Source organism: Podarcis liolepis (assembly GCF_965112155.1).
Source record: "Podarcis liolepis genome assembly, chromosome: 10".
In the NCBI taxonomy this organism is placed as follows: domain Eukaryota; kingdom Metazoa; phylum Chordata; class Lepidosauria; order Squamata; family Lacertidae; genus Podarcis; species Podarcis liolepis.
The window spans coordinates 21,047,717-21,191,895 of record NC_139562.1 but is presented as its reverse complement, the minus strand read 5'-3'; the positions used below and the strand labels follow the sequence as shown (position 1 = coordinate 21,191,895).

At 44.0% G+C, this 144,179-nt stretch overlaps 3 protein-coding genes and 2 long non-coding RNA genes across 7 annotated transcripts; 2 read left to right on the top strand and 3 right to left on the bottom strand.

The window, feature by feature from the left end:
- The first annotated feature begins 37,302 nt into the window (after nt 1-37,302).
- On the top strand, nt 37,303-52,683 carry FAM180A (family with sequence similarity 180 member A). Its single transcript, XM_083462107.1, has 3 exons — nt 37,303-37,580; nt 50,843-50,943; nt 52,250-52,683. The coding sequence occupies exons 1-3, from the start codon at nt 37,505-37,507 to the stop codon at nt 52,604-52,606; spliced, it is 534 nt and encodes a 177-aa protein (XP_083318233.1). The 5' UTR covers nt 37,303-37,504; the 3' UTR covers nt 52,607-52,683.
- Nucleotides 52,684-54,965: 2,282 nt separating this feature from the next.
- On the bottom strand, nt 54,966-63,233 carry LOC310687252. Its single transcript, XR_014516335.1, has 3 exons — nt 63,153-63,233; nt 60,338-60,396; nt 54,966-55,178 (listed from the first exon to the last, which is right to left on the bottom strand). It is a non-coding gene; the product is annotated as an uncharacterized lncRNA (long non-coding RNA).
- SLC13A4 (solute carrier family 13 member 4) lies at nt 62,650-104,184 on the top strand. Of its 3 annotated transcripts, none has more exons than XR_014516297.1 (17): nt 62,650-62,848; nt 75,148-75,276; nt 77,278-77,414; nt 78,749-78,930; nt 79,774-79,828; nt 81,591-81,630; nt 83,731-83,808; nt 85,762-85,952; nt 87,880-87,999; nt 94,620-94,721; nt 95,741-95,842; nt 96,804-96,901; nt 98,463-98,593; nt 100,286-100,447; nt 101,511-101,648; nt 102,564-103,595; nt 103,712-104,184. XR_014516297.1 is itself a non-coding variant. In XM_083462014.1 (16 exons), the coding sequence occupies exons 1-16, from the start codon at nt 63,484-63,486 to the stop codon at nt 102,699-102,701; spliced, it is 1,902 nt and encodes a 633-aa protein (XP_083318140.1). In that variant the 5' UTR covers nt 62,833-63,483; the 3' UTR covers nt 102,702-104,184. The 3 variants fall into 3 exon arrangements, 1 of the variants encoding a protein (XP_083318140.1); XR_014516298.1 differs by having other exon boundaries at nt 62,814-63,582; XM_083462014.1 differs by having other exon boundaries at nt 62,833-63,582; nt 102,564-104,184.
- A 5,670-nt stretch (nt 104,185-109,854) lies between these two features.
- Nucleotides 109,855-111,865, bottom strand: STMP1 (short transmembrane mitochondrial protein 1). The gene is given in 4 exon segments (XM_083462126.1): nt 109,855-110,460; nt 111,587-111,640; nt 111,782-111,811; nt 111,815-111,865. Coding segments are annotated over 4 exon segments (198 nt in total). The 5' UTR covers nt 111,851-111,865; the 3' UTR covers nt 109,855-110,382.
- Nucleotides 111,866-116,059: 4,194 nt separating this feature from the next.
- LOC310687239 lies at nt 116,060-123,501 on the bottom strand. The gene is made up of 3 exons (XR_014516318.1): nt 123,046-123,501; nt 118,464-118,604; nt 116,060-117,070 (listed from the first exon to the last, which is right to left on the bottom strand). It is a non-coding gene; the product is annotated as an uncharacterized lncRNA (long non-coding RNA).
- Nucleotides 123,502-144,179: the final 20,678 nt, after the last annotated feature.

Below are 144,179 nucleotides of genomic sequence, written 5' to 3'. Positions count from 1 at the left end.
GGAACCAAGGTTTCACTGTATGAGTAAATAAACCATATATCCTAAGGGCACCACAGTCTTTGCTGTGCCTAATTTCCAGGGCTGGGACCCATGGAATTGTGGAAGTTGGGGTGGCATGTAACAATATGTTCTTCTGTGGTTGAAATTTTATCTACATTTCCCTGGAAGTAAGCTCCATTGACCATAATGGAGCTTCCTTTCGAGTAAACATTAAGTCCAAAAAGAGGAAATACATCACCCAAAAAAGAACCTAATTAAAATCTCTTTGCTCTAGTGGGAGGAGGATTTAATTTGACTAAGCCTGCCTTTGTTAAGCTTAACCTCATAAGAATACTCCATGTCTCTAAGGCTCAGAGTGCTTTTATCATGTGCGGAGTGGCTTTCCCTCTCTACTGCCTAACATAGCTGTGCTCTCTTATCTAGACTGAGGAGAAATGGCTTCCATATTTCTGTTATTGGAAGCAATAGTATGAATAAAAGCTGTCCAGTCAAAAAATATGATTCAAAAGCTTTACCAACAGAACTTGTTTCAAAACAGACACTTTAAACAACAGTGTTACATCCAAATAGTTGCATAATATTATGTGCTTATCCAAGCACAGGTATTGCATCTTAGAAATACAAAATAGCTTTATCTGGAACTGAAATCAAAGCTCTGTCTCTCTCACAGCCTCCATCAGAAGCCTGAGGCTGTGTACCTGGAGAGAATCATTTGCACATCCTTTCTTCTCCAGTGCCTCAGAGAGAAAACAAAGACCAACTCACACAAAACGAAGATTCGCAACTGAATATCCCACATGATATAAGCTAAATATGTCACGAGAGAGCAGCAGAGATACATTCTTGGTTAATTATAAACCTCTTAGGTACTCTGCTGCTCCAGCTTAGTGTCAATGGAATTTTCCAATGTTAAATCTTTAGCAATACACATACAGAGGTTTTTTCCCATTCCAATGCACAAATAAACAAGTATACATAAAATAACGTTCCAGACCAGAGTCATGCCTGGCAGGCAGGTTTGATGTTTCTTTGGAAATTAACCACTGCTTTGGAACCTACACAAAGTTGCTCCACCCCCCACCCCCCACTGAATAAATAAATAAATCCTCAGCATTCCTAATTGTAAGGACTGACCCAAGACATTTTGCTGCAGGTGGAACTTCCCTTCCCCCTATACCTCGGTTTAAGAAAAGTGCGTGCAGTGGTACCTCGGTTTAAGAACAGCCCTCTTTATGAACGATTCGGTTTACGAACTCTGCAAAACCAGAAGTCGTGTCCTTGTTTGCTAACTTTACCTCAGTCTAAGAACAGAATCCGAATGGTGGAAGGGCACCGGCAGCAGGAGGCCTCATTAGGGAAAACGCACCTCGGTTTAAGAACAGTTTCGGTTTAAGAACGGACTTCTGGAACAGATTAAGTTCAGAAACCGAGGTACCACTGTAGTGTTCAAGGCCAGCCAAGTGTCTGTCATTCAGCCCAGACATGGAGGTCCAGCTCCAAGGGCCTTCTGGTGGTTCCCTTACGGTGAGAAGTGAGGTTACAGCGAACCAGGCAGAGGGCCTTCTTGGTAGTGGCACCCACCCTGCGAAATGCCCTCCCATCAGATGTCAAGGAGGTAAGGAACTGCGCAGCCTTTAGAACAGTGTTTCCCAACCACTGTTCCGTGGCACACTAGTGTGCCGCGAGATGTTGCCTGGTGTGCCGCGGGAAAAATTAAAAAATTCGAAAGATTTTTTTTTTAAGTCAAATTTTCGATTGGGGCGCCATCACTAGAAGACCCCTGGGGTTCCCTCCCTCCCTCCCGCTCTGCGCCTCCCTCCTCCTCCTCCGCCTCCGGGGAGGCCCTTCCTGGCTCTCGGCCAAGGCTTGGCGGCTGCCAGTCACTCACTCGCTCGCCCACCCGTCCCTCCATCCCTGCACCCGGCCTCTCCCCCTCCATCCCCGGCGCGGGGGCTGCCGGGATCCGTAGTCCCCTCGCCCTTGGGCTCCGCGCCCGCATGGGGTGCGCGAACTACGCTTCCCAGCGTGGCCTGGCGGGCCGGGCGTTTTGTTTGAAGCGCTCTTCTCCCGGCCATGGAATGAGCGCAGCAGTGGCGGCCGGGCGGGCAGGGGCTCTTCCGCGCAGACCCGCGCAGCCTGCCTGCACCCCCGCGGAGATCGGGCGGCAGGATGGAGCCCGGGGATCCCCGCGGAGGCGGAGCGGCGGAGGCGGAGGCTGCCCCCCAGGTAGGGCTGCGTCAGGGGGGTTTATTTTTGCAATGCTGCATCCGCGCCGGAGGGGACGCATCGGACTGCGGGGAGACCCCTTGGCGGGCATGCAAGGCAATGCATGCGTGCAGGCGTTGCATGGAGTGCAGTGCGATGCAATGGCAATGCGGCGCCCTGCATGCATGCATGCAACTTCCACCGGCACTCCGGACTTGGCAGATGAGGGGGGTCCCCAGTGGGCGGCAGAGAGAGCCGGGAGGGCGAAGGGGAGCTGGGGGGAGCAGCGCTGCTCCCCGAGCCGAGCCCGGGGGGAAACTTCGGTGTCGTTGCGCCGGGTGTTGGAAGCGGAGGCTGGCGGGGGCCCCTCACCTGCAAAACCTGGTCGCCTCTCATATATTTCGTGCATTGCATTCATCGTCCGCTTTCTCCTCCAAGGAGCTCCTGGGGGCGCGCGTGGTTCTCCCCGTGTTATCCTCGCAACAACAGCCCTGCGAGGTGGGTCAGGCGAGTGGCCCAAGGGAGCACCCAGGGATTGTCCTGGCCAGGTGGGGTGATTTGAACCCTGCTCTCTGCCCGGTCTTTGTCCTCATTTAGCCCCCACATGTGCATGACTGTGCATGACTGAGGTTTTCCCCCCCGTCTTGGCTATGGTGTGAGTCTGTGCTGTTAATTAATGGGGTTCTGCCTTCGGAGAAGATGAGCCAGCCCTCAAGGAGGTGATTATGTAATTTGCTAGCAATTCATGTCCCTCCCGGCGTGACGCTGCGCGCTGACGTCACGGGGCTGTAATGGTGGTGTGCCTCGAGATTTTTTTCATGAAACAAGTGTGCCTTTGCCCAAAAAAGGTTGGGAAACACTGCTTTAGAAGACATCTGAAGGCAGCTTTTAATGTTTTATGATGTTTTTGTATATGCTGGAGGCCTCCCAGAGTGGCTGGGACAGATGGACAGTGTACACATAATAAAATTATTATTATTATTATTATTATTATTATTATTATTATTATTATTAGTGCTGAATATGAGGCAGAAAATCCCACAAGTGCATCTCCCCAACAGTAAAAATATAATAAACAATCATAATATAATATAACCATTTTCTGCCCTTTCGTAACACCCCAAATCAGTTGCTTGAGGCTGCAACCTCACCATGTCAAACGGCAGGGCCGGCTCTGCTAATTGTCCGGCTGCTCTGCCAATGGAAGAAGGCATGAAAACCCTTTACAAAAAAGAGTGCATCACACAAAAGAGGACAAAAAGAGGCAGCTGATCTGTATAACATGTGCATATGTTCACTTAAATGTCTGTTAAAGTATATCCATGTTGGCAAAGTAGGAGAATCTAGAGAGAAGCCAGACCCTGGGAAGTTTCTTTTTTCCACTCTCAAGCAGGTTCTTGCAATCTTGTCTTTCCACTTGCATTCTAAAGGGATGCTAATCTCCGTCAAGGTAAAAGGGGTGGCAGTGGACATCAGTCACACAGAAGCGCATGAGCTTTATCATTCTGAAATCTGTGGTTATTACACTAACTGCATAAACGCTGCAGCCAAATGGAGACTCATCAGAGATAAGGGAAACAAAACCTGCATAACAACGAAAGGGAGTCAAACATCCTTCTTCTTCTTGGGCAAAGACCAACTTGATTTCTGTGTACAGCTCCCCAGAAAATGGTTTCCATGCAGAGTTTCTTCTTCTTCCCACTTACACCTGAAATAGTATTAGAAATGACAGGGAAACTTTGCTTCCCAGCTTGTATTGGTTTTATATTATTTGCAGGGAGCGTGTTGTCTTAGCACTTTCAGGGATAGGGTTTTATTTCCTTGTTGGGCATATGGGTACATTGGTTTTAAATCCCTGAGGAACTCCTGATCCCGGCCGTGCAGAAAGAGACAGGCCTCCTGCGAATGAAGGATTTAAAAATGTGCTCCGTGATTGTGCATATGCTTAGAAAGATGGAGCTGTGAGTGGATGTGAAGCAGGGAGAAAGGGGAATGTCTAAGCATGTATGGGACAGGCATGTTCCACCATGCTCTCCCCCCTGGTATGGATGAAATATGGTGGATGTAAATGCAACTAAAATTGCTACATTACAAACGATGCTTTGTGCAGTGTGGACATGGCAGCACCCTCTCGCAAAAGTGGAGAGAGAACAACAAGAAAGTAGTAGGAGTCTTCCATGCTGAAGTCATTCTCAAACCTGGTTAGAAACTCAGTGCCAGATTTACGTATAAGCTAAACAAGCTATAGCTTAGGGCTCCACTCTCTTGGGGGCCCCCAAAAAAATTAAAGGAAAAAAGTGTTTGCGTTATTAAGTTTTATGAATAAAAAATCATTTTAAGTTAGAGCTTAATAATTATTTCACTATTAATATACTTCTTCTTAATTGTATTTCACTATTAATATACTTCTTCTTAACAATTACTTTGATAAAATACATATTTTGTTATGTGCAAATGGCTTTAGATACCTATTAGGTCCATAACGGTAAAGGTAAAAAGGTAAAGGATCCCTGGATGGTTAAGTCCAGTAAAAGGCAACAATGGGGTTGCGGCACTCATCTCACTTTCAGGCCAAGGGAGCCAGCGTTTGTCCACAGACAGCTTTCCGGGTCATGTGGCCAGCATGACCAAACCGCTTCTGGCGCAACGGGACACAGTGATGGAAGCCAGAGTGCATGGAAACACTGTTTACCTTCCCACCAACTATTTATCTACTTGCACTGACATGCTTTCGAACTGCTAGGTTGGCAGGAGCTGGGACAGAGCAATGGGAGCTCGCCCCATGACGGAGATTCAAACTGATGACCTTCTGATCGCAAGCCCAAGAGGCTCAGTGGTTTAGACCACAGTGCCACCAGCATCCAGAAATTAGGTTCATAAATTAGCATATAGCATATATTCAACACAAAAAAATAGCTACAATTTGTTGTTGACAAAGGACAGCTGGACATATAAAGGGCCCCATTACCTTCAGTAGCTTAGGGCCTCATCAAGCCTAAATACAGCCCTGTAGAAACCTGATCATCTGATTTGTAAACTCTTCCCTTAAATCCCAGATGGTGGATTAGAGCAAGGCAGTTATATCACTACCAACTCGGGAATAAATATTTTTCAAGAAATTCACTGCAAGGACTTCAGTAGTAAACTGTCATAACAGATTAATAAATGAGCAATTTTACCTTCATCTGCAATTATGAGCAATTAGAGAAATTATCTAAGATGCTTAAGTGAGCCTTCCCATTCTTATTTCTTGAATTCAACTGAATATAATTTTCAAACCTTTATTTAGGGTGAATCAGAATGATTAGAGTACTCAATCACATTTTCAGTCATAGTTTCCAGTAACTTCAAGGATTGATTTCTCCCATAGATCATTGTTCCTTTGTTCATAATGGAATTCAACTTATCTGTGTTTTACTTACTAAACATTTTGAGTGATGCAAATAGTCCTGAAGGCAAGGCGTTCCTGCTGATTGTTATATTTTTGAATGCAGCATTCTTATGGTTCAGTCCTATACATGCCCACAAGGAAGTAAATTCTATTGAGTTCAGTGGGGCTCACTCCCAGGTAAGTGGGCATACATTTCCAAGGGTATAGGACACTCAGTGGGTATAGGATTGGTACTTGCATATGATTGCGCTGTGAAAAACCGATCAAGTAGCAAGCTTGAATAAACAAAGGCAATGGCTCTATCTGTACTTCACATTCTCATACCACTTAAACGGTCATGGCTCCTCCCCAAAGAATCCTGGGAACTGTAGTTTGCTAAGGGTGCCAAGAATTGTTAGGAGACCCCTGTTCCCAGGGAACTCTGGGAATTCTAGCTCTGTGGAGGAAAACTCCAGGGAGGTGAAATGAGGGGTGATGTCTGTCACCCCTGCCTTTGTGACAGTAGCCCATGCAGGACAAAGATGAGGTAAGTTCAAATGGATCCTTATGACCATTCCCACGGACTGCAGGAGTGCTTCCTTTAGTTTTTGGGCTCCTCCAACTACAGCACATTCTGCAAGGATCTGGCTTTCCAATGCAGCTGTGAAATCACTCAACAAAAGACATGTTAAGCATGTAATGTTTCTAACAGAGCAAGTGACCAGCTTCCATCCATACTCTCCTGTTAACCTAAGAAAAGTGTGCCATCTCGTGGAGGACAAAGAACCTCAGCCTTCTGATTTATTCTGTCGCATGCCTCATTTGATCTGCTTGCCCCCAGGTTAACATTTAATTATGTTGCGCAAAATGCATTGAGAATAATTGCAGGTTGCGGGTATCAGTCAACATTAAAATCCTTTCGAGGGAATTTATTTTTATAACCTTGCCTATTAGAAAAATGTACAGAACTCAGCACAGAACTTGACAGCACTGACAGACCTCCTCTAAGCAGCAATAACGTGTCAAAGTCACACTCCCATTCCATGTGGATTTGAAGAATATATATTTGGGGATGTAATGCCTAAAGAACAAGGTTTTCAGTAGGATATTTATTTTTCCAGAGCACAAAAAGCTGCCTTTCCCCCAGGCCAGATAGTTGGACTACCTAGCACAGCGTACAGTGACAGGTGGATGTTGTCTGGGACAAGAAAAGGGCTGAACTATAGCTCCCCCCATCCACGACTACTGACCACACTAAGTGAGATGGGTGGGAGTTGGAGTGCAACAACATCCGAAGGTTCTCCATCCCTGATCTAGGGCTTTAATCTTCTCTAGCCCTTTCTAGTCTCAGGCCACACCTGGAATCCTGTGTCCAGTTCTGGGCGCCACAATTTAAGAAGGATATACAAGCTGGAACGTGCGTGGAGGAGGGCAACCAAGATGATCAATGATCATCTGGAAACCAAGTCCTACTAGGAACAGTTGAGGGAGCTGGGCATCTTCAGCCTGGATAAGAGGAGACTGAGAGGAGATACGATGATAGCCATCTTCAAATATCAGGTGGAAGGTGGTAGCAGATGATGGGAATGACCTGTGCCTTAGACCAGCCTAGGTAGACAAATAATCTGACCTTGTGTATGCTATGTTCCTATGAATTAGGATTAGGTCTTCACCTGGTATGCCCTAAATGTCACTGTCACCTACCCACTGGTAATACTCAGCTATAAAACTCAGAATGTCTCAAGCTCCAGGGTTTGAACTACAGTGAATTTTGACCTGAGGGATTTTAGGCTGGGGACAAAACTATGCACCTTTACCTGACAAAAGGAGAATTGTGTGGAAACCAGGAAATGGGGAAGGGGATTGTTGTTTTGTTTTGTTTTGTTTTGTTTTGTGAATGTATTCTGTGCTTATATCTCGTATTTTTATGTTGTGAACTGCTCTGAGATCTATGATATGAGGGATGGTATACAAAATTAACTAATAATAATGATAATAATAATAATACAGTGGTACCTTGGGTTACAGATGCTTCAGGTTACAGACTCCGCTAACCCAGAAATAGTACCTCAGGTTAAGAACTTTGCTTCAGGATGAGAACAGAAATTGTGCTTTGGCGGCACAGTGGCAGTGGGAGGCCCCATTAGCTAAAGTGGTGCTTCAGGTTAAGAACAGTTTCAGGTTAAGAACGGACCTCCGGAATGAATTAAGTTCTTAACCCGAGGTACTACTGTAATACTGCACAGCAAAGTGAAGGTAAGAAGATGAACTGGGAATGTTTGGTGTGTGAGGATTTTTCTTTTTATTTTACTTGCAAATGTATGATTAGCAGTTGATCTTGGTGTGAGAAAAAAAGGAGGCAGCCTTGTTTTCATTCCCATCAGTTCTCACCAGCCAGCGCCACACTGTAGGAGGCATTCCTCAGAGCACAGCACTGATAATGATGTGCCTTTTCCTGACTATGAGCTATTGTGTACTGTGCGGAAAGGGAGATCGGCGGAGATTGTTTTCTGCAATAGGTTTCCTGAGGACAAAAAGAGACACTGTTCCAATTTCTCTCTCCCAAGTCTTCAGCTTGGGAGGGATAGATTTAGGATTTGGAACTTTTTAACAGCTGGAGAAGTTGGGGTGAGACTTCAGTATTCAACTTGGAAAAACGTAAAACCTTTCAATTTATGCTTTCCAAGTACTTAGGCTGTATACACACTAGTGGTTAACCTGACATTCCCACTGCTGGTTTTTGAGTTGATGTAAACATGATATGTAAACATGACCCTGATGTTGGGAAAGATGGAGGGCACAAGGAGAAGGGGACGACAGAGGAAGTGATGGTTGGACAGTGTTCGCGAAGGTACAGGAGTAGCTACAGGAGTTTGGCCAAACTGCGGGAGGCAGTGGAACTCAGAAGTGCCTGGCGTGCTCTGGTCCAAGGGGTCACGAAGAGTCGGACACGACTAAACGACTAAACGACTAAACAACAACAACAGTCCTCTCCTCCATGAAATTGTCTTCTCCTCTTTTTCAGCCATCTAGGTTGGCGGCCATCAGTGCCTCCTGCGTGAGGAAGTTTCATCATTTAACTATGCGCTGTGTGAAGAAGACAAGGCAAGCATCACAAGAGCACAAGGCAAGGATTTGTGGGGAACCAGGTTTCTTATTCCTAGACTTGATCAAATATATATTAGCGGGTATCACAAACCAAAGGCCTTGCTACCTGTCCACCTGGCAATCAGAAAGACTTCCACTTCCAGGTGATGTACATCCTATGCCCTTGCAAAATGTGGTTCTTTGGGGGGGTTATTGGGTTGGTCTTTTTATTTTGATTATATATTTACTGGTTTTATATTTTGAAATCATTTTTATTTGATTTTACAAATGTAAATTAATTACAATACCAAATACATATTAATAAAATGAGATTTCTCTGAATCTCAAGACCTACCCCCCATCCCCTCCATGGGTCCTATTGTCCACATTTCCAACTGCATGTAATTCCATAGTCTATGTTTTATATCTATCTATATTGTCCAACGGCGTTTCCGTGTGCTGTGCTGGTGCAGGCTCGCCAGAGCAGCTTCGTCACGCTGGCCACGTGACCCGGAAGTGTCTCCGGACAGCGCTGGCCCCCGGCCTCTTAAGCGAGATGGGCACGCAACCCCTGAGTCGGTCACGACTGGCCCGTACGGGCAGGGGTACCTCTACCTTTACCTTTATATTGTCCATAGTATTTGTTATATTACAAGTGAGATTAAAATCCTGCTAATGTTTTCATCTGCTTACAGTGGTCTCTTAAACAAATTATAATGGTTTTATAGCTTGATTTTGTTCTGTGAACTGCCCTGAGACCTCCGGGTATAGGGCAGTATATAAAGTCTAACAATAACAGCAGCAGCAGCAGCAACTATACCTTTAAAACATATTCCAGTCTTATTCTCTCTGCCAAAGAATTCTTGACCCTGTAGTTTACTCCTCAATGTTACAATTCCAGCAACCCTAAACAAACTGCAGTGCCCAGAATTCTTTGAGGGAAAGACTGTGCTCCAAAGGTACAGTTCTCACACAGCCCCATACTACTGGTGCCAGCATACCTTCCTTTACCTATTTGTTGTGGATCAAAACAGAAATCCTGCTTACAGCATGAGTGGGCAAAAGGCGACTGGCAAAATCAGCACCAGATGCCACAACTCTCTGCTTTACAGCTTTGCAAGGGGCAAGCATCATATCTAGAATGGCAGCTGAGAATCCAAAACACTGTCTACACAGACGAGCAGAAAAACAAACCCTTTGAAACTTTCTTCAACATCTCACAATGTCATCTGGATCTTTGTCTTGGCCATCAGCAATAACTGGAATGTTCCAAACATTGCCTTTGTCCTGGTCTTCGCAGCTAGCAAAACACTATCTTGTTTTGAATACCTGCTGAACTTAAGTCTAGAGCGTACGCCAGCAGCCTGAATCTTTTTTTTATCAAGGTGTTAATTCGAAACAGCTCCCAAATCTGTAACAGCCACTCAGAGGAATGGCGGCCAAGGGATCAAGGCGTAACCCCTCAACAAGCCTGAAAAATCATCCCCTAGAATGTTAGGCTAGAAGCTGTTTCTCTGCTTCTGAGCTGATAAGTTCTGCACTGTGAGTCATTTTCACATGGGCGCATGAGGGGCTGGTGCAACATTTGATACCAATAGCCAGGGGCGCCGACTTATAAAAAATATTGGGGGGTCCATACTGGCGGCAGGATGGCAGTGGTGCTTTTGCATGCAAGAACCGGCCTGCCCTCCCCAGGCTTCACGCCGGGAGGTGGCCACCCCCTCCTACCAACGTCACCTTAGCCGAACCCAGAAAAAAAGCCCCGCTCCGGCGGCGGGAACTCCCGTCCCCTCCATTCTCCCCTCACCCCGGTCCCTCGCCGGCGACGAATACGCCGTTCCTCGGCCCCGCGGCTCCATTCCTTTCTAAAGTCCCACCGCTGGGGGTCTTCCTCTGACTGACCGACCTGCCCGCCCCTTCTCAGGAGCTCCCGGTCACTTTGGGAGGCGCGCGCCGGAGTCCCCTGCGCGGTTTTTGGCAAGGTGCCTAATAATTTTTTTAAATTATTGGGGGGGGCAGAGCCCCCCCAAACGAATTTTTGAGGGGGCTCGGGCCCCCTCAGGCCCCATGGAGTCGGCGCCTATGCCAATAGTGCATCCTGCATGACGCCATAGTGCTTCACCAGATGCACTCCATACATTCACAACAAACCCTCCATCTCTTTGCCCTCTCTGACTAGATTCCCCAACTTTCCCAGCATTCCAAACCCCTTAGCAACAGTTGCCGTGCTCGCCCAAAACTGCCTCACCCGTGACAACTTAACATTTGCCAATCTCCTGCTTTCCTCAGGCTAAACTAGCCTCGTGAAATATGTGAAATCCAAAACAGAAACATTAAACAAACATCTCATCACAAATTCGCATGGATAAACATAGATCATCCGCCACACTTGAATTTCCCACAATGCCCCAGAGCAATGCTAAGACAGGAGCAGGACTGTGAATTTTAAAAAGATGGGTAGATCCAGCTGCCTGGTGCGGCTTGGAGTCCCTGAGCAGGAAAATAAAATAAATAAAGGGGGAACAGGGGACAGACACCAGCAGTGGGGGCAGCCTTGTAGCCCTTGGCAGTTGCCTAAGGACTGCAAATGTCGAATCAGTGCCTGATATAATAAAGTCACATGGTTGTCATCTTTTGGAAGCGTGGCAGGGCTCCTATGCCTCTTGATAAATTAGTAACTGCATCACAGGAAGCAGTTTTAACAGGCCCAGATTTTCCCAGCATGACAATTTCTGCATGCCACCCCACTAGTAGAGTCACAGGTTTACTGTCACAGAAACACACATACAATGATCTCCATATAGAAGAGCTGTAACTGTTCCCTGACTATTTGAATCAGCTATAGAGTTGGCAAGGTATCTTTTTACATTTTTGTTTTCTGCTTCCACTCGTAAAACAAGCAAAACATATCGAGAAGACTGAAGACTCTTATCTGAATGGGGAGAAGCCTTTCTTTGTAAAACGTAGTGACATTTCAGGGGGTGGATGGGAACAGGGCAAGCATTCCTCACCAGCCAAGCAATCCTTAAAACGTCACATCTTACTTGCCAATGTGGTGAACTAAATTTAAGCTTGGGTGAATGTTGAGAAACTGAGATTCATACCTCTCTCCTTCTGGATAGCCATGCATAGGCCTGCACTCAAACAGAGCAATTCTAAGTAGGGTCAGGAGGAGCAATGTGGCAGAGCTACTGCCACATCTAGAAGCCTGCCAGATCATTCTGGCTGGGGCAAAAACTGTGGTTAGTCTTGCCAAATTGTCCATCTTGCCAACTTCTCTGTGGGCACAGCAGGGGCGCCTTCGGTTGTAGACAGCCCCACCCCCCAATGACAGATGAGTCCTCCTATCATATCCTTACCCCCCCCTCCATCAGGCAACATCAGAGCATCAAGATTAGTCTCCAGAACACATTTTTGCAATATCATCTTGAATTTACCAATGAGCAAGCCTTATTGCAAGCTGAGATGCTGCTCCAGCTTTCCTTACCCGTTTCATTTATGAAAGGAAGAGCCTATCCCAGGTAACCCTTTGAATATTGCGAAGAAACTAGAAAATCGCTACTCCTTCCATACGACAAAAAGGAATAAGGTATGCTATAAATTAACTAATGAGCCCATCGGTAAATAAGCAGATTTATCTAAACTCATTAAAAAAGCTATAAAGAAAATGTTTGATCAGACAGAACAAAAATGATTAGCTTGCTCTTGGATTTGGTGCCGTTGAATTAATTTTACATGAATAATGATAAAAGAAAATAGAAGTTCAAATTGATTTTTGACATTATGCCAAGAGTGTCAGACTACTGAACTTTTTAAAATATGTGAATTACTTTCAAAACGAGTACCAAAGCTACTCAGATCATACCAAATTATTTAAGGCGTTCAAGAAGTGGGCACACAATTGGCATGTTCTCTCATCTGGGTTTTATTATCACAAGGCAAAAGCTACTGTTTTCTACTCTGGAGAAAATTAGTTACGCCTTGCTTATAGCATTAACACAATCCCGTTATGTTCTAGCGAGCTTCAGCCATCTTCTATCATCACAAATGTTTCATTATATAGAAGAATGAAATGTTCATTCTTTATTTTTTTTATTTTAAAATATATTTTTATTGGGTTTTACGTAACAAATTTGAATTCAAACATTACACATCAACATAATCATTTAGGATTCCCTGAGTCCTTTGATTTCCCTTCCATGGTTATCATTATCAATCTTTTTTTCCCAACTGCCTCCCTTATTTCCTCTATTTTTTTAAACAAATAATCCATTTTTACCATTAGTTCTTTGTATATTACAAGCATTACTCAAATCCTGCCAAAGTTTTTAGTCGTTTACAGTGTTCTCTTAAGTATATTGTAAATTTGTCCCATTCCATCTTAAAGTTCTTCTCTTCCTGGTTTCTGATTTTCCCAGTCAATTTCACCATTTCGGAATGGTCCATCATCTTCATCAGCCATTAGTCTCTGGTTAGAACTTTATCGTCTTTCCATCTCTGGGCCACTAGTATTTGCGCTGCTGTCGTTGTGTACAAAAATACAGTGGTGCCTCGCAAGACGAAATTAATTCGTTCCGCGAGTTTTGTCGTCTTGCGATTTTTTTCGTCTTGCGAAGCATGGTGTCGGGAAAGTTTTGGAAAAGCTTAAAAAATCACCAAAGTCTTTAAAAACCTCAAAAAAGGCTACCACACCGCGTTCTATGAGTTGCTCCTCAAAGTCAAGTCGCAACTGTATTAACGGTGTTAAGAAAAAGGAAACAAACTTGCAAGACGTTTCCGTCTTGCGAAGCAAGCCCGTAGGGAAAATCGTCTTGCGAAGCAGCTCAAAAAACAAAAAACCCTTTCGTCTAGCGAGTTTTTTGTCTTGCGAGGCATTCGTCTTGCGAGGTACCACTGTAGTCATTTCTGTTCCTTCAGAATCTCTGCAGCTAAAATACCTAGTAGAAAAGCCTCTGGTTTTTCCCCAAACCCCTTTGTCCAACTCATTGTAAATCATTTCCCACAATGCATTTGTTTTCTTGCACGCCCACCAAATGTGGTAGAATGTAACGTTCATTCTTTATAAGCCCTATTCAATCATTCCCTCTCATGCAATTCCAACTGTCAGGGGGTGTCAATCTTTGGTCCTGCCCCTCCATTGTGTTCTCAGAGGCCTGTCTCTGCAGGTCTCCATGTTTTCAAGCTGAACTTCTGCAATGGGGATTCTGCTCTACTTGTGTTTGATTTTTGAATAGCTCAGAATCCTACATGGGTTCTTAACTCTGATTCTAGAACCCTGAATTATCAGGCTGGTGTGAGGGTGGCCCACTAAGAAAGAGGACTAAGGACTGCGAAGATTTGAGTTTGGCTCATAGTAGCTCATTATTTTCTGAACTGAAGGGCATTTATTGTTTCTTCCCCAAATCCAGATTTTGACACCTTCACTAATTATTGCCATACAGGCATTCATTAGGCAGCCCTTCTTTGCTTTATTATCTTGGGAATCAGTTGTGGCACTATTCAGAAGTATGAGAAAGTCATAGACCAACTTGCTCCTTCACAAGTTCAAACTTAATTTTTACAGATGTTCCTACTTTTAAATAGATACACGTTAGGAGACTTGGGGACCTATTTATCAGCTGCTCTTATTTTCTTTGGTGTGACTTAACAAGCTTCTAAGTAGTTAAAGGATTGTGACCATATGCCGGTTTGTGACAGAAGTTTGCAAAGCTCATATTTCTTGTTTCTCTTACGATCAAAATACGCGTTAACATCTGGAGATTATGGTATTGTGGCAGACGGGATAAATACTGTAACACAAAAAATGCATGTGAATAGCTGATTTTGCATTTCTCAATTAAGGCTGCATTTTAAACTCTTAGCAACACTTTTCGTATAAATGTTTTAGATCATAATAAAGTTTTGCCGTTCCTGGTGCAGTGATATCTTCTGCTCACTGTAGATTACAATTTTGTCTTGTTTATGTGCTGGCACTAAAATAACTGCAGCTGGTGTGATGCTGATATGCTAACAGCTACCCTACCCAAGACAAGAGCGATTCCCATAACTTCTGGCTTAAATATTTCAGCTGTTAATTTTCCCAATTCCAAGAACTTTAATCGATAATAAACTAATTACAGATCAATCTATTAATAGATTAAGAAGTGACATGATAGAAATGTATAAAATTCTGCATGCTGTGGAGAAAGTGGATACAGAAAAGTTTTTCTCCCTCATAACGCTAGGGACTCAGCTATACATCTGCAAATATAACGTTTTGAGTGTGTTTTAGGTGCATAATGCAAATGTAATACTAGATGGTGATGGTGAGCTAATGGGAAATTCCATATATATTTTAAAACTTTTTTTAAAAAAAGCATTTTCACAGTGATTTTTATATATGTCTAGATTCAGCCTAGAACTTGTGGACATGCAATGAAGCTGAATGTTGGAAGACTTGGGACAGACGAAAGAAAGTCCCTCTTCACACAGCGCATAGCTAAACCACCAACTTAGATGCCTTTAAAGGGGAATTAGACAGATTCATGGAGGGTGAGGATAATAATGGCTACTATGCCATCCACGGTCAGAGGCAGTAAACTTCTGAATTGCTGGAAATCAAAAGTAAGAAGTGTAGTAGCTGGTAAGATGTTGCCAGTGTAGCACCATTGCCCTCCCAGCTTCCCAACATAATAGGTCACTAGTGTTTGTCAAGAGAGAGGGGAAAGGTGAGGCCCAGTGTGGTTCCTGGCAATGGGAGCACATACAGGGCCTTCTCGGTAGTGGCACCCTCCCTGTGGAACGCCCTCCCACCAGATGTCAAAGAGAACAACAACTACCAGAGTTCTTAGAAGACATCTGAAGGCAGCCCTGTTTAGGGAAGCTTTTAATGTTTGATGTATTATGTTTTAATTTTTTATTTATTTTTTTGGAAGATGCCCAGAGTGGCTGGGGAAGTATAAATAATAAATTATTATTATTATTATTATTATTATTATTATTATTATTATTCATACAGACATCATTTTATTTGCATGTCACCTTTCCATAGTTCAAACCATGCTCAAGGCAGCTCACACCCTGAAAACAGTTCATAATTGCAACGAAGCAAAAGAAGTCATAAACAAAAAGTGAAACCACAACCAAATTGAAGAATCTCCACATGCCATATTTTCCCATGTATAAGACAACCTTTCTCCCCCTGAAACTTTCTAGTGATAAATTGGGGGTCGTCTTATACACAGGTTAATATGGTAAGTAAGTGAGGGCTGGAGCCATGGCGGGAACAGGGAATGTTAGCGAGGAGGCTGCTTGCTTGCTCTTCTCGGTTTAGGAAGAGTAATTTTGGGCTCCCCAAAATAGGGGTCGTCTTATACATGGGGTCGTGTTATACACGGAAAAATACAGTAAATTGTAAGATCTAAAATAAAGACACCAAAAAATAGTATCAATAACAGCAAATCTCCCCCAACAACACCCCCAATCCAATCCAAAAGCATTGGATTGACTATGCCATCACATGCCACACCAGATCAAGCCCTCTGTGCCTCACTCCTCTCTCCCAGTAAGCCCCAGTTGGGAAGCTGGGAGAGCAACAGTGCCCTACCTCACTGGTTGCTATCATGCTCAGGTCCTGCTTGTAAGCTTCCCACAGGTATCTGGTTGGCCACTGTGAGAACAAGATGATTGACTAGATGGGTGATTGGCCTGTTGTTCCAACAAGGCTCTTCTTACATTCTTAAGTAAGCCAGAGATCCAATGTGGGCCTCCAGGCCTGTTTATCTGGCCCTTGAGACTCTTTCCAGGCCCAAACCATGTCCACATGCACCCTCCTTGAGTGCTTTTGCATGGCTGGAATGCAAACCCTCCAAGTGCCCCTATTTTCCAGGGACAGATTTACAGAAGCCGTACCAGTTTCTGATTTGATCCCAGAATGTCCCACATTTCCTTAGGACATCCCTATTTTCATCAGAGGGTATGGAGTTATGTGATCCCAGAGCCAAGGAGATGATACAACTTTTAGAAGACATCTGAAGGCAGCCCTGTATAGGAAAGCATTTTTTTTTAATGTTTAATGTTTTATTATGTTTTTATGTATGTTGGAAGCCACCTAGATTGGCTGAGTCAAACCAGTCAGGTGGGTGGGATATAAATACAGTGGTACCTTGGTTGTTGAACTTAATTCATGCTGGGAGTCCATCTGATTCCTGGAACCATTCAAAAACCAAGGCGCGGATTCTGATTGGCTGCAGGAGTTTCCTGCACTCAGTCGGAAGCCACAGAAACAGCATCGGACGTTTGGCTTCCAAAGAACGTTCAGAAACCAGAACACTTACTTTAGGGTTTTTGGCGTTCAGGAGTCAAAACGTATGAGTACCAAGGCATTCAAGAACCAAGGCATGACTGTAACAACATTATTATATTATGTAATAGGACGTTCCTATTTTCACTGGAGAAATGTTGGAGGGTATCAGAATGTGCTTACCTGGATGAGGCAGGTATGTGAGCATGTGTAGAAACTAGCCTCTCTCACAGAAGGTTGCCCAGTAAGGAATGTAGACCTTGAGCTGAAGAAAGCTCCCCAACCTACCCTGAAGGCTGGCAGTACTTCTGAATGTCTCGCGTCCCTAAAAGAGCTACTCTGAAATAAGCATTGTGACAAGAGAAGCCTAAGTGGCATTTGAATCTTTCTTCACTGCGCAGCGATTCCTTTCGCCGCTTTCTATTATCTAGATAAAGCCGCACTTTAAATGAAATATGGGAATGACGAGACTATGGAATGCGGATGGGACTTACCAGAGAGATTTGGAAGAAGAAAAAGGAAAAGGCTCCGTTCAGAATCTCAGTCTTTCTGCCATATCAAAGAGCAAAGCAGCAGGCCAGAGGGGGACTCTGCAGCTTCCATTTAAAACACAAGAAGTAAAAGAGCGCTTGAGGGGACACAGCGCTACCATAATATAAATAGCTTTGGCTGCCAGAAGCAAACAGATTGTGGCATATTTGCCATGCTCTCCCTTGTGTTTCTTTGAAACTTGCCACGATGTTCATTTCAAAGAGTCTGCCGGTTGCTAAAATAAACCCAACAGCCATTTTGTTGGGGGATTTTGTAGAGAGGGTAGGGGAGAAGCAGTATTGATTTGTACAAAATTTGTGCATCTTATCTGCTTCTGCGAGGCTTCATTTTAGAAACCGTAAGCTGGTCTCAGGTTATGGCTTGAAGGAACAGAGGGCCATCACCTTGCTGAAGCTAAATGGGTCTGGTCAGTGGCTGGCTGACCACAAAGGGAACTGCCTGCTTGCCACATGGGGTTCCATGGCAGATGGAAGGTGGGATATAAGTGCAACAAACAAACAAACAAACAAACAAACAAACAAACCAAATAGCTCCCTACCATCATATCCACATCTGGTACCAGCTAGACCAAATGGGAACATCTTCTGGAGCTTCTGAGAAATGCTCAGAATCCAATGATTCATGAGACTCTGTAGGGATATTCACATGTTGTAAAACAGTCATGGCGATTGCTCTCTTAAATGCTCTGGTGGTGCCAATGGCACACAGATGGTACAGCCACAGCAGTATTGTCTCTTGATCATAATGGTTTCAACGGACTGTGAGGGAGTATGTTATATCTAGAGCTGTCAACCCATTTAAGGCCCAGTCCTACATCGGTCAAGATAATAGTTAATTATTCCTAATGCTAGGGTCCCAAGTGCCCAACTGTCCCCCTCACCCCAGTCGTGGTCTGCCTTCTCTCATACTGACTGAGGCTCAGGTATGCTGCACGGCCAATGCAGAAAGATAGCTGAGGGACCATAGCTCTGTGGTCAAACACCTGCTTTCATGTAGAAGGTCCCAGGTTCAAGCCCTGTCATTACCAGTTCAAAAGGACTGGGTAGTGGGAAAGACCTCTGCTGACTTCCCTTCATTGAGAGATATAACTAGAGATGCATGCTATTCAGGTCTCAGCTTGGCAACTTTACAAGGAGGCCTGCATGGACGTAAGAGGATTGTTCTCAGTTAGCTTTGACTTTGATAATGTATTGATCAAAATATGCAAGCAGCCCAGCCCCTGGTCAAAAGAGCATAAAACCCTATTTGGTCTTAGATCAAGATAGATCAAATGTAAAAAATTATAGACCAATCTCTCTACTTAATGTGGATTATAAAATTTTTGCTAATATATTGGCCGACAGGCTGAAGGTTATGTCAGGATATATCCATAAGGACCAGGCAGGTTTTCTGCCTGGAAGACATATGAAAGATAATATTAGGAATATTGTAGATATTTTGGAAAAGTTGGAAGCAAGAAAAAATTGCAAAGCAATGTTAATGTTTATTGATGCGGAGAAGGCCTTTGATAACGTATCCTGGAGTTTTATGACATACAGTTTAGAAAGTATTGGGGTTGGTCAAGAGTTTTTAAATGGTATTAATGCGATCTATCATGAACAAAAAGCTAAAATCATAGTAAATAATGTGGTATCAGAGGAAATTAGAATTGAGAAGGGTACCAGGCAAGGGTGCCCACTTTCCCCCCTGCTTTTTATTTCGGTCCTAGAGGTCTTGTTAAATATGATAAGGAAAGATGAACAAATTAAAGGTATAGTAGTAGAATCCAAACAGTATAAATTAAAAGCCTTTGTAGATGATTTGGTGTTGACATTAAAAGATCCAGACTCCAGTGCAGTAAAAGCACTGGAGACGATACAGGAGTTCGGACAGGTAGCAGGATTTAAGCTAAATAAGAGCAAAACCGAAGTATTAGAGAAAAATCTGGACAATGAGGAAAGGAAATCACTACAAGAAAAGACGGACCTACTCTTTGTGAAAAAAAGTTAAATATCTGGAGGTTAATCTGTTGGTGAAAAAATTGAATTTATATAAAGATAATTATGAGAAATTATGGAATGAAATTAAGAGAGATTTAGAGATATGGTCGAATTTAAAATTGTCATTAATGGGCTGGATTTCTGTGATTAAGAAAAATGGATTGCCAAAGATGTTGTTTTTGTTTCAAGCCCTCCCAATTATTGATAATGTGAAATGTTTTAAAGAATGCAGAAAGCTTTATCTAGATTTATCTGGCAGGGGAAAACACCCCAGAATTAAATATAAATTACTAACGGATTCAAAAGAAAGAGGGGGATTCTCCCTGCCAGATTTGAAGATTTATTTTGAAGCAGCAGCTCTTTGCTAGGTTAAGGAATGGATACAACTAGATGATGCTGATGTTTTAGACTTAGAGGGATTTGACAAACTGTTTGGATGGCATGCTTATTTATGGTATGGCAAGGTAAAGGCCCATAATGGTTTTAAAAATCAGGTAATTAGAAAATCTTTATATAATGTTTGGATAAAATATAAAGATCTCTTAGAGAGGAAAACACCCAATGGCTTTCGTCAATGGAGGCAAAGGCCCAGAAAAAATCAAACATGGAAACCAAGTGGTTGAGATACTCTGATCTGTTACTGGAAGATAAAGAAAGATATAAACCATTAAGGTTTAAGGATTAAAACCATTTGATCAAATTAAAGATAAAATAAATTGGCTACATTACCACCAGATTAATGAACTGTATAAATTAGATAAGAAAAATGGTTTTGCCTCAGAAAAAACTAAGTTGGAAACGGAGCTGTTGGACTCTAAAGTTAAAAATCTGTCTAAAATGTATAATTTATTGTTGGAATGGCATACAAAGGATGAACAAGTTAAATCTGTGATGATAGACTGGGCAAGAGATGTGGGACATAATATAATGTTTGAAGACTGGGAAAGGTTGTGAAGGAAAGGGATCAAGTTCACTGTATGTACGGTGTTAAAGGAAAATATTATGAAAATGATGTATAGATGGTTCTTGACTCCTTTAAAACTAGCAAAGATATATCATAATAGTGACAATCTATGCTGGAAATGTAAAGAAAAAGAGGGTACCTTTTATCATATGTGGTGGACCTGTCCCAAGGTGAAAGACTTCTGGGAGAAGATTTATAATGAATTGGAAAAAATGCTGAAATATACATTTATTAAGAAACCAGAGGCCTTTCTTCTTGGAATAGTAGGTTTGGAATTGCCAGAAAAAGATGTTAGATTGTTTTTGTATGCCACAACTGCAACTAGAATTTTGTTAGCTAAGAATTGGAAATCACAAGAAGTCCCGACAGTGGAGGAATGGCAGATGAAGATGATGGACTTTTCGGAGCTAGCCGACCTGACTGAAAGAGTCCGCGACCAGAAGGAGGAGGAGTACCAGGAGGAATGGATGAAATTCAAATACTATTTAGTTAAATATGCTAAGATAACTTAATTGGAAAAACTTGCAAATACCAGATAGGCTTAGGATTTAATTATGTGATGTTAGAGAATAATATGAAAACAAAGTAAGATGTTAAGTGATTAAATTAATTTTATGAGAAAATTGGTTTTGGAAAACTGTTACAACGATATACATTGAAATTCAGCCAGGGGGATTTGAGGAAGTCACTTAACAATGTTACTAAAATTGGATCAAGTACAGTTAAGATGTATGGAAAAAATAAAGCCCTATTTGGTCTTGTTTTAGGATGATCTTTCCTTGAACCTTGTTCAAGACACGTTTTACAAGGCTTTCCAACCACCCACCCCCTGCTGCAGAGTTTGCTCAGCAAATTGCCTTGACTCGCCGCTAAACTCTTCCCTCTTTTAAACAAACAAACAAATTAAATCACCAGCATTATTTCACCAGTCCTAATATACTAGAAATGTACGCCAAAGTTCAACTTCTCCTTTAATGGGGATGCAGTGTAAATAAAAGATGGCCTTAGGCTCCTTTGCATAGCCCAGCTGTTAACTAATGTGAGAGATTAAAATGTGTTTAGGGGCACTGAGCAAACACCAGATTAAATGCTGCTATGCTGTCCGTTGAAAGTCTTTTCAGCAGTGAGGTGCTTCCGCTGTTGCTTTGACAAGGTTCTCTTTGGGTCAGAGGCCAGACTTCATTTAGCGATCCCCAGGCAGAAGGTTTCCAAGCAACTGGAAATGGATGTCTTCACACTGGGTTCTTAAATAAAAGGGCATGTAAAGATGAAAACTTGGGACTCGCACTGGAGATTTTCACTTCTGTGTTCAATAATATTGTTGTTACCACTTTTAGTGACACTAAATGCTTGCTGCTGGGTTTTAGTACTTGTTAGCATATGATGATGATGATGATGAGATGGGGCTCATCAACCTGGGAAGGTTGCCCATCTAGAAGAAGGAAAACTGATCCTATATGTCCACTGCCTTGTGCTCTTGGGCAACATGCGTTCAATGTCTCTCATCCCATAGTTGGCCCACTTTCTTCTCCATACCCTCCAACATTCCTCAGATGAAAATAGGGGCATTTCTCACTCCCCAACAATTGACCCACCTTGACCGCCCTTTTTTTTGCCCCTGCCTCCAGCAGAGCATTTCCTCTCAGAAGATGGACAAGTCTCACCAGCACTATACCAATGGGGAACAGAACACACGCCCTCCACCGTCCAGAGAAATCCGGACTTCAATCCCAATGTTATTTTATTTTCTTCTTCTAAATCGTTTTGTAAATCTTCTAATTTACAAAAAAGAAAAACACACACACCCATAAAAAGAAATTTAGAAAGGGGCAAGATTACTGTATTTTTTGCTCTATAAGACACACCAGACCACAAGACACGCGTCTAGTTTTTGGAGGAGGAAAACAAGAAAAAAAATATTCTGAATCCCAGAAGCCAGAACAGCAAGAGGGATCGCTGCACAGCGAAAGTAGCGATCCCTCTTGCTGTTCTGGCTTCTGGGATAGCTGCGCAGCTTGCATTCACTCCATAAGACGCGCACACATTTCCCCTTACTTTTTAGGAGGGAAAAAGTGAGTCTTATAGAGCAAAAAATATGGTAGTTGTAGTTGCACAAAGCATGAAAAAGATCAAGAGGGCCCTGCCCTCTGCCTGCATCTCAAAACCGGTGCATCATGTGGAGCTGGGCATGGCAGCAGCTTCTCCTCCCCTGCTAAACAGCATCCACTATGAGCTGCCCAAGGGAGGAGGCCTGCAGTGGAAGCCATGGAGAGGCCATGGAGAGGCCACAGAATGTTCCCTTGCCACCGCTGCTAGGGGAGAAGTGCCGGCTCTTCCTCTTCTCCAAGCTTGGCAGTGGTGGCAGCACTGGTGAGGGAAATAGAGACATTCTGGGATGAAATCAGAAGCCAGGATGGTTTCCGTAGTTGTGTGGCAAGACCCTCAAGCCAACCCCCCATTAGGGCAAATAAATTCACACAGACACAGATATTTTGTTTAAGGTTTTTGGCCACAACTTTATTGATTATAGGAATGAGAGCAGTATTGGCTTAGGCATTGGCAAGACTATAGCTGACTTCTGTCCCCTTTGCAAGAAGTCTGTAAGGGTAAACCACTGAAAGGGAAATTGCTTCGGGGGAACCCGCCTGCATCTCCCCTGGTGTTCCCAGAGGCCTGGCATGGCCCTCACCCTCAAGCGGACTTTGGACAGGAACTTTTAATGGAATACCTTTAAAAATGGAGGGGCAGGCAAAGGGTGACCTTCCTTCCCCCATTCCCCATAAGCCAATGCCTAACTGCCACACAAGCCAATCGCTCACTGCCAATACCCTCACTCCCACAACAAATCTAATAAACTTTTTACAGTTCCAGTGAGCCATACATCACTACCACCATCCGACAGGGGCACACCATCCACCCTAAACAGGGGCACATTTCTGAAAGTAATTGATGGGTGTGGAATCAGCACTGCCACCCAAAGCAAGCACCCTCCGAGAAGCAGTGCGATCAACACGCCTTCTGGCTCTGTCTGTAGCAGCTGGGCACGAACTCTTGCACCATGTGCGCCTTGCCAGGAGCTGTGACCAAAAAATGGTCGTGGCAGGAAGGACCTTCGCTAGCTCCTCCAAGTCTTTGACAATTCGAGTCCGCAAGTCCAAGCTCATAAAACCAGGCAAATCATTTTCACATTGGAGGGGATGCTGCCAAGTCACTTGCAGTCTTTTTTCTGGATTCAAGCAGCAATACTTCTTGGGGAAAGCAGGATAAGAAAAGCAGGGGCAGAGCAAGGTGGGTGCAGGGGCAGAACAAGGTAAAAAAAATTAAAATTTCAATTGGAGAGGGGTGACAAGAAATTTTTCGCACCGGTTACCACCTGACCTTGCTACACCACTGAAGAAAAGTGGAGGTTATTATTATTTCTCTTTTTTACTGTGCCTGCTTTCTTGCTCAGAGATGACAGCTAAGCATGCAGCAACAGCAAGAGGGAAGAGCAGGAGAAGGGCCAGGGCCCCTTACTGGAGTGTGGGCCTCGATCATGCCAGCCTTTGCTACCAGTCCTTTCCTGGTGGGGCTGATAGTGGATACTTGTACCTGTCTAAGCAGCTGCCGCATGAAGTTTTCTCAATATGTGCTATTGCTTTTCTTCACTGCTGTGACATCACATCCTGCTTCGGGAGGGGAAGCAGCTCAGGGGTAGAGCAACTACTTCGCATTCAGATGGTCCCAGGTTCAATCCTCTGAAAGAGACTCCTGTCTGAACCCCTGGTTTCATATGTGGTGGACCTGTAAAAGGGTAAAAAGAGTATTGGGAAATAATTTATAATGAGTTGAAAAAAATGTTTAAAAGCACTTTTCCAAAAAACAACAACATCCAGAGTCCTTTCTGTTAGGGATAATTCCCAGGTGTCAAAAAAGGGTTATTTATGTACAGTGGTACCTCGGGTTAAGAACTTAATTCGTTCTGGAGGCCAGTTCTTAACCTGAAACTGTTCTTAACCTGAGGTATCACTTTAGCTAATGGGCCTCCTGCTACCGCCGCACTGCCACCGCCCAATTTCTGTTCTCATCCTGAAGTAAAATTCTTAACCCGAGGTACTATTTCTGGGTTAGCGGAGTCTGTAAACTGAAGCATCTGTAACTCGAGGTACCACTGTATGCCACTACTGCGGCCCATGTTTTGTTAGCCCAAAAATGGAAAACGAGTGAGGTCTCAACCAAAGAAGAATGGCAACTTAAACTGATGGAATATGCACAGTGTGCGGACCCAACGTATTTAATAAGAGAACAAAAAGAACATACGCTTAAAGAAGATTGGAAAAGGTTTATTGAATATATGGGGGGAAATTGTGTACATTTGAAAACGTTGGCAGCATTAAGATAAATTCAGGTGTCAATGCACTGCAACTCCCAGCAGCCTCAGCCAGGGATGATGAAAGTTCCGCCACATCTGGAGGGCCAGAGATTTTCCTAGCAGTTCTGTGGAGAATCCTGATTGAGATGAACCAAAGCTCTGACTCAGTAAGGCATCTTCCTTCATACTGATGCTTAGCACATGTTGTAGGGAGCCCTGCACAGAGAGAAAATGAGCCCTCCAGAAAATAAAGGAGTGAAACCTCCTTTATATGGGCTTCTTAATTAGTTTTTAAACAAGTACATTCTTCCTACTCATTGTGAGCACTAAAATTTAGGGAGTTTACGAAGTTCCAGACAACAGACAAATAATTCATTCTCTTCCCCATGGTCTTGTCTCACCAGAGTGCACTTTAAGGTGACTTCTTGTCAGAGGGATAAGATAAATTTTGCTGCAGTCATTTGTTCTCCGGCATCCTGAATGACAAAGGGCAACTCATGTTTTCCAGCTAAACAAAACTGCTGAAGTTCAGGAAATGCGACGTATTCATTGTGAATTATAACATGTTTGTGGAATCCAGTTGTTTCAGAGGTTTACAGTAAATTGCAAAATAATGTTCTTATTTTCAGCAGGAATATCCCCTCCCCTAAAATTATAATTATTATAATTATTATATATTTATTTACTTTCTCCCCACCTTTCTACCTTATTTTTTAGGATAATTTACAAATAAAAACAAGAACTGCTAAAAAGAGAAAAACTGATCATTAAAATACAATTAAACATTGATAGAATTAAACCACATACATATATAAACCATTTAAAACATACCAATGTATTATTATTGCTAAAAATGATTCCACACCAGCCATTTTAAAGGAGATGTGCATTATCCAAATCTTAATTTCCACTAGTTTTAGTAACTGAGTTTGGGTCCATTCATTGGGGTCTGAATAGAGACAATGGGTTTCCTGTCCTGCCACATACGTTAAAACATTTAGCTAGGCTAAAATGATTGTGTTAGCACCTATTACTGCTATTATTGAATATTCTCTATGGCTAGACACCAAGGCTGCTGTCCCATATGCACTTTCCTGGGCTGTATACACTCTATACATTTAAAGCACATTTAAAGCGCATGGCTTCCTCCCAAAGAAGTCTGGGAACTGTAGTTCACCCTTCATAGAGCTACAATTCCCAACACCCTTAACAAGGTGCTGTTGGCTTTTCCATGGTAAGGACAAATTCAGATTTATTTCTCTCTTTTTTTTTTTTTTAAAAAAAAGGTATTTCCGCATAGTGCAAATTCATATGCAACCTGCGTGCTTTTACTTTGCTTTATTCCATTTTGCAGCTTGGGAGAGCACAGGCTCTTTATTTCAGCCTTCTCCTTGTGTCCCCAGCACTCTACTCTGAAGTAGCATCATTTTCTCTTGGTTGATCAGCTCCATTTACGCCGTCCTCCCAGTAGGTTGTTCCCATCAGTAAGAGCTCTTGTGCTGTATAAAAGGCTTCAGTGACAGCAGTCCATAGTTTGTCTGGGAGAAAATTGGAACTTCAGAAGTATTATCTTGCCGGAACATATGCTTGTGCCTATTTTATCTCTCAAGTTCTTTCCTGTTTCTAGCTATTAAAGACAGGAGAATAGACACGTTCTTCATGGCAAGGACGGGACAAAAGAACCCATTGTTTTGGATGCATAACCTGTGAATCTTGCAAAGTGCCCTTCTAAATAGTGGGCTCCTCCACCCTCTTGCAATGGAGAAGTAGCTCAGCTGTTGGTGTTTTCCGCTGGGCTTACTGTCAAAATAAAAATAAGAAGGCAAGATAGGAGATGAAATAGAATGGGAGGGAGGAAAGAAGGGATCATCCTTCTTTAATTTATAATTTCAAAAAGGATTATGTTAAATTCCCTTTCCTTTCTCGGTTTGCTAATGTTTATAGTTAATCTCACTTTCAGAATAGCTGGCATCTGCTGTAGCGTAATCCCTCTCTTGCGTTCTCTGCCCCCCCCCCCTTTAAATAAAATATAGACATCCATTCTTGAAAGGTAGAAGACGGAACATTGTAGCTTTAATTCTTCTTCACTTGCTTCCAAGGAAAGGTTTGTACAAACAGTTGTAAGAAAGTGAAAGGCAGAGCAGCCATAATGCCTGCTGTTTGGATGCTGATGAAAACAGAGCAAGATGTAACTCTTCTTAAATTCTGACATCTAGGATGGGGTAGGGAACCTTAGGCACACAAATTAGATGTCTCTACATCTCTCTGCCTGGCCCTTGGGTTCCAGGCAGATAACATTCCCAATCCTTCCTTGAGATTGCCGGGATTGAACCTGTGATCTTCTGCATGCAAAGTATGTGCTTAGCCACTAAAATATGGCCACTTCTCACAATTAGTTGGTGTTTTTTTTAAATGCATTTTATTTTGTTTTATGGTTTTATGGTTTTATTGTTTTATGGTTTTATTGTTTTATGTTTTATGGTTAAATGAGAGCATGAAAGAACACTGCATTCTCTCCTTAAATATCACATCCTGAACTTGCAGAGTACAATTGTGGAGAACAGCAGAACCCACCCAGTCCTGCCTGCCACATCACCCATGAGCCAAAATCTAATATTGAAATGCTGTTGTTTCAGCAGAATGTCTAAATCCGAGATGAGTGCTGAAAGCATGCACAGAAAAGATCAAAAATGAAAAGAAGCAGCAGAGAAGGTGAGGCAGGTCAGATGAGATGTGTCCTTCCATGTTGGACATGTTCAAGGATGCCTTTAGCTACCACAAAGGGTCTGGACATTAGCAGTGCTCCATCCAGCTATTTATGTGCTTAATGCAGGGACAAAAACAAGGCAGGTATTTTGTCTTCTTTCCACTGCTTTGGAAAGGCCAGACTGGAAAAAGCTGGGAGAGGAGAGAGAGAGAGGATGTATATTAAGAAAAATGATCATGCAGACACACCCCAGAAATGTGAAACGTATTTTTAGTGTCCTGCCAAAAAAATGCGTAGCAACACCCAATGAACACTCATTCATTCACTCTTCTAACCAATGCCCAAATGAGTAAATCTTCTCTGAGAGTTTAATGCATAGCTCCTGAAAATGTTATGGTAAGCTTAGAGCAGAGGTGGAGAACTTGGTGTTGTTGAAACCCTACCATCCTTGACCTTGACCATTAGTCATGGTAGCCACAGGCTGCCCAACCCTGTGTTAGAGTGAGCACACTAAGCCACACATATTTCAAGTTCCACAAAGGACGAGCTTTTCCCCAGTAAGACTGTGCAAAGAATTGGCTGCTCGTATTCTAGACTGTATGGTTTGTATTTGTACATATGCATGTACAGTTGAAATACATAGTTCAAGAATTTACATATATCTCTGTAATTGGTTTCGATCTTCTGGAAGACCCAAATCATTACAGTCCATGTAACTGAGAGCAGGTGTTGTGTAGTGGTTAGAGTGTCAGACTAGGACCTGGGAAATCAAGGTTCCAATTTCCACTCAGCCATGAAGCTTGCTGGGTGACCTTGGGCCCATCACCACCTCTCAGCCTAACATCCTTCATGGAGTTGGTATTAAATGAGGAAGGGGTGAACCATTTAGGCCACTGTGGACTCGTGGGAGAAAAAGGTGAGATATAAATGTAATCAACCAGTCAATCAAATTTTCTTGTGGCAAACTAGCATGCCCTGGTAAACTGTCTGAAGAATTACTGCTCTATGCTGAGAGTGTGGCAACTGTTTATTTGGGTGCATAACAGAACAAACTCAATCTAGTGTAGACTGTAAATTCTCTGGAGCAGCCACCATGCTGTTTCTGAGCTCTGTGAAACACCCTTTGGCAGTACTATTCAAGGCATTTGCTTCAACCCTGGCACCATCTTCCCCATCCTCACACTTAGCATCTGTTGTTGTTGTTGCTGCTGCTGTTGTGTTCCCCTTGAGGCTGAAAAAGTCAAACTAGCCAACCTACTTGTTGATAATCTGGCTACAGGCTGCTGCTGCTGCTCAACCTGGTTTCACTGCTACAGAAAAGGCACCACTTAGTATGTCTTTACAGTATCAAATCCCATTCACTTTTAAGGGTCCGACCTCCTTTCTTTGGATTCTTTTAAATAATTTTTTTAAAAAACCCTGCTTGATAGCATTTACTGAAAAGACACGCTGGTGCTGTTCTGAAGAATTAATCATAAATCCTTCATCTGTGAACATTTGGAGTGCTGGTTGTTGACTTTGCAAGCTGCAAGGCAGGAAATTCTTCACATTGTTGACCTTCCTTTATGATTCTAGCAGCATTTTGTGGCATGGAGCTATCGTCTGATTTGTTTTGGAACATGTTCCCTCCATAATATCCCTAGCAGCCTTCTCTTTTATTTAGTGATGGGTTATGGCCTCAAAGTTTGGATTGGCTCTTGGCCACTGGATTCTTGCTAGGGGGCTGTGGAGGATCCCAAGTAGCAGATTTGCACTTCAGAACTTAGAAACCTCCATACACAAAAACAAGGGGGACTGTCACCATCCCAGTGGATACAGAGACGGGAGTGATCTTCACAGGATGTAAGACGCAAGCGGCAGTCCGTGTCTTAGCCAGACTTTCCCAACCGGATGTCCTGCCTGAACCCATGGAGAGCCACAGCTAGTCAGTGTAGTAGACGATAAGAGCTAGATAGACCAATTGTTTGCCATCACATAAGGCAGCATCCTGCATTCCTATGTTTCACTTCCCAGTGATGGCAACCTGGCTGACATATGTGTGACCACTGCACAGAAACTCCCAGCTAACAGGATTTTGTGGGCCATCAAGGTGGCTTGAAGAATCCTCCCTACATATTGAAGAACTGTCCCAACAAGGATACAAAATGAGAAATGTTCAAAGGGCGTTCCGATCCCTTCAGCTTCTTAGGAGTTCTTGTATGAGCTTCTCCCTCAACATATAAACACTTATTGCGAGCAACTTTAGGCCGAGACCAAAAAAATCCCAAGAACCCCTGGTTACTAATGAGATTCAGCTGCCAATCATCTGTTTTTCAAGTAACTGTTCCTTGGAAGTCTGTGAGCCATCCTTTTAAGGGGTGAAAAGTTGCCTTTGAGCTGATTAAAGGCATCTGGAGGGGGTGGGGATGTTGATTCAGCCAAGCTGATGTTGCTGGAAGAGGTACAGCTAATCAAGCCAGTGCAAAAACGCAGGAGTCTTGGGTTTGAGTCCTGGCTTAACCTCAGAGGCTGGGAACATATTTCATCACAAGGTCTGCATTTTCTAGTCTTCCAGAGGCAGTGGGTGGTGTAGGAGGGCTTCCACTCCTCACACACACCTCTCCGGCCTTCATCCAGGTAAGTAAGAGGAGGCATTAATACAGCTCAATAACACATTTCAGTATGTCAAACCACTTGAGAGGTGCAGAGGAGGATCAAGACCAGTGAAAGTTGTGGCCTCTGGAGAGAATGAGTGGCTTAGGAAGGAGACTTCGAGAATGGTCTCCTGTGGGAGGTTGTGGACTCTCCTTCCTTGGATGTTTTTAAGCTCAAGTTGGATGGCCATCTGTCATGGATGCTTTAGCTGAAATTCCAGCATTGCAGGGAGCTGGACTTGATGACCTTTGGGGTCACTTCCAACTCTACAATTCTATGATTCTATGAGAGAGCTCAAAGGGCCAGTGAGACAAGCCCAGAGGGGTGCATTTGGCCCCTGGGCCTTAGTGTTTTCTCTCCCCAGCTTTGCAAAGTCATTATCATAAATCAGGCTTCCTCAAACTCAGCCCTCCAGATGTTTTTGGCCTACAACTCCCATGATCCCTAGCTAGCAGGACCAGTGGTCAGGGACAATGGGAATTGTAGTCTCAAAACATCTGGAAGGCTGAGTTTGAGGAAGCCTGTCATAAATGATTTGATTGTGGGGAGCGCAGAGAGAGGAAATGCAGCAGCAAAATCAGACACCTTCATCTGCCCCAGCTACAACTAAACATGTCTCTCCTGTATCAGTCTCTACTGCCACAGCAGGTGCCGCAACCTTCCAGCAGTTTGACTTCACCCCCAGAGGGACTCCTGAGACAGACAGCTGCCAACCAATCAACTAACCCATAGGCATCTGGTTGGCCACTGTGAGATCAAGAAGCTGGACTAGACTATGGTCCTGATCCACTGGGGATGTTCTTATGTTCTTATGACCATTTAGCTTTTGTAAGAAGCCTTTGGAGTCTACTTGATTGTCCAACCACTTGGGTTGTATGTTTTCCTGAAAGTCATTCAGACAAGCATACCCTCTAATCAGAGTGATGTCACTAACACAGTACCAACCATATCTGACCCAGATAAAGCCATAGTTAAGTTTAATGATGGTTAGGGGCAACTGACCCCTTTTTTCAGCAGCCTGCATTCCTGAGAATTCAGTGATACTTTGCACCGCACCCAGCTTATATTTGACACTAGTAGAGTCAGAAGAAGCACCCTTTTCAAGGTATCAAGGTATCTCCTGGAGATTATGCCCGGTCTTAGGTCTCAGGTTCAGTATCCAGCAACTTCAGATGTCCCCTGCTTGAAACCCTGGGCATTTGCTGCCAGTCAGTACGGTATTGAGTTTGACTAACTCAGCATAAGGCAGCTTCCTATGTTCTGTTGTTGATGCAAAATGTGAGTCCAGAATTGTACAGTGGCACAATCTGACCAAGACACCTTTGCTATAGCTCTTAACCATCTAAATAAGGCACAGTGGGCTTTTGATCTGCAGGCCCAATCTTCCCCACCAGCACTGTCCCTAAGGCACAAACCCTTCCAGTTTCCCATTCGGCAGGGGCCTACATAGCAAGCTTCCTTGTTTCAATATTGTGTGCCAAAACATTCCGGGCAGCAGCAGAAAGCAGCAAAATCTCTTTGAGAAACCCATGTGAGATCTCCCTTCCTCCTCCTCCTCCTCCTCTCATGCTGAGATAGTATGAGATGCTGTCTGAGACATGTCATTGCTCTGTTCTCCCCCAGCAGCATATAAGGAGAGGGTGCAGCTGGGGGAGGCTGAACACTCAGCTGAGAGCAACTGACCTTGATGCCTAGAGACAGAAGCATACCAGACCCATGAACCACCATGGAAAAGGGAAACTGATTTCAAGTGGAGAATGTGCTTAACTGATAAGAGGACTGAAGTCAACTCCATGATTAGAGGAGCGGAATTGTAAGGGCTTCTGTAACTTAAATGCAGCAAACACTGTGCTTGATAAGTGGCAGTGCCCTATAGTAAGAAGAGTCCTCAACTTTTCCCAAGAGGAATAAAGGACTGGCCAGAACCTTCCAGTGAATAATAGGGCTCTGAGGTCATGTCGAGCCTAAACAAAACTGAAGGGAATGCACTGAGCAATCTCACGGATAGCACCCCAGATGTAAGAGTAACCAGGAAGCATCTGGGTCCATAATATAAGACCTTAGTCTAGACCAGCCTTTCTTAATCTTGGGTTCATGGGAGTTGTAGGGACCCAAGGCTGAGAAAGCTGGTCTAGACTGAGATGCCTTAGAGTACTACCTTTCCCAGGTTCTCTGATGACCGAACACCGCTAGGAACATAAAAAGAGCCTTCTGGATCAAGCCAGTAGCCTATCTAGTCTAGTATCTTGTTCTCACAATGGCCAGTCAGATGCCTATGGGAAGCCCATGTGCAGGACTCCTCCTGCAGTTTGCAGCAAATGGTATTCAGAAGGATGCTGCCTCCAGCAGTAAAGGCAGACCATCAGGGTTAGCAGCGCTTTAGTGGCACTGAAACAGCAATCTACTGTAGTTACCAGGGAGGGAGAGTTATCCCACCAGTTTCCAAAGACACCTTTCTGATTCCCTACTGGTGTCTTGGCCTCCAGATGGATTTGAGAGAAGCAGGCTGGCAGCAATGGCAGGTGAACCCCAATATGGGCTAGGCCTAAATTTGAAAGGGTCTGGGTTTGTTCCATATCGGGATGAACCTTCTTGAACTAGGAGAAGGTTGTTTGTACTCCAAACAACCTATCCAGCTTTCCAACAAGTAAGTGACTGTTTTTTGCTTCTGTAACTTGGTCAGCTCACAGGATAGCTCCCAAATTTCCAGACATCTGGGAAAGAGTTCAATGTGCTAAGCAGAGATGAGTTCTGTCTTTGGGAGGTTGGATCAAACCTCTTAAAGAAGTGACTCCTGGGGGGATCTCAAAAATTTATCACCAGCATCCAAGAGATTGTCAGCCTGGATTTAGGGTGTACTTTCTTATGTACAAGTAGCTGGTACTATTAAATGTGTTCCAGTTACACTGACACTCCAAAGTGGTCTATACTTAGCAATTAAAGAGCCACAGAGGAATTGAAGAATTAGAGGCTTCCTTCCAAGGCGCTGCTAACTATTGTTTATGCAGCCTTAAAACCACAAAGCCCATGATGCAACTTGACCAGGAATGCACAGGATTGAGTGCAAGTTCATGCCATTAAGATATTTAAGAAATTTTGCATGTGGATAAGAGCACGAGGCCTTTGATTAAAGAATGCAACTGAGAACACATTGGAGGCATGGAAACACAATGGGAAGCAGCTGAAATTGAAAATGGCAGATGAGCCTGGAGACATGAACTGGGAATGAAATCATTTATGACCAAGTCATGGGACGTGGGTGGCACTGTGGGTTAAACCACAGAGCCTAGGACTTGCTGATCAGAAGGTCGGTGCTTTGAATCACCGCGACGTGGTGAGCTCCCGCTGCTCGGTCCCTGCTCCTGCCAACCTAGCAGTTCGAAAACACATCAAAGTGCAAGTAGATAAATAGGTACCACTCCGGCGGGAAGGTAAACAGCATTTCCGTGCACTGCTCTGGTTTGCCAGAAGCGGCTTAGTCATGCTGGCCACATGACCCGGAAGCTGTACGCCGGCTCCCTCAGCCAATAAAGCGAGATGAGCGCCGCAATCCCAGAGTCGGCCACGACTGGACCTAATGGTCAGGGGTCCCTTTACCTTTACCTTTTACATCAGTGTACCAACCTACCCACTTGTTCTGACAAAAGAACAAAGACACACTCACGTCTGAAAAGCAACAGGTAAAGAATGCTGGAGTTTGGTATATATCATCACAGTGGAGTGTAGAAATAGAGAGTCTAGTAAGAGTGCTGGTTGAAAGAATAAAGAAGGTCTATTCCTCATGGCAAACGAAGTTATTCTGTGTATAAGCTTACAGGTGGCCAATATGGAGTCAAGAGGTTAACACTAACGCTTGCTAACACTAATGGGCTTGGAGAAGAAGTAGGAAGGAAGGAAGCCTGAGAACACAGGCCACATATCAACAAGTAGTTCTTTAAGGAAGAATCTACAAGAAAAGAATAGGCTGCCTTTCTGTCTATTACCCCCGACTGGTTCAGGTAACTTATTGCAAGCATTGTTGCTTTCCTCATAACTAAGGAGGGTGCCTTGCTTGTTTCCCAAGGGCTCCAAGAAGATGAGGAGAGGCCATAGCTCAGTGGTGGAGCAGGTGATTTTTGCAAGTAGAAGGTCCAAGATTCATAGAATCATAGAATCATAGAGTTAATAGACCACAAGGGCCATCGAGTCCAACCCCCTGCCAACCCTCAATGTCTCAAGTTAGAGTGTGTGTGTGTGTGTGTGTGTGTGTGTGTGTGTGTGAGAGAGAGAGAGAGAGAGAGAGAGAGAGAGAGAGAGAGAGAGAGATCAAGTAGCAATTGATGAGAAAGACCTCTGCCTAAGACCCCGGGAAATAGGCAATGCTGGACCAAAACAGGCAAATAGTCTGACTTAATATAACTAAAAGCAATCCTATTTGCAAGGACCTCAAAGTGGCATCCAGGAAGGTAGAAGAGTTAACTTCAGCCATAGAACTACACCAAGTTCCTATGGACCATTTTTTAACCTGATGGTTCTTAAAAGGTATGTCTTATGGGTGTGATCTGGAAGAAACTGCACTAGCATCACGTGGCTTGCTGGGACCATTGATGCATTCACACACGTATATTTACACTGGCTCCATGCAAAGGGAAACGTTCCCCTTCTTGTATTTTTAGCTGCGATGACTTCATGCTTCCAGAGCTGCATTTCCTTCATTAAAATGTACACACCTCGTTGAGGATTCCCCAAATAGAACAGTGCCGCGAGACTATATGCTAAGCGGAGTAGCCAGGCAACGGCTGCATCAAGAGACTGAAGGCTCATTCACCAGAGGGTGTTTCCAAAGTAGCTCTTGGCCCAAGGATGGTTTCGCCTGTTTACATGGGGCTGCCAACACCGATCAAGCTACGTGCGCAGCATGTGCTGCAGGCTTGGTGAAGGCAGGAGCTTTTTTCATGTACAAGGCATTTTCTGTGTGAATGCCAGGTATCCACAGCATAGTGTTAGAGGGCCCAACTAGGACCTGGGAGACTGGGGTTCAGCTCCTCGCTCAGCTGTGAAGCTCATGGGGTGACCTTGGGCCAGTCACTATCACTTCGTCTAGCTCACAGGATTCTTGTGAGGTGAAAATGAAAATGGGGAGAACCATGCGTTGCACCTTGAGCTGCTTGGAGGGAAAGATGGGGTGACCTCAGCTGTATGTTCCACTGATTAAATTTTATATTGATTATTGTGGTATATTCTTATACTGTATGGTGTTTCGGTGTTTTTATCTTAAACGGTACATAAGTGCTAAATCAGGCATAGGCAAACTCCGGCCCTCCAGATAATTTGGGACTACAATTCCCACCATCCCTGACCACTGGTCCTGTTAGCTAGGGATGATGGGGATTGTAGTCCCAAACATCTGGAGGGCCGGAGTTTGCCTATGCCTGTGCTAAATGAAATAGTGGTGAGCAGTGGTGGCTTCCCCTTGCCGCCCCTGTTTTCTAACAGGGGAGAAATGTAGCTAGACTGCTGCTTGGGACAACAGCAGCAGCACAACGCTTCTCAGTAGCCAGCATAGGGCACCCTCCCCAGCTGAATCTCTGTAGAAGGATGGCAGACCAGGAGTAGGCACCGACACAATTCAGATTTGTGGCATCTGCTTTGGCTCTTACTAGAACCATGAGGCTCACCAACCGGAACCAAATGCAAAATTGTGGCTCAGCTGGGTTGCATTCAACTAACTGCTACTCAGAGTAAACCCACTGAAATTAATGAAGCAACATTACTCTTGGCTATTAATTTCAGTGGGTCTACTCTACTGACGGTTCTTATTAAGAAGGAAGGGTGAGGGTGCCTCTGAATACATACTCACCCAGGGAATTTGTGATCAGGACAGTAAACAGTATACTTTCCCCAGCAATCTAATCTGGGGGAGAAGGTGCGGGGAGTTTTGGTTTGTTGCTGTTGTTCGAGAATAGGGAGTCAGAAGGCCTTGCCAATCTAACAAACATCACCCAGAGATTTACCGGTAGATCCCAATCTACATTCTGCCCGGCTACACTCTGAACAGCATGTCAACAATCTTGACAACTGCCTCTACAAAAATTGGCTAAGATCCAGACACTGTTTGTACTCTGCACTGAAAAGGAAAGAAAAATTATGCCACAAGGTAATCACAAGAAAAGCAACCTTCCTCTGTTTCATGTGTATATTTTGCACATAATAAACATGTACGGCTGTTGTCATGCAACAGTTCACTAGGCCCCTGACTCATGGTGCTGTGAACGACATCAAGATGGCAGACTGGGTTCTCAGATATGCTGCACCATCAGAGGCTATGGAAGAGTGAACTAGAGAATGGAGGCTTATTATTTCCTATAGAATTCGCCAAAAATCTGCAGGGGTGTCTAAATCCATTTTCATAATGGCACTTAACATTTGGAGCAATCTAGCCCTGGGTTACCAATGAAGGGCCCACCAAAAGTTGTTGGAATACAGTTCCCATTATCCCTAGTCAGCATGGCTAATGGACAGAACTACAATGGAAATTGTAGTTCAACACACACACCCAAAAATCTGGAGGGTGCTATGAATTCAATGGGAGAGAATTAAGCCTTGCTTAAAGATGTGCCATCAAAAACAGCAAACCTTAAAAGCACTTAACTTTGGCTGGATCATGCTCATTCTTCAAACTGCATGCTGTGAGAATATGAATGTGGTCTCACTAAAAGCTCACTACATCTTCCATAAATGTGTCCGGTTTGTTATTAAATATTGTTTTACAAGAGCATCAATCCAAGTCAAGGATTGACTTCTACACACCTTCCACCCAGTAGTGACCTGATTGGCTGAAGTCTTTTCCAATGTTCTCTGTAAAATAAATTGGCACCGAGAAAAACAGAACATTCTCTCAATGAGCACGACCCACTCTCTCATTTATGCATCCAATGTGTCACTCCAAGAGCACAGGCTTTGATCACGAGGACATGCGTATAGTAGACTGCAACCCTAAAGATTTAATAGTGCTCCTTAATACAGCTACTTGTGTCTGTTGACACAGGGAAATTCCAACTGGCCTGACTACTGAATGGAACTGAAATGCAAAAATGTAATGATATTTATATACCCCCACAGCTGCCAGCAAACTCACATGCGTCATGAGTCATTCCAGATGTGGATATAAAACAGAGCCCGTCTGTGCAAATGAATTCCCTGATCCCAAAGAGACTTGGTTTAAGGCGAGGTGCCGCTAGTTTGTCAGGAAAAAAATTGCGCTCAGCAAGTTTTTCCTGCTACCAGGAGGGAAGAGGATAAGAATTTGCTGGCTGTTACAGATACAAGGAGAAGGTTGGGAAGAAAGGCCTAACCTATAGGCACAGCTAGGGCACTATTTTTGGACGATCAAGGATGCACTTGAAGACGCTGCTGCTGCTATTGTTATATTACAATGCTCATGCCACTGTGCCTCCCAGGTGGAACCGAGGTAAGAGTTATAAATATAAATTGCTTACAGCAGAGAAACAGAGGTGTTGCACAGGAGAGATCAATTGAGGGCTCTCTCTCCCCATCTCCCTCTACCAGCTCTTGAGAGTGGTCTGCGTATTTGCTTGTTTGCTTATGTTCGTCTATTCCCATCCATTTCATAAAACAGCCCCCTGTTTTCTTTCTTGCAAAAAATTAACTTTAACATAGATTCTCTTCCAGGTGTAAAAGGTGGACATTGAAACCACAGGGTACCTATCTGGAATTAAGTCCTGTAAACGAACACTACTAATTGGTCTCATATGTTTTTACATGGACTCTGTTCACACAAACAGAAACCCTGCAAGCTGAAGACCTGAACTGAATTATTATTTTTGCTACACTCAACCACATGCAGCTGTACATTTTGAGCCTGGCTGATTTTAAACACATTGCGGTGGAATCCTATCTTGAGCTCTGCTTTTTCTCGCAATGGTAAAGGGAAATTAAGGAAGAACGGTTGATTCCTCTTTTAAAGAAATGTTGGCGTGCCTCTTTTATTTCAACTTAACTTCACACGCACCCGGCTGCCACCATTATTTATTATATGTATATCACCATTCTTTTATTGATCTCAAAGAAGCTTGCAAAACCAGAGCCAGAACCGCTTAGCTTCAGCAAGGGGTCTCTGTACCATGTGCCTTTAAACCCAGCTCTGGGCCTCATCTCATCTTAGGAAAGCTAAGTAGCAGCATTTCTTAAAAGAGGAGTGTATATTATTCATCCACCTCTATTCATATATTACCGCAGCAGCTTAGAAGCAACTTCCCTATAGCTTCATCCTATGTCACCACCTAGGTGTGAGCGCAGAAAGGCAGGCAATGGCACTGATACATTGTGTGGGAAAATGATTGCATTGCACCTTAAAATGATCACTATAGCATTGCCCCATTTGATGACACCAGAGCAATACTCCAGATTGGCTCCTGTTGCGGGTTCTGGTTGCAAACACTGTGCTGGTGTGGCAAACCTTGTACTCCATCTAATACATTCACTTGTTGATATACTTGGGCTGTCCCAAAGGAGGACTCCAGAAGGCTTCTGGAGTTCTTCTGGGAATTTTAAAATGGAGTTTAAAAATGGATAATACTTTTTCACTATTGAAAGTGGAGATGTAACCACCTAGGTGTGAGCACAGAAAAAAGGCAAGGCTAAATTGGGATAGAGCCATACAACTCCCCTGACATGGCCTTCCATTTTTCTCAACCTGGTGCCCTCCAGATACTATGGACTAGAACTCCCACCAGCCTCAGTCACCAATGACCATTATTTGCACAACATACGGCATGGACTAGTTGGGGGGAAGGTTGATTGACATATTATTAGGATGCTGCTGCAGTCCTGTATAATTGGGATCAGGTGGGACATGAATCTGCCCCAGAACCAGAATGCTTACATGCAAAGTGGTGGTACAGAATGCATTGTATGCCTGCGAACCAACAGAATCATTCAATGCTTCTCAAAGCTTATCCTGCTGTGTTGCTTGTTGCTATCAGTTCCGATAAGAAAAGTTGACTTACTTCTGAAGGTGATAGCATAGTGCCAAAGGCATTTGCTCCAGGTAGCCAAAATGACTCTTGGTTATGGTGTGCAACCTCCCCAGCCCTGCCTCTGTGCGTCCATTCATCTGCCACATAACAATTTCTCATGGCACTGATACGTCACACCTTAAAATGATCAACTATAGCATAGAAAGCTTCTGGAGTCCTTCTGGGAATTTTAAAAGCCAATGGGAGTTTAAAAATGGATAATACTTTTTTACTATTAAAAGTGCAGATGTCAGAATGAGAACTTTTTACTTAATCCAGGTTCAGCCTGGGTTGTTACCATCACGTACATGTAAAAAAATTAATCTGTAGCAACACAGAGATCTACATTCCTTTCTAGGTTATCCAGAAATCAGTCAGGCCAGACAGATGTGTAGAAGGTGAATAAGTGATATGCAGGAGCCATGGTGCTTAACACACATGAGTCAGTGTTCTCCGCGCCAGTTGGGTGGCCATGATCCAATTTGGAGAGCCTGCTGGGGGCTAGCCGGGTTAGCTTTGGCTCCATCAATGGCTCTTCTGGTGACTCACTGGTAGACAGCCAGTTTTTGTGCCAAGGAATTCTGAACGGAGGAAGGAGATCCAGCAGTTGGGGCTCTTACACTTGAGTGCAGGGATGGGAAACCATTTTCAGCCTAAGGGCTGCATTCCTGTATGGGCATTTTTCCAGGGAACCATGCTGGTGGTGGGTGGGGCCAGATGCAAAAGTCGGCAGGGCAACAAAGGTCAGTTCCCCCTTTGTACCATAGGCTGGTTTCTACACCCACCCACCCACCCATCACACCATCCCGTACCCCTCAACCATCTCAACTTGAGCCGGACATCTCAGAATTACAGAACCCATCCTGGCTTCTGATTGGATCCTGGAATGTCCCATTTTTTTGGTCCAGCGCTCTGGTGCAAGTCAGCTGGCTCCCGCGAGAACTTGGGGGGGGGGGGCAAAAGAAAAATGAGCATCCAGGGTTTGATCAGTGAGATGTTGGAGAGTATGCCATCCAGTTAAGCCAAAAGCAGGATCAGAGTCCAAGGTCACGGGCTGGTCAGGCCAACCGCTCCCCACAATCTCAAGGAGGATGCAGAGTCGGGGCAGTGATGTGTGTGAGCTGGGGAGACTCCCGATGGCCCCATTTGGCCCCTGGAACTGAGATTCCACTTCCCTTCCTGAGTACATAGCAGTGATGGCATAAGTGGCCTTCACAGGAGTTGTGGTGACGCTTGGCAGTTGCCCTCCTGCATGGTGCTAAAGTATATTCTTTATTTTTATTTTTAATACATATATATCTTACCTTTTCTCCAAAAATCTCAAGGGGGAATGCTTAATTTTCTTCCTCACCATTTTATCCTCACAACAACCCTGTGAGGTAGGTTAGCCTGAGAGTGACAGGCCCAGGGTCACCCAGCAAGCTTCTTGGCTGTGTGGTAATTTGAACCCTGGTCTCCCAAGTCCTAGTTCAACACTCTAACCACTGCGCCACCATCTGGCAAGCACACTGGGCCTCTCATTCAGTGGCAGGGGCTAAAAGCCTCCCTTTTGACTTGCTTGTCTCTAAGGAATATTGGCGGGACCCCTTCAATTGTCACTCCATATCACTCCCAGTGCTGGGGTACTGTACACGTTCATTTCTTAGGGTTATTGAGGATTTGTGAGCATCATTTTTTTAAAAAAGCATGGTAACTTATTTGTGTGTTGCACTGTTTATGGAGGCAGGCAGACGAGCACTTGCAATAATCATCTTGCTCATATACAGGGGACCGGATCCATCTCTACTCATGTGCAAGAACCAATGGCCCCAAATAGGAATGCCTGACCCCGTCTGCATGAAAAGGCACATCCGGAGACGTAGACTGGGAAGCAGATGAGTTTCAGCTGGATGTGCTTCTGTGTCCTCAGATCCCCCTTAGAGAACTGGATATTTAACTAACAGGAGTTTCCCTTTTCATTTCTGCTGGGATCAAAATGTTCCACTGCGTTCGAAAAAGCTCCCTGGAAATGTTTAGAGCTTGGTATGGAATATGGCAATATCTGGTTCGTTTGGCTGGTGATTAATAGTGGGGGCATTGTTAAGGGGTGGCCAGGACCCAGATTGCTTGCCCTTCCCACTTTTTAATGTAAAATGTGGCTTACAGGGCAACTGATCACGCTTCAAGGCCATAGAGACCCCAGTTTCCTTAAGGTGCCCAAAGGCATCTATGCTTGTAAATTAGCAGATTCCAGATGGCATTTTACCATGAGTCCTTTAAGCACTGCTAGGTAATAGGGAAAGTCAAGTTCATGGGTTACTTTGAGGTCCATGTGGCTAAAATGAAAAAAAGAAGAAGTCTGTAATAATGTCCTAACCTGTTTGATCTCTCCGCTGTTATTTGGCAGTGGGTCTGTGTTTGCTTTGATTGCACTGTCTGTAATGGAGAAGAAAAACACTTCTTAGCCAAGGTTGTTGGGACTGCCCCAAAATCCACAGGTTTTCAAGAGAACTTTGGCTTACAGGACAAGTTTAATTTGTAATTTTTTAAAAAATTTAAAGAGAGAAAGCCTTTGCCTGATTTGGATATTTTGAAGCAAATTTGTCCATAGAATTGTACAGTTTTATGGGGTATCGTAGGTCAACTAGTCCAACTCCCTGCTTGTTGCGGGAAACCCAGAGATAGAGCGATGACACCCTTTAGGTGTCACAAGATGGCAACTTCCATCATTCTTGTCCATTGGTTGTGCTGGTTGGGACTTGTGAAAGTTGGAGTCCAATAACATCTAGAGGCCCACAACTACTGCCCAGTGCCATTCCACCTGAAGACCTCCAATGACAGAGGGTCCATACACTCACTCACTCGCTCGCTAGCTAGAGATGGGCGACTCTGTCAACTTCATTTCCCCCTCGGTTTTTCATTTTTCCAATCTCAAAATTCAGTTCTCCGCACTTCCATATCACTTTGTGGGGTGGGGGGGGGGGGCGGATTTAGTCCTTATGAAAATCCTTCACCTTTTCCATGCAAATTTCTCCTGATATAAACATTTTTGTATGCACTTTCCCCTGTGAACTTTGAAGGATACCTGTGTCTCAGAGAATGCAGATCTGGCATAGCTGTGTTCACACATTGTTTCTGAGAAATTTGGCAGGTTCCCCTTTCAATGCAAACTGGATCAAATTTCACCCCCCCCCCCATCCCTACCAGTGAGTAATTGATTCCATTGTCCATACTGCTTTTTGCTGTTATCTTACTGTTCAGCTGAAATCTTTCATCCTGGAATTTAAGCTCCTTAGATCATGCGCTGTTCCTTGGGGCAACAAACAAGTCTTTGCCCTCTTTCTAGGTGGAATCCTTTGGAGAGTTGGGACTAGATCCTTAGGGATCCCTTCCAACTCTATGATTCTATGCTTCAGGTATCCAAAGTATGCCTACACTCGAGTAGGACCCTGGCAGAGACACATGCCCAACTGGCATGTTCTCTCCCTCCTGGTCTTTTGTTCGGGAGCTTCAAAAGCTTTCTTCAGCCCGAACATCTTAGTGACCGATGCCAACCGACACCAGCACACTTAAGGATCTGCAGAGTCTTCGGAGCATTGCATGACAGACCTCAGCAACTCAGCATTTTGGCTAATCTACTTTATTTACATATAAACACACATGGAGCACTGCAATATGGCTCCCTCTCTCTCTAGCATCAGACAGCAAAGAGAAAGAACAAAGGACAATAGTCCCACTTCACAGAACACAGTAACACAAACATCCTGTCTCTGTCACTTCCCACTTTGTGGAGTCAAAACATATACGGTCATGTGAAAGACAACAATCCCATGACTGCAATAATGGAGCAGGAATTCTAACAGTTCCACCTCACCCTGCTCCGCTTCTCCAAGTTAAACATACTGAGCTCCTTTACCTCTTTTCTTCACAAGACCTAGTTTCCAATTTCCATCTTTGTTGACCTCCTTTGGACCACTTTTTCTACATCAAAGATGGGGAGCTTGTGACTCCCACATGTTATTGGATTACCTCTCCCATCAGCCCCTGCTCTATGTCCTTCTCAAAGTGCAGTGCCCTTCTTTATTCCAAGCTTGTTGCTGAATCAATGAGACATCATGGCTTGGTTGCAGTGCAGTGTGGGGAAGGGGTGGGTGGGATATTATTATCCCCCATATTTTTAGTGGCCAAAATTTGGTGCGGCACTAATCTGAACGCTTAAAAAAATGTATTTCTCCCCCCCTCCCCAAGAAGCTGTAAACGAACAATAATTATCCATTGTCAGTTGAATCAGGGCAGGATATATTAAGGACAGATGTCTCTAATGAGCCATATGCAGCATTCTCCATGGAATGAGGACTATGCAGTCAGTGACATCTGAAAAAATGGGTTGCCTGCACACGGCAAATCCAGCTAATTATTAACATTTAGGGTTCATTGTAAATAAGTGCAGCATGAAAAAAACACAGAGTTGTGGTAGATATTTTTGGAACGACTTGTCTGCCAATCCTGGCGAGGGTTGCCAAATGTCAAGGTTTTAGCCTCCTTCTCAGTGTCCCTAGGAAAAGGAATAAAATCTCAAGAAGAAGCTGTTTTTTCTCAGGCCATCTCTATCCCAACCAACCATTCGGCTGGTTCAAGTATCCTGAAGCTTTGCAAAAAGGTTACATTAGGCTAAAATGCAGTCAAGGCAGTGTATATTTGGACTAGGTTTGCACTAAAATGCAGATGTATTTTCACAAAGGCTTTTTTTTTTAATTGCAAACTGATGTGGAAATGTGGAGGATTGAATTTAAGATTGGAAAAAGAAGAGACAGGGAGCAACCTAAATTGTCAGATTTGCCCATCTTTATGGGGCAAGATGATTGTCAGATTTACTCATCCCTACCTGAATCATAGAATCATAAATGTTTCGAGATGTTGAGGACCCTGAGGGTCATCTAGCCCAACCCCCTGCAATGCAAAAATCTCAACTAAAGCATCCATGACAGATGGCCATCCAATCTCTGCTTTAAAAGCACCTGGGAATAAGATCACCCATCCCACTGAATTCAGTAGGAAATACCTCTGAGTGGACAGACTTAGGCCTGCACTTTTAGTCTGGATCTAACCCCAGATCAGTCTGGATCAAACCCAATACCTCTAATTCCACATAAATGCAAATATTCACAGACACTTACAGAAGCTTCTTGTCTACAGGGTCACACTTTTGGCTTGCCTGAGGTTATGATTATCTTTTCCACGGCTCTGCCCCAAGAATAAAAACAAATCATGCCTAGCTAGAATTGGCACTCAGTGAAGTTCCACAGACCAGCTATTATTCTGATTCATTTTTAAATAAGAGTACTGCTTTCTAAGATTATGAAAGAGCTGAATTCATATAAGCAGGAGACAGTAGACTCCTTTTGCAGCATAAAATCTGCTCCTCCTCCTTCTAGAGGGAGAAGAGGGAGTGATTCCACCCGCAATAGCCTAGCCTGCTGACCACTCCCTTTCTCAAATCCACCTAAGGGCAATTTTTGCCAGACGCACGAGAGCCTGAAGGCTCTTAGCCATTAGGCTCATTGCCAGGGCCTCACCTTCTTTAAGAGGAAAAGAGCAGAGAACACTGTAATGAGAGCAGCATTTGGAGAGATCGCTTGTTCTCTGTCTGGAGTCTGGCTTTATGTCATGTTCTCTGAAGAGATCATTTGGTGGAGTTGGGTTTTCCTTTCTAGACTTCCTGGAAAATGGGGGCACTCCACCCTTAATTCCATGACGGTGGGGCTCATCTGCTGAGCCTAACTGCCCCATGACGTCAAGTGTTTCCTCCTGCTTGGAATGAATTCCTTACAGTGAAACAATTTTGCATACATCTGTGCTGTTTCAAAGGATTTGCAGCACAATCCTACATAATTCAGTCGGGCTTATGCCCAGGTAAGTGGAGTTGGGGCCTCATCTTTAAATCTGCATCTTCAGATTTCAAAGCATTCTGTGATTGAATTTGGGAAGTACCGTACTTTTTGCTCTATAAGACTCACATTTTCCCTCCTAAAAAGTAAGGGGAAATGTGTGTGCGTCTTATGGAGCGAATGCAGGCTGTGCAGCTATCGCAGAAGCCAGAACAGCTAGAGGGGTTGCTGCTTTCACTGCACAGTGATCCCTCTTGCTGTTCTGGCTTCTGAGATTCAGATATTTTTTTCTTGTTTTCCTCCTCCAAAAACTAGGTGCGTCTTGTGGTCTGGTGCGACTTATAGAGCGAAAAATATGGTATGTGGGATAATTCTCTTCCTCCCTGTCCATTCTCCGTCCTTTGAAAGGATATTGCATGATCACTTCATCTAATAGCAACTTAGGTGTATTTAGGTAATTTGAGACTGGGCTTAATGGCCTCTCTTTAGATTAGGGATGGGGAACCTATGGCCCTCCAGATCTTGCTGGACTACAGCTCCCATTGTCCCTGGCCACTGCTGCATTACATCACTTCCTTCAAAATGTGGCACACCAGTCCTGTTGCATTCAGCGGACCCTCTTGCCCATTCTGCTGACTGGGTTCCTGGGCTTGTGCCCCCAAATCCTGCCCTGGCAGCATCAGCAGACATATAAACACATTTTTGCTAGTCAGGACCAGTTCTTGCATTCTATTTCTTAGAAGCATTAACTTCTAAGCAAAACAATTGCCTTTTTAAAATATATAACTAGCTTCCCGCTCCAGACACCCTGTTTATCAAGCATTCATTCCGATTTTCTTGCGCAAAGCTTAAGCAGAGATGAGATTATATACAGTATTTATTGAGCATTTGTTCTGATTTGTTTGCTGAGTGGTTATATGGCAATGAGTATTTGTCCTTCATTCATTTTGCTTTGCTTGCAAGGTGTTTATGCCTGCTGGTCATTCAGTCATTCCACACTTTTCAGTGCATGCTCCTGTTATGCTCCAAACTGCAAAGAAGCCTGATTCTTTTTGAAAGTGGATTTGTTGTGCTAGAGCAAGAGAGCAATTTGATCTATTTTGAGTGTGGAAAACTAAAGTTTTGGTGTGTGGATGAATCCTTCCTGCAAAATAGTGACAGTCTAGAGGCACCCCAGCAAAATGCCTATAATCTATGACATAATACCAGTGAGATCACGGTCAGGGTGCTGACGACCTAGTGCCGAGAGTGGAAGGTAGATTTATCTTCCCCATGGGAGTGAAAATCAACTGTCCTTTAACAGTAGGAATTGATAGCTGAGCAAAGAACCATAATTTGGATTATAAGATTCTTGCTTTAATAAAAATTCCTTTAAATACTGAAAAAAGGGGGGGAAATGGATGTGTTTTGGGATGCCATACTGCAACATTTAGAGATGTGGAAAATCCAGTGGATGCTTATATTCTCCTTCAGGAGGTGCAGTTAAAAGCAGTTCGCACTGGAATTTGCAATGGTCAGATTCTGTCACCATGCCAACACAAATAGTGGAGGCCATGTCAACAGTCCCCACCTGAAAGTACTGTCTGATGCAACCAGCATCTCCATGTGATGCCCACCAGGAAGAGTGGCCAGTTATCCTCTTTCATGCTGGTTTCCCACTGCTTGTCTTCTTTCGCTGTGTGCCTGGCAGGCAGCAAAGCCAATGCACTTTGAATTAAGCAATTTCCCAGGGCCATTTGAGGATTCACACGGTGCACAGCACAGCAGCGGGCTGGCAGTGGCTGCAGCAGGATGAAGTGCTGGCTTGTTTCTGAATTGAAAGCATCCACCATGCCTTCACCCACTGACCACCTCCTTCCATAGTAAAAAGAAAGAAACCAGAACCAGCAGAGCTGTTCTAGGTTATTGTGCAAGCTACACCTGATGTTGCTAGACTCTAAATCCTATCAGCCCGGGTTATTGGCCATGTTGTATGGGATTGATGGGAGTTGGAGTCCTCCAGTGTAAGGGTAACCACTGGGTCCCCATCCCTACTTTAGCAGGCTTGTTCGATCTGCCTACAGACAGACATTCCTTATAGTATGGATGTGGAGCCTATGGCTATCTGGATGCTCTTGAACTCCGAACCCCATCAATTCCAGATAGCATGACTGAGGGAGGTTCTTCAACAACACCTGGAGGGTCACACATCTGGTTAAAATATTAGAACAGTAAGAAAACCACCAAGAAGCAGTGGGGTCAGGGCACAGCAGAAGGGCACAGCCAGGTTCAGTCCCTGCCCTCCCCAATTAACATAGGGATTAGCAGCTGGTGATGGGAAAGACTATATGCTGGAGATTCCAGAAAGCCATTGCAAGTCATAGTAACTGCTGCCTCCTACATTGTTTTTGCTGCAATAGCAGCACTAAAGTGACCAGCACTGAAGTGACCTCTCTGGACGCAATCTTGGGCATCATGTGTGGAGGTCCTGGGCTGCCCAGAGAGCAAGACACCCCCCCTTTGGACTCATTGATGTGGTCCAAAGAAAAGCAGAGCATTAATTGTGCTGAGAGTTTCCCAATTCAGTGTATTTTGAAATCCAGTCCTATGCTGGATCAGGGATCTCCTGTCTCCCAAGCAGTCACAATTACTGTACATGATGTGAGTCGGAGGCATCATTAAAATAAATTAGTGCATGGTGAGATGAAATAATTGTTTTACATAAACTCCTCCAGGGGAAGAAGATGGAGATGGCAAATCGCATTAATCCTGCCATCCTATTCTCTGATACGGAACAAGTGTCACAGCTCTGCGTTGGTGTTGGGGGAAGCCGAGTCAGCAGAAAAGTTTCTGCGTGGTTTTGTAAACACTGCGCCAGATATTGTCGGTACACCTTTCTCCATCTCAAGACCATTTTTGTTTTTGCACGATTTGCAAAATGAATCACTGGCAATTGGTGATGATGCATTTACTGAGTAAAGCCAATGGAAGAGCAAGCTAACGAAACAAGAAACCACGTGCATAAATGGGAGGAGATAGAAGTCTTAGCATGCCCAGTGGCCTGGGATGGAAGGGCATGAGGTTTTCAAGATCGCCTTTCGGCAGCCATAAAATAAAAGCCATAAATAATTAGAGAGCCAGGGAACACCCAACAATTCCAGGGTCAAATCAGAAACTGTAAATCTGTGGCTGTCCCTGGAAAATAGAGACACTTAGAGGGTCTGGAAACGGTGGCATGAAAGGAAATCTGTGTGAGCCCTTAGTTGTTTTGCCATGGATTAATTCATCTATCCCTCAGGAGTAGACCTTTCCATGAGTTATGTTCCCCAAAGAATGGTGCTTTAAAAGTTATTAATTTGATCATTGTAGCCTGGATCCCTGCCAACGGTTGTTTAGCAAATAAACATTGTAACTGCTGGGTGATTGAAGTTTTAATTACTAAGCAATTAACACTTCAAGATTTCAAGGCAGAACATTGTGCGAAAGGTGCTGCAGCTCAGGCAGGAGGGAAGGGAATGCAAAGGAGAGCAGAACCTAAAAGGAATGGAGGAGGAGGAGGAGGAGGAGGAGGAGGAGGAGGAGGAGAAATGGAGGCCTGGATTGCAACCACAGGGCCATTGTGAGGATGACACGGTGTGGGGGACTGATGGACATTGATCAACCTGAATTCTTTCTACTCCAGCATCCTGTTTTTTCAGTGGCCAACCATATATATAAAGAATAATAAAAAAGGACTTCTGATTTAAAGATCTCACCCCCATAGTGTGGGTCCAAAGGGTTGAAACAATGAGCAAAATCTCCCACAGGAGATAGAGATGGCCATCAATTTGGATGGCTCTAAAAGAGGATTGGGGAAATTCATGGAGGATAAGGTTGTTGTTAACCAGTAGTTCTGATGGCCACGCTCTGCCTCCACGTTTAAAGGCAGTCATGCTTCTGAATGCCAGCTGTTTGAAACCGCTGGGTGGAAGATGGAGTGCTCTTTCGCTCGGATCCTGCATGTGGACTTCCTACAGGCATCTGGTTGGCCACAAGATGCTAGACTAGATGGGCCATTGGCCTGATCCAGCAGAACATTATGTTCATATGTTCTTACTGTGCTCCCATTAGCAGTTAACCATGGCTCAGCATCCTTCGAGTCCAAAGCCTGGATCTCTTGGAAGTTTGAAGGTTCAAATACCTTCTTGGAGCTATTAACAGCAGTTAGAGCTTTAGCTGCTTTAGCAAATTCATCAGCAAATCTCTTTGGAGGTCTACCTTTTGTGGCTCTTTCAGACCTGCAAATTAGACGCAAGTCTTCAAGGCTCTCCTCTTCTTTCTTAGGAGAAAAGTGGCCTATAGTGAACAGTGGTCCCTCCAGTTCTCGATCAGAGCCTTCAGAGGGTCGCAGAGAGGCCTTAGCACTCTTGAAATCCTCTGTCAGTTTCAGATTCAGAATCAGAACCTTCATCAGTGGGTGTGGGGTTTTGCTGCTGTTTGTGTGTCGAGGTCCCCAATCCACCCCCCAAATAACTCACAACTGACACGTAATTTTTGTTTAAGATTTTTGGCATGATTTTGGCCACAGCTTTATTCAATTACAAACTGTGAGTGGTTGTTTAGGCATTGGTTAAGACTATCTGTCCCCCTGCCTGGGGACAGAACTGACTTCCGGGCACCACCGAAAGCCAGTGTGGGAAAACAAGTCGGGGAAGAATTGGAGCTGAGTCACAAACCCTCAATTCTCACCCACAAGCTCCCCGAAGGCTTGCCGGCCCTAGTCCCATTCCAGGGATTGGACGAAAAGTTGGCAAGCCCCAGGATTCCTTTAACGGAATTCCCTTTCCGCAGCAACCATGGAGGGGCAGGCCCATCCTATCCTAACCCCTCCTCCACCAATTTATAACCAATGCCTAACTGCAACCTTACAAGTTGTGACGATTTGCTACGTAGTAGGCAAAAACCACCCGGCCAGCCAATTTGCCAGATGGAAAAATTCCTACCAGGCCCCTGCTCGAAGGCAGACGATCCCATGACAGGCATAGCAAGGTCAACGCAGCAACCCCTTACTCTAGGGCGGGTGGGCGGGTGATCCGTTGCACACAGCAAAGAGATAGTCCCAAGCTGCGTGCAGAGTATTTAAACATTTTACCCCTCCCACCAAAATTGCAACATAACTTTTTCCCCAGCAACCCAGCAAACCAATCACTGCCCCCATGCCATCTTGGAGAACCTGCCTGGCAACAAAGGGGTGGCTCAGTAGACCCCACCGCAACACGTGCTCTCCATGAAGGAGAACACGCTTTATCCTCAGACTCTTCACTGTCATCAGGATAACATTGGAAAATTCCCACAGAGGAACCTCAGGCCTGGATGGATTGAATGCGGCCCCCTGCCTTCTCCATCTGGCCCTCAGAATTCTCCACCTGCCACACCCCTTCTCCTCAAGCACACCCCTCTAAGTCTCTTGTTACACACACCAAGTGTTTTTGCCTGGCAGGAATGTGTCCTTGAACTCCCATAATGCCTTGTGCTCAGAGGGGAATTTGAGCCTCAGACTGAATAATCTTCCCCATTAGAACAAGAAGGAAAGTCTTGGAATATAGTGTTAGATGGAAGGAACAAAATGGCTAAAAAGGGAGCCATTATTTCAGTTTAAGCCAAGGCTTGTCAGAGCTCAGATACCAGATTTATTATAATTATCAGTGCCGGGCAGAAGTTCAAAAGGTATGGTTTAAATGAAAAGCTGCATTTCTGCCTGATGAGCAGCAGCTCTGAAAAACAGCGGCCCTGCCAGGCTGGGGTGGGTAGCAGGGGCAGCTGCACAGTGAGCGCAACAGCTTCTTTCTTATCTCTCCCTTCCTCCCCAGCGATGCTCTTCCCATCCGCTCAGCGAGTGAAGAGGTCTTCGGCAGCTCTCCTCAACCCAGTGCTTCAGAAGTCTCAGGATGATGTGGACCTTCTGTTTGAGGTTCAGTATACACCAGAGAACCATTTTTCTGTGTAGAAATATACCAGATATAACAATATCGTCAAGGCAGCACAGAGGATAAGGAGCTTGGTGCAGAGCAGTGTCAGACAGCCTGGTGGGACAGAAGCACTTGTTGACTCACTGCTGTTTATGAAGGGGAGGGGTGAGGTGGCAGGGCAGGCGGCACAGCACAACTGCACTGGTAAAGCCAACCTGGTGCTCCCGCCAGTGTGTTTGCACCATGCTGCCTTCCTGCTGTCTCACCCATCCTCCTCCTCAGTGACTCACCTGCTCAGAGGGCAGGTGAGTGCCTCTGCCCTACCATGCTCTATGCTACTGGAGGAGAGATGCCATGACATTTATTTGCAGGCTTTTGCTCTCATGCTTAAGAGCAGCCATCCATGCCACTGAAATAAAGTTACGGGCATTAGGAAAAAAAACCCTGAAGAATCAAGTTTACTGTGATTAGGGAATGAGGCATATGGAAAGGCTCTCTCCCACATCAAATATAGAATCACAGAATCATAGAAGTGTAGAGTTGTCACTGTCAATCTGTAGCTTCATTGCTGAATCCAATAAGCATGCTTAAAGTTGTCACCATAAAGCAGGAATAGGGAACCATCGTCCCGCACAGCCTGCAAATGTCCCGGAAAAAACAGGACATCCCGTTTTCTCATGCGAGAGCACGGCAACCATTTTGGGTGCCGTGACTCATACAGGAACATGGGTGGGAAGACACACGTCTTGGGATTCCAAGATGTTGTTGTTGTTTTGAATATTTTATTAGTTGAATATAAGAACAACATATAATCAAATACAAGCAATCAAATACAGTGGGATTCCAAGATGTTGATGGGTATGCACCCCTGGCTATTGGCTGTTCTGGCAGGGGCTGATGGGAATTGAAGTCCAACAACCTGTGGAAAGCCATGGGTTCCGTGGCCCTGCCCCAGAGCAATATTTTAACAGAAATCGTAGACCAAGTAGATGGTGGTTAGATGCTGGCTTCAGAAGAACGTGGTCTCAGACACAGCTGAGTGATGGGCTACAGCTGTAACGGCTGCTGACCTGCCTCCTGCCATTTTATTTTTAAACTAATCAGCCCCTTTGTCTGCTTTATGTTCCAATAAAAACAATCTAAATTTAACCTAAATGTTATGCATTGTTCCTGTGGGAGGCTGGCTGGGTTCTCCCAAACAGCAAATGAGCCAAGTTTTGTTTGGAAGGTACCACTCCAAAATACGGTTGCCCTGCCGTCTTTTGGGACAATTTTGCCTCATTCCTCCTCTGTGTGTTTCTGCCCCAGCTTCTTCTAAGTGAGCTGCAGATCAACGACGACCTGAAGATCTCTGTCAAAGATGAGGAGCTGGCTTCGATGAGGAAGGCGACTGCATTTGACACTCTCTGCAATGACGTCATCCCTAAAAGCATCACGGACATTCGCCGACTGAATGCCAGGCTGCTGGGCCACCCTGGGGTGCTAAAGAAAGAAGATTTTGAGAGGACAGTGTTGACCATGGTCTACACAGCCTATAGGGCAGCTCAGTCCCAAGGTCACCAGAAAGACACGTGGGCGGAATCCTTTGTGGGTCTCTACAAGGCCCTGAAGCATGACTTGACATTCTCAACCAGCCAGACGTCCTCATCTCAGCGGACTTTGTAGTCCAGAAATTTACTTTAATAGGAAGCACATCTGCCTCTTTGCTTTGTTTTTGTATATATAAAAAGTTTAGGACTGCAGGCGTGGAAAGATTCTTTATTCTCTAGCTCCTCCTAGAGGGCACCTGTTGAAAAATCTTTTACGTGCTTCTGAAATTTCTCCTTGTCTGAATTTCTCCCTGGATTTTGGGAGTTACAAATTGCCTGTGCCTGCTTCTGAAATGGAACCAATGAGTTAAGAATCCTTTCTTATTCTTTTCTCCTTTAAATAATCCGAATTTTGTATGAAGCCCCATGAATGCAGAGTTTTCCACAGTCTTTCGTGGACATAAGTGATTTCCCCAAAGCTCCGCTCAGATTAGTTTGGAAATTAACTGAGTTCTCCCAGAAGGAAAAATGAGACACCTTACTTTTTTTTTATGGAGCCAGTCTGAGGACTCAAAACACCATCTCAGTCCTGCCAGCCTGCTGTCTCCAAAAACTCTCCTTGCAAGCTGACCTCAACCCCCAGACACACTTCATTTTCTTTGTCTGACAATCAGTGACCAAATGGGGAGGGCACAGGAGAGAAGGGAATATTGCTCTGTTTCCTTGTTCCCTCCCCAACCTTATTCACATATTCCTTCTCTGTAGAGTGCTAACATCCTGGAGTCCCATCCCAGGCTAGGCCTGCTTCAGTTTGTTTCTTATTTTAATGCAAGCCTACCTGGTTCACATTTTCTGAAACGATCCACCAAACTGCCCTTAAAATTGGGTCAGTGAGAAAGTGGGAGAAACCAAAATGGACAGATGCACCAATCTGTCCATCCCAGCTGACATTAATTTATATAAAGAACCAAGGACATTTCTCTGGCACCCAACATGCCCCTTTGTTTTCAGATACTATGGTAGCCACAAAGCCCAAAACACCACGGCACACATTTTCTCTCCCACTCACTGGCAAGTGGAATCAGTATAAACCATGCAAAATCTGTATAGGGAAAATTAATTTCCATAGACTTATACATCAAGATCAGTTAATCTGATCCTAACTTTTAGGGTACCTTCATTTTACTCTAAGTGAATGAATCATTGGTTCTTTGATGTTCCCTCTTGTTACTCCCTCTAGGTTCATGTGAACGTGCATAAAAAGTGTGTGCTTTGATACACATATATCCAAGGTCAAAAGGCCTCAGAGTTGTTTGTGCAAACAGCATTGCAGGGCATTTTTAAGCATGCCTATTCAGGATCATCCTGTTATATTTTATAGGTCTTTGTCCCTCGTAAGTGTGCATACAACTGCAGCCTTAATTTTTTTCCCCCAACTTGAAAACTGGTGAATGTTTGGGATCCACGGTGGAGAAAATACCCTTTCAATAAAATTCTCATTGATGAATTCATTAGCTTTTCAGCAGGGAATAATAGGGTTGTGCATTGGCTCTGTGTGCACCTCAGGTAATGAGGCAAATTGGTGTGATACAGGTCACAATATCATGCTCCTGAGTTAGATCAGGCTATTAACAGGTGAATTAGGGGATCCCCAGGGAAGTAGTTCTGTTGCCTCGGTTCCCCCATGCCCCAAAAATTCTGTGCATGACCTTCCTTTCCTTTCCTGAAAAATGAAATCAAGTTGAACGGTAAAATGTCTAGCACTTGAGAGGAGAGGGAATATATAGGAGAGGGGAGATGGGGGATCTTTCATTTTGATGGACATTTTGATTATCTTTTAATCAGTGAATTATTTTCCCAGTGCTCTTCACTGTCAGTGATTTAAAGGAGGAATGTTGAAGTAAACATGCGGTCTGCCTTTCTCCTCCATATTCTGGCTGCAAGAACAGGGCATAAGCAGTAGAGTTAGGCTACTGGGGTCTAAGAAAATAATCCCTTTTCCTAACAAACCATCAGAAATCATAGTGCCCTCTCTTTTTTCTTCAAGTCGGGTACTTCTAGGAAGTGGGGAGTGGGGAGAAAAAACAGTGACTTTTCTATTTTGTTATAACAAGATAAAATCACCTAGCATGATAGCCCCTGGACCTATCTAGAATCATAGAATCATAGAGTTGGAAGAGACCACAAGGGCCATCGAGTCCAACCCCCTGCCAAGCAGGAAACCCCATCAGAGCACTCCTGACATATGGTTGTCAAGCCTCTGCTTAAAGACCTCCAAAGTAGGAGACTCCACCACACTCCTTGGCAGCAAATTCCACTGTCGAACAGCTCTTACTGTCAGGAAGTTCTTCCTAATGTTTAGGTGGAATCTTCTTTCTTGTAGTTTGAATCCATTGCTCCGTGTCCGCTTCTCTGGAGCAGCAGAAAACAACCTTTCTCCCTCCTCTATGTGACATCCTTTTATATATTTGAACATGGCTATCATATCATATCTGTCCGAACTTTGACAGGTTACTTAACTGTCCTTGTGTCCCCATTTCTCAAATGGATTGCCCCGATCAAATTAAGAGAGGGAATGTGGTTTTTTGTTTTCCCACATGAAAATGGTAGTCTGACCTTGTAGGAGAACTGCTGTAGCTACCTGTCAGAAATTTGGCAGTATTCATTCCTTCAGAAGTGGGAACTGTGCCTGCAATTTGCATCCAATTCTGGAATAAAATAAAACAGTTAAATACTTTATTTCTTTCAGACAACAAACAAACAACAAACCACCTTAAATGTTCCCTGCATGGAAATCCCTGGATGGATCTGTTTGAACTTTGGCAGACTTGATCCATTCTGCAAGGGCTATTGGGCCTACAAATTACATCCACTTGTGTGAAAAGAAGTCATAGCCGCTTTTAGATTTCCCATTCTGGTCAATGGGAGCTAAATAGAGTGTTGGGCTTAACAGGTCAGATTTGGACCCAAATGTCAAACCAGAGCAACACAGAGCAGATCTGAAACAGATCAGGCTCCTTCGCATTGCTAGATACAGATATAAAATGAATATTGTGGTTGCTTCACATGCCTAGAACATACTTTTGGTTTAGCTTGGTTAAGAGATGATGACACAATTATTTTTGCAGTTACCCACTGTAAGAGATGAAAACTGAGTTATCCAGATCTCACTTTCCTCAGAGATTGGAGATGATATTAAAGGAATGGGGAGATAATCCCACAATTTCTGCAAATTAAACGAGGAACCTTAGCAACAGTGGCTTTTGAAGCCCCTTTGCACAGAAATGGTGGAGAGTCAGCATTTATTTTCTAGGAACACTAATATTTATATATATCTCCAAAAACAGAGCACTCGCAGTCAGACTGAAAGGGCCCAAGCAGCGTCAACGTCCTGGTATGGCTCCAAGCCTAGAGCTGACTCTGTGTGGGCTCAGACATCTGTTCAGCAATGGCAGATCAAAGATTCTACTAGCTGTGTAATTACACCATTCCTGGCTGTTCCTGTCCTGTGATTGAGTAACTCTGTGGCGTGAGTCATAATTTTGCTGTATCCCCTGCAGAATGAATAGTTTAGTTTAGGTCGCATTTGGTCAGCCAGTCAGAGAACCAACAGCAGGCAGCTCATCTTGTTTGACATGCAGTGGGGAAAGGAATCCGACTACATGTGTGTAGCAGGACCACATCTGTGTCACGGGACTCCAGTGATGGGAGAGCACACTCCATTGGATCTCAGAGAGTAAAATACCAGTTTGGAGGTGCCAGGCAGAAACAGCTGTGCCCTCTCACTCCTTGTCACCACTCTGCCTGGCTTCTGTTCAACATCCACTCAAAATAATGCAACATGCCATTGCCACCATGTGTCACACCGAGTAGACCAGCAATGTTGAACCAGTTGACTGTGGTCGCCAGGTAGATCGCCAGGGTTCTCCAGATCGATTGTGGGAGTGAAAAAAGAGATTGTCTGGTTGCTCCTGAGCGATCGTGACGTGCCCCGCCCCCAGAGCCATGTTGCATTGGCGCCACTTGTATTCCCCTCGTCTGTGGTAGAGTGGGGGGAGGAGGGATGGTTGTGGACTGCTTGGTGAGTGATTTTATGCAACCCTTTCCTAAAAAAGGCTCAACAACTCTGAGCAATGACAATGGGTAGATCACTACCAGTTTTATTATACAGCCATACCTCATGTTACGTCCGCTTCATGTTACTTTTTTCAGGTTACGTCCCGCAGTGACCTGGAAGTATCGGAAAGGGTTGCTTCCAGGTTTTGCCGCTCGCACTTGCGCAGAGGTGCAAAATGATGTCAAGCACATGCACAGAAGCGGCAAATCGCAGCCTGCGCATGCACAGATGCACTGCTGAGGGTGGCATTCTTTTCATGTTGCGAAGGGGCCTCCGGAACGGATCCCATTCGCAAGCAGAGGTACCACTGTACAGTGGTATCTCGGGTTACATACGCTTCAGGTTACAGACTCCGCTAACCCAGAAATAGTGCTTCAGTTTAAGAACTTTGCTTCAGGATGAGAACAGAAATCGTGCTCCGGCAGCAGCAGGAGGCCCCATTAGCTAAAGTGGTGTTTCAGGTTAAGAACAGTTTCAGGTTAAGTACAGACCTCCGGAACGAACTAAGTACCGTATTTTTCGCCCCATAGGACGCACCGGCCCATAGGACGCACCTAGGTTTTTTGGGGGGGGAATAAAGGGGAAAAAATTATTTTCCCCCCAGGTGCACTGTGCTAATCCTGAAGCTTGGGGCATGCGGAGCTCAGCCCGCCCCAAGCTTCTGGGTGCCGGCAAGGTCTCCGCTAGCCGTGGGAGAGCCGTGCGGCTCTCCCAGGGCTAGCGGAGCGCTGCGCTAATCCCGAACTTGGGGCGTGCAGAGCTCAGCGCGCCCCAAGCTTCTGGGTGCAGGCAAGCTCTCCGCTAGCCCTGGGGGAAAGTGCGTCTTATAGGGCGAAAAATACGGTACTTAACCCAAGGTACCACTATACTGGGAGTAGATCGCATCTCTATAGAGTTGGATGTGCCTGGAGTAGACCAATGCAGCTGCTCACACATTGCCTGCTGGAATGTACAGCCTTCCAGGGATGATTGTCCCTCTGTCTGCCCGCTTGGTTAGGGAGTCTTCCCTAAACCTATTTCAAAAAGTAAAAACCAGGAAACCACCCAAATTGTTGAGCTTTTCTTTACAAAAACGCCAAAAAACCACACCAAACCACCCCGATTTCTCGGTTTACTTCCTGAAGATCCAGGACAAACCACTGCCTTCTGGAAATTCTCACTGGATTACCAGAGAAGGATGGATAACAAAGATGATGGACTATGCCGAAATGGCGAAAATAACCAGGAAGCTCAGAAACCAAGCAGATAATAAATTTAATAAAGAATGGGAAAAAATTATAAGTTACTTAAAAAGCAACTGTAAGCAATGAAAAACATTGGCAGGATTTTAAAAAAAACCACTTGCAATGTAACAAGAACTATGGTATGAACTGAGTTTATATGATGCAGTTGGAAAGAATAACTATGGAACCCGTGGAGGGGAAATGGAGGGAAGACTAAGGATTCAGAGAATCCTATTTGTATATAATTATGATCTACATGTGAATGCAAATGTTAAATGTAAAACTGAATTTAATAATAATAATAATAATAATAATAATAATAATAATAATAATAATAATAATTTCCCCTGGATGTCACTTCCGCCTTTGAAATCCTGGTCATATCTGGGAAATCCCAGATGTATGACAGCCCTACCTACACATGCTGTCTGTGGTGCATTGGAAGAAGGCAGTTAGGAGAGACAGACAGCCCAGGTCAGCAGAATACAAGAATCGCCACCACTAGGCTGCTGACTCTGCTGAAACTGCTCCATAGACCTGGGATTAGCTGCCTAGATGCCAGATTGGTGTGCGCAGGAATTCAGAGGTGTCGAAGCGACTGCAAGTGTTCCCATTGACAATAAAGAGCTAACTCTCTGCCGTGTGTATTCCTTGGCTGCAAAGTGCCATTCATTTCTAGGCAATCTTACAGGGAGTCACATGCCAGTGCTGGGCAGGGCCAGAGCCAAAGGTAGACCGAGCAACACATGTAGAATCAAAGAATCATAGAATCATAGAGTTGGAAGAGACCACAAGGGCCATCGAGTCCAACCCCCTGCCAAGCAGGAAACACCATCAGAGCACTCCTGACATATGGTTGTCAAGCCTCTGCTTAAAGACCTCCAAAGAAGGAGACTCCACCACACTCCTTGGCAGCAAATTCCACTGTCAAACAGCTCTTACTGTCAGGAAGTTCTTCCTAATGTTTAGGTGGAATCTTCTTTCTTGTAGTTTAGATCCATTGTTCCGTGTCCGCTTCTCTGGAGCAGCAGAAAACAACCTTTCTCCCTCCTCTATGTGACATCCTTTTATATATTTGAACATGGCTATCATATCACCCCTTAACCTCCTCTTCTCCAGGCTAAACATGTATATTTTAAACTTGTATAACCCCTTTATCCCACATCAAGGAAAGCAAGAGGCATTATCAAAGTTCCAGGACACATTCCAGCCGGGCAAAAACACTTTGGGGGGGGCAAAGAAGGGGGAGAGTGCCAAGGTCCAGAGAGAGAGGGGGGCATTTGGCCTTCAGGCCTGGGCTTCACCACCCCTTCTTTATATAGAGAGCCATTGTTAAACTCTAAAGCACATTTCCCAGCACAGTGGGATTTCTCCCACAGTCAGAATGGAGTGTTGTTGATTTAAGAGCCGGCGTTGCTAGCTCTCTGAATAATACATATACAAACAAAGCATAAAACACCCTCAGGCTCCCAGTGGATCAATGAACCTTAGAAATAACTCTTACAACCCTCTGCTTCCTGCTTGTAAAATAGAGCTTTGTTGGCTTCCACCCTCCTCTTTTACTGTGGGTAATGTCAGAAGCACAAAATATGGGAATGACATCCATAAAGGTCTATTTTATTTACTAAAGCATCTCTAACGAAGAAGCAAAACACCCGTGCTTTGAGGCACGCTTGGATTCAAGGTACATTTATCAGTGGAGATAAGCAACAAGGCCAGCAGAAAGTGCACACAAGGTATTTAAAAGCCCTCATCACCACCATCTAATTTAGTTTTCTTTTTAAAAGAAAAGTCTTTCCAGGTGCTCAGAAAAGCTAGAGAGGCAACCAGGAGATAATGAGCTGGTCGCCAAGCATATCCTTAGAGCAGGAATGCAGGCATACCCTCCAACATTTCTCCAATTAAAATAGGGGCGCCCCATACCATAATGATAATTTTACTATTTATATCCCACACAACTGAATGGGTTGCCCCAGCCACTCTGGGCAGTTTCCAATATATATAAAAACATGACAAAATATTAAATATGGGGGGGGGGGACACATTCCCTACACAGGATTGCCTTCAGATGGCTCGGCAGTTGAATAACTCCATCCCCTCCAACATTTCTACAATGAAAATAGGGATGTCCTAAGGAAAAGTGGGACATTTCGGGATCCAACCAGAAACTGGGATGGCTTCTCTAAATCAGGGACGTCCCTGGAAAATAGGGACACTTGGAGGGTCTGGAATATAGAACTTAGGGAAGGGAATTCCACAGAGGCCATCTTGTCCAAAATCCAGCAATGGCATTAGCAGGTTTAAGTTACAGAAAGGTAGATGTCAGCTGAATGTTGTAAGATACTTCTTGATGGTAAGAGTCACTTGACAATGCAACCAACTATCTAAAGCATTGGTCTTAGACTAATAGGTGGACCCACTACCAGATCATGGCCTGATCCTGCAACAGCAGCACCTCTCTCTATCCCCAAATGCATTTCTGGGTTAAAAGTGGATCCCTGATCAGAAAAGGCTGAAGACTACTGACCTAGAGGGATGATGAGCTGTCCGGTGCTGGAAGTCTTCAGGTAGGTTCCTCTGGATTTCCTACTTTGAGAAGAAGCATGCGCACGAGGTGACAATGATGCATCTGACCTTCAGTCAAAAGATTCTGATTTTACTCAAAAACAACAACACTTTGGCAACGTGCCCCAGATTCTGGCCATTAATGCAGTTGCACATATAATTCTGGCAGCAAGCACAGAACCAAGAAAGCTCATCCAGCATTTTATTTTATTTTTAATTCCAGTCAGTTGAAAACAACCCTAATTTCAAGTTTCACTGATTTTCTAACTAAATGCCAGTCCTCTACGAACTCATCTACTCATTGCTTGGGAGTGGGGGAGTCACTTTAAAAATATATTAGTACTTTTCCTCTTTGGGATGGGGAGGTTTACCACTTCACATCTTTTTGCTATGAACTGTTTTTTAAACCTTTCTTCTTTGATACATTAAAAACCTCTGGCACATGAACAAAGAAGGAAGCCATTAAGGGAGTCGCAGGTCTCATTTATGCATCTATACATTTAATAAATGCATTTGTTTACATGATTTTTATCCCGCTCTCCAGCCAGAAAAGGCTCCCAGAGGGAGTAGGACTGGGCAAATCTGTCACTTTTGGTTTCTCTCACTCTCCCACTTTTCCAATCTTCAATTCCATTCTTCACCTTGTTACATCAGTTTGCTTTTTTAAAAAAGAAAAAGAAAAAGTTCTCAAGAAAATTCACCAGCATTTCTGTAGAAATTTCTCATAACAGACACATTTCTGCATGCAATTTTCACTAATATACACATTTCTCCTAGGCATAGTCTTCCTGCAAAATTCAGAAAAGTTCAAATTTCGATCAGGGGCTGTGTTTCGGTTCACATTCTGTTTCAAAAAGAGAGAGAGAATCAGGCAGATTCACCTTTGCATGTGAACTGAATTGAATTTCTCCTCCATCCTGGCCTACACCCCACACCCAGGCTAGGAATGAGTAAATTTCAGGGTAACAGGCAAAGTGTGGTGTGGCCATTAAATAAATCAAAAACAAAAGCTAGCTAGCTTTTTCCAGTAGCATTACTAAGCGTGTGTAAACAGGACTCAAGCTCCAGAAGGAAGGCAAACCCATCCCTCAAGGGGTGAGCTGCAGTTGACTCCGTGCACCAAGGTTCAGCGTACTTTCAAGCCCATCGGAATATAGGAAGCTCTCATACTGAGTCAGACCACTGGTCCATCTAGATCAGTATTGTCTACACTGACTGGCAGCAGTTCTCCAAGGTTTCATGCTGGGCACATTCCCAGCCCAACCTGGAAATGTCACGAATTGAACCTGCAAAAGCACATACCCTCCAACATTTCTCCAATGAAAATAGGGATGTCCCATTCCATAATGATAATTTTACTATTTATACCCCACACATCTTTGCCCCAGCCACTCTGGGCAGCTTTCAACATATATAAAAACATAATAAAACATTGACCATTAAAAAAAACACCTCCCTATACAGGATTAAGGGACACGGGTGGCGCTGTGGGTTAAACTACAGAGCCTAGGACTTGCCGATCAGAAGGTTGGCAGTTCGAATCCCCACGACGGGGTGAGCTCCCGTTGCTCGGTCCCTGCTCCTGCCAACCTAGCAGTTTGAAAGCATGTCAAAGTGGAAGTAGATAAATAGGTACCGCTCCGGCGGGAAGGTAAACGGCATTTCCGTGCACTGCTCTGGTACACCAGAAGCGGCTTAGTCATGCTGGCCACATGACCCGGAAGCTGTACGCCGGCTCCCCCGGACAATAAAGCGCGATGAGCGCCGCAACCCCAGAGTCGTTCGCGACTGGACCTAATGGTCAGGGGTCCCTTTACCTTTACATACAGGATTGCCTTCAGACAGCTCGGGCATCAGATAACTCCATACCCTCCAACATTTCTCCAATGAAAATAGGGATGTCCTAAGGAAAAGTGGGACATTCCGGGATCAAATCAGAAACTGGGATGGCTTCTCTAAATCAGGGATGTCCCTGGAAAATAGGGTCTGAAAGCAGATGCTCTACCACTGAGTTGTGGCCCTTCATCAAATATTTCTCTACTATAATCGTCTCCCACAGAGATTGAACTGCTTGGGAACCTGAGGCAGGAGCCAAAGGTTACAGAATGATATGGCCCCTGACTAATATTATGGGCACCACTATTTACACAGGCCTGCTTTATCGGTTTTAATGGCTAAAGTTGCAACTGGCGAACAACATGAGGTAAAAAGTGAATCATTCCGCATTGCCAGTGGGGAGTTTATATTTTCACAGCCATTCCTTGGCCTTGAAGCAGTCACACTGCCCAGCAGCTGAGCTGGGTGGTGGGGCCAGGGGTTGGGGGTGGGAGGGAATAGCACTTGTCTTGGAAGGATATTGGTTTCCCCCAATGCCATCCTCTTAGCAGGCGGAGCCGGGGCTCCTTTCCATCCCTCCCATTGGTGAGCTGCAATAGATTGGGACTTCCTCTCAAGTTTTTATCTCAAGATGAAGGTAATCTGTGTAAGAATTGCTTCTCTGTGCATTCCCTGAGAACTGCTGATCTGAGGGTAGGGAGGGAAAGGAGCAGAAAGATAATCTTTAAGCAGTTGAGAAATGTTACAGGAAAGAATGCAAAAAGCATAAAGGGAGAGAGAGGGAGAGAAAATACTTTTTTTTTATAAGCTGTGGGTTTTCTTCCCTATTTTAATTTGTGCTAAACTGAATGCTAACTCTTTAGTTGAGGTACACCTGAAAGTGGGTATACCTGCAAGAAGAAGAAAGCGAGGCTCAAAAAAACGTTTGGGTTTCTGCCTACCTGATTCATACTCCAAGCAAACAAACATGATGGGAGGCGAAAAGAAAATGGACTCCACGGAGGCCGCCTGGTGATTTTCCTGGTGGTGGCCAGAAGGAAGAACATTATGTTCCTCAGACACTTATGGTGCGATGGTCATGAGGAGGCACTAGTCAGTCCTACATAAAGGCAGAGACTCTCCAATGCATTTCACAACGTCCCCTTAAAGGAGAAAAGAAGCAAGAGCCGCCAATAACTCTTCCGTAGAAGGAGGGAACCATTTCCCCAGGGCTGGAGGAAGACCCTGAGGATTCCCATTGGGTCATCAAGGAGATACACCAGGAACAGAAGGATGACAGTAGTCAAGGAGCTGCTCCGCGCCAGAAACCTGTTGCTGGTTATCCTGATTCCACTCTTGTTGCTTCCTTTGCCTCTCTTATATCCCAGCAGTGTAAGTACTTTGCTTCTCTGTCCTCTCATTTTCACCATAACTGGATTGGGAGCCAGCCTGGTATAGTGGTTAGAGTGCTGGACCAGAACCATGGCTGAGAGGGGATGGGATGAACCCAGTCACTCAAGCTCAGCTTAACCTACCTTCACAGGGTTGTGTTGAGTATAAAATAGGGAAGAGAACTATTTACGCCACCTTGAGCTCCTTGTAGGAAAGGTGGGTTATAACTGTGATAAATAAATTAATGTGTTCAAGGAGAAAAGTTAGCAGGTCAACTAGGCAAAGCATTCTTGGCAAGCAGTCAGGAAGGTGTATGCGGGGGAGCAGGGAGAGTTGTGGTTCAATCCTCTACTCAGAAGTAAGCCTTATTGAACAAGTGGGGTTCAAATGCAACATTAAGGTGGCAGCCCCTTTGCCTCCGTTGCATGGGATCTCCATAGGACGCTACTCAGCTTTGATTATTTATTTCATTGAGGAATCACTTCGCGAAGCAACTTCACAATGCAACAAAAACATCTCTAAGACAATTGTGTATGCAAAAGGAGTTAAAACAGTTGCATATATATATATAAAACAATTAAAAACAGTTTTAAATATATAAATTAAATTCTTATAGCAAATTGTTCTGGATTCCAGCTTTACTCCAATGAAAATGATGCTGTTTCCAGGGTGGACTCATAGAAATGTAAAGTTGGAAGGGGCTCAAAGAACTCTTGACAGATGACCATCCAAGCTTTGTTTAAAATCCTCCAATGAAGGAGGCAGTCCATTCCACTGTCAGACAGCTCTTACAGTCAGAAAATTCTTCCTAATGTTTAGTCAGAATCTTCTTTCTTGTAATTTGGATCCATTGGTTCAGGTCCTCTGGAGCAGCAGAAAACAAACTTGCTCCATCATACATGTGACAGCCCTTCAGATATTTGAAGATGTTATAGAGCTTTGAGGATGGAATGCTCAGGAGGTTTTCGGTCGCTGAAGCTAAGTGATGCTTGTACTATTTTCTAGGTCAGCCTTTCTCAGCCTTGGATACCCAGGTGTTGTTGGACTACAACTCCCACCATCCCTAGCTAGCAGTGATGATGGGAGTTGTAGTCCAACAACATTTGGGGACCCAAGGTTGAGAAAGGCTGTTCAAGGTTGAGGCCATGTGGTGTTAATGTGTCCCACGTTGTTGGATCTGTTGCATTATCCGTAACTTCTCAGAAGTGTTCAGCAAACTTGCTTGACGTGCTGTTCGATGCTTTCATTGTCTGCCAGCCTATCTATTTATCTATCATCTACAAACTAAAACAAATATATAAAAACCATTTCAAATCCAATACTGATACTCATGAGAAAAAATGTGCTCTGCACATGCCCAGAAACATGCTGTGATTACATGCAGGGCTGAGCTGCCATGCACCTTTTTCCAATTAAGTTCTGTTTACAGTCTTGGATTCTAGATTTAAATATGCAGCTGTGAGTGCAAAAATACATGAGGAGAGGGAAACAGTTCTCCTTGGTCTCCTGTGATAATCTTAATCAAAGAATGAAGCTGAGTTGCATTATCATTTGAAGTGAAGGAAAAGGCAGATGAAATTTCCTCATTAATTTTGGAGACGAGTTTCCTTTCGCAAATGAATTTGCACTGCCGCAAATGCTCTCTAGGAAGGCAGCCTCGCTAACTTGGCAGTGTTTGTTTTAATGAAGTCGAGTTGCACCTTTTGATTAATTTGTTTGCAACTTGTTTAATTAATGGTGTCCCCTTGTTTATCAGGGTTGGAGTGAACAAATGAACAAATGGGCAAATTAGGCAAAGTCGAAGTCAGCTAAAACAAATTTCAACCTCATTAAACAAGTAAACGAAGAGCGAGGCAAAGGAAGATAAATGAGGTTTTTTTCCTTTCCTTTTGCCTCTCTTGAGCTGACAAGAGTTAAGCAATTACAAGCTTACAGACCTGGTGCGATGATGAAGATGGAATGACGGCATGATGAATTTAAAAAATCAAATTAGCCAGCAGGTAGTTACTCAATATAGAACTAAATAAGGGATGGGCAGGTCTGCTTCCAGGCCATTTTACTTTTGTATGCTTTTGCCCACAATTCTGTTCCACTCCTGCATTAATCTGCATTTCATATTCATATTTAAATGTGTATTTTCCTCTGAAAATATCTTTTGAAATTGGGAGTGGCAAACCCTTTTCAGCTCAAGGGCCGCATTCCCTCCTGGGCAATGTTCTGAGGGCCACATGTGAGTGGTAGGCGGGGCCAGAGGAAAAAGTGGGTGGGGTAAGCAAGGAAAATTTTACCTTGGCTAGTTTCACCCAGCCCTCTGTCTCCTCCATCTGAACAAGCAGTGGGCATTACTAGTGCTTAAGGGCACATTCCAGCCTGGCAAAAGCATTCAGGGTGCAAAGCAGAGCTAATAAGTGGGATGACCCAGAGAGAGGGGGTTGGTGGCCTTGGGGAGAGTTATGAGGGCCTGAGGCAGAGGCCTACAGGGCCACCCTGACTTAAATGCATATTTTGCTATATTTAAACCTCTAAGAACTGCATCACAAAATTTGGAGAAATGCAAAATCAAGTGGATTGCTATGGGCTGATCTGCACCTTTAGTCCGTAGAGGCACAGAACAGGAAATTCCATATATTTATTTCATGGAAACATTTATACGCTTCCCTTCTAATGCCCACAAATCACTCACAATGCCCCACATACAGCTTAAAATCACAATTTTAGATCAGTGGGAAAACAGCTGTTTGAAACGCTCAAAGAATAGTTATAATCAGCCACAAGCTGAAAACCAGTTTAAAGCACATGCCAACATTCCACATGCCTGGATAGACTTGCCGAAACAAAATTGCTTTTAGTGGGTGCTGAAAAGATTACAGGGAAGATGCCTGCCTCAGTTTCCAAAGTGCAGGCGCAGCCACACCAAAAGAGAGATTTCTTCCAACTGCTGAATGAGTAGTATGTGAAACCAGTAACAGTGCCAAAGGGGTTTGAGTGGGTATGCATGGAGTAGTAAAGCAATCCTGCAGGTAAACTGTGACAGGCTTCATATGCCAGCAGTAACACCTTTGAACTTGGCCCAGCAGCAGACTGGCAGCCAGTACAGGTTTCTGGGGTGAGGTGCTCAATGCTCAACCTCCCCTTGTTCTTTGGCTGCAGCAGTTGGCTGTCAGGGCTATTGTGCCCCTGCAGATGGAAGTTCTCTTTGGCTATCATGGCAGAGAAGTGGTAATAAACCTCTTCTCTGTGGTTTTGCGAATTCATGGAATTGTCTGAAGCTGTGCCGATGAGAGTGGAAGGGCACCAGGTTGGAAAAGGTGGCTTTAGGATTGGGAACCGTAACTCAAGTCAGAAACATCATGCTATTAAATGTGCTTGATCAGATTCAATTCAACTGTAGGCATTGGTTCCTCTCTTTCTCGCTCCCTGCTCACTTTAATTCTTTTGTAAAAACCTAAAAATTCAGTTAAACCATTCCTGGTTTTTCTCCAGTTTTCTCCATGCATGTCTCTCTTGCGCAGAGCAAAACACAAGATGGATGTTTGCACGCTTTGTTCTCTCAGAGCTTCCTACAAGCTCCACTCATATCTCCATCCAGAAATGCGAGAGATATTATAATACTTCAAGGACACATTCCAGCCAAACAAACACACTTGAGAAAGTTGCAGGGCAGGGACAGTGTGTTCCTAGCTTGTATTTTTATGTTGTGAACTGTCCCATGCTCTTCGGGTAAAGGATGGTACAATATAAATAATATAATATACAGTAAACCCACAACTTAAGTGCCTTTAACTCGTGTGCTTTACATGCTTGGCAAAAAAAAAAAAGATTAAAGGGGAGGAGGCTGGCATCTGGGGAAAATGACTTTGGCAATCCCACCCATTATTGAACCCAATATGTTTTGACGATATGCCATTTTGGCTTTAGGCACAATCCCCAGAATGTAATTCCCAGATAAATTGCAGGGCTTACTGTTGTTATAGTAGGGGTTATGTAGATTTGCAAAAATGTGTATATGAGGGGAAATTGCTTACTGCATTATTATTTATTAAATTTCATCCAAAGTCCACAGGGCAGTTGACAACATAAAAACACAAAAATACACAACATAGTAACAAACGAAAACAAGAAACAAAATGCAGAATGATGCAGAAATGTTGAGAGCTGAACTTGGGAGAAATGAGAAACTGAAATGAACAGATGGGCGTCTGCCATGGGTTCGCTCGTTGAGAGTCCTGCATTCTAGGGGGTTGAACTAGGTTCCCTTCCAACTCTACAGTTCTATGAAATCGGCAGATTCACTCAGGCCGAATGATAAGGCATCGAACCAGCACCCAATTATCCCATGTGTCCACTGGTTTCCAAAACACCATCTTTAGAAGCGAGACTCAGCTGCAGTGCTCCCCTCCCTCTGGAGGATCATAAGCTGCAGTTTAGAATGACTAATCAAACTGATCCTTTTGTGTTCTGCACGAAGAATCGAAGCACAGACAATAATTTAACATTGCGTAACTCAGTCAGAAAGAAAACCCTGCGGTCTTTCTCGGTGGATCAAGTGGAATGGAAAGAAATTAGCGCAGAGTGCCTACTCACGACAAGCTGGTTTCTAAGCACTTCTTCATTAAATAGCCCAGTTATCCGATAGCCTAGTTACTTGATCATTAAATAGCCCCACGGAGGCCGATTATGGTTTAGCTGAGATTAATAAAACGGCTGTTGTGAATCACTTTTCTTCCTGATGGCTTGCCAGTCAGCCCTTGGCTGTTAGTCATCATGTCTGCATGGCATCTTGAGGTCCAAAAGTAGTGTGGTAGTGGACAGCTGGTGCTGTGAAGAGACAATGCGAGTGGTTTATTGTCCTCGTGCCCTGTGAGCTTCCTGGAGGAACCTGATTGGACGCTGTGGGAACGAGATGGACAATGGTTTGGTCTGATCCTGGAGGAATGTAGGAAGCGGCCTTATACAGAGTCAAACCACTGGCACATCTAGTATTATCTATGTTGATGGACTGCAGCTTCCCCAGGTTTCAGGCAGGAGTCCTTCCCAGTTGTCCTTCCCAAATCTGGAGATGCCAGAACCAGGGACCTTCTGCATGTAAGACCACTCTACCACTGAGCTTCAGTCCTTCTCTGTAAGAGGGTTCTTCTTTATTATTATTATTTTTAACTTTAACCATAGCAGTTCTAAAGCTGCTCAAAAAACCAGCCGCAATGTGTTGATTAAAACCTGAGAAAATGTAGCTCTTTAAACCACCAGTGTATATTATATGAAGCAGGTGCCAGGCAAATGTCATTTTACATGATCTTGAAACATTGGCAGTCCATATAAGTACTCCACAGACAGGTTTGTGAGGCTGGTGGGAGAGCTTTGCTTTCTTCTTCCCTTACCTATGAAAACAAGGAAGGAAGACAAGGTCTCTTCCATTCATGATTCTTCTAAGCCCAGTTAGTCATTTTGAACTAGCCAGATCCCAAATATTATTGAATCACATCTCAAGAAGTAGCTCCACCTGGGATTTCCACTGATACTATCACTAGACGTGTGGTGACCAATAGAAAAAGTTTTGAATCTTTATGCTAGGGTTGCCATATTAATTTCAACTCCAGGACACTCCAAAATTGTTGAGCTTTTTTTTATATATATAACCAAAAAAGCTAGATTTTTTTCAATTGACTTGCCTAAAATCCAGGACAAAGCACCACCTTTCAGACCACACACACACACTCCCGGACATCAATTTCACCTTTGAAATCCCAGACCTATGGCAGCCCTACTTTATGCTGGATAGTAGGATAGTAGGGGTCTTCTTATGTTCAGCCACTTTGATACTTGCTTTGGTTTATTGTTTCATTTTTGACATTCATAAGCGGCTTTGCTAGTAGAATATCCATTGTTTACATACAAAAGATGCATACATTAAGCCTCATTTAAATCTCTTGTAAAAATCCATGTCTGCAAAGTCTTTCCTGAATTAACATTGGCTGAATGAATCTTTCCCCTCCCCTGAGTATCTGTTGCCACTTAATGCGCCCCATGATCCATTCTCTGACACATCCAACCTTATCCTCCCTCTTTGGGGTGGGGGGGGGCAGGGGGGTGCTTCCACAACAGCGTGGCAGGAGAATGGATCCTTCACCTTTGCACCCCTCTGCACTCAAGTTCTAGGCGTTTCCCCACTCAGTTTAGTTTCATTTCCCAGAAAAGAAGGAGGTGAGGGGATGAGATGAGGCAACATTCAAGACTTCAAGGATCACCTCTCCCCACGTGAACCAACCGAGACCTTACAATCATCATATGTGTGTCCTGCCTTGGAAGGTCAGGAGGGTGGCAACATGACAAAAGGCCTTCTCAGTGGTAGCTTCCTGCTTGTGGAATGCTCTCCCTGGGGAGACTCGCCTGGCACCATCATTACATAGCTTGAAGGCCATGCATGAAAATGTTTCTTTATTGCCAGGCCTTTGGCTCTTAATTGTCTGTGGCCTGTGGGGGTGGGATGTTTTAATCCTGCCTTTTAACAGAAGGGTTGTCTTTTATCTTTTTTTCTTTTATGCCAGTTTAAATGTACATATTTGTTAATAATAATAATAATAATAATAATAATAATAATAATAATAATAATAATAATATATTATTATTTATACCCCGCCCATCTGGCTGGGCTTCCCCAGCCACTCTGGGCGGCTTCCAAAAGAATATTAAAATACTATAATACCATCAAACATTAAAAGCTTCCCGAAACAGAGCTGCCTTCAGATGTCTTCTAAAAGCCTGGTAGTTGTTGTTCTCTTTGACATCTGGTGGGAGGGTGCCACTTATATATAGGTGCCTTCCCTATATATATATTGTAAGTCAATTTTGGCGAAAAAGCAACTGATGAATTTAATTTGTCGTTGGGGAATCTCTGATCCTCCAAAATGGTCCTAGCTAACAGTACCACCTAACTGAGCAATGTGATAGTTTGCCCAGAAGCACCCAGATTTGCCTCATTATTTGAGGGACACACAGAACTGATGCACACCCAGTGGCGTAGCGTGGGGGGTGCAGGGGGGGCCGGCCGCACCGGGCGCAACATCTGGGGGTTAGGGTTAGGGGGCGCAAATCCACGGGTTAGGGGGCGCAAATTACTTGCCTTGCCCCGGGTGCTGACAACCCACGCTACGCCACTGTGCACACCCACCTCCTAGAATCTGCACTATAACTGCAGAGAATTCATTCAGCTCCTCTGCAGTCTCCCTGCCCTATTTTAGCACACCCTTCACTCCCTTGTCATCTAGTGGTCCAGATGCCTCCCTGCTTCTGATTCATTGTTGGTCTTCATGCTTTGATTTAGTGCGGTTTGCACAGTGCAAAGGTGGCTTGTGTATATTTTTGAATAAAGCTGTTTACATTCAAAATATCTTTCCGCTTGCCTTAAGGTCAGCTTGCGCTCCTTCGGCCAGATTTTTGTGTTCCTCTTTTGTTTTCCTTTTTCGCTCTTCAAACAGCAAACCTCCATCCTATTGCTCAACTCCGTATGACAAATTGCTCTGGAGCTCCTCTCCAATTTCAGTTCTTTGCAGTAGAGTCAGAGGTTGCTGTTTGGAAAACAAGCAGAATATTCTGCGGCATGCACAGCTCTAAGCCATGTGCTTTCCTGAATCACAGCCAGTGTAAATATCCTGCCACATAACCAAGTCATCAATGCTAGCAGTGAGTTCAAAAGATCAGAGGAAGAAATGTCTGCAGCAAATAATTTATATTCCCTGCTGTGTGTTTTGGGGATAATCTTCATCAGATGTACATTGATGGCGTATCATCACCATCAGTTGTGGGCATGTAGCAGGAGTTCCCACTGAATTTCACTTAAATGGGAAACATGGATAGCTTTAAAAGAGGATTAGACAAATTCATGGAGGATAAAGAATAACGGTGGTTACTAGTCATGGTGGCTATGCCCTGTCTCCATGCTTGGAGGCAGTGGCGTAGCGTGGGGGGTGCAGGGGGGGCCGGCCACACCGGGCGCAACATCTGGGGGTTAGGGTTAGGGGGCGCAAATCCACGGGTTAGGGGGAGCAAATTACTTGCCTTGCCCCGGGTGCTGACAACCCACGCTACGCCACTGCTTGGAGGCAGAAATGCCTCTGAATACCAGTTGCTGGAAATCACAGGAGGGCAAAGGGCAACAGTTTGGCCAATGTGAGAACAGAATGCTGGACTAGATGGGCCAACACACTCTTTTCAGATACTGCTGAACTACGACTTCCATCATTTCCGACTATTGACCATACTGGCAGGGCACTGCTTGCCCATCGCTGACTTGAAGGTTCCTGTTCAGATGAAAAATCTAAGGGAAACAAAGAGACTTAAACAGCAAAATGTCTTGAGGGCAGTAGGAAAGAATCCTGTAGATCCTTGATGGTCACTAAGGACTCAGATATACAGCTGCAAATCAAACGTTGCAAAGTGCAATATAGAAATGTGACACTAGGTGGCGATGGTTAGCTATGGCAAATACAATATATTATTCAAAACGGTGGGTTGTTGTTGTTTTTTAAAAAAAGCATTGCCACAGCATGTGTTTTTTATATGTGTGTAGATTCCACCTAAGTTTTGCCCTGAAGCCCAGGGCAAATTTGGAATTTCCTGCTTGGTTGTGAAACTTCTGAGGATTATTGAGACAAAGTGGGGAAAGGATTTCAGTGACACTAGTGACATATCTTAGGGATGCTCTGCACATCCTTAACCTGGTTAGCATTCCGTAAGGATAGAGTCGGGTGCTTTGGAGTGAAATGGCAATTGTTTAAATCAGTCTTCCCCAAATTGGTGCCCTCCAAATATTTTTGGACTCCGAGTTATGGAATGATCTCCTTAGCCTTATTTTGAGTGCAGTCCTATTCATTTGTTCAATTTCCATCCTTCCTATGTTTTTATATATGCTATAAGCTCCCCAGAGTGAATGGGGAAACCCAGCCAAATGGGCAGAGTATTATTATTATTATTATTATTATTATTATTATTATTATTATTATTTCCATCAATCTGTGCTCAAGGTGGCCAACAGCTGCAAAATATAAAGCAAAAACACTAGAAAATTACCAAAAACTGGCAGAGGAAAGCATACCTAAAACCAACAAAACCATCCAATACACAGAATAAACAGCAATTTATTTATGATGTCCACAAATGATCAGCTTCAAGCTGGTGGGAAGCTGCCAGTCAGAGCAAACAATAGTGGACTAGATGGACAAATAACCTGAATCAGTAGAAGGCATTCCTGCCAGTTTATTAAACATCCATTGTGTTTGGCCCATTGACTGCATTCTCTTACACTGGGTGAAATGGGGCAACCCATGATTTTCACACGCTTTTATTTCATGCATGCATATCAGAGCTTTGGGTCACAGCAGCTGCCAATTCTGATTGCTTCTGCTTCTACAGGCGCTTGAGAAATGGCCTCTGTTCTTTAATACAGTCAGATCCCTTAATGAAGGAATAATAATGGACCCTGTGCTGGAGAGCTTAACCGTTTGAATCAGAGTTACATAATGGCTAAGTACCAAAACAAAGTTAAGGATGGAAGATTATAGTACCTTTCCGAGAGCGGCTGTGTGCATGTCTAAAGCTGCAGCCACTAGAGCAGCCTGGCCTGGTTTTTCTTTTTCTTCTTTTCTTTTTTTTAATAAATATTTATTAAAGTTTTCACAATATTACATAAAGAAAAAGAAAAAAGAAAAAATACAAAGTAAAAAACAGTTAAAAACAATTCCATCTTTTTGTCACTTATCTTTCATTTGCTTGTTTCCCGGACCTCCTCATACTTCCCTTTTTTGTATTCCAGTTCAATTTATTAATTCAGCAATTCCTTTCCCTCCTTATTTTATCCTGATCTTTAATCTTAATATATTATAACATTAAATTTTCACCTGTTAAAAATCCAATTTTTTCATATTCTTTTATACCATTACAGCTAGAAACCACTTAACTTCAATCCAACATCATTCTAACATTCATTAATTTTGCAATATTTCTGTAAATAGTCTTTAAATTTCTTCCAATCTTCTTCCACCGACTCTTCTCCCTGGTCTCGGATTCTGCCAGTCATTTCCGCCAATTCCATGTAATCCATCATTTTCATCTGCCATTCTTCCAGAGTGGGTAGTTCTTGTGTCTTCCAATACTTTGCAATAAGTATTCTTGCTGCTGTTGTAGCATACATAAAGAAAGTTCTGTCCTTCTTTAACACCCAGCCTGGCCTGGTTTTTCATCTACACAAGCGATGAAGCCAGTTTCTTCTGTCCGGACCAGGATAAAGGTGGTGGTGATGTTGGGAGAGATGGGCTCCCCTTAGCAAGTGGATTGCACACCAGAATCTCTCCTTTCTACACTTGCATCAATGTAGACTGAAGGAGCATCTCTCCCTATATAATCCTGCCAGGGCTTTCAAGTTGGTTTGGGACGTTCTTTCAACAATGCTGGCATAGAAGGAACTGTAACTCAATGGAGGGTCTTCTCAGCAATAGCAGCCAGTTATCAAATACTCTCCCCACTGCACTTAGGTTGTATATTCTTTTTGGCAACCAAATGAAGACTGTTTTCTTCCACCTGGTCTTCTGAGTGGGCAGTTCCAAGCCCAAGAGATACTTGTGTTATATACTGAATAGATGGAGATGTTCAAGTTTATTGGGTTTGACACTGCTGTAACCCACCCTGAAGTCCGAGTGATGAGGGGCAGGATTTAAACCACCTAATCAGTGATGGCCAAACTTGCCCTCCAGCTGTTTTGGGACTAGAACTCCTATCATCCCTAGCTAACAGGACCAGTGGTCAGAGATGATGGGAATTGTAGTCCCAAAACAGCTAGAGGGCCAAGTTTGGCCATCACTGACCTAAATAAATAAACAATAAACCCCCTGAGCAATTTGCCTGCAACAGATCTTCAGTCCTTCTTCCATCCACAGCACCATCAACCCTGAATAATTTGCCTGGTAAGTAACTCCCCTAAACATGCCGAGTAAGTAGATAGGAATGCCTTGTAGCAACAAATTAGAGAATGCTCTCAGTTGGTTGTGCAATGTCTATTTATTGTCCTTGCATTTGGACCTGCAGTTTCTGTTTCTTTTAAACACTGTATAATTTGAATTGGGGATTATTCTATTGATTGTTGTGTAAACCAACTTGCAACCATCTACAGTGGTGCCTTGGTAGTCGAACAGCTTGGCTCCCGAACAAATTGGCTCCCGAATGCCACAAACCTGGATGCGGGTGTTCCAGTTTGCGAAGGCTTTTCAGAAACCAAATCTCCGAAGCAGCTTCCACAGCTTCTGATTGAGTGCAAGAAGCTCCTGCAGCCAAACAGAAACGGCACCTTGGTTTTCGAACCATTTCAGGAGTCGAACGGACTCCCGAAATGGATTAAATTTGAGAACCAAGGTACCACTGATAGCAAAAAGCATTCTATAGGTATTGGAAATCAACCAATCAATAAACCATGTCTAGGTTCCACTGATAGCCTTTTCCTCCATGAAGTTGCCTAAGCCAGAGAGAATGCCATTGCTTCACTACAGCTCAATTGACTTTCTCCTCCCTTTCTTTCAGGAAGCCTCGTGTGGCTATGTGCTGATCGTGACGGCAGTGTACTGGGTTTCAGAGGCAGTGCCACTTGGGGCAGCAGCCCTTGTTCCTGCTTTCCTCTATCCACTGTTTGGAGTCATGAAATCCAGCGAGGTCAGACTTTACGTGTCCTTTTCTTATCCGTGCTACTGGGGCCTGAGTCACCTGTGCATGCCGGCCCTTCAAATAATTGCAGGGCGGACATAAGGAAGATGGAGAAGCTGTGCTCTCTGTTGGGCAGGGATAGAACCAGTGGGCAGAAATGGCAAGGAATCAGATTTTGGCTCAACATTAGGAGCAACCCCCTAATGGTCTGAGTTATCTGGCAGGGCAACAGATTGCCTCAGGAAGAAGACAGATGGCTGTCTGCTGCAGGTATTTAAACATTGGCCAGGGGGTAGGAATACTGAGGCTGTAGTCTGCATTGCAGATCTTGCACTGAGCATGGGAGCTGGGTTAATTGATCTCTTTAATGCTGTGATTCTATTATGTTGGATCATTCCGTGACTTTGTATTTGAAGGTTGGGGCCAACTGTATTACTTTCTCCCTAGTACTGGAGAGCAGCAGGCATGCACATTTCTCTTTTCAACACATAACACCTGCTTTTACGACTAAGGGATGTGCACTGCAAAATTCATGCTCCTTGACTAATCTGTATTTTTGGACAGAGCAAAGAACACTTCATTCATTATTTACATTGTTTTTATGCTTCCCATTAACAACAAGTTCTCAGAGTAGAGTTTCTTTTAAAAAATATGTGCAAATGCAACATGAAAATAGAGCACCTTAGTTAAAAAGGTTCCTCACAGACACTTTCATGTTCTTTTCTCACTCTTCTTGGCTTGTGTCTGCATCATAAACTTTCTCTCCGACCTCCACCCCAACCCCTGGTTAGCACATGCAACCATTGTTTTAATAAGCGTAATCTTGAATGGAAAGGAAAGAATCCATGTCAACCAGAAGCACAAAAGCCTTTATTATTCCACTTTATCCCTTTCATACCTCTTTGCAGCGTGGCAGATACAAAGACTAATGTTCTTACAAGCACACGGCTCTGTGCAATAGGCAGCAGGTTTCTCCAGCTTGAATGGGGAGAAAACCTTCGTCATGCTTTCCAGTTTACCATAGTGACTTGGCTCTGATTTTCCAGAACTGCCATGTGCTAATGCTACTGAGGCTGCATTCCTTCAGAGCACATTTAAAGCACATGGCTTCCCCACAGAATCTTGGGAACTGTAGTTTGACAAGGATGCTGGGAATTGGAACTCTGAGAGGGGTAAACGATAGGTCCCAGGATTCTTGCAGGGGGGTGCAATGTACTTTACATATGTGGTGTGTACGCAGCCTCAGTTTTTTGGGGGGGAAGCTGCCAACCCATTGTAAGCATGCTTATTTGGTAGCCAGTTCACATGTTGCCAGCAATGGCCTGGGAGTCCCTGAGGCGTGGGTGGCTCTGCAGATTTGCTGATTGGATTCATGGATGACTTTCCATAAGTCCTAAAGCAGTTTCCAAGAATGTAATACATTAATGAAAATGCATATTAAAAAAATATTTGCTGGCCCCGAAATGATGACAAAGTTGGCACTGGGTAGACCTTCCCATAGAGAGAATTCCATAAATCGGGAGCTACCAAAGAAAAGGCCTGTTCTCTTCAACGGCCCTTTGAGGTGACTCACAGAAAAGGGCTTCAGTTGATCATTTCAGGGTTTGGGCAGGTTTATATGGAGAAAGGCAGCATTTTAGATATTGGGGTTGGAAGCTTATTAAGACTCTAAAGGTCACTTTGGGGCCTGTTTCTTGAGGATTTCTTTAAAAATAAATAAATCAGAAATTGTTGCAGAAACGTGGAGAGACTGGAAGAATGAGAAATTGAAAGATACCCAAACCGGCAGATTTCTCCAGCTCTAGACAGAAGTCGAATTCTGCTGTGGTTTATGAATCAGACTGAACAGGGGACATAGGGGACAGGGGGGAAATAAAAATGAATGAAAGTCTAGGCAGGGGAGGGGAAAAGCTTTTTCTAGCTGTTTCTACACCTGCTCCTAGGATGTTTCTCTGCCAGCAGTCAGCTCTCCCTAGAGGTTTATCAACCCTCACCTCGTCTTTTCTGCAGGTGGCTGCTGAATACATCAAGAACACCACCTTGCTCCTCATGGGTGTAATTTGTGTGGCAGCCTCTGTTGAGAAATGGAACCTGCACAAACGGATCGCCTTGCGCATGGTGATGATGGCCGGAGCGAAACCAGGCATGTGAGTGAACCTGCTTTTTCACAGCATGGAGGGAGAGAGGAAGAGTGTCATGGGCCCTCCAGCAGCAGGTGGAGTCACTTCGCCTTCTGCTCCTTCAGGCTGCTGCTCAGCAGGTGAAGCCGACTCCTGACCCATGACAGAAAGAGGGAGAGGGAGGGAGAGGAGTTGAAAAGAAAGACACAGCGCTGTCATTAAAGTGTCAAGTGGTGCTTATTAGCCAGCGAGAGCACTGCTTCAGGAGCCCAGTGGGCTGACAGAATGCAAGGCACACACTTAATAAATAAGTCACTAGATTTCCAGATACATCACTAGGACAAGTGTGGCGTCTGCTTCAATAGGATGAAAATATCCTTCCCTCCCTCTTCCTGCCAACTTCTTCTCTCTTTGGTCCGTCATCTTATTGCTTTGTTGATTCTGGTTTAATTTCTGCTCTCAGTTCATTTAGATCAGGGTGATTGGGGCAACCCAGCCAGTTAGGGAGGGTAATGATGAAGATGATGATGTTTCTAGTCCATAGGTCATATGCAGTCCTCCAGACTCCCCTTTCTGGCCCTCAGGACTCTTTCCAGGCCACACTCCCCTTGAACTGTGTGATAATGTCCCTTGCTTCCCTGAATGGAGACGTGCATTTGTGTGATGTGTGTGTCGGACCTCCGACTTTTGCATGGCTCAAGTGTAGCCTACTGTGCAAAAGAAAGAGCCACAGCTGTTGCTGCAACCACTTTTATCTCTGGCCCCTCCCACCCTTGGGTTTGTCCCTTGAAGGACAACCCACAAGGGAGGGCAACCCTTAACTTGGACAGGGCTACCCACCCTGGCCTCTTTCCTCTTTGACACCTCTTTAAGTTGTGCAGGGCAAGTTCAATAATAATATAATAATATAATAATTTATTATTTCTACCCCGCCCATCTGGCTGGGTTTCCCCAGCCACTCTGGGCGGCTTCCAACAAAACACTATAATACAATAACCTATTAAACATTAAAAGCTTCCCTAAACAGGGCTGCCTTCAGATGTCTTCTAAAAGTTTGGTAGTTATTTTTCTCTTTGACATCTGGTGGGAGGGCGTTCCACAGGGCGGGTGCCACTACCGAGAAGGCCCTCTGCCTGGTTCCCTGTAACTTGGCTTCTCACAGTGAGGGAACTGCCAGAAGGCCCTCGGTGCTGGACCTCAGTGTCCGGGTAGAACAAAAATTCAAAAGTGCATGAATTTACTCAGAGCTTCCAGAAATCCCCACCCACCCCCATTTCCTTCTAAGCCACAAGCATCTAAACTAGGCTTTCCTTCGTGAATCTGCAGTTTTCCCCAAAGGGCTTTCCTTTCCCATTCTCTAGGCTGCTCCTTTGCTTCATGTGCTGCACGACTGTCTTGTCCATGTGGCTTTCCAACACGTCCACCACAGCCATGGTGATGCCCATTGTAGAAGCAGTGCTGCAGGAGTTAGTGAATGCCGAAGATGACCGCGAGATGAATGGTACCACTGGCAACACCATCCTGGAAGAACGGGAGACTATAGGTACATGATGGTGACACCCACTTCTGTTCATTTATTTATAAGCATTTACAATCTGCTTCACGTTCCAAAAATCTCTAAGCAGTCAGTGTGCGGCCGGTCTAAAAAACAAGCAATATATTATTATAACAGAAACAATAATGCAACCAAAGGGAGGGCCATCGCGTCTGTTTTCCATGCAAGAAGCTCAGCCCTCTGACTCTCCAGGTAGGGCTGAGGGACAACCTGGACTGAAGCTCTGGATGGCCTCTGCCAATCAATGTGGGCGATACTCAGCTAGGTGGACCAATGGTCCGACTCGGTATAAGGCAGCTTCCTGTGTTACTACGCAAAACTAATGAAATGGCAGTATAAAAACACCCACACAAAAGCAAACAGAACAGAAATTCAGAGGACTCGAGACTTGTAAAACTGGATCCAAATTGGGAAAGCCCAGGCAAAAAGTCAAGTCTTTATAAGATGTATGGAGCTGTTCCACATATGGCAGAGGGAAGGGCATTTCACAGTGCAAGGGCAACAGCAGGAAATGCTCATTTTGGGGTCACCACTCTATGATATACTGTAGGGTGTAGTGCCATGAGTATAATTTCCCTAGATGAACTAAATGAACGAACAGGTCTATATAAGGATAAGCAATCTTTGAAATAATTTAACACTCTCTTGTTCATTTGATTTGATTTGATTTGATTTTTTTAGTAACTCATAATTATATTTATCTTATTTAAATGCATTTTTAAGCAGGGAGGGAAGGGTTGAAGGCTAAGTCCAATCCTAGCGTACAAAAATTCTGAAATGCATATAGGAGAAACAGACGCCAGCACTCCACCCCTTTTTCTCCTGCTACAGGTCTCGGCGAAAAGCGTGGGCAAACGTCCCTGGAGCTCTTTTTCATCAACGAGGAGTAAGAATGAAGCCCGTCCAGCTCTAATGGACATTTGAACCCTTTCAGGTCACAATGAGATAAAATATAAAAGCAGGACCAGCAAATGGCATGATCACAAAGATTTTATTTTATTTTAAGGGTTTTTAGATGTTAAGGGAATATATAATGGGATGTATAACATGAAGCAGACACACTTAGGAATGGTTCATGGTAGTGGTGGTGGTGGCTGGAATTTTGTGTGCAGAGTGGCATTTCATTTGTTACATATATTTAGGCACCAGGTGAAAACATTCCCCTTTTCCCCACCTTTGGCTAATTAAACAATCTATGGCATTTCAGACTGGGGGGTGGGGTATCATTTTTGTATGTTACTACCTTATGTATTTTATTTTATTTTATTTATTTATTGTATTGTAAACCACCCTGTGATGCTTGGATGAAGGGTGATATAGACATTTAATCAACAGCAAAATTATTATTATTATTATTATTATTATTATTATTATTATTATTATTATTATTATTTCAAATGGAAATTAAGGCTGTGTACATACTATACTTTTAAAGCACATTCAAAGCACACACCCCAAACAATCATTCTGGGCCCTGTAATTCATCCCTCACAAAGTTACAATTCCCAGCAACCCTTACCAAACCTCAGACTTCTTTGAGGGAGGGAAATGTGCTTCCAGTGTGCTTTAAAGGTATAGTGTGGATGCAGCCAAGTAATTTGCTTTTCTTTCACATCATTTGCTTATTTTAGAGCTTTTGTAGTCTGCCCATTGCCAGAAGGTCCCAGGGTGGTGAATGCATACATACATATGAATGCCTACAGTCAGTATATACATTATGTGTTTGTGGTGGCAAACACCAATTGGATGGGCTGGTGGGATGACTTGGAGGGCTCAGTTTGTTTATAGAATGAAGCAGTTTGCAGTCAAGCTTCTCTAAGCACAGGGACAATTGTCAGTTGGACTAAAACCTCTCACAGGTGATTGCCAAAGATGGGAGGTTGGAATCCTGAGAGATGCACAGAAGCTAAGTACTAGCTCACTGGTTCCCCTTCCCATGGGCCTTATCTTGATTCCAAAAGCCCACTCTCCCATTCTCTTTAAAGATGACTTACCAATCAGCGTACGGAACACCGAAAGCCCAGGAGATGAAGGAAGAAATGAAACCGGTCCTCCTTTCTCCCTTTCTCTTGCCCAGGCAAGCTCCTCACTCACCATACTGGTTCTGTGCAGCAGGCTAAGAACCAGAGCTAGGCAAACAGAAGCAAAGCTATGGCATCTCTCGTATTTCAACCTGTGACTTTCCTGTAAAATAAAGAGGTGGTGCCATGGACATATCTCTAACCTACCAATCTAGGGAAGTTCATATAAAGCTATGGTCTTCTTCAAAGAACCCTGGGAACTATGGTATAAGGGTTTATTATGATGTTAGTCTCAGTGGTGGGGAAACTGGTGCAGGGCAACTCCTTCCTGCCATGTCCAGCAACATTGGAAGCCCCACTCCACATGAAGCAACTGGTTTCCCATTCCAGCATTGTACCTTCTCAGAACTGGACACCACTTGGGTGAACCACAGTGGTGATCTGGCTTGAACCAAGTTTCTACTCTGCCAGGAAACTCCTTTGGGCCAATTATTGTCAGCCTAGCCTTCTTTACTGGGTAGTTGTAAGCATAGAATTGGATGACCCCATCTAGAATGCCATATTTCATTTGCATGGTATGCAATTGTACAGCGGCAAATCAACATTAATTATCCTCTTTTTTTGCAGTGCTACAACTGCTGACCTCAGCTCTCTGATGCATTCGAAGGTATATTTTTGTAGGCTGAATCCACTCTGTAAAATAACAAGTTGATTCTACAGAAAGCAACACAGGATTGCATGGTTTTCTTCCCTTTAATGTGTCTGGAGGAGCACAACATGCTATGCTTAGAGGAATGCCGCACTTCTGTTCTGCTTACAGAGGTCTGATGTGGCTGCATGCACAGCACAGGCCTGTAGTGTGAATCAGGGGGAGACCAGAGGTCAATGGTAGAACCCACTTGCTTGGCATTCAAAAGCTCCCAGGTGCAGTCGCCATCATCTCCAGGCAGGGCTGCGAAAGACCCCTGCCCAAAGCCCTGAAAAGTCACTGCCAATCAGTATGGAGAGAAAAATACCAAGCAAGAGGGATGGTGAAGAAGATATTTGTTTGCCTTTTAGGGAGAAATGACTTGATTTGAGAACAAAACTGACATACCTGGCCTCCCGTAAGGATCAGTGACCTGACTTGGTCTAATGCAATTTCTTAGGTGCCTTGATATCTTCCCCAGGTTGTGCTAGTTTTACTTTAGGTCGGGGGGCATCAACTGATTAATGGGGTGTTACTACCATTGTGGAGATAGAATGTGTTGGTGGTTTCCAATTCCCATGTTCACATACAAAACTTGATCTTAGTGCTTAATGACTTAACAGACGAATATACGAATTACCCTCATTTATCATGTTTGAGGTTATCTAAATACTCTCATTAGCAAGCCTTCAGGTACCATAAAGCTTGAGAGAGAAAGCCAGTTATACAATGTTTTTATTGGGCCGGCTAACATTGCATTCACTTGGGAGTAACACCTTTCATATGCCCCCGTCCTTTGGGTCAAGCAGTGTGCATTAATGTGTGGGTAGATTGATTTACCAGTGGTCAGGGAACAGAATCTGATTCCTCCTGAAGCCTCTGATCCTAATGTACAGGGAATGTGTTAACAATCCTTTTAATCCACTAACCAAACCATCCACAAATGGAAGCATTTTTTTCTCATAGGCAGTGATTGCTCTTTGGAGATGGGGGCGGGCAGGGGAACCTCTCTTGCTGTGAGTCACCAGGTGTTTAAGGTTTCAGATGATCAAGTGACTACCTGATCATTACAATACTTAACGTTGGGTATTAGGTGACTACATAAGCAGTGGTTCTGTGAGGGGGCTGGCAAAAGCCGATTTTCGAAAGAATTGTACTAGCAAACACTTGAAGGTGGCTTAATCCTGTCCCCATTAGCACTCCATTTCTAGATCCCTTGGTGCTTAAAAGTAGAGATGCCTGCTTAGGTTATAATTTAAACCCACATGTAGAATTTTAATACAAAATGCAAACGTATCTCCTGAAGCATGGGAAAGGAAGTAATTTTTGAAGAGCAGTCAGTTTCTTTGTACCTTTTCTATTTTGGGCAAAAGTGGAGAAAGGATGTTCTGATGTTGGCTGCCTCATGCCCTGTCCACACCTGAGAAAAAAAATGCCCCCTTCAGAAGCATGGGATGTCTTGCCAACCCATGCATTCCATAAAATTATTGCGCTCACACAATCCCTCCTCTTCTCATGCACTTTGATTCACCCACTGACTTCCTGGTCAATGTGGCTGCATGGTGTGCATTAAGAATAACATTTTATTTGGCCCTAATTGTTTGGTAAGTGTTGTCTTGACTTGAAAAGACCTACTCTACATCAAAACTTATTTTTTTACTGGATAAGGCAGCAACTTTGATAATGTTTCTGTAATTGCACCAGTGGCAAAGCTGCATGCTCTGGCACCGGGGGCAGAGAGCAGGCTGGTGTGTGGCTGGTGTGTGTCCTAGGGGGTGTGGCGTGCTTCCCGGGGGTGTGGCACCTGGCACAGTGGGGGGGGCTGTGTGGCACGTGTCCAGGGGGTGGCCGTGATGGTACCCCCCCTCCCTGGTGGTGCAGGGGGCAGTGCGCTCCCCCACCCCCCCCACCCCGTTCCTCCGTTCCTCTGTTCCTCCGCCAGTGAATTGCACAGAATATTTCCGATAACATGAAATATCCACACAGGAATTTCAAACTGGCTTCCATCCAACTGGTGTCCTGGAATGACACTGAAAGAGTTGTTTTCTAATGAAGGGGGATTTCTCTTCCTATATATAGAACATGAACGGCGTACACATGATTGCCAACACAATTGGAACTGTGAGCTCCAAAACCAACGGGCAGCATCTCCCTCAGGTAAGAACATTCTCCACTATTGAGAGAGACAATGAATAACCCCAGGTTCATTTATCACCATTGCTTGGAAAAAGCAGAACATTTGATGACAGGGACTGTTTGTGTTTGTGGCCTACTTGCTCTGTTTCTGCCACTGCAGCTATGCAGTTCGAAAGCTGTCCCCAGGGGTCCAGGATAAGAACATTCAGCTTAGCATGGGAGCTGTCCAGCGCAGAGCCCCAGGGAGCACAGAAAGACAGATGTTGTTTCAGCGATGCTTCGGCTGCGCCTGGGCAGCTTAATTGTATTGTGGCCCTACCTTACCTGACCTATCTTCAGCATAGCTGTCAGCTTTTCCCTTTTCTTGCGAAGAATCCTATTCCAAATAAGGGAATTTCCCTTAAAAAAAGGAAAACGTTGACAGCTATGATCTTCAGAGTCCTGACCCAGAACATGTGCCTTTAGAGCCCTGCTTCCTCCTCATGCATAAGACTCGGGAATGTTTGAGATGCTGCCAGAGAAGCACTGTGCTTCCAGCTCTGTTCTCCAGCTCTTTTCCTTCCCTTGGACCTCTGGAGCTCGGGGTGATCCTGCCGGGTACGAAGCAGGGTGATGAAACCAGTGAGGCTTCCTCCAACCCTATTATTATTTTTTAAAGTGGTTAGTCACTTTATCTTGCCCAAGGCAACCCAAAGTGACTTCTAAACAAGCAAACAGACAACAACCCCCCACATAAATACATTAAAACCAAAGGGGAATGGAAATACATCAAAAACATCACACCCAGCATCTGACAGTATCCTCAAGCAGGACACCGCCCTGGGTGATGATATTGGAAGGGCTCTTGGTGGCTGCTGACTCCCTTTGACCCTGGCAAGCACTAAGCCCCTTGTCCAAAGTTTCATTCATTTCTGGTCTGATCCCACCAGGAAAGTGGTGAGATATGCCACTACTTTTCATATGCATAATACTCCTCCTATTTTTTGATATTAAACAGTCTATCATGAGGTGATATTTCCCTCAGTGTGTAGGGCTGGATCCTGACTTGACAAAGTGCCCTGTTACAGGGTTCTTCTGTGTTGATAACCCCACCCTTCTTTGACTTACACCATGGCTGCAACACTGTTCCTAATTAGTCATCAACACCAGATGATTTGTCTGTCATATACTATGGTGTCACTCTTCAGCGTTGTGGAGAACTAAAATGGCAGCTGAAAGACTCGGTCACCCAGTGTTGATCAGAATAAAATATTTTAAAGGAGACCCATTTCAATGCCAGCCCCTGCTGAAGTGTTGAGGCTCATGTGGCACTAGGCTTGGCTTGCATCCCATTTGAGAGATGAATGTTAGATTGAGAGAATGAGAGAGCAATTTGCCCAAGACCATTCCAGACATGATTAATTTGAGGCGGAAAGTCTGCCAACTATTGCCCTGGACTTCTCACGTGATTTGAGGATTATGAGCTCCCAACAAAACCCGTCTGAACTGAATCTTTCCCGCAAGGCTGCATGTGGATCAGCAGCCCGATTACTGTTGAGCCTTTATTTCTGTCACTGACGAAGCAGTTTTCAGGGAACTGGAGAAGACACCTGTTCTGAATCTTTCTAGTTCTTAGAGAAAATAAGCTGTCTGCAGAACACAGGCATCCTGGTACACAGAAAGCATATTTATCAACCCATCAGTGAAGCTCAGAGAGCCCTTTCTGCTCTTAACTTAGCTTCAGTAGAAACTTCCAGTTAAACCCTTTCACCAATACTCATAGCCATTCCCATTTCAGTGTGAATTAAACCATTTATGCTTAACAATATCTGCCCTGTGATTTTCTGCAATGCTGGTTGGTGTGGACCGCCCTGCATTTTGCTTTCAATTTAAAAATGTACACCCTGCTCTTCACGGTGTAGGTCTCAAAACAGCTTACAACACCCAAGAGTCACAACATACAGACATGTGTTAAATGATGTGGTTTCTTTACAGGCTCAGATCCTTGTTCTGCCACCTCAGCCTCAAAGTTTAGACCTAAGCAGTAAGCCTCGGTACCCAACCAAGCACGATCAGATGGTCTGCAAGTGCCTCTCGTTGAGCATCTCCTACGCGGCAACCATTGGGGGACTCACAACCATCATAGGCACCTCCACAAACCTCATCTTCCTGGAGTATTTCAACAAGTGAGTAATGCATGCACAGTGCACATTTAGCAAGACCAGTGTAAGGACCTGGTAACCTGGTGTGGTTACAAGCCATGTGAAGTGAATGGCAGGAGTTGGTAATGCAGGTGAGCGATGCACAAGCAAGCTGTCAGCTATCTTCTGAGGCTCTTTTTATTAGCACAATATGCAAAGTCAGTCAGATACATTTTGGACTGTGACCTTTACACATCTTCCAATCCCAAGATCGTGGGGTGGTACAAAGTTATTTTGACACCTGTTTCCACCTCGCCATTCCCCCCTTGAACAATGAATGTATAGCAAAGGAGACAAAGGTCACAGACAGGGCATGGCAGACCACTAAAAGAGCAAAGGTTAAATAGAGGGCATGGTGTTCAGACAGCTATGGCTTGTCTGCGGGTGGAAGTGTGCTCCACACCTGGCGGTCATTCCTTCACCATGGAGCTGGTTCCTATTGTGTCTGACCCTTATAACAGCCCTGAAAGGAAGCAAAGGCAGTCCCCGTATAACAGATGGTGAGCAAAGACTGAGAAATAGTGACCTGCTTCAGGCTCCTCAAGAGAGAGTTCTCGCTGAACCAGCGAGACTTTGGTATCTGAAGAAGTGTGCATGCACACGAAAGCTCAAACCAAGAACTAACTTAGTTGGTCTTTAAGGTGCTACTGGAAGGATTTTTTTTATTTTGACTATGGCAGACCAACACGGCTACCTATCTGTAGCGAGACTTTGTCACTTTGAACCAGCAGACTTTGTCACTGCTTTTTTAACCGTACCCTAGACGGAACAGGCTTCTTTTTTCATTTCTATTTATGCTCTTCTCTAATTCTTTATCACTACAGGCTCTGGAATTGAAGGGGAGGTGGCGGCAGGGAGGGGGGAATCTTTTTGTTTCTGGGACGGCTCCATCTGTTCTAGTGATTTGTTCCCCCTGCAAAGTAATAATCTTTCAAGTGCAACATCATTATGCTTTTTAATGTAGCAAATTATGTTAACAATAGATGGGAAATTAATGAAGCCAAAGGCATGCCTAAACTACTTCAAAAGAAAAACGATCTGATTTTATGAATATTTTCATGCAAATTTACTGTTTAACGATTAGCAAGGGGGGGCGGAGAGGAGGAGGGAATAAAATGCCTGAGAGGGGAAAACAGAATTTAAGGACGGTGCTCTGAATTCCCCCCGCCCCCTCAAGATCTCTTATATAGAGTTCTCCACAATGGAACCTATTGTGTTTGCTCAGCCAACCAAAGAGCCCAAACTTGCTATCTCTCAGGTTACCCTGAAGGCCATTTCACAGATTACACATCCAAGGCTGAAACTCGGTGTTGTGGCCCATGCTTGGCATGCAAAAGGAGCCAGGTTCAATCCAGGTAGGACTGGGAAAGATTTATGGAGAGTCGGAGTCACCAATACGGAGCGAAATTAACTAATGCTCTGACTTGTCTATTATGGAACTTACGTCAAGGGAGTTCTGCATAGCAACTTCCTTATCCTTCTGATGCTGGCAGATGAAGACTTTTCATGGAATAATAAAATTGTAGAGTGGGAAGGGACCCTGAGGATCGCCTAGTCCAACCCCCTGCAATGCAGCTGTCCCATATGGGGATCAAACCTGCAACCTTGGTGCTATTAGCACCATGCTCTAACCAACTGAGCTATACTAATCTTTTGGGGGGCTGTTCGTTTGTTTACTTGGTATTTTAAAGGCAGTATACAAGGTGAACTTGAAAAGGGAAAAGCATCGTATAGGTCCCTGATGCTGCCTGAAAAAGCATACTACAAAGTGGCTAAAATAAAAAAATTCCTTCCAGTAGCACCTTAAAGACCAACTAAGTTAGTTCTTGGTATGAGCTTTCGTGTGCATGCACACTTCTTCAGATACACTATCTGTAACTGTACCAAGTGGCTGTTTTTGATTTCCTTACAGCCATTATCCCAATGCTGAAGTGGTGAATTTTGGAACCTGGTTCTTACTCAGCTTACCCATCTCCCTCATCATGCTGGTGCTGACCTGGTTTTGGATGCATTGGCTTTTCCTTGGATGCAAGTAAGTGGGGTCTGCAAGATCTTCGCAAAAGCTCAGCACAGCTCAGCAGTAGAGCATATGTTTTGCATGCAGAAGCTCACAGAAACGTCCACCATTTTGCATCATTGGATGTCCAATACTTTTGTCATGGGAAGACATCTAATGGAGCTGAATTTTGGGAGATTCATGCATACTTAAACCATGGAACTCACTCCCACAGGAGGCAGTAATAGCCACTGTCGTAGTCCTGTGCTGCCAGCCACAGCAGAGCTCAGTGGAGGGAGAAACCAGCCAATCAGCTGTGTCTCAGGGGGGAACTTGCCTGAAGGCAGAGTCCGTATACAAGGTCCAGTCCAGTCCTAAGGTCAGGAGTATCTCAGTTCATGTAGTCCAGTGGTTCTCAACCTGTGGGTCTCCAGATGTTGTTGGACTACAACTCCCATCATCCCTGAGCTCCGGCCTTGCTAGCTAGGGGTGATGGGAGTTGTAGTTCAACAACATCTGGGGACCAACAAGTTGAGAAAGGCCAATGTAGTCAGACAGTCCAGAGGTCAAGAAAGCTGAGGGTCCAAGGTCATGAGAAGCAAGATGCAGCAAGGTTTGGCCAGTAATGACAAATGTTGTTTCCAGCAACCGAATGAGGCTCGAAACCCTGCTTAAGAAAGCTGGAGCCAGTTGGTTCTCATTAGGAGCAAGAAGGCTGATCAGTAGCGGGTGGAGTCACTTTGCCTCCTGCTACTGCAGGCTACTGCTCAGCAGATGAAGGTGACTCCTGGCCCATGACAACCACTAACTTAGCTTGCTTTAAAAGAGGATTAGACAAATTCATGGAGGAGAGGGCTATTGATGGCTACTAGCCATGATGGAGGCTAAGCTCTGGTCCCACTGTCAGAGGCAGTATGCCTCTAAATACCAGTTGCTAGAAATCACAGGAGGGAAGCATGCTGTTGTTCCCAGGTCCTGTTTGTTGGCTTTTCACGGGCACCATGTGCTTGCAGAAGTGCAGTTTTGTTCTGGTTGACTGTTGAGATGCTCATGTATCCTTGCTCCTCAGATGAAAGATTGGAAGGTATCTAAGGTAGGACCTTGTCTGCGTTGGCACCCACTCTTTGGAATTCTTTGCCAAAGGATATCTGCCTAGCAACTTCCATGTCCTCATGTTGCTGGCAGGTGAAGATTTCCCTTAGAACAATAGAACTGTAGAGTTGGAAGGGACCATGAGGCTCCTCTACTCCAACCCCTGCAATTCAGGAATCTTTTGCCCAATGTGGGGCTCATGACCCTGAGTTTATTAATCAATTATATTTGGAGGTTTTATTTTTTAAAAAAACCAGAGCCTTCTGTTCTTCAAGTCACATTGAGAACTATGCTAAATAAAGAAATAGTTTTCATGCTAGTACATGAATAGCTGGAAGATGTTAAAAACCTCTGGTTGCCCCTGGCTTTTTCTGGCATTAAATATGGATCTGTTCCATGTGCTTTACCATTCAGTCCCATAAGTTGTCTGTTCCCTAGCAAAAAAGGGGGGAGGCTATAGTAAATCAAAAATAATTTATAATCCCACGACAAGTCCTAACATGATCCACAGTTCTTTCACAAAGAGCATTTGCATTCCACATTACAGTTCCAAATATTCTCTCTAACAAGGGTTGGTTTTTAAAAAAATCCGTAAGGGAATTAAAGCGTTAGCAACCTATTATGAAACATTAGTGGATTCTGAGGCTCATTAATCTCTGACTCCTGCTTACTGCAGTTCATTCAGGAATATATTCCCCTGGAAACCTGATGCTGCAATAGTTCAAGAGGAGGGAATATGTGAAGACACCAAAGACTATTCTTTCTGACCTAGACAGTGGGTCAAAAGTGTAGGACAAAGCAAGGGAGAAGATGGGGGCAAGAAGGTCCTCTGGAACAGGGTTTGTTTGAGCAGAAGCTTGATTCTTATCGGGACAGTGTCAGGGTTTGGTGAGATGCCCCTGTGCCACCCTGGCATTGCCAGCATCAACCCAGTGTGGCATGGGCACTGTCATTTATGAGTGACATCATGGGGAAGAAATTCAATTCAGTTCACATTTGAATGTGAATCGACCTAATTCATAGTCATCCTTAAAAATTTGCCCTTCTCTGAATATTGCAATGCAGTTCTCCGGTCAGGTAAACATATACAAAAATGCATATGCTGGGCATAAAAAATTGTGCATGCATACAAACGTGCATTATATTAAGGAAAATTGCTTGCAAAAAATGTTTCTAGAAGAAATGCGTATAACTTTTCATGAGAACTTAAAAAGAATTTGCAAACTCATGTGGAAAACTAAATTTAAGGCTAGGAAAATGAGAAACTGAGTGAAACCAGAATTGACAGATTCGCTCCTTCCTACCTCAGATTGACTTAGATAACAACCAGAGGCTTTGGAATTGTCACAAGTATGTAGAGGGCAGAGCCAGAGGTGAGGCCAGACCCCTTTAAAGAGGAAAGGGAAACTGAAGGGCAGGAGGCAAGAGAGAGTGAATGCAGTACAAGAAGAAGTCAGGCTAGGCAGGTTAGGAGAAAGAAGGCTGGGACGCCCTGCTTGATTCACCTGCCACCCAGAGATCAGGCAAAGAAACCTGGACCTTGCATGGCAATACCCAGAATTGAAGATGATGAGCCCTAGTTGAGTAGGTCACTTACCCTGCTGAGAACCACATAATTAAACTACAACTATCGCACCATAGGGATGTGGGTGGCGCCATGGGTTAAAACACAGAGCCTAGGACTTGCCAATCAGAAGGTCAGTGGTTCGAATCCCCACAACGGGGTGAGCTCCCGTTGCTTGGTCAATGCTCCTGCCAACCTAGTAGTTCGAAAGCACAAAGTGCAAGTAGATAAATAGGTACCGCTCCGGCGGGAAAGTAAACAGTGCTTCCGTGTGCTGCTCTGGTTCACCAGAAGCGGCTTAGTCATGCTGGCCACATGACCCGGAAGCTGTACGCCGGCTCCCTCGGCCAGTAAAGCGAGATGAGCGCTGCAACCCCACAGTTGTCACCATTAGGGTCAGGGGTCCCTTTACCTTACATATTGCACCTATAAGTGATATGTAATGGCCACCAACTTGGGTGATTTAAAAAAAGGATTAGACAAATTCATGGAGGATAAGGCTATTGGAGTCTACTAGACATGATAGCTAGGTTCTGCTTCCATTGTTGGACGCAGTAGGCCTCTGGGTACCATTTCCTGGGAATCGCAGGTGAAGAGAGTGCTGTTGTGCTCGCTTCCTGCTTGCAGTATCTGGTGGATCACTGTGAGAACAGGATGCTGAACTAGATTGGCCCTTAGTCTGATCCAGCAGCTTCTTTTTATGTTCCGTGTCCTTGTCCCCAGGTACTTTGTGTAACTGGATTTCAGCACTTGGTTCCACAAAATTAGCCAACTTTGTGGGAGGCTGCATCAAGGGCAACTTTTCCTTGGTTCCAGCTGCTCTTTGCAGCATGGAGGAGCAGGGGTTGTGGTGGAATCCTGCTTGGAGAAGTACAAAGAGGTACAAAAAGAAAGACGCACCAGAGGAGGAAGCTACCCTGTAAATAGGGTCACTCCTGTGAAGCTTCAAAACTAGCCAAGACTTGATTCCCTGGTGCTGTTGATTCAGAGAAATGAATATATATTTTCTGGCTGTGATGACAGACTCACTGACTGAGGGTGAGTGAGTCAGAGGCTAGGAGATAGAATGTCTTGGCTCTCCCAAAGGATGCCTTGTTTCCCAATAAGTTGTGCGCTCAGAAAGAAGGACACATGAAGCTGTGTCATCCCACTTTGTTGCTCAGTGGTAGCCAACATGGTTTCCTCCTGATAGCTGGACTGCAACTCCCATCATCTCTGACCATTGACTATGCTGGCTGAGACTAATGGCAGTTGGAGTCTGACAGTTTCCGTGTTGGCTATCCCTGCTCTAGCCCTTTGTTGTTTGCTCTGACCAGCAAGGTCTTGAAGGTCTCCAGTAGAAGTCCTTCTCATTGTCTGCTCCATGACCATTTAAGTGGAAATCAAACTTGGGGGTTTCTTCATGCAAAACATGTGTCCTGCTACTGAGCTGCCCCTTTCCTGAGGAGGCTAAAGAGCAAGAACAGGTTTATCGTGAATGGAGAAGCATTGTTGATTCCGTGAGTCACCTGACCGATTGCTGAGTCAGTGGAGTTTGGAGAATAACAGCGGCATTATGTTTGAAGTTCTGCCTTTTGGCCAGCTGCATCAGCAGTATTCAAAAACGGCGGCCAGCTGGCTTGATGTACTTTCTTCTGATAAGCTGCTACTGCTGCGGTAGAGTCTTGTTGCTAGAGTCCTGACCTGAGTGCTGTGGGGCTTACTGTGATATGCTCTTTGCTCAGGTGCAGATTGCACCAGCTTTTCATGCTGTGTTCAGAACCATTTCTTGCAAAACACAGGTGGTAGAGATGTAGGGGCCAGCTCATTTTAGCTCAGAGGTGAGGAATCTCTGGCCCTCCAGATGATATTGGATGCACTGCCTTCAGTGCTCACTATCGGCTGCTGTGTCTGGGGCTGGTGGGAGCTGGACTCCAAGAACATCTGAAAAGCCATCCCTGTTTCAGTATGCTTTTAGTTAAGGTGCTGGGCTGGGTATTTTAATCACTTAAATTATTGGTAGCCAGCATGTTAGTCAGATGTTGTTGAACTACAACTCCCATCATCCTTTGGTTGCTAGTCATGCAAATACATGTAATATAATGTTGTTGGACCACAACTCCCATTATTCCCAACCATTGGTCAGACTGGCTGGGGCAAGGGGAGCTGGGAATCCAAAAACATCTGAAAGGCACCACATTGACTACCCCTGGTTTAAATGGTTATCTCTGTAATTGTTAAAATATGTTTTTAGGTGTGTTTTATGTTTTTCATCATGTGTGAGAGATACATCAGGAGGGCTTGCCCTGAAATACTGGGAATGAGCAAAGAAACAAATTAAAGTTTGCCAACAGCAAAAACCCCTGCCTTATTTTGTGCAGATCATCTACAGAAGTGTTGTCCTCCATGCTTCACTTTGGGGATGTGATAGTCTTTGCGTAAAACTACACTGTATATTGCACACTGCTCTGCAATCCCATTTATTTCTGTGGGATATCTGCAAGAGATTTTCTTAGTTTACTCACAGTTACAGTTTTTCCTTACATGCCCATGATCCCTGACTTTTGGCCACATTGGCTAACACTGATGGGAGTTGTAGTCCAGCAACTTCTGGAAGGCCACAGGTTCCCCACCTGTGAAGAGAAACCACATTTCAGTGGAAACTATGCAGAAGGGGATCTACTCCTGTTTATTTTCACTATCACCCAAAAATGGTACAGTTTGGGTGGGTTTGAGAGAGGGATTGTAATTGGCTCACCTTTATCCAGTATATGGATTTCAATGCTTTTTAACATCTTTATGCGCCCCCTTGCCCAGATTATCCGGAGCTTTGGGCTGGGCTGTCATCAATATGCTGATGACACTCAGCTCTATCTGCTGATGGATGGCCACACCAACTCGGCCCCTTACACACTGACCAGATGCTTGGAAGCTGTAGCTGGATGGTTTCGGGGGAGCCGATTGAAACTAAATCCTTCGAAGACAGAGGTCCTATGGCTAGGTCGGGATAGCATGGGGATGAGGGACCAACTCCCTTCTCTTGCGGGGGCCCAATTAGTGCCATTGCCTTCCGTTAAGAGTTTGGGTGTAATCCTTGACGCCTCCCTTTCCATGGAGGCCCAAGTCACAGCAACAGCCAAGGCGACATTTTTCCACCTTCGCCGCATCAAGCAGTTGGTCCCTTACCTTTCCCGCCCCGACCTGGCCACAGTGATCCATGCGACAGTCATTTCCAGGCTTGACTACTGTAATTCACTCTACGCGGGGCTGCCCTTGAAGCTGTCCCTGAAACTCCAGCGGGTGCAGAATGCTGCAGCGAGGCTCCTCACGGGGTCTCTGCCATGGGAGCATATTCATCCAGTGCTTTTCAAGCTGCACTGGCTCCCGGTGGAGTACAGGGTCAGATTTAAGGTGCTGCTTTTGACCTTTAAAGCCCTTCACGGCCTAGGACCCTCGTACCTACGGGACCGCCTCGCCTGGTATGCCCCACGGAGAGCCTCAAGGTCCATAAATAACAACACCCTAGTGGTCCCAGGCCCTAAGGAAGTTAGATTGGCTTCAACCAGAGCCAGGGCCTTTTCAGCACTGGCCCCAACTTGGTGGAACGCTCTGTCTCATGAGACCAGGGCCCTGCAGGATCTGATTTCTTTCCGCAGGGCCTGTAAGACAGAGTTGTTCCGCCTGGCCTTTGGATTGGAGCCAATTTGATTCCCTCCCCCCCTTTTTTCTTTTTTCTTTTCCTTCTCCTGCAATGAGGCTTCATTTTAATATTTTAATGTTCCATTATTTTAATGTTGTATTTTATTTTTGTTTTTAAGTTTTAATCACTCATCTTGTTTTTATTATTGCTTGTAAGCCGCTCTGAGCCCGGCCTTGGCTGGGGAGGGCGGGGTATAAATAAAAAATTATTATTATTATTATTATTATTATAAGTTGAGTGATGAAAATAGAGAATATTTGGTGCAAACCGAGTTATACAACTCTAATTGCTTTCTGTTTCCATGCCTCACATTATTTTCAGTTTTAAAGAGACATGTTCACTAAGCAAGAAGAAGAAGACCAGACGGGAAGAGATGTCTGAGAAGAGAATCCAGGAAGAATATGAGAAACTGGGAAATATTAGGTAAAATCATAGAGTCATAGCTTTGGAAAGGACATTAAACATCACCAGGTTTAGCACTCACAGCATCCTGTCTAGTTTCTGCTTAAATATCTACAGCAAAGGAGAGATCCACCACCTCCCGAGTCAGTCTGTCAAACAGCTCCTATCAGTAGGAAGTTTCTCTTGAGCTTCAGCCACAATCTGCTTCCCTTCCATTTCCACCTAAGGGGAAGGGCTGTAGCTCAGTGGTAGAGCACCTGCTTTGCATTCAGAAGGTCCCAGGTTCAATCCCCGGCATCTCTAGGTAGGACTGAGCATTTTCCTTGTTTGGAACTTTGGAAAGCCATTGCCAAGTAGTGTAGAAAATACTGTGTTCAATGAACCAGTGGTCTGGCTAGGTATACAGAAACTGCCTATGTTACCTCTTGAGTCTGTTCTGTCTTCTAGTCCTTTAAATATTTGAAGAACTGTATAGGTTTTGCTTCTCATGCATAGGCATCGGAGAATTTGATTCAATTTGCATTTAAAGGCAAAGTTACATAATTTGTACTTTCTATAACATTACATGAAGCAAAACTCAGGTGTTCTTTGAAGTTCACACTTCTCTGAACTTTGCAGTACAGTTCTCCAGCCAAGCAGAAATGCATGTATCAAGTTCTAGAAAAGCATATAATTAACATTAATGAACATGACATACAAAAATGCATTATATTAGGGGAACCTGCTTTGTAGAAATGATCATACTAGAAAAGAATTGCTTACAAAAAGGTGCATGTTAGAATAAATTCTGATGGATTTTCAGGCAGACTCTTTACTTTGAAAAAATCATAAACTAATGTGGAGAATTTAAGATTGGGAAAATGAGAAACTGAGAGGATGGAAAAATTGCCCGTTGCTACACATGCACAGCTGTCAACTGAGGAGCTGAGTGTTTGGTTTTTTAATTAAAAAAAAAAAAGAGCTAACTGCTAATCAGTAAAATCTTTCTTTATTGGCCTCTCTAGTATTAAATGCTTCCCCTTGTCCCATTTCCTTTCTAGTTATCCAGAGTGGGTGACAGCGTTCTTTTTCATCTTGATGACTTTGCTCTGGTTTACAAGGGAGCCTGGATTTGTCCCAGGCTGGTCATCCTTCTTTGGAAAGTAAGTTCCTAGTTCGTAGCAATAACTTTTCCAAGTGGAGTTGGGAGGGGCAGAGTGGGCAAGAAGGACCTGTGTAATATTTGGTGCCATATTTAATACTGAAATGTCAACGAGGCCTCCAGCGCCACATTTGGTGTCAGGCAAACGCCCCACCACCACCGAGATCATTCCATTGTAACTATCCAACCTCCCAAAATGTTAACACCTCTTGCGATGGTTTGACCCCTTTCCACTTTAACAGTGCAAATTCTACAAGCACCCTCCATATCTCCTCAAAATCATTTCTCCTGCATATTCCCCGCCTTACCTTAATGACACATGTTAATTTATCATTAATAGCTATATCCCACACCTCTTGATGCTGTCAGTAAATTTGTGGGCAAGGCCTTCGGTCTATGCTACACTTAAGCCATTTATGGCAATAAATGCGCTGCCACAACTTACAAACGTAGTTTTTCAGTTTTTCTGAAGATACATATGTGAAGCTTCAGCCCCAAATATCTGAAGGGCCATCTCCTTCCCTCCAGACCCTCTCAGGTTGTAAGATTTGAGACCTTCTTTGTTGTTGTACCACCTTCAGAGATTTGAGGGATGACAACTCAGGAGAGGGCATCTTTTGGGGCTGCCCCCATGCTGTGGAATTCCCTCCCCACAGAGGTAGATTTGGCATCTTCATTTTGTAGTTTTCCTAGCATTTTGAAGACACATCTCTTTGTCATGGCCTTTGACACTTGAGATATATATTAGGACCCACCCTGGTGTTACTGGTCCTATAACATGTATAAAAAATATGGCATGGTGTTTTGGGGATGTAACATGGAGTCTAAGAACTGCAAGAACATGAGCAGCATGCCAGTAAAACTTGCAACAAGCCATTAAGAAGAAACAGGAGGAGCCACACAGATCTCTGCTGCCTGTTTTCCCTGCCTTCTATAAAACAACTCCCATGTCTCTTCCCTAGGAAAGGCTATCGGACCGATGCCACAGTCTCTGTTTTCCTTGGGTTCCTCCTCTTTTTGATTCCAGCAAAGAAGCCATGCTTTGGAAAGAAGAGGAAAGGTATGAGGGACTCAAACATAAGAGCACTCGACACATCTTGTATTAGCTCCTTTTGGTCTCCATCCACACACAAAGTACCTGCAGGGGAGTTCACACATTCAAATCAGTCACAACAGTGAGCTTCAGATAATACTTGTTTCCAGATTGGCTCCCATTGGGAGCATTTGCGTAACATACGTAGGAAAGAGGCAATGATGTATGATGATTAACCACATGGGGGCAATTCCAGCCATTTGCATTCTAGTTTGCTTGTGAACTCTGAGGCTTTCCTGAAAACTGGCTGTCAGATGATGGTGTGGTTGCTCGAGAGTAAACAGGCAAGACTCCGACCTGTCTTTTCCAGACTTTATTCTTGGTGCAAACTATTTACAGTGAAGAGCGTTGTAAGTTCATGTCTGGCTCAGTCGCTAACAGAATCTGGGAGTGGTCGGTTTTTGTACCTCCCCCAGCATAAAAGTCACGTCGCCCCCAACCTTTTCCATCCCTCCCTGCACCAGAGCCTACTGCACAGAATGGGTGCTGGCAGGGGCGAACTTCCCGCCTCTCCGGTTTGCTCGGCTTGGTGTTGAGGCTCTCCCTAGCATCCCCTGGTCCCTGCACCTCTTCTCCACTGGAGGTGGGGCTTTCCTCCTCACCGGAAGAGGTACTGCTTCGCAAGATTTTTGGAGGCTCCCTGTAACACAACTGCCCTTCCATCTCTCGCCTCTGAGCTGATGGCAGTTCCCTGACACTGGCCTTACCTAAAATGATGCCCTCCTGATGTTTGGGACTACAACTCCCATCAACCCCAGCAGCATACAACCATGCTGGCTAAGCTATATGGGAGTTGTAGTCCAAAACATTGGGTAAGGCTGCTGTAAAAGAAGGCAGTGGTCTTCTGCTAGATTAATAAATTCTTACTTTTTATAGGAGGGCCAGACTTCTTTCCCTGAGGCTTTTCTTTTCACTAGATTCTGGCTGGGGCCAGCTTCCATTTTCTCAGCTCTTTTGTCCCATCAGCCTCCCCTCCCAATATATAATGTCAAAGGCCAGGTTCAAGAGGTGTATCTTCAGCATATTGCAGAAGCTAAAGGTCTAAACAAACCTTTTGGGGGGGGGATTCCACAATTTAGGGGCTGCCTCTTCCTTACCTCAGATTCTCCAGGCTTGTTTCAGCTGGGCACGATCACAGTTTGCTTCACACACTCACTTCAGCAAATTGAAAGCAGAACAGGAACAACAATTTGCCCCTCAGAAGAAAATGTTGGCCTTTTGCGACTGCTAAGTGAGACCACTTTTAACCCAAGCCTTCTTTTTCGGCACATCCTCAGTGTAAGCGGTTTCATATAGGCTCCAGTTTCTAACTAGATTTGTGGGTTTTGGTTTTTTTTAAAAAAAAAAAAGTTCAGAGCAAAAAAGCAATGCAGAGGGAGGATGTCTTCATTCCTGTCAGTCCTGTTCCAGGACTCTGTGTTTCTTTGTGAACATTTCCTGACAGTGTGTTCCACGCCAATCTGAGTTTGCAAAGGAACCTGGGGAAATTACAATTTTATTTTTCTGTGTGTGTTTTGCTTTGATGCAGGAGATGTTCCAAATTCCACCGATGTTAACGCAGGGGAACCAATAATCACCTGGAAGGACTTTGAGAAAACCATGCCCTGGGAGATTGTGGTCTTGGTTGGAGGAGGTTATGCTTTAGCAGCTGGATGCAAGGTAACACCATTATCCCCAGATAACCCCCTGTGCTATAAAACTGGGATCCACACATGTTGGAGCTCCTTAACAATGATGTAACTCTCTTCAAGAGAATGCTGTTTTATCTCAGGTCACACACACCCTAGTCACTCAGTTTCACTCTCTCTGGTGCACCAAAGATACTATTCTTTGAGCTTCCCCCCTCTCTCTTTTTCTCCTTCCTGTTCTACACATGTCCCCCACAACACTGGACTGAAATTATACTCTGAAGACTGATGGCTGGATGACTTTCACTGTAATATTGGGACCTAGTCACAGTTAGAGATGAAGTGAATTCAGCACTGCAGTGAATTCCCTGCAGTTGGAAATGCTCACCCCAGTTTGAGACCCTCGGTCCCTCCCGAATTTAGGAGTGGGTCAAAAACATTGATTTCGTTCTATTAATTTGTACACCATCCTTCATCATGTTGACATGATCTCCAGGATGGTTTCCAGCAATACATAAAAATGCATTGAGCAAAACTTATAAATGCAATCCAGTTAGTAAAATCACAATAGACCAAAAGCATGAAGCCAAAGAATTCCTGGTGGCTGCAGGAAGGCCCCAGGCTCAATCCTTAATTTTAGTTTTATTTTATTTTATTTATTAGATTTATATACCGCCCATCATACGATCTTAGGGTGGTTCAGAGAACAAAATACAGGATAAAAACAAGTAAATAGCTAAAACAAAACAGCAAAACAATAACCCCTGCTTCCCTACTCTACCCTGAAGGCCAGATTAACATAAGCATACTGAAGTGGAAGCAACATGAAGATCATATTTTTCAGCAATCTCCCGTTATGACGAGAGATCCCCCACTCACTATTCTGAACAACTTTTTTAAAAATAAAAAATGCAAGAGTGCACTATACTGAGAACACACATACAGTTTTGCAGAAATAGATTACTGTACAGGGATTGCCAAATCAGAATTGTAGGGTCATCTTAAATTTATGAGGAAAACCTACTTAGGGAACAAAAGTTATTGTGAGCATTTTAATCTAAATATAATCAATGCTGCAATTATTAAGAAAACTATAGTAACCAATGCCTTTTCTCTGGCTTCTGGCCCATGTAAACTCTCTGAAGTTTCTCCACCAGGCATCAAGCCCACTGCCTCCTCCTGCTCCATGGCAGGAAGGTATCGGAGAAAGTATCTCCAAGCAGGGCATTTGGAAGGTGGGGGCAGAGATGAGGGAAAGCCCCACTGTGTTATTGAGGGTCCTAGTGCTATCTTCTGCTAATTTAGCTGAACCCAGGCCACATAGCCCAACTTGGTACAGTGGTACCTCGGGTTAATAACTTAATTCATTCTGGAGGTCCATTCTTAACCTGAAACTGTTCTTAACCTGAAGTACCACTTTAGCTAATGGAGCCTCCCGCTGCCGCCACGCCGCCGCTGCACAATTTTTGTTCTCATCCTGAAGTAAAGTTCTTAACCCGAGGTACTATTTCTGGGTTAGCAGAGCCTGTAACCTAAAGTGTCTGTAACCTGAAGCATCTGTAACCCGAGGTACCACTGTATTCAGTTATGTTTGCTCAGCTCAGTGTAGTGACCAGTCCATTCTGTATTCCTGCAGAGTAGTGGGACTGATGTCTTGAAAAGATGCTGATGGACTGGAGATGCCCGACTTCAGTTTTTTTCACTCACTGTCTTTCCCCCACAGACTTCCGGCCTTTCCACATGGATTGGGCGACAAATGTTATCCCTGAGTAGCCTTCCCTCTTGGGCTGTCAGTCTGTTGGCCTGTGTCCTGGTCTCCATAGTAACAGAGTTTGTTAGTAACCCAGCAACTATAACCATCTTCCTACCTATTTTATGCAGCATGGTGAGTACAGATTTTGGATCAATTTATTATCAATCAATCACCTAGTTACAGATATGTCTCAAGGCAACTTGCAGACATGTCTTTAAAACAGCTAAAATGGTTTTTAAAGGAGTACAAATACAACTGAAAATAAGTTTGAAAACAATACAAAACGAAGACCCGAAAACTTGCCGAAACAAACATATTATTGCAGAGTAATCCTACACATGCGTACCTAAAAGGTAAATGGATATAAGATTGCTGCCTTAGTCCTGGAGTCAGCAACCCTTTAGGACCCAGAAACTGTTGTGGACACTACAAAATACCCATTTCACAGAAGAAAAATGGATGGTGCTCAACCGCCCCTCCCAAATAGAAGGCAAAACACCAAGTCCCCTCCCACAAAACAAATAAAACACAGACCAAAAAAAGGAACGTTCTGCCCCCAACCTAAGGCAACCCCCCCCCCCAGGGCAAACAACCAGAACCTGCACCCCCGCCAGCCCAAATTTTAAAAATGAAAGGACAAAGGGACTTGGGTGCAGTGGTGCCTACAGGTGCCACTTTGGAGGTCCATGCCTTGATCGAATACTGTATCCACTAAGGGACGTGGGTGGTGCTCTGGTCTAAACCACTGAGCTTCTTGGGCTTGCCAATCAGAAGGTCGGCAGTTCGGATCCCCGTGATGGCATGAGCTCCCGTTGCTCTGCCCCGGCTCCTGCCAACCTAGCAGGTCGAAAGCACACCAGTGCAAGTAGATAAATAGGTACTGCTGCGGCAGGAAGGTAAATGACATTTCTGTGCGCTCTGGTTTCCATTGCGCCAGAAGCGGTTTGCTCATGCTGGCCACATGACTCGGAAAGCTGTCTGTGGACAAATGCTGGCTCCCTCGGCCTGAAAGCAAGATGAGCACTGAAACCCCATAGTTGCCTTTGACCGTCCAGGGGTCCTTTACCTTTTACCTTATTCTATCTACTACCTGACATTGGCTCTGAAAAACAATGGTTTCCTGCAAGGAATAGGTTTTGGTAGTCTACTACTTTCTTTGACTACAAATGCTCATATCTCCCCTTTCTCTTTCCAGTCGGAAACCCTACAAATCAACCCTCTGTACACCCTGATCCCTGTCACCATGTGCATCTCTTTTGCGGTGATGCTGCCAGTGGGCAACCCCCCAAATGCCATTGTCTTCAATTATGGGCACTGCCAGATCAAAGATATGGTAAGTACCAAGAGTGATGCATCCAGAATGATCAGTGATCAAACTGGTTAGATAAGGGGCAGTGATAATAATCAGTTAACACTGCAACTGTTTTGTTGTGGTGCTTAAATGATGGTTTTCCCCCAAATTTGAAACTGGATAGCATCTATCATTTCAATTGTGAGTTCAGATTGGATGTCAACATTTTTGTGAATTGCGCAAGGAATGTGCTTGAGGAATCTTGACTGGGGACCAAGGAATAGCCTCTTACCTATAATTTTACACAAGTGCCAAAGGTTTCGAAACATGCACCCCCTCCATCCTCCATTCAGATATCATCCCAGTTCTGTTACATGTGTATATCGGAACCCACATACCCATGACACCAACACGCATTTCTACAAGAGCAACGAAAACACTAGCATAGAGACAGACATGTTTTGGTTTAAATGCATGCATACCTTTTATTTGGGGACTGAGGTTTCCTGAAATAAGGCAATACTTAGAGTCAAGTTCTCAGCCAGGTGTTGTGCAGAATGAGTTACCAGGCTATGGCACAAAGGCAAAATCAAGAGGAGAATTATCCTGCCCCATTATCAGCAGCTTCATCAATGAAGTTATTAGCACAATTTACAAGCAGACTGGATCAGATGGAGAAGGGCCAAAGGAAGGTGTGGTTGTGGATGCACTTGTGTTAAAATGTGGAAAACAACCACAATACAAAAGCTATATCTCACCTGCTCTAGGATGAACTGAAATCTCACCACCCCTTGCTAATGTTGAGGATTTTGTCCAGAACATTTTAGAAAAATGATTAATCTCATAATTTCATTGAAGGCATGTCTACCTGTACCCCTTGCTACCTTGAGAGGAGAAGTCCTGCCTTAACTGATGACAATTAATGTGGTTTGTTTCCCTTGTTTTTTTCATTCATAGATCAAAGCTGGCTTTGGTGTCAATCTGATTGGTCTAGTGGTTGTTACAGTGGCAATAAATACTTGGGGAATTAGACTCTTTCACTTGGATAAGTTTCCAGACTGGGCAACAGCCAGCAATGTCACTGGTCCATCATAGTCAGCGTCCACAGAACTTGCTGGCTCACAGCAAGTTGGGAGCAAAATATTTGCACAGCTGTTAAGAAAGGAAAACACTTGAGTGTATATTTGTTCCATTAACCTGAACTAAGTAAGAAGTAACTCTGTTGGAGGTTTCCCTAACAATCATCATATCTCCACCATCTAGTACTGAAGGGGTTGGGAAAAGCATGCATTATTCTTGTCTTTCAGCAATACCATGGAATTGCTTTGATCCCCCACCCCCCCGTCTTTTCCACAGAAAACCCATTTTTGTTCTACAGAACACTCAGCCAATTTGTCTTCTTTACTTGATACATAAATCACAGTGCCTACAGTCCCAACATCCAAAGTGTGTTTTGAAGACTGTATCCATATGTATATATCTATAGAACATTTTTTTAAAAGAAAAAGTAAAAAGTTGTATGTGGAGTTATTTATTTGGTAACAAGGAAGAACCAATTTGATCGGCCAATTCTCAAGGCTCAACTGCACAGCTGCCCTTTGGTCCAGGGAGAAGACCAGGTCCATAGTAGACCAGGGTTCAAATCCCACCTCAGCCGTGAAGCTCACTGAGTAATCTTGGGCCGGTCATTGTCTCTCAGTCTAACTTAAAAGGGTTCCTGCAATTATAAAATGAAGAGGGGAAAGAACCATATAGGCCACCTGGAGCTCCTTGGATGAAAGGCAGGGCATAAATGTAATAATAAATTAAATAAAAACAGCCAGAGGGCATCAGGCTGCATTATGCACTCTTGTGATGGTGTGTTACCAAACTGCTAGCATGAAGAAGGAACCCAGTGATAGAGAAAGCTGGGGAGGCAGATATCCAGCCTCTGGCTAATTATATTCCTCATTCTCCAACTTTGATGCTCATCTGCCTTCTGTGGCAGAGGCTTGACAACCATATGTCAGGAGTGCTCTGATGGTGTTTCCTGCTTGGCAGGGGGTTGGACTCGATGGCCCTTGTGGTCTATTCCAACTCTATGATTCTTGATTCTACGATTCAAGTAAAGTTTTTTCAAGTAAAACTTGAAAGCCTCATCAACACCACATTCACTTGCCAGAGCAAGGAGCGTCCTTCAGATGCTTGGCACTCTTGCAGATGATGCATCATTCCTGTTCTAAATATATATACATTCCTAGATCTCTGTTCTCCTTCCACTACACTACACTATACTACGGGGGCAGCCTTGAGGTGGCAAACCAGACTCCCAGAGAGAACAATTTACACCTGAATCTCTCCCAAACTAAATACCAGGCCTCTACAATAGGCATATTATTTTAATAACTGATGTAACCAGAAACTCTTGGATGTGTACAGAAATAAATAGAGCCTTTGTTAACCACAGTAACTGTACTAGGATCAATTTTTTGTGTGGGGAGGGTTCCCCATTAAAGGGGAGGGCTCCTCTGATGCTAATAAAAATGTCTATGCTGTAGAAATTGCTTGTGAATAAAATAAATTATTCAAGCTTCGGAAATTATTGTGATCTGTAGACATATTAATGGAGATGTTGAAAGCCTGAGTGAGTACTCTGCGGCAGTGCTTTCTTCCCTAGAAAAATAGGTGCCGGTATTCATCGTGAAGCTGTTACGCAGTAAGTCCCACACTTTTTAACAAAACAAAAAAGAAAGGTGCTGGTACTGCATACAATCTAGTACCCCCCTTGCGGGGGAAGCACTGCTCTGGGCCCTCTGCAGAGATGACATAGCAGTGCCACAAGCCTCCACATGTAGAGATGGCTGGCTTGGCAAGTGACGGAGACCCAGTTCACACTTCACCTCATCATCTTGGGATCCACTTCCCCTACAGTGACTTCTTCCCACACGATTCCAGCAGTATGTAGTACTAGCACCAGAGAGACCCATGTTTAAATGGCCACTCAGGCATGAGCACACTCAGTAGGTCAAGGGTTCCCCAACTGGGGCTGTGAGATTCATTCTGTTGGTCTATGGCACGCCTGTGACCAGAAGGGAGTTGGCAGTCATGAGGGGAGAAGTAGACGTGGCCACCCATTGAGTTGTTAATTTAAGTGGATGATTGACAACAAAGAAAATTCTCTGTGCATGTAGACCAAGTTGCAAACAACTCAACAACAACAACAAAATGGAAAACAGCTAAACTATTAATGTCTTGAGCAATATACAGGAAAGCAACTGAATTAGAAATGCCTTGGGTAATTTATTAGGACACTTGTTTTGATTATCTCAAAGTTAAAGAGGCAATTCCAGGGCAAACCATTTCCAGATTCAAAAGTCCTGTTCCAGCTGGACACAGAATGCCACCATTGTTGCCCAAATATATACGTTCTATTAAGTGCATCTGAAATAATTTTACCATTCTACTAAGAGAGAGAGAACTGGATTTGAGCACCGAATTTGCTTCAGTGTGACAACTGTAAGTTATTGATTGTAGATAACTCCACAGCTCCATTAAAACAGCAAGTTTTTATCTGATGTTTGGAGTGCGGCAGGAACAAGATGATCTCTCCCATTCCATTTAGTTCAAAGATGAAGAACTATCTCCCATCAGCCCCAGTGAGACAATTAATATGGGGGAAATTAATATGGGGGGGAAGGAATTATCATCCAACAGCATCTAGAGGGCCACAACTTCTCCACAACTTCTCCTTCAGCTTCACTGGTATCTTTTCCTCATTCAGATGCATTGATAGAACACGCAAAGAAGTAACCCAGACATGACAGTACAGATGGAAGCATTCAGGCCTGGGATTTGCAGTGTTTTAGGAACAGAGGCTGATAGGAAGTTGCCAATACCCTGAGTTAGACTACTGGCCCATCTAGTCAGCCATGTCTACACTTCTTGGTAGTGGTTGTTCTTCGGGATTTCAGAGTGAGTTCTTTCTCATCCTTACCTGGAAATGCCAGAAACTAAACCTGGGACCTTCTTCGCAGAAAGCACAGCGAGCCAGAACCTTTCCAACATTACCAGTGACTGTGGGCTATTTTACGGATTCACAAATACACTCCTGAACCTTGGTCAAAGACAGCAGAAAAAGAACCTTCATACAGCCAAGTATCCTCTTTTCCTACATTATAAGCTGTCCTGAGTATTGCTATAAAGTACTATATCTATCTATCATCTATCAGTACCTCTTGCAAGCATTGCTCAAGATGCTACACTTGCTAGACCCTCACAGATGAAAAATTACAGCATGGGGAAAACTGGTGTTCGTATCGACCTATATTTATTTTATTTTTTGATTATCTTCACTGATTTTTTTTTAAAGTATAACAACAAACATACATATCTTCAACCCTGCCTGCTCCCTTTCTTGCTTTGAATGCATAAGTGATTTCAGCCACAAATTCAGCACTGACATTTTACATCTCCCTTGCCTCCCTTTTCATAGAAATGGGCATTGCCAATAGACTAGAAGAGAAGCATACCTCTTTCGGAAGTAGACAAACATCCCTGGTATTACAATTTTGTTTGTTTGTTTTCTTGCAATGAGGAGCAATGTAGAACCACTCTTCAATGAAACTGCTAACATTAAGAGCACCTACTCTACAGAGCCCAGGTTCAGTTTTTGGCATGTCCAGGTAGCGCTGGGAATCCCCCTGCCTGAAACCCTGGAGAGCTACTGCCAGTCAGTGTAGACAATATTGAGCTAGATGGACCAAGGGTTGGGAGAATCTCTGCCTGCAGGCATGGAAGTAGATGGAGCTTTATGCTAGTCATAGAATCATAGAATCATAGAGTTGGAAGAGACCACAAGGGCCATCGAGTCCAACCCCCTGCCAAGCAGGAAACACCATCAGAGCACTCCTGACATATGGTTGTCAAGCCTCTGCTTAAAGACCTCCAAAGTAGGAGACTCCACCACACTCCTTGGCAGCAAATTCCACTGTCGAACAGCTCTTACTGTCAGGAAGTTCTTCCTAATGTTTAGGTGGAATCTTCTTTCTTGTAGTTTGGATCCATTGCTCCGTGTCCGCTTCTCTGGAGCAGCAGAAAACAACCTTTCTCCCTCCTCTATGTGACATCCTTTGATATATTTGAACATGGCTATCATATCACCCCTTAACCTCCTCTTCTCCAGGCTAAACATGCCCAGCTCCCTTAGCCGTTCCTCATAAGGCATCGTTTCCAGGCCTTTGACCATTTTGGTTGCCCTCCTCTGGACACGTTCCAGTTTGTCAGTGTCCTTCTTGAATTGTGGTGCCCAGAACTGGACACAGTACTCCAGGTGTGGTCTGACCAGAGCAGAATACAGTGGCACGATTACTTCCCTTGATCTAGATGCTATACTCCTATTGATGCAGCCCAGAATTGCATTGGCTTTTTTAGCTGCCGCGTCACACTGTTGGCTCATGTCAAGTTTGTGGTCAACCAAGACTCCTAGATCCTTTTCACATGTACTGCTCTCAAGCCAGGTGTCACCCATCTTGTATTTGTGCCTCTCATTTTTTTTGCCCAAGTGCAATACTTTACATTTCTCCCTGTTAAAATTCATCTTGTTTGTTTTTGCCCAGTTCTCTAATCTGTCAAGGTCGTTTTGAAGTGTGATCCTGTCCTCTGGGGTGTTAGCCACCCCTCCCAGTTTGGTGTCATCTGCAAATTTGATCAGGATGCCCTTGAGTCCATCATCCAAGTCGTTGATAAAGATGTTGAATAAGACTGGGCCCAAGACAGAACCCTGTGGCACCCCACTAGTCACTCTTCTCCAGGATGAAGAGGAACCATTGATGAGCACCCTTTGGGTTCGGTCAGTCAGCCAGTTACAAATCCACTGAGTGGTAGCATAGTCAAGACCGCATTTTACCAGCTTCTTTACAAGAATATCATGGGGCACCTTGTCAAATGCCTTGCTGAAATCTAGGTAGGCTACATCCACTGCGTTCCCTTCATCTACCAGGCTTGTAATTCTGTCAAAAAACGAGATCAGGTTAGTCTGACATGACTTATTTTTCAGAAATCCATGCTGACTATTGGTGATCACAGCATTCCTTTCTAGGTGCTCACAGACTGTTTGCTTAATGATCTGTTCCAGAATCTTCCCTGCTATTGATGTCAGACTGACTGGGCGGTAATTATTTGGGTCCTCTCTTTTCCCCTTTTTGAAAATAGGGGAATCCTGGTCTGTGTTTGCTACTACTTGAACCTTCATAATTATGTCAGCACCACGGACCAGGGTGCCCTTGCCAAATAGTTCTGGCACTTCAGAAACCCATTAGCGACTTTCGAAAGCCATCGCCGCTGATGTACAAAGGATTGCAGATCTCGAAAGAGACGGAAGAAGTCCGCTCAATTCACATTAATGGGTACTGACATCAGAATGTCTCTTGGCTTTGTTTAGAACTAGCTTTGTTTGCCTGAAAGTTAATTGCTTGGCAGATTTGAATAAACAGGAACTTTAAAAATGAGGTCGAGGGGACCCCTCAGTTTTTTCTTGTAGTGTATACAGAATGGACACTCTGCATTTCTGGGAAAGGAAGCAAAAACATTCTTTGATAAAATGCCTGTGAAGGAATTCAAGTTCTTTTAGCCCAAAAAATTCTCATTTGAAGAGGGGATTTCTTACCACGGCAGAACAATGTGCACCTGTATGTCACAGACTCAAAATATAGTAAAAAGAAAAAAAGAAAAAAAGGAAGCTCTAGGACAGGCATCCCCAACCTTCGGCCCTCCAGATGTTTTGGAATACAATTCCCATCATCCCTGACCACTGGTCCTGTTAGCTAGGGATCATGGGTTGTAGGGATCATGGGAGTTGTAGGCCAAAACATCTGGAGGGCTGCAGGTTGGGGATGTCTGCTCTAGGACATAATCCAAGAGAATTGCTGGTTTCAGTATGTAAGGTTGTATAAATATATACCTCAAGCTCCAGTCAAGGGAATAATCTCCCAGTTCATTCACTGTGAAGTAAACACATTTTAATAGTTGACATAGCTCACCATATTTCAGTATTTACACTTCTCAGACACACACACACCATGACCACCCAGATGTCTTCAAGAAGTCCATGAGAACAGAAACAATGGCTACAGAGATGGCAAGACTCTGGTTATACTTGGGCTTCTGTGATGGGATCTTTGAAGCCAGAGAGTGGAAACGATAAGTCCGTGGGCCAGGAAGCAATGACACTATGGGTTTATCCTGTCTGGGGCTGATCCTGTGTGCAGTTCCCCTTCTGACAGGGAGTCCGCAACCTCATCCACTGAAGAAGGAGCATCTGCCCCCAGCGTCATCACCCTCAACACATACTTCATCCTCCCTCTAGGGAGGAATTGTCAGAGTTCAAGGACACATTCCAGCCAATAAAATAAGTTGATATGGGAGCAAAGGTGTGGGAAGAGCCCCAAAGAGGCCACATTTAGCTCTCAGGCCTCAGGCTCCACACCCCCGACCTGCAATGTACCCATGCTAATGCCTCAGAAATCTGCCCAGTGGAATGAAGCCCATGAGTTTCCATGGCGACTGCTGCAGAGAGGGATCCCATGGACCACCTTGATGCAGATACCCTCCCAATTGTATGTACAACTTTGGGAAGGGGCAAGCATGGGCCGAACACCCATGGCCCTGTACTCCCAGTTCGCACAGTATTAACTGAATGTAAGTGAATGTCTGAATAGTGGACACTCGTTCATTAGGGTGAATGAGGCACTGATCTACCCACCTCAGTCTGCTCTTACCCCCTCATACCTGCTAACTTGCCATATATCTCAGGAGAGGCACCCTTATGGAACTCAGCAGAGAGCAGACCAGGGACAAAACAAGAATTAGGCCACATTCACACCATGCATTTAAAGCACTGTTATGCCACTTTAAACAGCCATGGCTTCCCCCAAAGCATTCTGGGAGCTGCACTTTGTTACTGGTGTTGATCGTCATCAAGAGACCCAAATTGTCCTCAAAGAGTTACAATTCTCAAAGTAGTTTGAGAGACAATTCCTCTTCACAGGGAACAACTTTGTTATTGGGCATCTTGTAAGACTTTTAAAAAAGCAACCAATGTTGAATCTAAGGAGCAACCATACAAAATGCCTGAGAGAAGAAAACGGGTGAAAGCAAGACCGGAAACTATTACAGAGTTCTCTGATTTGCTCAATAATTCACACTCCTTTTGCATAGAAAATACATAGCACAAGAATCAACAAGGTTAAAATAAAATAAAAAAGCCTCTCACTTCAGAGGGGGGAAAGAGAGGAGGACTTTTATCTGTGATTTAGTATATTACAAATAGATTGTACAAAAAAATACTGAATTAATTTTTAAAATACCATTAAAAAATCTTTGGATGCTAATTCCTGACGCATTTTAATTTCTTTCATGAGTCACTTCTACAGCCAGACCATTACTGATTGTCACACTGGAATAATTAATTTCATTACTCTACTCCGAAATCAAATTAATACTGAATAGAAAATATTATTGAAAACAAACACTGAGAACAATAGTCCAATCTCCCAGTCTCTCCCTGCATGGTTTTTCTTATTACACATGGGGTAAAAAGAAAGAAAGAAAAAGAAGTCAAATATCCAGAAAGTGCTAGAAGGTCCCTTGGATGTGGTGACACTTCAGCCTGAGGGCAGCTTGGTTTTTCAAGACTACACATCTGGAGGAAATCCAGAAAAGCCACATGAAGGTTTGGCATCTGCGACCTAGTGGCAAAACTACATGATCTACATTTAATACAGAGACAGCTAGGTAAACATCATTTGTCGTTTGGAGGTTTCTTTCTAGCTTCCACGTCTCTCTTGATGTCTTCAATCTTCTTTGAAATGTTCGGAACCTGTTTGAAAGCAGAACAGGGTATCAGAATCTTCTACTGTTCACAGAATTCATTGTCTGTAGCATGGCGATACCATCATTAGGCCAACCAAAATGTCACAAAGCAGTGAGCAAGCTTTCCATTTATCTTCATCAGTCTGTGTGGTAAGAAAGGCTGGGTGTTTGGTGGGTGGGCACGGGGAAGAGAATTATTGTTTGGTTCTGAAACCCTACAACAGAGTTTCTGTCTCTCTTTTGTTCTGGTGATCTATACGTAGTATACTTAGTGTTAAGGTTTAGACTTAACTTAAACTTACAATAACTTACAATAAGTCTGCTGCAACTGGATTTCTTATGAACAGTGCCAATTCTGAATGTATTGGATTTGTGACCATTATGCTCATTTGCCTTCAGTAGCAGTAAAGCTCTATTGGATGAAATACAATTGCCTCTGGTCTATTTTGGGGGAATCCTGCAATGTGTTTATGTTGTTACTCCGCTAACTATACGTTGGAATCTGCTCTGGATTATATTGAGTAGTATTTCAATGACACCGCCAACCTTTTTGGGCCAGTGGAGGCACTGGGATTTTGAGAAACTGCTCTGGGCACCTGTTACAAAATGGCTGCTGTGGAGGCTACATCACACAAAATGGCTGCCAACTCTAAAAGGGCAGAAAAAGATACTGCACAAAGAAATGTTATGGACCTGCCCCCCCCCTTCACCAATTGTGTGAGGGAGGAAGCACCTACATCAGGTCCTGGTTGCGGGCTTCATCTCGTTGGCCACTGTGAGAACAGGATGTTAAATTACATAGACCACTGGCCTGATCCAGCAGGCCCTTCTTATCTTTTTATGTGTGTTAGATAAGGGTCAATGCAGCTGACTCCGTTTTTGGGCTCTCCATAGGGGAATGGATATAGGGTCTGTCATGATGGGCTTCTGCACTTCAAAATTTGCTGATAGACAACTGATACTGACTTTTAAAATATATCAGATTAACAAGGAAACAGGACAGAGTGGATTTCTAAGTGAACACGTGAAAATGGTATGAACCAGAATATGGAACTGACTTCCCACAAAACTGCAACCCCATAAACAATGTTAACAGAAGCTCAGCAGTAGAAAACTAGCAAAATAATACTTACATCATAGTTCTGGGCCAGATACATCCCAACTACATTGCCAAGTGCAAAACCAACCTAAAGAAGAAATAAAAAGGATAGACAAGGATTATACTTTTCTCCCATCTGGTGAATGTGCTTAAGGATATAGCTTCTCTTCCATTAAGCTTTTTAAAACAAAAAAAAAAACCACAACTTTTTGCCAGTTTCAAAACAAACCTGATACTCATTAAAGTGTTTGTCACATTCTCAGCTGCTGGTATTTGCCAAGTGGTTTCTGCTGCTCATAATGCTTGCTTCGGAAGTTAAGCTACGTAGCAAATACTGTAATTAATTCCTTCAGTCATGATTTTCAGTACAAATGCAGGAATTTTGGAAAATTTCAAACACTTCCTAGCACTTGACAAGCCCCAGAGGATTTTTTCATGGGAGTGGTGATGTTATGTAACATGCTAAAGGCATTGGGGTGGGGGTCCCCCTCCTTCTCCTTACTGCCATTGCTGCTTGCAAAGGAGAAAGTGAAAAATGGCTGCTGCTTCCTCTTTGCTGCAATTGCCTCTCACCAACTCATCCACTCGGGGCTGGAGCAGAGGCGATCAAAGGGGTGCCAATAATTAAACTGAGGGGTAGTAGAGCTGGCAGGGTCTCTATGGTGGGCCCCTTCCCAGGTCATGGACCTTGGTGGATGTCCAACCATGCCATGCCCTGACCCCTGACACTGGATCCAATATGACTGCATGCCCACTATGAAATTGTCATAGATCTAGGATGGGGAACCACAGACTCACGAGGCCAAATGTGGCCTTCAGGACTCTCCCCAGGCTGCACATGTCTTTCACGGGGCACATCCTCCTTGAGTATTTTTGCCTGGCTGGAAATGTGCCACTAAACATCAACAAGGTCTCTTGGTTTCCTGGAAGGAAGGCGGAGAAGTGTCTGTACACAAATCGACTTTTGTGTGGTAGAAATGCACAAAGGTTTCATCCACTCCTCTGCCTACGTTTGCATCCGCTCCCAACCACCACTGGTATATGGCCCCCAAAAGACTACCCATGAAGAAATGCGGACCTCAGGCTGAAAAAGATTCCAAAACCCTGACTTAAGACAGACTAAAGGTTTATCCTAACCCAGCAGTGACCACTCTATGCAAAAGGGTTTTTGTTTTTCCCAATCCAGCATCTGAGAGCTTGGGCCTCGTAAACCTCTTCCATCTGGATGATAAAGTCCTCAAATCTTGCAATGTTAAATGGATAAATAAATGTGTCGCCAAGTGGTGAAAATGCCTGTGGTTGCTGGTTTAACCACAAGAGGATTTATTTTTCAGCCACAAAAGAAATGCAGATTTTATTGCCACTGGGTGTAGAAAGAGGTGTGGAATAAAAAAATATGTACAGTAAAGTTAAAATTGCCTTAAACAATTAAACTTGGAAAAGTGGGGACACTATTTCAGGAGCTGAAATCACACTTTGTAGGAGCTAGTCAATCTAGTGCTTGCAATAGGAGAACAAAGCCAATTTTGGATTGTGTGCGCCATGAAAAATTCAGTTTCACAACCCCCTTTGGCCCAAGGTCAGCCAGTAAGCTTCATGGCTGCATGGGGTTTTGAATTGTGGTCATCTGGGTCCTGGTCCAGCACTCTCAACTACTACACCAGATTGGCTTGAAGAAATTGTAGGTTATAAACCATACATGTCACCCTCACGCTAGGCACCTAAATGCCTCTCCAGTCATCATCTGAGAAGAACAAGTATGTGGTGAAGTCCTCACTGTTCAAGACTTTAGGGATTGGGGTTGACAATAGCATCTTAACACGTGGCTGGAAGGAGAAGAGTAGGCTAGAGGAAGATGGGAACTTCTTTCTGCCCACATTCACTTGATTGCATTGTGCTGCTTCCCCTCTGGAGATTCTGGCGCCACCACTTCTTAATCTGCTGCCATTAGGTCCTGGGAGAATCTGCCTTCAAATGGGGTTTCTTCCCACCTTGCTAGAGTATCATTTCTTCCAGCAAGGAATGAAGTGGTCATCCTCCAGGTCCTTGGCAGACGTGGAAGAACAAGAAGCAGGATTTGGGTCAGAGGAGAAGTAAGGGGAGGTGGCAGGAAGTGTGCCTCCTCTCCCAACAATGTCTCAGGGCAGAACAGATTTTAAAAATGTCAGATTGCTAGCAAACAATCTGCCTAACCCTTAAAATCTTGCACATAAAGTTGCTTGTGGATTGGAGCTTGGTGTGCCAATATCGGAATGCCAACTTTAAGAAATAATAATTAAGTATGAATTGTTTCCTAATTAACATATGGCTACTAGGCAGCACGCAGGCAACAGAATAATAAAGAGAGCCGGCGTCTTCTGTCATGGTCATAAAACACATTCTTTTGGGGGAAATACCGTGATTAAGAAGGTTCTATGGAAAAATAAAAACTGGTTCCTCACTTTTCCATACCATCAGTTATTAACTTAATATATGACTTTTTGGGAGGATGGTACGTTGCACTTATTTTCGTCAATTGGCACATTAACAGGCAACATTCTTGTTACGCATTTTCTTGTACGGGTTACATTTTACTTGAAAAGCTAACAAAGCTTCCACCCGCCCCCGCCCCTGCCCCCCACCATGTGGGAGTTTTGATATTAATTAATTAACACATGCTGCATGCAGCTAAATAGTATTTAATACTAATTTCAGTGCTACACAAAGATAAACATGGTCTAATACTCATTTCAGTGCTGAAAGTCAAACAAATAGGTTGCATGGCCATGTGCTTGATAATAGCTCCTATAAAACTGCCTTGTTTTTTTAAAAAAAGTTTGTATTACATCCATTTTACTTTCTGTAATATGGTAAAGGAAAAGGGACCCCTGACCGTTAGGTCCAGTCATGACCGACTCTGGGGTTGCGGCACTCATCTCGCTTTATTGGCCGAGGGAGGTGGTGTACAGCTTCCGGGTCATGTGGCCAGCATGACTAAGCCGCTTCTGGCGAACCAGAGCAGCGCACAGAAACGCTGTTTACCTTCCCGCCGGAGCGGTACCTATTTATCTACTTGCACTTTGACGTGCTTTCAGACTGCTAGGTTGGCAGGAGCGGGGACCGAGCAACGGGAGCTCACTCCGTTGCGGGGATTCGAACCGCCGACCTTCTGATTGGCAAGTCCTAGGCTCTGTGGTTTAACCCACAGCGCCACCCGCATCCCATTGTGTAATATGGTATTTTATGCATATATGCTGCTTTTGCTACCCTTGAAGATGCTCTGTCTGTATATGTATGAATGAAGCTAGTTTGAGGACGGTGCCAGAACTTGAGTCTGATTGTCCTGCTACAGCTCTCGAAAGACACCCCCAGCGGCTTGCATGGTCTGGAGGTCACTTAGGAATCACAGTCTCAGGACAGTCCAGGACACAATGGCCAATTTCCAAACAAAAAAAGCCATCCTCTTTCATACAGCAAAAGCAACACACTTGAGTTTCAAAAGTAAAATAGGTTGTTGTTTTTCAAGTCACTGGCTTCTTTTTACAGTCACATTAAACAAAGAACATTGCCTTGTTTATGATTTGCTGGACTCCGCTGCATGTGAATGTGCCGTCACAAAACACACAGTGTACCCCAAAGTTATTTGCCGCATTCCTTGCTCTGAAATAGTGCAGTGCCTGAAACAGGCCAAGAGACATTTAGTCTAGCTGGAAGCGAAGACATCATTTGCATCCAACTCTTCTCAAAAAATGCCTCACAATGGCACCGTATCTCTTTTAACTAACATCCTAACAAGATTTCCATCTCATGATCCAGCTCCATATACATATATATCCCTACTCTTAATCCAAACTGCTTCTCCTTGCCCATCCAGCATTTCGGTACATCTGTCCTAATTTATCTTGGTTCCAATACAGTCATGCTTACCATTCCACTCTTAGAAAACAGATTTATAGACCTCAGTGTCCTGCTTCGCTTGCCATGTACTTGCGGGTATCGAGGGGTGTGGTGTGGGAACAGATTGCATCTCAAAAGCCGTACCCACTCACTCCTCCTTCCCCCCTCCCCCTTTGCTTTCAGGCCAACAGAACATAAAATGCGTACCGGCATCATTCCATCGATTGGTGGTCGGAAAAATTGACTGCTCTGAGGCAGTTGCTGGAGCATGTCAACGGGCAAAGCTAACCGCAGATCAAATATCTATATGAGAACAACATGGTCTCAGCTGGCTCTGTCTATTTTAGGCGTGGGGAAAACTTTGGCCACCCAAATGTGGCTGAACTACAACTCCCAGCAGCCAGGGAAGAGGGGAATTATTGTTCATTGACATCTGGTTTATTTGGACACACCTATCTTCATGTTGATGGGACGCCTATCTTCATGTTGATGGGACGCGGGTGGCGCTGTGGGTTAAACCACAGAGCCTAGGACTTGCCAATCAGAAGGTCGGCGGTTCGGATCCCCGCAACGGAGTGAGCTCCCGTTGCTCAGTTCCTGCTCCTGCCAACCTAGCAGGGGTCCATTATCTTCATGTTAAGAACATATGAATAGTCAGCTAGATCAAGCCAGTGGTTAGTTTTGGCCCAGTTCTCCATTCTGTTAAGGCCATCTTGCATCCTGATTCTGTCTTCCGTGGCATTCTGTGTCAGGTGAAGCCTGATAACAGAGCCTATGGGTGGGGAGAGGGGTGGTGTTTCTATCTGGCAAGCTGCGATGCTTTGTGCAGATGGAAAGTTCATCACAGCACAACACTGAATCCCACCCTCAGAGTTTAGGGTAGTGGCAACCATGTACTCTGGCCCATTTATTTCGGAGTTCATAAAAGGTCAGTTCCTGAAGCAAAATACCCTCCCCCTGTGGGGCCTACACACAGCTCATTTTCCGATATTTTAAAGTACTTTTTACTTGCTGCGGCATCTGCAAGTGGATTTAAATAGTCTTAGGAGGGGAAAAGCTGGCAGCCCGTTTGACAATCGGCAATTTGCATGCCAAGTGAGGCCTGCAAAACATTGGCTGGAATGTATAGGGCTTCCCACAGTTATCCTAATTTTATGCATAGTCCTTTAAAAAAGCACATAGTTACTTTGTTCTTTTGAAAAACAAAAGCCCCGTTTATGAGATTATCCCTTTATCTGCCTGCAACAGTCTTAACTAGGAAGGAACAGAGTCCCGACACTGTATGTTACCAAAACAGGGAAGAGAAGGCAAGGCTGAATATGTCAGCTTTTCCCTCTTCCATTCTTCCGGTTCTCAGACACTAATCAGAAAGTCTTCTACAGAAGTGATTTTTATTGTGGATTTGCAACGCAAGAGAACATCAGACATCTACTCCATCAAAGAATACTTAAGGATGCCCTCTCTGTTGCGAGTCTTATCTGTCGTTTTGTCAGAGGAATAAGAGACAACGCCAGAGAAATAAGAGACGTCCTTCGAACGATTCCGACTTTGCTTTGGATTGTGAAGCATTAAAAAAAGAAAATCAATAGCAACAATAACAAAAGGCCGACTCTCAACAAAGATCACCATCTGAGCTAGGTAGCTGTATAAATAAAAGAGAAAAACAAATTAAAGTCTGATTTACTGTAAAATTACACAAACACCCGCAATAATTTAATTAAAAGTCTGGACTTGGAATTAAATATGGACACAGGATGCCATTTGCAACAGCCTTCCCTAGTCTGGTTGTCCTCCAGATGTTTGGGACCACAGATCTCATCAAAGCCAGCCAGCATGACCAATGGTCAGATGCAGTCCCAAAAAACATCTGGAGGAACCTGGTTAGAGAAAGTAGCTTTAAAGGTTGCAAGACTCTCTAACCACGTCTCTGAGCCACAATCACCAGGAGCATCACATACAATGCCCATGAAAAATAGAACTTTAACATGTAGACCTTCCACACAGAGCAACTTTATTAAAATGGACAGACAGATGTGCTGCCTGGGGGCTGATTTGTAGGCCTGTGATTTCCAAACTGTGCTGCAAGAAGATAGTAAGATCACCTCCCAGGGAAAGCCTAGGTGAACAGATGAGTTTAAAGTAGGTGCCTAAATGCCAGTAACTAGGTGCTCATCTGATGTTCACTGGGAGCGCATTTCAAAGGGAATGTGCCGCCACACCCAATGCACAGATTGCCCAAACTTCAAAAACCTACTGCGCATCAGTTTGCCACCCTATGTGTCTTCCACGGAACTCTTGCACATTTTAGAGGATGCTGCTTCCCTGTATTTTCAGGAATCCTTTTTTTTATTAGCAATTTCAACATGACAACATATCAAACCATAACATATTCATTATTTTCCCCCTCCCCACCAAACACTCCCTCCCCTCCCCCAGAGACGTCCCTCAGCTCCTCTCTCTGATTTCTCAGCATATATTATTCTCTGCATATTGTAAAATTATACAAATCCTTACATTATCTGTCTACCATGTTATCAACAGTAACTCTATGTATGTTTATTCAAAACTTGCCAAGGAGTCCAATTCATTTTGTTGTGTTTTTAAATAGTTTGTATAAAGTTCCCATTCTTCCTTGAAGTCACAGTTCTCCTTGTCTCGCAATTTGTACATCAGTTCAGGAATCCTTTTTAATGGTTATGTTGAGATTATGTTGCTTGGGCCATCCGGTTGGCCACTGTGAGAACAGGAAGGTGGACTAGGTAGACCCCTGGCCTGATCCAGCAGGATCATCTCATGGTTGCCTTGGGCCAGTCACTCACTCTCAGCCTGATCTACCTCACAGGATTGTGGCAGGGACATAGGAAGCTGCCTTAGACTGAGTCAGAGCACTGGTCCATCTAGCTCAGTATGGTCTATCTATGCTGACCAGCAGTAGCTTTCAATGGTTTCAGACAGGTATATCTCCCAACTGTATGTGGAGGTGCCAAAGACTGAACTAGAAACCAGCATACAAAACATTGTTCTCTCCCACTGACCTATGGCCTTTTGTGTCCTGAGTTCCCAGGAGGAAGGGTGGAATAAGAATGCAGTTCTGTTGCTTCTTGCTCAAGCACACAGAATGTCTTTCAATAAGAGACCCGGTGGCTCTGTTTATGGGACCATGGTCCTAATGTTTACTGCAAAAGAGACACACGAACCTCTGAACTTTACATGCACCTTACTAATGCCTGATCAAAATATAGCCAAAGCTCAGAAAGCAAACATCTGTGTGGCATTGTATTTCAAGAAGTGTAAGAATCAGGGGTGTCATGAGTTACCCAAGGGAGTCCCAGGAATACAGCAGGAACAATCCAGTGTAAAATTAAAGAACGTATTTCAATTTCAGTGGGACAATTCATTTCAATGGGACAGTTAAGACCACAGAAACGGCTTTAAAGTGCTTATGTGGCTGGCTCAAGGGTGGCTAGGATTAGTATCCTGAGCCGTTATGGAAGATCTTGACAGGGTGAGTAATCAGGTGATTGCAGGGAATCTCTGGCCTGCCCGGATTATAATGGCCAATCAGCAGACATCCAGACTTCTACTGACCATGGATAGCTCATTCGGTAGAGCATAAGACTCTTAATCTCAGGGTCATGGGTTTCAGCCCCATGTTGGGTAAAAGATTCCTGCATCAAAAGGGGGGTTGGTCTAGATGACCCTCATGGCCCCTTCCAACTCTACAAGTCTGTGATTCCGGTTCTCATTGTTTCACTTGAAAATGCTGGAAAGTTGTTCAGCTCTTGGTGCAGATGCCCTGGCCAGAAACCATTCCGTCTCCAGCATCCCACCTTTCCTTTTTAACACGGCACTAGAGCAAGCAGTACAGTGGTGCCCCGCAAGACGAATGCCTCGCAAGACGGAAAACTCGCTAGACGAAAGAGTTTTCCGTTTTGGAGTTGCTTCTCAAAACGAATTTCCTATGGGCTTGCTTCGCAAGACGACAATGTCTTGCGAGTTCCTGCTGGTTTTTTCCCCTCCCTCCCCCTTTTTCTAAGCCGCTAATCAGCTGATCTGATCAGCAGATAAGCCCCTAAAAGCTGCTAAAAGCCGCTAATAGCGCTAATCCGTCAATGGGCTTGCTTCGCAAGACGAAAAAACCGCTAGACGAAGAGAATCACAGAACGGATTCTTTTCGTCTTGCGAGGCACCACTGTGGTTGTTTTTCTTTTTTTAAAAAAAGTTTTTTATTTATACAAGAAGAAAAAAACACACACAAATACCAAATTACACACAAATTACAAAAATAATCATAGACACATAATTTTCTTAGCAAACAATATCTATTGGTCTTAACACTAAAGACCCAACTTCCCATCTATTCCATATTTCAAATTCATATTACTTTTTGCCAGTACACGCTTTTATCATAATTAAACTTATTCTCAATAAATCTAATTTCTTATATCTACCTTGCAACTATTACTGAAGTTCCTCGAATGCAGCAACATAATTTAAACTACTATATTTATTTAAATTCTGTTGCAGCATTCGAGGAACTTCAGTGCAAGGTAGATATAAGAAATTAGATTTATTTAAGCTACAGTAGTTGTTTTTCAATAGGGTAGCAACTATGCATCATGGAAAACAGCAAGAGAGAACACCAATGTGCATAAGATTTGCATTTGCTAATATATATGTAATACAGTGGACGCTCGGACTGTAAATGTCATCCATGCGGGAGGCACGTTTGCAACCTGCAGCATTCACAACCTGCAGCGCCACATCTGCACACATGTGGGTTGCAATTCAGCGCTTCTGCGCATGCGCCGAAACCTGGAAGTAACCCGTTCCGGTACTTCCGGGTTTCAGCGCATCCATAACCCAAAAATGCACAACTTGCAGCGTCTGTAACCCAAGGTATGATTGTACATTATTTGCAGTACACCGATACATGTGGCTGATTTACCTATCCACATGAGGGTGTGACTACATTTCTGAAACCATATTTAGAAATTTGAAGTTTAATTAATTCAACATCCAGGTTGAAACATAAGAAAAACTCTTCTGGATCTGTCCATAGGTCCATCTACTCTGTCATCCTGTTCTCAATGGGCAACCAGTTGCCAGCAGGAAGCCTGCAAGCAAACAGGACCAGAGCACAACAGCCCTCTCCCGAAGGACTTGAGACGACATGCACAGAATTATGCTGTTCAGTCCCACTGATTTCAAATGGGGTTTATTCCCAGGTACGTGGGTCTAGGATTGCAGCAGCAGCTCAGTGAAACAAACAGGGGAAGAGTGGAAGGCATGTACCTTATCAGGCACGAAACGAGTTGAACTTTGGATATGGACAAGTTAATACAGTGGTGCCCCGCAAGACGAAATTAATTCGTTCTGCAATTTTTGTTGTTTAGCGAATTTTTCGTCTTGCGAAGCACAAAATCCCATAGGAATGCATTGAAAATCAATTAATGCGTTCCTATGGTCAAAAAAAGTCCAAACAAAGCCAAATTTGGTACAACAACAGTTTATTAACTGCTCTTTAAAGTCACACATACTGTAAAGAGCAGCTCAAAAATTTAAGGGAAAATAAATTAACTTTATAAACAAAACATGTCTTTGTTTTTAGTCAAAGAAAAAAAAGTCACGAGACGTTTTTGTCTTGCGAAGCAAGCCCATAGGGGAAATTCGTCTTGCGAGGCAAATCGCGAACAGAAAAACCTTTCGTCTAGCGAGTTTTTTGTCTTGCGAGGCATTCGTCTTGCGGGGCACCACTGTATCTTGTTTTTCTACAGACAGCTAGAAAAAAAGGAAACCCACAACTTGGAATCTTCTGGTATGTTGTGGGCACCAACAACCACTGGCCCAGCAAACTGCCTGGCTGTGTGAAAGGTCACAGGGATAAATATGTCAAAATGCATTAACAAATATCAGGAGCTAGCACCAAAGCAAAACTGGTGCAAAGATATCATTGCATCAATCTTAAAGGAAACTGCATAGGCCCCCAAATGGATGAAAGTCCAGGGAATCCCGAGGAGAAATTTGACAGGCAATTAGTAATTGTGTTGGTCCCCAATAATGAGGAATACACTGTTAAGATGGCGGAGCACCCAGTTTTGAGATGCGATATTGAACACATCAGGCATGATCTAGCCTACTGCAGGAACCAGCAGGGCAGAGGTGGGGAATGTATAGCCCTCCAGACATTGTTGGACTACAGCTGCCATCATCCCTGGCTGCTGGCCATGCTGACTGGGGCTGATGAGTTCAGCAACATCTGGAGACCCACCGGTCCAATAGTTCCAATATATATACAGGACACATTTAAATGGCTTTATTTAAAACAACAACCAGTGTTGTTTTCTGAGATATGTTAAGGGGTTGTACGGCCTCTGGAAGGCGTTGTCAGGCTGCATGCAATAGATAGCTTAAGGCAGAGGGCATACAAAGATGACAGTGTGGGAAAGCAGCTTGATTGTGTTTGAAAAGACAAAATAAGCCCAGGAATGTATCAAGAAGGTGCTAGGATCAAGCAAGGGGAGATGGCTGCCATCTTGATGCCCTGCTTGTGAGTTTCCAGAGGCATCACTAATGGAAAGAGAACATCAGGCTGGCCAGACCTTCCTCAGAGCAGTTATTCCGCCCTTATGATTCGTAAGTGGAACAGAAGAGCACTTAACCCATGTGAAATGATGCTGAGAAATTACTGAACAGTGTGATTACAACAGCAGTTTACAGACACTACCAAATAGATGCCATATTACTGAGCTGCTGTCAGCTGCCACAAATGTGGGTCAGGAGAAAGCTTTCATCCTTAGAACAATTGGGATGGGGAAACATTAGACGCCTCTGTTTTTGTCTCTGTTTGTTTGTAAGTTGCTTTGAGTTGGCTTGGGAAAGACAAAAGCGACCAACGAATCTAATAAACAACAACAACAGACTTTGGGCTTGGGAAGGGATATATAAGTTTCCAGGCTCACAACACAACCTTCTTTGTGTATCTACTCAGAAGTTTGTAGTCAGAGGGACGCACTCCCAAATAAATGTTTTACGGTGCAATCTTACACACACCTAGCCCACTGCTTTTCTTGGGGTTTACTCCCACTTACAGGCTTGCACTCTCGATGCCTTAATTTATTCCTCTGCTCATTTAAAATGTGGGGGTTGTCTTTCATAGGCATAACCACCATATTTCTCTTCTAGTAGCCCAATGTGACTGCAAATTCGCCTCTCTTCCTCTGCCCTCAGTAGATCGCGGAATCAACTGGTCGAAATCCGGGTGGCCTACTAATGTACAGCAAATCGGTAAGAGTTTCTTGACTCCCACTCTGTTTTACAGTGGCAGCGACAGAGAGACCTTCCCAACTAATGAAAGGAAGACAGTTAACCGAGGGGACACTTTCCCCTGAATGCACCGCGAGTTGAGTTCAAGTTCTGGAGCTGAAAACGGGGATCTGTGCCCATTCTAACTATGTGCTCTTTTGCGCTCGTCCCTGGTTGGGGGATCTGAGCAAGAGAGAGAGAGAGAGAGAGAGAGAGAGAGAGAGAGAGATCCAAAGGGTACCTCCGATCCTGACGCCTGCCCACCCCTGCTCCAAGCCAACCCAGCCTCTGCGCCCCTGGGAAAAGACTCACCAAAAACTGAAACATGGTGCCTGCGCGCAGCCGCCTTTTTCCGCCCCTCCGTTTCCAGTTGGAGAGCCTCGCGCGCAGCACTGAGCCTCTTCTCTTCCGGGTACCCGCCTCCCAACCCAACTCCGGCTTCCCTCACTGGCTGAACCTTTAGACGGGCCTCTCAGGAGCCCTATCCGGGGCGCTCCTTGCTCTCGGCGGCGCGCAGCTTAGGCAGCCACGCTTCCTCCTCCCTCTGCCCTCGTAGCTCCGGGAAGGAAGCGCGCGCAGGCTGATGATTCAGCGGCGAAGGTGGCGCTTGGCTAAGCTCAGTTTACGGCGCCGACCGAGCTGCTTCCGTTACGTTGCTTGGCCAAGACCTCCATACACGCAGTTCCCAGGCTTGCATCCTGGGGAGGAAGTTACTTGGGGGCTGCTGGCGCAGTGGTTTGACTTCACCCCCTAGAGGCGCACGGCATTGTCTCTGGAGACAGACGGATACCAGCAACAACAGTACCACCATCTGCGGGTCACAGGGAGGTCTACAATGTAAAAACACAAAAATGCATAACAGTAACAATCATAATGATACACACACCCAGACACACACACACACACCCAGTTTAAAAATCCATAGAAAGTTAGCCCAAGGCCTAGAAGAAGAGGAATATTTTGAATGCTGCCTAATGATGAAGGTGCCAGGTGAGCCTCCCGGGGGAGAGGATTCCACAAGCAGGGAGCCATCCTTCATCATTTTGGTGGTTCTTTTTCAGAACTTTTCCCAATTCTTACAATTGCCTTTTGGAAGCAAGGTGACCAGAACTGAAGCCATGCAATCCTATGCATATCTGTTGTTGTTTAGTCGTGTCGAACTCTTTGTGACCCCATGGACCAGAACACGCCAGGCCCTCCTGTCTCCCACTGCCTCCCGCAGCTTGGTCAGACTCATGCTGGTAGCTTCGAGATCACTATCCAACCATCTCGTCCTCTGTCGTCCCCTTCTCTTTGTGCCCTCAGTCTTTCCCAGCATCAGGGTCTTTTCCAGGGAGTCTTCTCATCTAATGAGGTGGCCAAAGTATTGGAGCCTCAGCTTCAGAATCTATCCTATACAGTGCTACCTCGGGTTACATATGGTTCAGGTTACATACGCTTCAGGTTACAGACTCCGCTAACCCAGAAATAGTACCTCAGGTTAAGAACTTTGCTTCAGGATGAGAACAGAAACCGTGCTCCAGCGGCGCAGCGGCAGCAGGAGGCCCCATTAGCTAAAGTGGTGCTTCAGGTTAAGAACAGTTTCAGGTTAAGAACGGACCTCCAGAACGAATTAAGTACTTAACCCGAGGTATCACTATAATTATATGTGTGTGTGTTTCTGTTAACAATGTGCTTTACTGTCCCAATCAAGAAACTTGTTAAAAATAAAAGCTTTTTGTAATTGTAGAATGACAAACAATGCCATTTTTCAGATGACCGAGTAAAGTGTGTGTGTGTTTCGTTCCACCACTACATTCCACAAATCTCCCATTTTTGAATGGAACTTCAACAAAGTTGAATGAGTCAATGGAGGGCACAGAGGAAGTTGTTTGTTAATACAGCTGATAAACAGAACTTATGTATCAAAATGGTCATGTTTTGTCTTAGCTGTTAGAAATTCGTTCAAGTTTGTTGAATAATGAAATTTTACAAAACAAACACAAGATGGCACCAGAAATCCACATTAGTGGGTTTTTCTCAGTGGTGATACTTTATTCATTTAATGACCACAGAAACGGAGTCATAATCTCAAATCTGCAGGGGGCAAATTTGAACATTTTCCCATCCAGCTATATACCTGTGACTCTCAGGGAATTTTTGGACTCCAACTCCCATCAACCCCTTTCATTTTATGCTTATATTTCCTTCAGTATTCGATATAAGCAAACTTTGGAAATAAACCTAGCACAATGACATTTTGGGCAATGAAAGCTAGATGGCAATGTTTCCCTTTGCAAATAGTTTAATCATTCCTCCACAATAATTAGGAACATGTTCAGCTTTTTCAAGTTCTGGGTTTTTTTGTTTGTTTTGCAATTCACATACATGGATGATAAAGTGTAACAATAGCTGAAATATGTTGTGCTTTCCTTCCCAAAGCCACACCAGACTTTCTGTTTATTCCAGAACAGGAGACTTTGTTCTGCCAGCTTTCTTGAACTTAGCAGAGCAATAACTCTGGTATTCAGCGACACATCACTTAGCAAATGTGCAGATCCCTCTGGGGAAATTTCACTGGTCTTATGCAAAGTGATTTGGTATTTTTCCAAATTCCTTGGGTGGTATTCATCTGAAGACTCCCCCCCCACACACACACACTTTATACTTTGGTTTTGACTGGTATTTGATTGGCAATGTTCACCAGAGGGATCTGCACATTTGCTAAGTGAAATTATTTATCCAGGTTGGCCTTTAACTGTGGAGAAGGACGAAAGGCTCAGTGGTAGAGCACATGCCTTGAATGCAGAAGGTCTTAGTATCTCCGGGTAGGGCTGGGACAGAACCCACTCTGAAACATTGGAGACCCAATGCCAGTCAGTATGTGTAATATTTAGCTAGATGAACCAAAGATGATCTTACGTTCCTGTTTAAATCAGTCCTTATTAAGAGGAAGGGCTGTAACTTAGAAGCAGAGCATCTGCTTTGCATGCCAAAAGTCCCAGGCTCAATCCCTGATGTCTCCAGGTGCAAGAACACCTTACACGTACCCACTTGGCCATTTAGATCAGGCATAGGCAAACTCGGCCCTCCAGATGTTTTGGGACTACAACTCCCATCATCCCTAGCTAACAGGACCAGTGGTCAAGGATGATGTGAATTGTAGTCTCAAAACATCTGGAGGGCCGAGTTTGCCTATGCCTGATTAAGATGAACAAAATTGGCACTACAGGTGTCACATAATTCTCATTCCACATTTGTAAGAACTCGATCATTGGGCAGCCCCTGCACTTTGGAATTCCCTGCCTATTGAGATTAAACAGGCTCCTTCAACATACTCTTTTTGGTGCCTGCTAAAAACATTCCCGTTTAGACAAGCCTACCCAGAGGCTTAGAAAGTTGAGGTGACTTTAATTTGTTTTAGTATTCTAACTTTTGTATGTTTTGCAGTAGGGTTGTAAAATCCGTCTCGATTTTATTGCCTTGTCTTTTTGCAAACCACTTTGAGGTTTGTTTTTACAATTCAGCAGCTTATAAAGTTAATGAAATAAAATAAAGAAAAATGAACCAATACGCCTCTGCCAGGCAGTGTAGCATTACTGAGGTAGGTGCACAGATTCCTTTTTCCAGCAGCAAATCATTATGGGCATAGGGTGGCACACTTCTACAATTTGTTTAATTGCTCCAGCATCAAGATACAGTACAGTGGTGCCTCGCAAGACGAAATTAATCCGTTCCGCGAGTCTCTTCGTCTAGCGGTTTTTTCGTCTTGCGAAGCAACCCTATTAGCGGCTTAGCGGATTAGCGCTACTAGCGGTTTAGCGGCTATTAAAGGCTTAGCGGCTATTAAAGGCTTAGCGGATTAGCGGCTAAAAGGCTATTAGCGGCTTAGCGGCTTAGAAGAAGGGGGGGAAGCGGGGAAAAATCGGAACACTCGCAAGACGTTTTCATCTTGCAAAGCAAGCCGATAGGGGAAATCATCTTGTGAAGCAGCTCAAAAACGGAAAACCTTTTCGTCTAGCGGGTTTTCCGTCTTGCGAGGCATTCGTCTTGCAGGGTACCACTGTATCAGGCATTTCAAAGATGCTGCAACTTGACCCAACATAATAAATGGACTAGTCCCCCCTGTTCTGCTCCATCTCAGTGACATAACTAGTCCCAGAGTCCACTTTTCTTCTTGCTATGCAAAGCAAATAACTGATCTTGGAAGTGCTATATTCTCGGTTTGCCACAGGCAGTTTTCTATTTCTTTTGCTCATCTGACTTTCTTTCTGCCACCAGCTTAACTGCGCACTTTTTTTTGCTCATGCATATTAAAACTGTGCTTTGTGGCAGGGGATGGGGGAGGGAGCGGTTGAGAATGCAATTATGCACACAATTGGATCAGCAAGGAAGAGTGTGTGCGCTCATGGTTGCCAAAAATTAAATTTAGTTTGCTGTCTCCCTCCATGAGCCGAAAAATGCAATAAAAACGAACTATTTCCTGCTTTTCACGCAACCTGAAATTTGCTGCCTGAGGTAACTACATCACTCTACATAACAGCAGGGCTGGGCCTGAGAAGAAGTCCCTGGAAAGGACTTCCTTGCATGAGATGTGTGGTCTTCCCAAGCTATCATGTTTTGTCCTATATGCTTGATTATTCTTTGTTTCTACATCCTGGTTTGGTCCTTGTAAAAAAGACTCCTGCATTGCAGAGTTTGGACTAGACCAGTGGCGTAGCGTGGAGGGTGCAGGGGGGGCCGGCCGCACCGGGCGCAACATCTGGGGGTTAGAGTTAGGGGGCGCAAATCCACGGGTTAGGGGGCACAAATTACTTGCCTTGCCCCGGGTGCTGACAACCCATGCTACGCCACTGGACTAGACCAGCCTCGTAGTCCCTCCAACTCTACAAATCTACAATTCTATGACTCTATGATTCTACAGACTTCTACACAGAGTGGTTTCTGAACATTTTGGAAGTCGAATGGACTTCTGGAACCGATTCCGTTCGACTTCCGAGGTACCACTGTACTTCTTAGGGAAGAAGTGCTCTAAGATCTCCTAGCCCTGATACCATACTAGATTTCTGTTTATTCCTTTTTGCAAAGACAAACAGTGCTTTGCTTTTGGACCTTCCTACACCAGCGCTGCCCTAGAAAGTAAAAATGCTTCTGTGTGTGTGTGTGTGTGTGGCAGAGTAGAGTTTGTTTATTCACTTATAATCTGCTTAACATTCAAGCAAAGTCTCTAAGCGGTATACAAATCTCAATATAGAATAACAGCAATGTGAAACCATTACTAACCATATCATTTTGACGAAACAAAATACAAATTTAGCAACCACATTCCATGGTCAGAGAAAGCCTGGGCAAATAAATAGGTGTAAAACCAATCATAGAAGGAGCATCTCCTATGGCAGAAGGAAGAGCTGTCCAATGTTTGTGTGCGCTCCCCTCCACTGTGTGTGCAGGTGCTGGCATGTGGCCCTTGGGTGAAGCTTCAATGTGGCCCTCAAAGCCCTGCAGTAAGCCTTCCATTTTTGTTGCTTGCCTTGGACTGCGGAAAAATGGAGTTCAGCTACATTTGGCTCAGATGGTTCATGAATTGTGGATATCTGATGCAGAAGAACCATAGGAACACAGGAAACTGTCTTATGCAGAGTTGGACAATTGGTCCATCTAGCTCATTCTTGTCAACACTGACTGGCAGTGATTCTTTGGGATTTCAAAGAAGAATTCTGCCTGGAGATGATGGGGATTGAACCTGGGAACTCCTCCTCCATGTGATGTAGAAGATCTATCACTCGGCTGCAGCCCCTCCCCAGCAAAAGGGGGGTACATTTTTTTTTACAATTCAGAGCTATGTTGTTGTTGTTTTGAATATTTTTATTAGGAATTTCAACATAACAATTTATCAAAAACATATCATTCTCATTCCCCCCCCCCATTTCCCCCTCCCTCCTCCCAAAAAAGAAAAACCCACCCACCCATCCCCCAGACTTCCCTCAGCTCCTTTCTCTGGTTTTTCAGCACATTTTAATTTCTGCATATTATAAAATTGTAAAGATCCTTAATTTATCTATCTATATATTACCATTAAGAAGTTTGTGGATATTTATTCAAAACCTGCTAAGGAGTCCAGTTCATTTTGTTGTTTCTTTAAGTACTTTGTAAAAGGTTCCCATTCTTCTGTAAACAATTCAGAGCTGTGTTGGACCCCACAGAGCCAGTCATCAGATGCAGAGAATTCAATCGAGTATCGCATAAAAGGAGCACAGATACTGTCAAGTTACTGCAAGAACCAACTGACTGTGACTCAGCCAACTTCACCAAAGCTTTGCTACCTTCCTAGAAGATCTGGAACCTCTATAGCTGCTTTGAAGGCAAGTCTGGATTGTTGGAGATGCTCTCCAAGTTGCAAAACTGCTTGGAAGGTAGCTACATAATCCAAGTGGCTGAAATTTGTTCACTGGAGTCTCATGGGACCATGGGCAGTGCATGGTTTTTTAACAGTAGCCGTGCAACCTCAAATTGAACATGAAGATTTATTAGTGATGCAGCAGAAAATTAGGCACAATTATCAGCAAGCTGGGAACTGAGATCTGCGTATCAACGGAATGAAAGCAAGGGGGCTTCAATTGTGATTTTATTTTATTTCATTTCATTTTATTTTGGCAGCACGCATCCATAAGAGCTTCGCATTCGCTCGCTGCCTGGTGCGAAGTCACTGCAGGTTTCCAAATGCACTCAACACAACACAACAGCTTTGTGCAAGTCAGGGTTCAGCTTATAATGAGCCTTATTGTGTTGTGCAGCGTGAGTTACATTTCCAAAGTCCTTGCCCCTGAGTAATTTTCTCATCACACTGTGAAGCCCTGTGTTCTCGGTATCATTCTGTTTCTATTAACCAAAATATGTTATCGTCTAAGCACTTAGCAGTTGGATTCATCAGGACGTATGTATATAAAACTTTTGATTGACCAAGCAAGTGCGCTGATTAATCTGGCACACACACACACACGTTCACAGAACTACAGATGACAAGCATGATCTTAGAAGAGGTGCATGTGGCCTTCTCTCTCAAACAGGAGGAAGCAGCTCTTTTGTGACATCTTAACTGACTGAATGTTCATGAGCATCGTTACCTGAACAGTCATAGTCTGCATTGCATGCATACTGTGTTCAGTTCCCAACGTCTCCAGATAGGGCGAAGAGGGATAGTCCTCTATCTGAAATCCTGGAGATTTGCTGCCATGCCATATGGGCAATACTGAACTAGACAGACCAGCAGCCGGACTCGGTATAAGGCATCTTCAGCAGCATGAAGTTCGCTTAACTTCCAACCATATTGATCAGCCATAACAAAAAATATTAAATTGTCAGAAAAAAATCACATATTGGTGGTCCCTGGCTTTTACCAGGGATCGAGCCTTTAGTGTGGCAGGTCCTACCCTGTGGAACTCCTTGCCAATAGAGGTCCATCCATGCCCATTTTTAGATGCCTCCTAAAAACTATCATTCAGACAGGCCTTTGGAACCTGAGATTCTTTGCCAACTAGCTCTTATTGAGATGTTTGATGCTTTCACTGCAAGGTGGTGGTTTGAGTCTTGCGATATCTTACAGGAAGGTGCAGTTTATAAATATCTAAATGAATAACAGCATATATCCCAGGTTTCAACATTTTGTTTCTGGGAACAATTCAGAGTTGTTGGTGTGCACTTTTCAAAGCCCTCAATGGTGTAGATTCCCGGTACTTTTCTCCCAAATTATGCTGCCTGCTTGCAAAGACCTGATGGAAAGCCTTTCTTGGTATTTGTAATCACAGAAGCACAAGTGAGCAGAAGAGGAGGAGGAAGAGGCCATCTCAGTGGCTGCTCTCAGATCGCAGAACACCTTGACCCAAGAAATGCAGCTGACTTAACAGTGTTCTGAGAATTGTTGAAGAAATTCTTGTTTTATGAAGGCGACAGTGGGTCGTAGCCAGTATGTTAGTCCTACTCAGAGTAGAGCACTTGAAATGAACGGATGTACCTAACTTATGTCTGCTAATTTCAACAGGTCGACTCTGGGTTGCATCCTACTAAATTCTACTCGGTGTGATTTATGATTTAATTTTAGTAGCTCGCCTTGTCTCTCTTACTGGCTGTTTCGTTTTATTATTTTATTTATTAAGTTATATATGGCCTGCCAACCCATCACAATAGTTTTCAGGGTGACAAATCTCTCTGCACAGGTCGGACAGGCAATACTGAATTGCTGCAAAGCAAATAGGAAATAAACCCAAATAAAAGGGGGAGGGGGAACCCTTCCTAATGAAGCACAGTTAACACGTTCACGTGTGGAATAACAATGGGTCTCTGAATGACCTTGTGTAAGAGCACTTGGCATCCACTCTTATGACATAAATCTTAAATAATAAGCTTTTTCTCTTTGACAAAAATGCACCTGCTCTCTCAAGGTTGCTTGGGCACAGGGCAGATAGGAAGAAGCAATTAGTCCATTCCATGTATTTATATACAACAGACAACACAGTAGTTGCTAGTTTGAGTTTGGTATAATTATTTTGTTAAGAATAATAATTTTAAAAGTACAGATTTTAGCTTCAAAGCCTATTTTCCAAAATGATATGTATTTTCTAAGATGATGGTACAGTCGTACCTTGGAAGTCAAATGGAAACCGTTCCAGAAGTCTGTTTGTGTTATGTACTGAAGTTCTCACCTTGGGCCAGCAGGGGGATACTGTAGATAGTTATGCAAATAAGGGATCGAAAGTGACGTTCAGTGATTGGATAGTTTTAGAAAATTGTTACAGTTACATTGTACTGGAGCTCTATATAAGCAGGCTGACTGAACCCTTCAGTTCAGTTCTGTTCTGGCCTGTGAATAAAAAAGAGCTGTTTGAAGAATCGCTGTGTCGTCTGATATGTTCACCCACAACCTAACAGTTTGACTTCTAAAATGTTTGAAAACCAAAGTGCGACTTCTGCTTGGCTGCAGGAAGCTCCTGAGGCCAAAGGAAGCCGCGGAAGCCCCGTCGGACGTTCGGCTTCCAAAAACAGTACACAAACCGGAACAGTCACTTCCAGGTTTGCGGCGTTTGGGAGCCAAAACAATTTAGAACTAAGCTGTTCAAAAACCAAGGTATGACTGTACTTGATTTATTTCAATATATCTTGAAGAATTTATATGTTACATGTCTGCCTTCAGCTAGCTGCTACCTACCTGGCTCCTCAGAATATGTTTTTTTAAAACAACAACAACAATGCTGTAATCCTATGCCTTTTTATAGCTGCAGGTGAGTTAGTAGAGGATTTCAACCTGCAGTCCTATACCCATTTAACCTGGAAGTTACCTTCATTGAATATATTAGGAATTCTTTCTGAGCAGAGATGTATAGAATTGTGCTGCAATGACTGATATAGTCTTTCCATTCAAAGCTGCAGGCCAGGGGTCAGAATAACTTCCTAATACGGCCCCATCCAATTGTATGGGTTTTATACTGATGCATGTCACCCCAATCTCTGAGTGGTGGGAGATTCCAGGGTTTCCATATGCTTATCCAGGGCCTGACACAAAACCCCACATATACATTAAGCAAATTAGAAACATCGCCTACCGACCCCACCCCCACTCGCCTTTCCCCCCTCCACCTCTCCCCTTCCCATTTCTTCCTAATGTAACCTAATGTCTTAACAAATGAAACTGACCTATGGAAAATGTAACTTGAAAAAAGAGTCATTGCACATACCTTTGTAAACCAAGAAAACTTTAATAATAATAATAAAACATTGAAAAAAGAGGGCTTAATAGACCAAACAGTGCTCTAATGTCTCTTGTCTAGTCACACAACTATCTGACTTCTTCTAAGACATCTGAAGGCAGCCCTGTTTAGGGAAGCTTTTAATATTTGATGATTTATTGTATTTTAATATTTTGCTGGAAGCCGCCCAGAGTGGCTGGGGAAACCCAGCCAGATGGGCGGGGTATAAATAATATGTTGTTGTTGCTATACAAGCAGAATTGTACAGAAACATGTTTTCTTCCTCAGGAAAATTGCTGGGCAATTTACCAGACAAAATAATATGATGAGCTGGATTTGGGCAATGCATAGTACATACGCATTTGATCCACACTGTTTGCGAGCACACTCTGAGTCACAGGTGAAAATTACCAATAATATGAAATCTCCACATCAGTAATAGAACCAGAAGCTGACAGAGGATTGTTCTTGCCAAGTAAAGTGGTGAAGCCATCAGAAAAGTGCTGTGGCGTCACTGTAAACCTTTGCTAAGTGTCATCTTGATGATTCATCATGGCGGTGGCCGGGGCTTCTGGGAGTTGTGATCCAAAGCATTGGGAGAGTTCCAGACTGGCAAAGGCTGTCAGAACTGGTTGAATCTGAACCTTTTTTCAGGAAATACTGAAAATCTTTGAGGATGTTAATTTTTCAGCTACATACTCTAAGAAACATCAGCTAATTATTTCTTTATTTGACACACCTCTGAATATTAAGCGCGAGGCCCTGGGAGGGTCATTAAGTAAGAATTCATTTCATTGCTGTTTGTCCTGACATGTCAGTTCTGAGTGACTCGTAACATAGCAACAGGCTGCAGCTTTTCATTATCTTCATAATCTGCTACCTTTCTAACATCCGAAGGTGACATTTAAGTCAGGCTGAGCTTTGTTCTTAAGCTGGCAAAAGCTTTACTCTTCTTATCCAAAGCACGGAGCAGGTTTTGAGCAGGCTCATCACCCAAGGCAAACTCGCTGTGCTTACAAAACAGCTTAAAATAATACTGATATTAAGATGAAGGAGGATAAAATATAATTACACTTAAAAAATAGCAATTATGAGGCCAGCAGGAGTGCGGCAAGATTAGGCCATTTTTGCCTTCCAGTCTACAAACCCAAATTAATTTCTGCCTATCGTATCCAGTGAAAATATTTAAACAGAGGGCAAAGGCACATAAAACCCTGAGAAACTTGAGTAGCAGAATTAATTAGCCGGATTCACAAAACGAGGACACATCATGCTTGATAAACGGTGAGATTTTGGCTTCGGGAACAGTTTACCAATCATAATTTATATAATTCAAGTGGGACACTGTGCAGGAAAGGACAAACCAGGTGGAAAATGAAGGGAGAGAGGTTTATGATTTAAAGAGCTAGAGCAAAAATCATGAAGGGTTTGAGTAAACCAGGAAATGTTTGAAAAGCTTAGTTTAACTTCTGACTGGCATATTTAATGTCCCAGAGGAAATCTAACTTGTGGCATTCCAGAATGGCTCAGCATGAAAATCTTTGGAGCTATTGTAGCACCCTGCTTGTGGTTAACGCTTAGCTGGAATGAAATATTCAACGCAGCAATAGAGAAATTAAAATAATTATTTATTTGTCAGACAAATAAATGAGAGGCACAGTGGTATATGGTTACCAAGCTCTGGCCTGGCCTCCTGCCATTATGGCCAGCACTTATATTCCCTTAATCCAGCCCCCTTTGCTCCTCCTTGGGCTGCCTCTGTCCAATCAGCCTGGTTGGATTTCCTATTGGCTGATTGCTAGAACCAATCACAAAAGATACACCCATATCCTCCTGTCCTTATATGGAGGACAAAGAGCTATATATAAATGACAAATAAGTAATAATATATCTTACATGTGTCTCAACAAGGAATCTTAATTACCAGCTCACCTCTTGCCCTCCTTGCCCTATTGCCTTCTAAAACAAATGGTTAATCTTAAATTTTTATCTTAAACATATGTCAAGGATCTTGAGTTTCACATCAACATTGAAAGATCTCCTTCATTTGAAGGTTTCCAAACAAATGTCTGACAGCCATATATCAGGACTGCCCAGATGGCGTCTTCTTGTCTAGCAGGAGGCTGGGCTCAATGGCCCCTGTGGTCTATTCCAACTCTAGGACTCTATGATTCTATGAAATAAGAATCTAACATCTAAATTTGTTACTTTCTAAATCCTTTGCATAGTTACATTTAAGCCAATATATTTAAGCTAATATATTTCATACATTATCATAGGTAACCTTTTAAAAGAATAAAGCTTCTCAAAGTAGAAAGGAAGGAACTCAGTAAAAAAACAGTTTTTAAAGAAGGCTCTTTAGTTTACACCTCCCCCTTTCACCCTCCTTTCCAGCCTCAAAATAAAATAGGAAGAAGCTTCTTTTTCCCCAGCCAAGCCAGTTGCCTTTTCTCTCAGTTTAAGAAAGAAACAGTTTTTAGAAGATTTCCTAAAAATGCTCTCTTTTTCTGTCAGCTAGATGCTTCTCCCCATTTGCCTCTGGCCTTAGAAAATACAGCTCAAGGTTTAAGAGAGGCCCATGGTATCATTTTACTATTTGCCCATTCCTAATTATATTTATCTCTGCCTTTGTTATCTTCTGTAACATGTAGGGTCAATGTCCTGCTCTTAGTCTGTATTTTCAGCTTTTACGACTTTGAGAATTGTTTTCTGCTATCAATCAAGGGGGGGCCCCTTGTCTTAGGAGAATGGCCAAGGTTTTCTCTGCCTGGCATGAAACATTTGAAAATCTAAGCCCTCTCTTTAATATACAAGCCCTGATCAAACATTAATAAAATGCAGGCTTATGCCTGATGCCTCACTATGAGCTATGCTACTGAGGATAACAAACATTCAGATGGTTCTATCCAGATATGGAAGGCTCACATGTGGGAAATATAAATGATGTTCCTCCTAACTGCTGACATACATATGGATTTCCCCAGACATTTTGGTGATTTTTGCCCGGACACTGCTTGTGGCTGCAGTATTCCGGATATGTCCAGGAAATTCCGGACCTTTGCAACCCTACCAAACTGGCGGTGGGGGGCAAGTGTCACTAGTTTTGGGTCCCAGCAGCCGCCCAAGGGTGCACACCCTTCGAGTGTCCTTATTTTCCAGGAACAGAAGCCGCCCGGTTTCTGATTTGATTATGGAATATCCTTAGGATGTCTCTATTTTTATCAAACTGTAATTTGATGAAGAGCAGCTTTTTGAGTTGTGGTAGACTAAGAGATTGAGAGAGAGAGTAATCGACCCACTGAGTGAATTAAGAGCATATGGTCTTACATGGCAGCATTTGTAAACAGGCCAGGCCATTATTATTATTATTATTATTATTATTATTATTATTATTATTATTATTATTATTATTATTACAGAACACTAAAAACAGAATAAAACTTCAAACATTAAAAATTTCCCTAAACTTCTCTCCCCACCCCCCATTTCCTTCATTGTATAATACAAGTTATGTTTTTATACCACATTTATAATTTTTCCCAGTTCATTTACTGCCAGTTTGTTTAGCCTTTTAGACTCCATCATCAACAGCTCCATGTTGTATTTACATTATTTCATTGTTAATGTGCATTTTTCTTTTTTTGTCTGCTTTTGATGTTAAGAAAAAAAATATTTTTTAAAAAGAACATTTTTCTTGGTTGCTTTTTGTACATCGCAACTACGTTCATTCTTGTCCTGTATTCGCCCATTCTGCTTCGGTTTGTCTTCTGCCCAAACTACAAAATTTGTCTGTCTGCTGTAGCAAAATTATGGAATTAACGTAAATTACATTGCTATTATGTCATTCCATCTGATTCCTTTTATGGCAAAGAAAACACAATCCAAATTGGGGGAATATTATCAGTTTCATAGCATTTGCAGGCTGAAAGCAGCAGCAGTGAATACCCATCCCATTTACTGGATTGAGTTCCAGACATGGGGCAAACCAGTGAACACTGGGCTCTATCCACTCCCATTTTTGTTTCTGTCAGATTTCTATGACATTCCCTAGGAATGAAGATGTCCCTGAGGAATACTCAGGTTACCTCAACCACAGGAGAGTGCTTTGCACTGTGACATTTTAAGCAGACTCTCTGGATGACAATTGGCATGTTGTACCAGAGATGACAAGGCAAGTGGGTGGCACTGTGGGTTAAACCACTGTGCCTAGGACTTGCTGATCAGGAGGTCGGCGGTTCGAATCCCCGCGACGGGGTGAGCTTCCATTGCTCTGTCCCTGCTCCTGCCAACCTAGCAGTTCGAAAGCACGTCAAAGTGCAAGTAGATAAATAGGTAGGTACCACACCAGCGGGAAGGTAAACAGCATTTCTGTGTGCTGCTCTGGTTTCGCCAGAAGTGGCTTAGTCATGCTAGCCACATGACTCAGAAGCTGTACGCCAGCTCCCTCGGCCAATAAAGCGAGATGAGCGCCGCAATACCAGAGTCGGCCATGAATGGACCTAATGGTCAGGGGTCCCTTTACCTTTACCAAAAATGAGGAACTTATGTTTCTCCAGATGTTGCTGGATGCTACCTTCTATTGACCCTAGTCAGCATGGCCATTTGTTGGAAATTATGGGAGTTGTAGTCAAACAACATCTGGAGGTTCAAAAGTTCCTCAGCTCCTTGTTAAAAGATTGGCAGACACTGATCTTATCTATTAAGTATTGGAATATCACTCTTCAAGCTCAGAGGCAACCATATTTGTTTTGCAAGAAGGGTGTGTTTTGTAGTGAGATTGTGATCGTTTTCGCACCCACCATTTGTTTTAGTTTTTGAAATAAAAAGTGTTTAAAAAGAGAGATTAAAAAAGACTGTAGTTTGATTCCTGGGGAATGCGTTGTGTATGCAGCAGTGTTGCTTACCTTGAGAAAAGACGTGTAGATCACCCAGATGTGCTCATAACTCCTGAGTAATTAAAAAATCACTTCTAATTAATAAAGCGTGGCAGGAAGAGCAAAGGGCTGCAGGGAAGCAGGCAGCTTTGCAGACGTTAACAATGCACAACAGAATTCTGATGGGATCGTAATTACAGTATGAGCCACAGGGAAAGTTGCAGCTGGTGAAGCAAGCATGCCCTTGTACTCAAAGAAACAACCCACTTGTAGTTTTGTACATTGTGGACATGTGGATCTGTTGGCGCAGGGTAGCAAAAATATTCGGTATTTGCAGACACGGTAGACCAGGATTGAGGGGGGGTGGAGGTCAAGGAAAAGTAGCTTGAGAATGCATTAAACAAAATGTCCAAGTCATAAAGAACATGTTTTTAATTCAGAAATGTATTGTGAAAGCCTCATTCCAAACTTAGTGAGCTGTTTCCATTGAGGGATGAGAATTGCAGGTGTGTTTCTTGTACAGTGGTACCTCAGGTTAAGAACTTAATTCGTTTTGGAGGTCTGTTCTTAACCTGAAACCAGTGGCGTAGCATGGGGGGTGCAGGGGGGGGCCGGCCGCACCGGGCGCAACATCTGGGGGTTATGGTTAGGGGGCGCAAATCCACGGGTTAGGGGGCGCAAATTACTTGCCTTGCCCCGGGTGCCGACAACCCACGCTACGCCACTGCCTGAAACTGTTCTTAACCTGAAGCACCACTTTAGCTAATTGGGCTTCCTGCTGCTGCTGCGCCGCTGCTGCACGATTTCTGTTCTCATCCTGAAGCAAAGTTCTTATCCTGAAGCACTATTTCTGGGTTAGCAGAGTCTGTAACCTGAAGTGTATGTAACCCGAGGTACCACTTTATTTGGAGCCATCTTGACTCTCCCCTCCAAAGTACTGTTCTTGGGGCCCAATTGTTGCTCTGGTGTCCCTGTCTGGTTCTTCCAAGAGAAACTTGGAAGGATGAAAGCAGAATCTTCAGTCACATTGACACCCTACATTTAGAGCATTCGCCATAGTGGTGACTTCCCCCCAAGAATCCTGGGAACTGTAGTTCATTAAGAGTACCAAGAGATGCTTGGAGACCGCTCACAGAGCTACAGTTCCCAGCACCCTTAATGAACTGCATTTTCCAGGATTCTTGTGGGGAAGCCATGACAGTTAAAGTGATATAAGAATGCTTTAAATGAGGATGTGGCTGTGCTCTGGGTCCTGATAGAGATGTCAGAAGCCCTCATTTTCTGTTCTGCTCTGTATGTCTTGCATGCAGCATGGTTTCTGTTCCACTGCTGTTCATCCTCCTCCAAAAACCACATTATTCATCTCGCTGTCTGTATTCCCAATTGCAAAATTTGGAAAAAAAGATACCACATTCTCAAAAGTTGGCAAAATTTCAAGCAGCCGCTTGGAAGCAGCCCTGTTGAAAGGGCCTTCAAAGCCATTCCAGAACTCACTCTTATTTCCAACTTGTATTCTTTTGCTCTCTCAAAGCATCTTTGTCAAAATGATGTCTACTCGGATTCAGCGGACTAGAATAAAACCATGTAGCAATCCCACAGCAATCACACTGGATGGCAAAAAGAAATACTACCCAAAACAGTTGCCTGTCTGGGATCACTGATGCAGAATATCGCATCTCGCAGGCTTTCGTTCATGAACATCATGAATCTATTTTTTTGCTTTCTAGTTCCCTGTCAAAGTGTCTTTGTGCCATTACTATATACAAGCAAAGGTCTTGCTCCAAGCATGCTTTTAAATCCTTTTGGTTCTTATTGCAAACAATCAATAAGGACTCTTTGAAGTCTGGGATGATCTCAGTCTAACCTTACACCCCCCCCGCACCCTTGTGAAAGCAGAGAATAGCTTCTGCTCTGAAATAGTTGTTCCAATGTAGATTTATTGGTCTGCTTATGGTGTTTCAACTAATCAGTTATTATTGCCCAGCTGTACAGCATTGCTTTCTAAGATTCATGCAAAACCATACATGACTGACAGCTCAGAGTAAGGTTACCAGATTTTTTTCCAACGAATCCGGGGACACTTTAAATAAATAAATAAATAAATAAATACTACACGTTTGGGACGTTGATGCTGCAGCTATGGTAGTGGCAGAGGGGCGGCCGCCGCCTTGACCTCAACCGCCATGTTTCCCCTTCCTCCGAGGCTTCTATCTCCTTTCTCCATGAGCCTGGGCAGCCCCTGAGTTGTTGGTTCTTCAGTGGCGGTGGTGGGGAAGTGGTGCACAGTGGGTCAGGCATGGAAGGAGGAGAAGGAGGGCCGAGAGCAGCGACGGTGAGGCCATCAGAGCATCCCCAATCTCATTCCTACTAGTGTGCAAGCAGGAGGGGACGGGGATCCCTCAGCTGGGAAGGGAGAGATCATCGCCCTGCTCCTGCTTGCATGCTAGCAGGGGACATCTGGTAACCCTAGCTCAGAGGCTCAAAATGAGATCTGGCTGCAAGGTAAGGAACAGGCAGTTGAGGTTTCTGAAGCATTTCCCATGTGTCAGGGGCAGGAGTGTGTTCCATACATCACTGGGAACAGCCCAGGGCTGGCACTACTTTGAGCCTTTCCAAGGCAGTCAACTCAGGCAGCATTCTGGGAGGGGTGGCAGATTTGGATCTGGCTGCTGCACCTCCCTCCCTGCCTCCTTCCTGCTTGCTTGCCATAACAATGCTTCCTTCTCCCTGGGGCAGTTCCTTCATCTATGCACATCCTTTCCTATCCTCCATTCAGGCAAGTGCTCATGTGACGCCACTTCCTCACCCCCTCCCCAAAACACTTCTCCATATTGCTGACTGGCCTCTCTCCTCCTTTGCAGCAAGGCTTGCTGGATGGAGACTGCAGCTGCTCTCCTGTGAAGCTGGGCGTCTGTCTGCCCATCAAGAGGAAGCTATTCACACTGAAAGAGGTACGGAAAGGAAGGGGAAATAAGACACCGTGAAATGGGAAGGAGAAATGGAACAGGGACAAACTGGAGAAGGAAAATGTGGGGTATCTCTTTAACAAACTTGGCACAAGAGTTCCCAAGTTTCAGGGGCAGCTTCATCGATGTTTGGATGCTGTCTGCCATTTTAAATCAAGATGGCAGACCAAAATGTGCCTTTGGCATTACTTTAGCCATTTTTGGCACAGCACAATCACACGATCCATTTGAAAACCAGATTTATTTATTTATTTATTTATTTATTTATTTGCTTGCTTGCTTGCTTGCTTGCTTGCTTGCTTGCTTGCTTAGGTTTGGTGGCAGTGGATGTGCCTGACATCAGCTTCAGCTGGGGGTCTAGCTGCAGCCATAACTGGGCAGGGATAGCCTAACTTCTGAGGTCTATGCTCTAATAACCCCTAGGTTAGATTACTGCAGCGTGAAGCTGCCTCTGTGAGAGGTCCAGAGGGTGACACTACTAGAACGGGTCTTTCCTGTGGTGGCTCCCTGCTTGTGCAATGCTCTCCCAAGGAAGGCTCACCTGGTGCCTTCATTACATATCTTTAGGCACCAGGCAAAAGCATTCCTCTTCTCCCAGGGCTTTGGCTGATTAAGCAATCTATGGTCTTTTAAACTGTGAAGGGAATATTATTATTATTGCTGCTACATTATTATTATTGCTGCTATTTTTGTGTTTTTATATTGTAAACTGCCTTGTGATCCTCACATGAAGAGTGGTATAGAAACAGAATAGATAATAATAATAAAAATATGTCCCTTTTCTTTTCTCCGTCTCTCTACAGTCTGCACTTTGGCTAGCAATCAGGTCAACATGGATCTTTTATATTTAGACACATCTTCAAAACACTGCGCCTTTTAGCAATAAACATGTCCAAAGACTGACAAGAAGAGGAGCTAATATTGTATTTCCTTATTAAGATGCATCTGCTTGAAAAGCCCAGGGTCTTCGATCCATCAAGCATCTCCCCTGAGACATCGAGGAAAAGCCTAGCTAAGCCATGATGACTTATTGCAGAGGTTAAAACCTGCAAAATGTAGTCAGACAGAGTATTGTTGCCTTGAGAATGTCTTTGGCTATATTAAATGGGTGTACAAGGAAAGCTTACTGAGAATTTGAAGTCCTTCTCTAGAAACCCAGAGCTAAGCCCTTGATTATTATATTGTGCTGCCTGCTCTTTTGACAGCAATTTCACTGGCTTTCATTTCAGAAAAAGTCATGCAGATAACAATATGTTAAGAGCTGCTGGAAAGTTTTTGCACAGCTGTTTGGAGTTCTAGTCCACTGGGATCATTTAATAAGTAATCTCTGCATCTCAAATTTTAAAAAAATTCTTTCCTTTCTTTCTTTTACTAAGAAGTCCAGCTACTCAGCGTATTACAGAATCTCAAGGCAGATTTGCACTTGATGTCTCCCATATTGACTCGGTTCCTTTTATTTTAAAGAGGCAGGCATGCATGCCTTTTCTATTTGACAAGGTGTGCAACACTTTGAAGTCACTACCTCTGGGCACTTCTTCTCTATAGCAGAAAGTTAATGAATCATAATTGTAGAGTTGGAAGGGACTCCGAGGTTCATCTAGTGCGACCCCCTCCAGTGCAGGACTCTTAACTAAAGCAGCCATGGCAGATGGGTCCTACTCTCCAGGGCAGGAGGAAACAAGCTTGCTCCATCTTCCATGTGCTGGCCCTTTAGATATTTGAAGGTGGCTATCGTATCTCCGTATAGGTCCATATAGTTAAAGCTATGGTTTTCCCAGTAGTGATGCATGGAAGTGAGAGCTGGACCATAAAGAAGGCTGATTGCCGAAGAATTGATGCTTTTGAATTATGGTGCTGGAGGAGACTCTTGAGAGTCCCATGGACTGCAAGAAGATCAAACCTATCCATTCTTAAGGAAATCAGCCCTGAGTGCTCACTGGAAGGACAGATCCTGAAGCTGAGGCTCCAATACTTTGGTCACTTCATGAGAAGAGAAGACTCCCTGGAAAAGACCCTGATGTTGGGAAAGATGGAGGGCACAAGGAGAAGGGGACAACAGAGGACGAGATGGTTGGACAGTGTTCTCGAAGCTACCAGCATGAGTTTGACCAAACTGCAGGAGGCAGTGGAAGACAGGAGTGCCTGGCGTGCTCTAGTCCATGGGGTCATGAAGAGTCGGACACGACTAAATGACTAAACAACAACAACAACAATCGTATCTACTCTCAGTCTTCTCTTTTCCAGGCTATATCCTATGTGTCCTTTGCGGGTGGGTCAATCAGCTGATCACAGCAACTCCTTTTGGACTGAGCTAGGTCTTCACCTGCCCCACACCTGATGTCATACACAGCGGTCTACTACACTTTTAACAAAATTGTTGACAGTACAACAGATCCAGAAAAGAAACCAGGACCGACACAGCAGCAGTAGAGACAGGGAAAGTAGCAGAGTCATCAAAGAAGGTTGGTTGCGTTCCAAATGCCTTGGTAAATGGAAAAGTTATTACCTTATGCCTAAGTGATACCAACATGGGGCAACTGAAGGTCACATAATCATGGGGCCACCACCAAGATATCCCTGCCTCATGTTGCCACTTACCCAGGAGAAACTAAGGCTGGGGAAACAAGCAGGGCATCTCCAACATACCTTAATAGCTAAAAAACATTTTCTCTGGTACATGAGTCCCAACTCACCCAGTTACTTACCATTAGGCCAGAAAAAGAAGACAGGCAGGAGGCACTCCTGAAGCAGTGGCTCTCCAGCAGAGTGTGCTTTTCCACTGAGAGTGTGGCTTAGATTACTAGCTCCAGCACACCCAGCAGTGGTGTCATGATAAAATGTTGAGGTGCGGCAGCTCCTCCTGACAGCTCCAATAGCCTCACACCCATGGAGAGACCCTAAAAATGTGCAGTTGTATTGATCCAGGTAGAAAGATAGACCTGCAGGTGCTTCATTCCAGCAGGCAGTTACATTTTAACTATGGCTGCAATGAAAGCATATGACTTGCCCCAAAGAATCCTGGGAGCTGTAGTTTGCTATGGGTGCTTGAAATTGCAACTCTGTGTAGCATAAACTACAGCCCCCAGGATTATTTAGGGCAAGTCATGCACTTTAAATGCATCGTGTGTTTTCTGCTTCTGTCTGGCTTATCAATTGTAATCATCTATCTGTCTATCTATCTATCATCTATCATTTCTGTGAAGGTTTTGATTTAGATGTTCTATTTTTAAAAAATTGTTCTTTTAACCCTTCTCCCATCTCAGAATCTCTTGCGGCAGGTCAAGTTTCTGGGCTTTTGGTGTTAGCTTTTCCCCCTTACTGTAGCCTATTGGCAACATAATATTTTGCATTTGGAGAACAAGCACCAGATACTCAGATTGGGGGGAGGGGTGACCCTACACTGCTCAACTGAAGGCAGAGTAGGGAATAATGTGGCGTCTGAGGTCTGTGCATGGCATTTGTACAAATCAAATTGGACATACTGTTTTCTCCAGATGTAAAGCCCAGTCATAAATTACATTTGACCAGGCTAACTTCCTGACTTTTCGTTAATAACTTTGAAGGAAGCTAAAGAGAATCCCATCAGGCATTGAAGAAGGAATGGGGGGGGGGAAGCACCCATGCAAAAAACGAAATACACGATTCTCTTCTCTTCTAAGAATGAGAAATAAAAAACCCCTCCTTCCACTTCCTTCTTGCTTTCCTCTGTAGTGATCTGGAATCCAATGAGCAACGGAGGTCTCCTACTTCAAACTGCAGCAGTTTGGTGGGAACGTCTAATGGCAACCAGGAAATTGAGCTGCAAAAAAACCTCAGCCTTACAATTTCTCACCTGAAAATTTTCTGTAAAGGGTGGGGGATGGAGGGGGACTGAAGGACCTGGCTGT

What these genes read in the sequence shown, in the direction of transcription:
- SLC13A4 (XM_083462014.1), top strand. Translation starts at nt 63,484, where the DNA reads ATGACAGTAGTCAAGGAGCTGCTCCGCGCCAGAAACCTGTTGCTGGTT. An exon ending in GCCGGAGCGAAACCAGGCAT is followed by an intron (nt 77,415 to 78,748) that starts GTGAGTGAACCT and finishes CCCATTCTCTAG; the next exon opens with GCTGCTCCTTTGCTTCATGT. An exon ending in ACTGCCAGATCAAAGATATG is followed by an intron (nt 101,649 to 102,563) that starts GTAAGTACCAAG and finishes TTTCATTCATAG; the next exon opens with ATCAAAGCTGGCTTTGGTGT.
- FAM180A (XM_083462107.1), top strand. Translation starts at nt 37,505, where the DNA reads ATGCACTTGAAGACGCTGCTGCTGCTATTGTTATATTACAATGCTCAT. An exon ending in GCCTCCCAGGTGGAACCGAG is followed by an intron (nt 37,581 to 50,842) that starts GTAAGAGTTATA and finishes CTTCCTCCCCAG; the next exon opens with CGATGCTCTTCCCATCCGCT. An exon ending in ATGTGGACCTTCTGTTTGAG is followed by an intron (nt 50,944 to 52,249) that starts GTTCAGTATACA and finishes TTTCTGCCCCAG; the next exon opens with CTTCTTCTAAGTGAGCTGCA.